This window comes from Oncorhynchus tshawytscha, linkage group LG23, assembly GCF_018296145.1.
Source record: "Oncorhynchus tshawytscha isolate Ot180627B linkage group LG23, Otsh_v2.0, whole genome shotgun sequence".
NCBI lineage: Eukaryota > Metazoa > Chordata > Actinopteri > Salmoniformes > Salmonidae > Oncorhynchus > Oncorhynchus tshawytscha.
In genome coordinates, this window is record NC_056451.1 from 6,266,949 (window position 1) to 6,411,127 (window position 144,179).

Below are 144,179 nucleotides of genomic sequence, written 5' to 3' on the forward strand. Positions count from 1 at the left end.
ATAGAAGTAACACGGTCTAAATGTCTGTCCATAATGCAGTTTATTCGTATATCCCTTAGAAACCAGGGTCCAGCGTCTGTCAACACAAGACTTTAGCCCTATCATGAACAGATCCAAACCTCTTGACAAGGTTGCTTGGTGTCGAGTTACGTTTGCTACACTACATTGCCACAGTATGCAAATAAATTACCATATCAATCAGGCTAAACATACTTTTGAATTTGCAGCGCATAACTTTTAAAAATATTTTTCCCATTTTTGTTTGAATCTCATTTTAAATTTCCTTTGGGCCCAAACAATTTCCATTTATGGTCTAGAAAGTAGATTGTTGCATTTGATGAAACCAATCATAAGATTGTGTTTTAAACCACTTCACAACACCATTCAAAGCTTTGTCATCAAAGTAGTGGTTTATTTCAAAGGAGACGCTCGAAAAACCTGACACCCAATTCATAACCATATTAGACTGTAGTCTTTCTGAAAGCCGTGTTCCTATTCACCTTTTGTTGTAGGGAGATGTTCGATCTCCAACATTATCTTCTGCCTGGTGGAGATGCCTTTTATAATCTTCTTAAAGAGAGAATGAAAATCAATGAGAACAAATGTTTCACATGATTCATTTTTGCAGCTCAATAGCATCACAGCAATTTATCAAAATAATTATGAAGAATCTAACACTGTGGATTGCACATCTCATCCTAGCCAATCCCAGGCCTTGGTTATAAGCAGCCACTGAAAGGCGCCTTGGGAGAAGCATTGATCGTGTCTTTCTATTCTGTTACCGTCACTCCAAAACAAAAATGAGCTGATCAATCCAGTCAACTAAGTGCAACACTTGTCGATGTTTCTAGTTTTACAGGGGGAACTTGGTGTTTTCTGAACCATTAGCTATGACTGACTCTCCAGACAAGTCATTGATCGCAAAAGTCTGCTAGCTTGTAAATGCGAAGGCAATCATTTCACCAGGACAGAAGCACACTCAAACTGTCGTCATATCTGAACGTGTGACTTAACAGCTGTCAGGTTGAATTATCTTTTAATTTACTGCTTGGCCGATGTGTAATGATTTTTGGTCATATAAGGTAGTCATATAGGCTGCCCAGTAACACCACAACAGTAGTGTTCATACAGATTCTGACCAAAACTCCAACCCCTCTTTCACATAATAAAAAAATACTTACATAATAAACTCCGGATTGTTGATGATGTGTATTGGCCAATGAGAGGGTTTGAAGCCACCGGTCTGCCATATTGGCAATCCCCAGAAGAAGCAGTCCTCCATAGGAATGAATGGAATTCTACAGTATTTCAATTAAATGTTTCAATGACATAATTCCATGTATTAAAGTACTTTTTGTTGTAGTGGGGACAGTAACATTAGAACTTTCCAAAAATAATACTTTAAGGAACATTTTAAATGTTTACGTTTAGCTAACATAATATCATTTAAAAGTATGCGTTAAGGTGTCTGTAATAGAATAACAAATAAAAAATGGCAAAACAAATGTATACATTAAGAAAGGTATTTCTATAACTTCCCAAATATTTTTTTACGAAGTGCTTTCAAAACAGCTCCCTCTGTCAGTCATCTAGTGTATAAATAAATCATTGGTTATACCAGGTATACATCCAAGTGAAGACTACCAAATAAACTATCGCCAAAATGACTTTGTAAACCAATATTCACTAGTGTTTCAATGTTTTACCATCCTTTTACTTTTTCCAATGTTGTATTATGTTTGCCAGCAGGCCATTCATGTTTAGAACAGAATTGAGTAATGCCCCTTTCCTTATTATGGATAATACCTCATAGAGAGAGAGAGAATCAGGGGGTGCCATCAGAGAAGTAGTCATTAACCCAGCATGGAATAATATGAGCATCGGCTGTCATTTAAATTTCCACTCATTATCCCTGTTATATTCAACAAACTATCTGACAATATTTATTTAGCATTATATTCACCTCGTTGTGTTACAGAGAAGGACTTACGGTTGAAGTCGGAAGTTTACATACACCTTAGCCAACTATATTTAAACTCAGTTTCACAATTACTGCCATTTAATCCTAGTAAAAATTACCTGTCTTAGGTCAGTTAGGATCACCACTTTATTTTAAGAATGTGAAATGTCAGAATAATAGTGGAGAGTGATTTATTTCAGCTTTTATTTCTTTCATCACAATCCCAGCAGGTCAGAGGTTTACATGCACTCATTTAGTATTTGGTAGCATTGCCTTTAAATTGTTTAACTTGGGTCAAATGTTTCGGGTAGCCTCCCACAAGCTTCGCACAATTTTGGACCATTCCTCCTGACAGAGCTGGTGTAACTGAGTCAGGTTTGTAGGCCTCCTTGCTCGCACACGCTTATTCAGTTCTGCCCACACATTTTCTATAGGATTGAGGTCAGGGCTTTGTTATAGCCACTCCAATACCTTGACTTTGTTATCCTTAAGCCATTTTGCCCCAACATTGGAAGTATGCTTGGGGTCATTGTCCATTTGGAAGACCCATTTGCGACCAAGCTTTAACTTCCAGACTGATGTCTGGAGATGATGCCTCATGATGCCATCTTTGTTGTGAAGTGCACCAGTCCCTCCTGCAGCAAAGCACCCCCACAACATGATGCTGCTACCCCTGTGCTTCACGGTTGGGATGGTGTTCTTCGGCTTGCAAGCCTCACCCTTTTTCCTCCAAACATAACAATGGTCATTATGGCCAAACAGTTATATTTCTGTTTCATCAGACCAGAGGACGTTTCTCCAAAAAGTACCATCTTTGTCCCCATGTGAAGTTGCAAACCGTAGTCCGGCTTTTTTATGGCTGTTTTGGAGCAGTGGCTTCTTCCTTGCTGAGCGGCCTTTCAGGTTATGTCGATATAGGACTCGTTTTACTGTGGATATAGATACTTTTGTACCGGTTTCCTCCAGCATCTTCACAAGGTCCTTTGCTGTTGTTCAGGGATTGATTTTCACTTTTCACACCAAAGTACGTTCATCTCTAGGAGACAGAACGTGTCTCCTTCCTGAGCGGTATGACGACTGTGTGGTCCCATGGTGTTTATATTTACCTAATATTGTTTGTACAGATGCATGTGGTACCTTCAGGTGTTTGGAAATTGCTCCCAAGGATGAAGCAGACTTGTGGAGGTTTACCATTTTTTTTCTGAGGACTTGGCTGATTTCTTTTGATTTTCCAATGATGTCAAGCAAATAGGCACTGAGTTTGAAGGTAGGCCTTGAAATACATCCACAGGGACACCTCCAATTGACTCAAATTATGTCAATTAGCCTATCAGAAGCTTCTAAAGCCATGACATCTTTTTATGGACATTTCCAAGCTGTTGAAAGGCACAGGAAACTTCTGACCCACTGGAATTGTTATACAGTTAATAAGTGAAATAAACTGTCTGTAAACAATTGTTGGAAAATCATGTGTGTCATTGCACAAGGTAGATGTCCTAACCGACTTGCCAAAACTATAGTTTGTTTACAAGAAATTTGCGGAGTGGTTGAAAAACGAGTTTTAATGACTTCCGACATCAACTGTACATTTTGTCAGGGGAGGAGTGCTGCGTGACTGGGTGATTGTGATTGCAGACCTGGGTTCATATATTTGAAGTCTTCCAAATACTTTGAGGGTTTGCTTTAGAATGCCTGGAGTGCCAGGTGAGCGGGGTTTACTCTTTTGAGACTTTTATATTGGTTCCATTGCTCCAGGCAAGCTCAATCAAGCTCAGCTCAAATATTTGACATGATTTCAAAGAGTATTTGAACCCAGGTCTAATTATGCGATAGCTTGTGTGTGTCTCATAGCAGCCCATAGCTTCCCATAGCATCCCACCACATCTTGGGTGATGACACACCTGTCTGACCATTGATCATTGTCATCGATCAGATTCATTGATCAGTCTGGGTGATGGTGAGCACTGCCACAAGGCTCTCTAAGAGGGCACCCCCAGACCCCCAGAATGTCTTGTTTGCTGGAGCGGTGTACATTTTGTATTTGAAATAGCAGCAGTCAATTCATCTTGATAATGTGAGAGCAGGGCCACATAACTCACATTGATAGTCATTTTATTGTGCCAAGGATCTGCTCCTCAAGACAAGTATATGCAGTGGCAGAGACAGTTATAGTTATTTTAGCTCGCATGCCCTATGATACAAGCAGCCCCCCCCATTCAAAATAGGAAGACAAAACCAATGGGCCAAGCCATTCCCCCATCAGTGCATTCATAAGCTCATTAAGACTAGATCGCCATTTCGCCATCTTCAGACTGAGTATCTCCAACAGAATCTTTTAAATCCCTTTATATTTCAATATGTAAACCAAGTGCAGAGATAAGAGGTAGAGACTCAGTCTAGAGATACCAACATTTCACTCTCAGCCTTTCCTTCATTAAAATATAAATTCAATTTCTAACAAGGTGACAAGATGATATAATTAATGTGCGTTTTCACTGGAATGTTTCATGGCAGTAAATAATACAGTATGTGTGTGTATCACCGCGTAGATTAATACACGTGTGATGTGACTTGATACTTCCACACAGTCACTACTGTACCTACAGCAGAGAGGAAGTGGCGGAGAGAGGGGGCTGTGCACTGCAGGCGGTGGCACACTCTCTATGCGATCGCAATCATGTTTCACCCACCGTCTTGCGACGGACGGCTCCATATAAACCATGACAAATTGGCAGACAGAAAGGCACTAAGCAGTTACGTGAGTTTAATGTGCTCATTGACGCAGACAGAGCTCTCCGAATAACCATGATGATCAGTCTGCTTTGTCAGTGGCCCACGCCCCACTGCCAGACTATTATCTCCCAACATGTAAATACACAATTCAACCCGTTCGTTCAATCATTTCCTGCTACATTTGTTCGCAGGCTTTCTTTGTCTCTCAACATGTTGATTAGGCCTGAATGGAGTGAGGACATGGCTGCACTTTTTTTTACCATAGAGACAACTTTACATTTGAGCAGCCTATTCTTTCCAAATGACTCAGTGGGATGAGTAGACTATACACTGTTAGATTAAAAGGGGAAACTTTTGTAGTGTGTTTCATTGCAATTGTTTAGGTAGAATTGGCAGAATATGCATTTGAAGCAATGACAAACAAGATATTTATACTGAACTTTTCAACAGTTTTTTAGGGAACATTAATCTAACCAAAAGTGCACCATCAACACATAGATGTAAAATAAGTAGAAATAAGTAATAATTGAACATTTAGTAATCTGGTGGTATAATCTCACGTGTCAAATGTTTCTTGGACATATTGTGATTTATGCCTAATGATTCAAGTGCCTCTAGTGGCACTATTGAATAAGGCTGGTGGCGCTAGCTCCCACAACCCAAGCTTTGCTCAGTACCAAAAAAAAAATCATCACCAGTGAATCTGTCCAACCACGCACAGGTTGCGAGTTGAACAAGCATTCCATTTTTAAAAAGCCATTCTGGTCGTGCACGGATATTTTGTTATTGATTTTTCTAAAACTTGAAGCGCAATAGGTTATTCCTTCACCACGCTATGAGAAAAACAGACAGCAACGACTACTGCATCATGAAGAATCTTTTTCTTAAACATTTCGATTAATTTTTTCTAGATGAACATTAATTACCATTTAGACAATATTCAGCATGATAATAACTACAATTTGGCTAAAGCTACATTTTTGACAAATGTAATATTTCAAATCAACACTGATATTTTATATATTTGAAATATGTTATGAGCTTGCATGAATTCTGAAGAAACAGGTTTTCAAGGCTTCTTGTAGCTAACACTGGCCAGAGCATCGTTGGAGGCGACCAAAAGTACCGCAGGCGCAGTCCCCTTCCGCGTTTGTACGGGAATCCAGCCCGGTTGTTCTCGAGCCAGCAGACAAATAGCATCAACGGTAGGAGGGGAAGGGATACAGACTCGTGCAGGCTAATTGTAGCAGCCAGCATTCGCAGGTGTAACACTGATCCGCCTGTGTGTGTAACTGGGGTATAATCTTGACAAGCCGTTCAAAGCATTGAGAGTGCAAAAAACTGGGAGAATGTTGCACCAAGTACAATGAGAGCCCATTTGTCGCAGACACACAAACCCACATATGACTCCGTCGAATTCAAATTTGATGAGCAACACTGAAGCGACTTTGGAATTTTAAAAAGTGGATCACACGACTTTACAATCATGCGAAACACTTTGTTGTCTGCCCGGAGTTCGATTGTGGAATACTGGACATCGGCCATTCTATGTCTCTTTTGGATTCAGTACTCTTGTGGGATGCCTCATGTCATTCGAATAGGTAAGTGTCATTAATTGTCTGTTTATCTGCATTATGGACCGGCTATAGGTAAAGAATAAGTTTCGTTCTTGGAGTGGAAATCCTATGTATTTAGCAAAGTGAGGGTCTCTATCTGTGCTTGTGCAGCATCTGTGGTTTTTGGAGTAACGGTCATTGCCCTTCATCTATAATATATATATATATATATATATTACGCCCATTTCAAAGGTATGCCATCAGATGATTGTGTGCATCTAAAACAATATTGCAGAGACTATAGCCCGCAATAGTTTATACGACAGTGATACATTGGATTAAATGCTGTGCCACTATTGTGACTTCATGTCAGGAGGCTTCGATTCAACCACATTGTATCCGATATGTGTAAAAAAAATAAAAAAATAAAAGACCCCTACCCATTATTTTCAGATAGTCTATTATATGTTGATCATGTGGCAATCGATATTGTTGATGCGCTATAAATACACCCTACATCAACACACATGATTCGTCTTCATCTCACCTCTGTATTCATTAATGAAAAAGGTTGACATGCTTAAAAATGTTTGAAAAAGTAGATAAAGTTTGCATAGCAATACAATATGAATATGCACAACCCAAACATCTTGTTGCACTTAAGAGAGGGCAAATAAGGAACAACAACAAATATTAAGTGTGCTGAGATGGCACAGGTGTCGCCTGCTTTGGACAGCCGCATAACGCGAAGGCCTATGGAGTGAAGGAAGTTTGTAAGCAACTCCTGCGTTGAACTCTAGTGCCTTTTCTTTCCCAATCTTTCCCCCTTGCTTTACGGTTAATGTGATGATACAAGTGAGCACGTGATGCTGCCGCTGTCTTTTGGAATCACTCCAAGTAAAACAATGTGAGAATTCTCATTCTGAGCGCGGCGATACGATGAAGCGTTTTGTGCGGGGAGGAGAGAGGGACAGAATGAAGATCAATAGGTTTTTGTCCCAAGGCAAATCGCTTTTGACAAGTGGCTCGGTGCCATGCAGGACAATTACTCAAAATGGCATTAGTCGACATTAACGTAGCTACACAAGGCTCAATTTAAATAATAGGGCCCAGGACAAATGTGAATATTTTGTTTTAACAGATACCCTAACCAGTCATTATGTAAAATAGTGAACAAACACAGGGTATATTCTATTTTGCCCAAATCCAGTCCATTTGTTTTTAAAGAAGAGGCAGGCCTATGTCTTACAGTAAAATATATGTTATTACATAGTTATTAGGCTACACCATAGTCTAGTTTCTAACCTGTCAACAAATAACCACTAAGACAGTCATATAGGCCATACAGTACACATTCTAAATAATCAAATATTTGGATGTAAATGTTGATTTCTGGTAGTTGAAATGAGTAGCCTATATATGTATATTTTCCTATATAAATTATTAGAAAAATATTGAGAGCAAGCCAAACCATGATGCCTCACTAGAAAACTATGCATTGTATTGAGTATTACAGATGTGGTTTGTCATGTCTTGATGATTGACTGCAGCATTGTGAACAGCTATGACATTGTTGTGGAGAGTTGTGATTTCTTAGATGCTGCGCAGAGTCTGCTGTGTTTTAGTGATGCAAATTGAAGAATTTTGTTAAAATAACCTTTTTTTCTATTACCGCAGCACATTCAATGGAGTCTGAAAATAGCCTGTGACAAGTCTTGTAGTTGAAATGCCACAGCCTGAGACAAATTTACCTTGAAATGTGCTACAGCTGCGTTATTGCAATTTTTTTGTGAATATAATTTAGATTTTTCTTCTAGTGCAGGTGCAGTTCTTTCTGTATCCGTGAGTTAGGCTTTTGACAAAAGGCAGATGAGAAGGATGTGCCAAGAAAATGTGCTGAATTTGAGTTGATGTCCTCATGAACGAAAACATACAAATGCAATGCATGAAAATGTGTCTACGTGAACACGTCAGAATGTGTGTGAGAGTACAGTGGGGCAAAAAAGTATTTAGTCAGCCACCAATTGTGCAAGTTCTCCCACTTAAAAAGATGAGAGAGGCCTGTAATTGTCATCATAGGTACACTTCAACTATGACAGACAAAATGAGAAAATCACATTGTAGGATTTTTAATGAATTTATTTGCAAATTATGGTGGAAAATAAGTATTTGGTCACCTACAAACAAGCAAGATTTCTGGCTCTCACAGACCTGTAACTTCTTCTTTAAGAGGCTCCTCTGTCCTCCACTCGTTACCTGTATTAATGGCACCTGTTTGAACTTGTTATCAGTATAAAAGACACCTGTCCACAACCTCAAACAGTCACACTCCAAACTCCACTATGGCCAAGACCAAAGAGCTGTCCAAGGACACCAGAAACAAAATTGTAGACCTGCACCAGGCTGGGAAGACTGAATCTGCAATAGGTAAGCAGCTTGGTTTGAAGAAATCAACTGTGGGAGCAATTATTAGGAAATGGAAGACATACAAGACCACTGATAATCTCCCTCGATTTGGGGCTTCACGCAAGATCTCACCCCGTGGGGTCAAAAGGAGCACAAGAACGGTGAGCAAAAATCCCAGAACCACACAGGGGGACCTAGTGAAGGACCTGCAGAGAGCTGGGACCAAAGTAACAAAGCCTACCATCAGCAAGGGCATTGAAGATGAAACGTGGCTCGGTCTTTCAGCATGACAATGATCCCAAACACACCGCCAGGGCAATGAAGGAGTGGCTTCGTAAGAAGCATTTCAAGGCCCTGGAGTGGCCTAGCCAGTCTCCAGATCTCAACCCCATAGAAAATCTTTGGAGGGAGTTGAAAGTCTGTGTTGCTCAGCAACAGCCCCAAAACATCACTGCTCTAGAGGAGATCTGCATGGAGGAATGGGCCAAAAGACCAGCAACAGTGTGTGAAAACCTTGTGAAGACTTACAGAAAACGTTTGACCTCTGTCATTGCCAACAAAGGGTATATAACAAAGTATTTAGATAAACTTTTGTTATTGATCAAATACTTATTTTCCACCATAATTTGCAAATAAATTCATTAAAAATCCTACAATGTGATTTTCTGGACTTTATTTTCTCATTTTGTCTGTCATAGTTGAAGTGTACCTATGATGAACATTACAGGCCTCTCTCATCTTTTTAAGTGGGAGAACTTGCACAATTGGTGGCTGACTAAATACTTTTTTGCCCCACTGTATGTGTGTGAGCTGGTTGTGTCTACTGTACTTCTTAGGCTGGAGTCAATTTAGCTTGCCATACCCTAGGTTTAGTTGAAACGACTCCGCTGTGTGCATGTGCATTATGTGTGAAGTTAAGAGAGTGTATCCGTGGGTATGTGTGTGAGTGTGTGTTGTGCTTGTGTACGAGTATACTTTTCACACACTCAAACTCCAGGTCAAAGCCATTTATCAACAGACCACCAGAGGGCCCTGTTGTAGTTCATGGTCGCCGGCCAGCGTGGGAACAATACGTTACAATACCAAACAAGCAAGCAACATTCACTGGAAGTGGGTGGTGGTGGCGGGCCAGTGGCGTGGGGTGTTCTGTCTGTGCAGTGTCTGCTCTTCGTTAGGAAGCCTAAGCAGTTCTCTCCAAGTACACCATCAGTGTAATGGTGGGCATCGAAGGTGGAGTTGTTTCCATTGATTTGAGTGTTTTTACAGTGCATAGCTCCATACTGAGGGCCAGATGGTCAATCGCGCTCCTTCTGTAGGCCTGTAAACGTCTGAGGGAAGAAAAGAGAGAAGACTCATTCTACTATATCTAGGCCTATTTTATTCCTCCTAACCTTCAGCGTCCTCCCTCTTCTCTTCTTTTTCTTGTATTTACCCTGCTAAACAACTAGTGTTCATACCATCATTTCTATGGTACATAGATAATGTATAGTATAGAGTGATTTTAGTATATTTTTTTGCTAGGCTACCCTGGTTGACAATGAGGTCTGGTTTTAGCTTGTAATCAGTGAAGCTCAGACAACGATTGATTGTGTCTACGGGTGCTCATGATTAAATTGATTCTCTCAGTCATACGTGGAAACAAGGACCATGTTAAATGGTGCAACTCTGTACAATAGTCATGAATTCAGGCATTTGCTTGTGCTTTGTCAGAGACTAGACCAACAGCCTAATCTCTGTTTCTCTATAGCATGCCATTGAGAAAATACTAAACAAAGTGAGACATGATCTCTTTCAAGGACAGTCTCGCAAAAAGAAGCATTCTTGCGTTCTAACTACCCGCTATTCAAAGCAGAGGTTGACCAATTATGATTTTTCAACGCCGATATCGATACCTATTATTGGAGGACCTAAAAAAGCCGTTACAGATTAATCGGCCATTAAATTTTTTTTAACATGTATTTGTAATAATGACAATTACAACAATACTGAATGAACACTTATTTTAACTTAATATAATACATCAATAAAATCAATTTAGCCTCAAATAATGAAACATGTTCAATTTGGTTTAAATAATGCGAAAGTAAAAGTGCAATATGCGACATGTAAGAAAGCTAATGTTTAAGTTCCTTGCTCAGAACATGAAAGCTGGTGGTTCCTTTTAAATTGAGTTTGATATGTGATGAATCCAATTCGTACAATATGTTGTTGTGCTTAAGATCCCGGACTTCGTCTTTAAGTTATGCCAACTTCAATGGACGCCAATGGTTATGTAACAAATTCAGCCAACCACTGAGCTTTGAGTATACTTAATTTGTCATGAGGTAGGCTATAGCACCCATTTTAGAATGTAAAATGACAAGTTTAGAGGGAAGTTACTGAAAGCTAAGTGATGCAATGCAACTATATAAATACCTGAACAGTAGGTAAAGAGACATTCATTTTTCAACAGCTTAGAACAATGGCAATGATTTTATATATAATGGATGGCTCACTCTCATGCCTCACTGTCATAGAGCAACCAATGCTTATGCTGAGAAGCAATGAAATTACAAACAAGCCCACAAACCATTTAATAGATACTTATAGTTATGCTTATTTCATTTTAGTTGTAGGCAGAAGATTAATTAAACTAATTTATAGTCTCTTGTCTCTTTTATTTCTGAATGCTGCTTTTAAGTGCCAGACAGGGATGTATTGAATATTAAATTACTTTATCTACTGTACCTAATACTTCATCATGGCCAGTCAATCAATCTTCCTCATGATATGACATCACTTTCATTTATTTTGCTCCCTTTTGCCCTTCCTCAAACAGCCGATGTCTGCGTTTTCATTTTGTCTCCCCAAATGTAATTTATGCTTTGGGGAAAACACTACCTAAATACATTTTGTGTGTGAAATAACAGTCGAGAAGTCTCAATATGTATTTCCTGCTGTATGCATTGTGACTGTTCCAAAGCCACACTTCTGTGAGGAGAATTAGAGCTGCTGATCGGTTGAAATTCTCCAAACACGATGAGTTACTTCAGAGGCTGGTATTTATCCCTTCCAACCAGAAAATGTTCTTCACGTGATTAGCTTCTCCAGAATGCAGGCGAGAAGGAGAGCACTCTCCGTTCACTCACTATCTCTCACATACACACACTTGCCTAGATCCTCCTCACCGGGGTTCATGCAAACTTCTCATTTTAAATAACTCGCAAATATTTCCAGAGGTTGGGAAAAAGGCCGCTGTGTGCAATCAGAATCCCAACAACAGAAAGAAGAGAGAAATAGTGGTGAACAGGGTTCAATTCTCGGGCTGACTCTTTTCTCTGTATACAGTGGGTCAAAAAGGTATTTAGTCAGCCACCACTTGTGCAAGTTCTCCCACTTAAAAAGATGAGAGAGGCCTGTAATTTTCATCATAGGTACACTTCAACTATGATAGACAAAATGAGAAAAAAAATCCAGAAAATCACATTGTAGGATTTTTAATGAATTTATTTGCAAAATAAGTATTTGGTCAATAACAAAAGTTTATCTCAATACTTTGTTATATACCCTTTGTTGGCAATGACAGAGGTCAAACGTTTTCTGTAAGTCTTCACAAGGTTTTTCAACACTGTTGCTGGTATTTTGGCCCATTCCCCCATGCAGATCTCCTCTAGAGCAGTGATGTTTTGGGGCTGTTGCTGGGCAACACAGACTTTCAACTCCCTCCAAAGATTTTCTATGGGGTTGAGATCTGGAGACTGGATAGGCCACTCCAGGACCTTGAAATGCTTCTTACGAAGTCACTCCTTCGTTGCCCGCACAGTGTGTTTGTGATCATTGTCATGCTGAAAGACCCAGCCACGTTTCATCTTCAATGCCCTTGCTGATGGAAGGAGGTTTTCACTCAAAATCTCATGATACATGGCCCCATTCATTCCAGGACCGGTCGTCCTGGTCCCTTTGCAGAAAAACAGCCCCAAAGAATGATGCTTCCACCCCCATGCGTCACAGTAGGTATGGTGTTCTTTGGATGCAACTCAGCATTCTTTGTTCTCCAAACATGACGAGTTGAGTTTTTACCAAAAAGTTATATTTTGGTTTCATCTGACCATATGACATTCTCCCAATCTTCTTCTGGATCATACAAATGCTCTCTAGCAAACTTCCGACGGGCCTGGACATGTACTGGCTTAAGCAAGGGGACACGTCTGGCACTGCAGGATTTGAGTCCCTGGCGGCGTAGTGTATTACTGATGGTAGGCTTTGTTACTTTGGTCCCAGCTCTCTGCAGGTCATTCACTAGGTCCCCCCGTGTGGTTCTGGGATTTTTGCTCACTGTTCTTGTGATCATTTTGACCCCATGGGGTGAGATCTTGCATGGAGCCCCAGATCGAGGGAGATTGTCAGTGGTCTTGTATGTCTTCCATTTCCTAATAATTGCTCCCACAGTTGATTTCTTCAAACCAAGATGCTTACCTATTGCAGATTCAGTCTTCCCAGCCTGGTGCAGGTCTACAATTTTGTTTCTGGTGACCTTTGACAGCTCTTTGGTCTTGGCCATAGTGGAGTTTGGAGTGTGAGTGTTTGAGGTTGTGGACAGGTGTCTTTTACACTGATAACAAGTTCAAACAGGTGCCATTAATACAGGTAACGAGTGGAGGACAGAGGAGCCTCTTAAAGAAGAAGTTACAGGTCTGTAAGAGCCAGAAATCTTGCTTGTTTGTAGGTGACCAAATACTTATTTTCCACCATAATTTGCAAATAAATTCATTAAAAATCCTACAATGTGATTTTCTGGATTTTTCCCCCTCATTTTGTCTGTCATAGTTGAAGTGTACGTATGATGAAAATTACAGGCCTCTCTCATCTTTTTAAGTGGGAGAACTTGCACAATTGGTGGCTGACTAAGTACTTTTTTGCCCCACTGTATATCAACGATGTCGTTCTTGCTGCGGGTGATTCCCTGATCCACTTCTATGCAGACGACACAATTCTGTATACATCTGGCCCTTCTTTGGACACTGTGTTAACTAACCTCCAAACGAGCTTCAATGCCATACAACACTCTTTCCGTGTCCTCCAACTGCTCTTAAACACTAGCAAAACCAAATGCATGCTTTTCAACCGTTCGCTGCCCTCACCCGCCCGCCCGAATATTATCACTACTCTGGACGGTTCTGACCTAGAATACGTGGACAACTACAAATACCTAGGTGCCTGGCTAGACTGTAAACTCTCCTTCCAGACTCATATCAAACATCTCCAATCCAAAATCAAATCTAGAATCGGCTTTCTATTTCGCAACAAAGCCTCCTTCACTCACGGCGCCAAACTTACCCTAGTAAAACTGACTATCCTACCGATCCTCGACTTCGGCGATGTCATCTACAAAATAGCTTCCAATACTCTACTCAGCAAATTGGATGCAGTCTATCACAGTATTGTTACCAAAGCGCCTTATACCACCCACCACTGCGACCTGTATGCTCTAGTCGGCTGGCCTTCGCTACATATTCGTCGCCAGACCCACTGGCTCCAGGTCATCTACAAGTCTATGCTAGGTAAAGCTCCGCCATATCTCAGCTCACTGGTCATGATAACAATACCCACCCGTAGCACGCGCTCCAGCAGGTATATCTCACTGGTCATCCCCAAAGCCAACACCTCCTTTGGCCACCTTTCCTTAAAGTTCTCTGCTGCCAGTGACTGGAACGAATTGCAAAAATCGCTGGAGACTTATATTTCCCTCACTAACTTTAAACATCAGCTATCTGAGCAGCTAACCGATAACTGCAGCTGTACATAGTCCATCTGTAAATAGCCCACCCAATCTAGCTACCTCATTCCCATATTGTTTTTATTACTTTGCTGCTCTTTTGCACACCAGTATCACTACTTACACACTATCATCTGCTCATCTATTACTCTAGTGTTAATCTGCTAAATTGTAATTACTTTGCTACTATGGCCTATTTATTGCCATACCTCCTCATGCCATTTGCACACACTGTATATAGACTTTCTTTTTTTTCCTATTGTGTTGACGGTACACTTGTTTATTCCATGTAACTCTGTGTTGTTTCTGTCACACTGCTTTGCTTTATCTTGGCCAGGTCGCAGTTGTAAATGAGAACTTGTTCTCAACCAGCTTACCTGGTTAAATAAAGGTGAAATAAAAAAAAATAAAAAAAGATAAAGAAAGGCAACAGCAAGAGGTGAACAACACATCAACAGTTGTGTGAAATTAAGATGGCCATCAATTGCCAGAGTGGAAAACGACTATTTCATTTAATCTGTCCCTAGACAGAAGAGGCGGCGGCAAGCAGGGAGAATCCTCTTGGCAGAGTGCTAGGCTAGCAGCCTGGGAGTTGTTGCGGTGCATACGAACAAAGACGGGGAGAGGTCACAGTACAATTGTATCCAGCGAGAGTGGGCTCCTTTAATGTGTGTGATGCAGTGGTCTCTGTTAGCGACGCAGAGACAGATACGGAGATTGAAAGGGAAGAAGGATACAACAGTTATTCTACCTGTCAAAAACACACTTCACTCGCCCACACAGGCACAATATACACAACGTCTTCACTTAATAACTCATGCCAGAGGGCTTTTCTCTCTCTCTCTCTTTATATATATATATCTTTATATATATATATATATATATATATATATATATATATATATATAGTGACACTTCAACTAATACACATAAACGCACACTCACAAAAACTCCATCCACAAACACACTCCAGAACATATGTCTGGTCTCACAGGGGCTCTTGTACACAATCCAATTCCATTCACTGTCAGCACACTTGCGGCCCGTCATTAGCTTGAATATAGCTGATGAGAAACGGCAGATGTTCATATTGTTCAGGAGAGGGCCCTGTCTCAGAATGTGTTCTTTCCAATCCTCCGCTGTCATCAGAACACACTGTTTCTGCTCCATAGGAGACACAATGTTACCCTACAAACAAGCAAACACTCCAGGCAATATACTGAAATATAAGGCTACTGTTAGGAACTTTCATATTCATGTGTTACGTGTTATGAATCCAGAAATATGTCAGCGTAAGTGACATATAAGTAATATTAGTGTCACTATTTTGACATAATCTAATGAAATTCTAATGAAAGACCATAATAGGAAAGGTTTAATATAAGGCCTTGTGAAAACGTTGACACAACGGGAAACACCATGATGATGCTATACTTAGCAACAAACGTTGTCTCAAGAAAGAGTACACCTGCCGTGTACATTATTAGAGCTGTTGCATTATGCATGCTAGGTAATGATTATTAAAACCAAAATCCATTGGGGATTAATGTAACGGATATCCCTAACAGTAAGGTAACCCTATGACACAGTAGCGCCTTTTAGCTACACAGCTAGCCTAGCTGTGTTCGCACACCAGATGGTGTTTTCATATCATACTACAAAGTGTGCGCTCCACAGTGAAAGATCTGCGGCAAGCATTTGCTTCTGATAACTATTTCAATAAATAATATTGAGCAACCCCCACATCAATGCGTCCGTCTAGTTCTGAAGAAATTAGCCAAAAACTTGAGTTGGGCAGGAGTTTTATTGAGTGGAGTTTCAGTATTTACTGTTGATGTTTTTCTAGATTACTCTTACATATTCGGTGTGAAATATTGAGGTAATGTATTGAATTGAACATAACCAAAAACAACTTGCACGCATGATGAAGTCAGTTATCCGTCTCCCTGTCTCTTCCCAGCAGCCTCCTGGGACTAAATGTCATTATAGCAGCCGGAAGTGTGCTTTCCTGGATTTGACAGCCATTTTATTTTGTGGGTCATGGTGCTCTATAGCATGGATAATTGGAACCGATCCTGTTGATGGAAAATGTGTCCCCACACCTCTCTGATTCAGAGGGTTTGAGTTAAATGCATTCAGTTGTGCAACTGACTAGGTATCCTCTTTCCATTCCCATCCCACACATGCATACAAACACACACACACCGTTATGGTCTCCCATCCATTATTTTTCCCTCCACACTGGAGGGAGAGGGACGGGGAGAGAGAGAGAGCAGACGCAGCTTGGGAGACTCTTATTTAGTTTGTTAATTAGCTTGAACCTTTTGATCCCAATTTTAAAACCTGCCACGTTGCTATGCTCGCTTCTTTTGTGCATTGCCCCAAGCAAGATAAAAACAGAGCCTTTATTGCGTCGCCTTTCAAATAGCATGGCATTCAACGGAGCAGTTTCCTCCGCCTTCTCTATAAAAATACAGCCTTATCTGTCCACGGACTGTGTATACTGGTGTAACTACTCAGCTCTAAGACACCCCTTGTTACACAGGCATTACAATAGCGAGACCTTTTCTCCTCCTCTTTATAGTAATCAGGATTTGACACCGAAGGTATCAGTGGGCGGCACGGGGTTTAAATCCTATTTAGCTGGGACTTAGTACAATGTACAGGGCATGGTATGATTTCAGTCTGCCCTTTTAATCAGGCACCTTATTGTTATGGGTGCGCTGCAAATGTCAGGTCTGGTCGTGTGAATCCTTCCCTGCATTGTGTGTGAGGTTTCATGGCGGGGGGGGTGCTAAGACAAACCTCCCTGGGCCAAACCATTGCAGAGAGATACCTCTCGAGCTTCCGCGTTTACTGCACTCGCTCACTCCCACCATTGACTGATAGCTTGGAGGTTGGAAGCCACTGTCAATTTAGTTAACACAGTGAAAGCACCTGAAGATCCCTCTCTGGCCTCTCTGTGTGCTATATAAGACAACCTGGGTATCCTCCTCCATCTAAAGGAATGTTTAACCGTCTACTGTCCCCACTATGGTTAACCACAGAGTATATGCTATGAATCACTTAAGGCCTGCCCTTCTGCATGTACCCAGACAAAGATAGATGGGGCTTGAGATGGAGATTATCATTGATGGGGAGGCACGGGAGAGGAATTGAATGGGGGAGTGGAGGTTAGTGGGCGACTTGGGATTGTCGCTACAGATCAGCTAAGCTATTAGCGATGCATGCATGAATCATAGCATTGGCAGAAGGGCATTCCATCCAACGTTCAGAACAGTACCCTTCCCTCAGGTCACCACTACAGAAGTGAGCGAGAATCTTAGAAGGCCTGGGATGGCTGTCATAGTAATAGCAGTTTATGTTGTCAGCAAGGGGCCTGCCAATCTGCGACGTGATTGGATGACGCCTGACCTTTTATTTTTTATCAAGAATGAAGTGTTTGATTGGTCCTCGGTCTAATCAGCACGCGTATTCTCCAAAATCAATTCTCTATCAAAGAGAGTTAATGAGTAGTTTCGCCGCAGTGTTTTTCTCAAATGTATATTTTTTTCACTCTCAACTTTCCCCTCAGTATTTTTATAAGATTGATTTGTTCATGGCAGGTAGGCTAGTGGTTAGAGCATGGGGCCAGTAACCAATAGTTTGCTGGATCAAATCCCTGATCTGACAAGGTAAAAACAATCTGTCGTTCTGCCCCTGAATAAGGCATTTAACTCACTGTTCCCCGGTAGGCCGTCATTGTAAATAATAATTTGTTCTTAACTGACTTGCCTAGTTAAATAAAAGGTCAAATAAAACATGTAACGGTTTCCAGTTACTCATAGTAGCGCTCGGTTTGGTTCCACGGTGTTATAGTTCTGTTCTAACTTGCCAGTCTTTTTTGGTTAACCACGGTCTTCTTTGTCATGACATGGGTTTTGACTCCACAATTGGGTGCAATAACACTGTCTATGAACCATCTGTGTATAATGCATTTTAGTGTTCATATCATGGCTCAGTCTATATACAGTACGAAGGTTATACATGATTTCATAATGCGCCGCTTACTGGAGGCTTATAGACATTGGTACTAAAATCTGTCACTGTTCATTTGATCACGAGTAGTGTGGTTTGCATATTGCTCGAAGATGTGATGAAAATGAATAGTGAATCGCTGGCTACAAGTCCAGCAGAGCAGGAGTCAGTCAAGCGTAGAAAATTCAATCTCACGAACAACAGCCCTTAACCTTTAAACTTCAACCTGATATTACAGTACACACAATATACAGAGAGTGAGAAATCTGATCTATATTCTGCACTAAAAAAAAGAGCCATTTTGAAACTGGTTAATTAGGTGCATGACATCAAGGGTAAACTTGAGATTATACAATTTGCATGAGGAACAATAGTCTTTAATCAGTGACTGTTATTTGCTTAGATGAGTCAGCGGAAGGATGTCACAACAATCACATGTAAATGTAACGAGACATCTGCAACGTATGAATTACTCTGACGTCGGAAAGTAAACAATGTTTGTCATATTTGTCCATGCTAATCATTTTAGATCTAAGGAATTATTATTCTGTGTATTTTTGTTATACAGTATGTATATGATTTGGGCCTAGCAGAATATTCTATAACTGGACAGAGATGTTGGCATGGCAATGTTCTCATTGTTTGTATTTCTTCTGTGTGCTTCGTGATATATATATATATATATATATATATATATATATATATATATATATATATATATATATATATATATATATATATATACATATACATATATATATAAATATATACATATATATATACATATATATATACATATATATATATATATACATATATATATACATATATATATATATATATATATATATATATATATATATATATATATATATATATATATATATATATATATATATATATATATATATATATATATATACATATATATATATATATATTCCCTTAAGTTAAACATGTATTGTAAATGTTTACCAGCACAGCATTATGACAGCATTTTCTAAACTGCAGAGGGGGATCTTGCTCATATTTTGTAGGTTTCCTATACCATTACCTTTTCATATTATCTTTAAGATTATAGTCTTCATATGCGTATGGAATCCTTTCATACAATCATCCCTTCTGCCATCCTGATACCATCTAAAACATGACGTCAGCCAGGGATAGCAAATGTGCAGTGAGCTCATTACACTGGAAATAGGGGAAATATGGGGAAATGTCAAAGGCACTGCTGAGTCATTCTGCTAAGGCCCAAGAACATTGAGGTGAGAGGTGCATCAGTGACCTCTAGGATTGGAAATAAACACAGGAAATAGCAGCTTAACAGCCTCCCTCTACGACAATGCGATGTCTAGACGGTAAAATATATTACGGAAACATACAGGAGCATTGCAGCTTAGAAACAGCAATAACCTGAATGTCTAAAGTGATCTATTCTAAATGTCAGACATTAGGGTTGAGGAGAGGGTAAGGCTGCCTTTGGTGGTAATACAGAAAACCCTCTGATTTTTCATGGGATTGGTATTGTTCCTCACCCTTACATCCTGGATACATGTGAACATTCACATATAGTCCCAACATGGTGTCATTATATATGTCAAAATAGTGAAATGTAACATTAGTTGTGTCACTTCCATTCACATATCACAAATTATTTGGATTTCATTCAACCAAATTATACTTGTACCTACTATAGATTGTATGGCATTTTGCAAAGTACAGTATCTCCTATAAGAACAAGAGACCCTCAACATTACCAGTCTGATTGTTGTACAGTGATATATGACCAACAGAGAAAGGCCACACTTAAAATGATTGGCATGCAGGGGTCGTCCCAGAATGAATGCTTGTTTAATGCCCTGCACTTGCTCTCGCTGCACTGTCCACGTATGGATCGCCTGTCTGTCTCAAAGAGTAATTACTTTAAATGTGCACAGGCCCATTCCTGAAGGGAGACCTAGGCATTCTGTGGAGCGCAACCTGCAACGTAAGTCATGTTTGAATACTTTTCAAATGAATCCTCCCTTCTTCCCTTCATTGGGTTTGTTTACAGGAACACAATAATGCGATTATTGTGAATACTCAGATTAATATAATAGTTCTATTAAAATGTTTTCATGCTTTACAAGAAGAATAATTTCCTTCATAATCCCTTTTACATGGGACTTTGATACATTCAGAAAATCAGCAGTCAAAATAAACCATACCCACCATCTTATTTCTGGGAAGCCTATTTGATTCTGTGTTTGGACACATAAAGTTTGTATGTGAAAACTATAGGTAACTGACAAAATAAAGGAAACACTAACGTAAAGCATCTCAATAGAGCGTTGGGCCACCACGAGCCAGAACAGCTTCAGTGCGCCTTGGCATAGATTCTACAAGTGTCTGGAACCTTATTGGAGGGATACGACACCATTCTACGAAGAGTCATTCCATAATTTGGTGTTTTGTTGACGGTGGTGGAAAACGCTGTCTCAGACGCCACTCCAGAGTCTCTCATAAGTGTTCAACTGGGTTAAGATCTGGTGACTGAGACGGCCATCATTTTCATGCTCATCAAACCATTCAGTGAAAACCCATGCCCTGTGGATAGGAGCATTGTCATCCTATGGGGGTGACAAAATAGCATTGGTAGCCAAAATAATGGCCTACCCAGCAATTTTATACGTGACCCTAAGCATGATAACTACCTGTGGAAGCACCTGCTTTCAATACACTGAAGTGTTTCCATTTACTCAAGTGTTTCCATTATTTTGGCCGTTACCTGGATTTCTATGATGCATACTTTGAGTTTTTTCGAACTCTCTTCACTCACGCAAAAGAGGGAGGCTTGAACTGCTGGTGTAGGACATGCACAGATCCAATACACCACTGGAACTCCAATTAAGGTGTTTACATGCCCTAATCATTTGAAAGATTGCTCAGATATCCGGTTTTAATCAGCGGTGTGCTTACTTCGATTATGACCTTTACGCCAATTAAGATAAGCAGAGTAAGGTGTTTAGATTACTAATGCCGTACTTGGACTACAGCCATCAAATTATTAGTGTGCATGTAAACGTACTCGTTGAAGTATTCACTGATCTGACAAGGATTGATAGGTAAAAGTAAGGGTTAGACAACACAGCTTCCAACAATCCACGTTATGTCAAATTTGTTATTACTTGAAGGAAAGTAGGAAGGAAGTATGCATTTTTTAGGTAATTGAACAGGGCAGTAATGATAAAGTAACTGGAAATATACGTATTAGGCTGTACATTATACACTATGTATAGAATTCATTGATTGATCCAAAGTTTGAATCATGTATGCATCACAATTGCCCATTGTTAGACTTGGATAGTCGGTTTTGCTCACACCAAAATCACTTATTGAACCACATGAGATCGTAAGGGTGATTGAAAAAGCTTTATTCCTATTCGGGGCACTCTTGGAGGCAAGGGTACAATCAGTGGGGCTTTGTGAGCCTCTGTCTGCAGCCGTTAATGACGGCTGGCACGAGCTGAGCAGAGAGATCAGAGCGTGCATGTTCTCCGTCAATAGACAAAGCAAGCACTTTGGAGATAACAGAGCCAGCACAGTGTACACTATGTGTGTGTGTGTGAGAGAGAGAGAGAGAGAGAGAGAGAGACTGTGTGTGTTCCGAGTGGTGCCTATTAGAGCGGGGAGCTGCTCCAGCCACTGTCAAACTTTAAAAGAGAGGACCAGAGCAGATATTACCTGCAATGATGGGCTTTTGCTGACTAACGCTTCAGTGTTCAACTGTAAAGACTGGGCTTTATCAGACTGTCAGGATGTTAGACTTTTGTTAATTTATTAATACATTTTTGCCTTTGTTTCATCTTAGACATGAAGATGATAGGAAAGGGCTCCTTTTCCCCTCTTAACAACCTCCTCCCTCCTCTCCTCCCTCATTTTTTTCTTTGAGCGGTGAAACAACCGCTCATTTAAACTCTTGTTCCTTTAGGAGGAAAAGATAAGCTTTTGTTTGGGGTTTCATTCAAATAAAAGGTATAGTAATAAATTCACTCTCTATTCCAATTCCTGTCTAACTGGAGATGCAATCCTGTTCAGCATGTGCTCATTGTTGTAATCCCGGCATGAGGACAATGGCCTTTCCCTTCCCCTATCCTGCCCTTTTACAAATACCCCATCTTCCACCTCTCGCTGGATTATCGTCCATACATTTACATTTTTCAGACCAATTACAGGGTCTTACACGCTGACGGTTGTGAGGGAATTGATGACCATTCAATCATTTCCCATGTTTCCAATCGTCTTATGCACATTTGAGGGTTGAAATAACCTCAATGGAGCACTCAGTCAATACTATGTCCAGTGCATGGGCCTGAATGTGAATTGACAGCATTGTGTTTTGCAAATCATTGGGATCATAGGGACAATTCCAGACAACTTTGACACCAACAGCGGCACACACTTTTTCTGCCAAATAATCTCTACCTTTCCGTCATATTCAACCCCATGAACGGTTATTTTACTTGCCATTTTCAGATTTTCCCTTGAATTCCCCCCTCCCTTCCTTCCCATGGCTTGCCAGTCATCTGTACACCTTGATTTGTACGAATTGATGGAGGTAAGAAAAAACTGCACATGGAAATGGGCTGGTGATTGCCTCCCTGGGTGGTGATGGATGGTTTGAGAGGAGGGTTTGAGAGATCTCCCCGCAGACGTAGCCCCTCCATGGGGGTTGATGAGCTATGGAGCAGGGTGCCACGCTGGCTGAACAGCCCCGCTCAGCCTTACTCAGCCCTGTCAGGGACCAATTGATTGCAGGGTGCTTCAGAAATCAGCCCGCCACTCTGCCTCGTGGTTCAGGGCTAACATGCTATCAGGTGGGACAATGCACAGTGCATTACTTTTCCATTTGCCGGTGAATATGCACATTTGAAAATGTTTCACGTACTTCAATTTGGGATGGTGGCGGAGGGACGGCCAGTCAGCCTGTCTGGAGGATCTAACCATTGTGTGGTTGGGTCCAAACTGCATGGGAGGATACTGTCAGGGTGTTATATATTGTCCCTTTAAATGTCCAAATGTATCCCTCCTCTGTGGTTAGTAGTCCTCCTTCTGAAGCTTGAAAGACACATTACAGAGACACGCTAAAGGCGGAGAGTTTTGGTGTCAGCGGATGAAATCTCTCAGAGAGAGATAAGCTGTTATGTAACACAGTGTATTATTGTGCGAACAGAGAGCAGGGATGAATTAGTTGTTCTCCGTTGGGTGTCTGAGCTTGAGCAATGGATGTTAAAGAGGGTGGCTTCTCTCACTGTCACCAGTGCCGCCAGCTGAAAATGGGACTCATGTAATGACTTGAGCACGGCAGTTCTAATAGAATATCTATAATGGCATTCATAAAAATTTTGTCATGAGACATGATTGAAATTAAAATGATTCTGAAATGAGCGTTCCAGCTCAGGTTATTGGTTCGTATGTCGCTCATTTATATCAACTATTGGAGGACTGCAATTTATTTAATCGCAGACTATTAATTCAGACTTCGGATTCGTCCTCGCCAATCGTTTATGACCGTTGCAATTTGTTTCATTGGCTGTGGGTGTTAGTCACAAAACTACTGGAGATCCACCCACTTCATACCATTTCAACGGTTCATCCGAGGACAAACCCAACACATTTGAATGTGGGTATAACTGTACCGAAGTTTTATTTTTTATTTTTATTTCACCTTTATTTATCCAGGTAGGCTAGTTGAGAACAAGTTCTCATTTGCAACTGCGACCTGGCCAAGATAAAGCATAGCAGTGTGGGCAGACAACACAGAGTTACACATGGAATAAACAATTAACAAGTCAATAACACAGTAGAAAACAAAGGGGGGAGTCTATATACAATGTGTGCAAAAGGCATGAGGAGGTAAGCGAATAATTACAATTTTGCAGATTAACACTGGAGTGATAAATGATCAGATGGTCATGTACAGGTAGAGATATTGGTGTGCAAAAGAGCAGAAAAGTAAATAAATAAAAACAGTATGGGGATGAGGTAGGTGAAAATGGGTGGGCTATTTACCAATAGACTATGTACAGCTGCAGCGATCGGTTAGCTGCTCAGATAGCTGATGTTTGAAGTTGGTGAGGGAGATAAAAGTCTCCAACTTCAGCGATTTTTGCAATTCGAAAGGCGGCCAAATGAGGTGTTGGCTTTAGGGATGATTAGTGAGATACACCTGCTGGAGCGCGTGCTACGGATGGGTGTTGCCATCGTGACCAGTGAACTGAGATAAGGCGGAGCTTTACCTAGCATGGACTTGTAGATGACCTGGAGCCAGTGGGTCTGGCGACGAATATGTAACGAGGGCCAGCCGACTAGAGCATACAGGTCGCAGTGGTGGGTGGTATAAGGTGCTTTAGTGACAAAACGGATGGCACTGTGATAGACTGCATCCAGTTTGCTGAGTAGAGTGTTGGAGTGTTGTGTGTTCTAGACTAGCCCAAATCATATCTATTCCATAACACTGAGTCCAGTAACACATGTAGGCTACACACGGTGCATGTACAGACTGCTGTACATGCTGTCTAACAAACAAACACCCAAGCACAGTCGCTACCTGGCAAACCGTCTCTGCCCTCCTGTTGTCCATCCTTCTGCCTCAAGTCAAGGGCCCAGCAGGCTCGCCTTGGCCACACAAGCATGTCCAGGCTTGTCCACTCACCAGGTAGCTGGGACAACCTCCAGTCACTCAATCCAGCAGCTGCTTTCACTCAACCAGGAAAGGAACACACAAGATGACACCATGCTACTGTGTCTCTTAAAGGATTTTTCGTAATCCAAAACACTGTCAATAAAACATGACATTGTCCATCGAAGCAGAAATGATTATTTTTAATGTCTGTTCTGATGTTCCTCTGTCTAGACCTGTGTAGTGGTATTTGTACTGCAAAAAATATGACAAATTCACTGTGACCCTCTTGATGTGTGCAATTGCATTTAGCTGGCTGCCAGCTTATATCCCATTTTCGAAGAGAAGTGGGGGACTGTGACCACAGGGCTCATTCATGTCCAGTTGGAAATATGTCTCTTTTTTCAGACATATTTTGGATAAAATCACTCCCCCCGAACCCCATGTTTGTTGCTAACCACATTCTATATTTCCTTTTGCTTCTTTCAAGGGGACATTCATGTTTTCCAGGTGATTTGCTTGGATGCCAGTCTCTCTCACCCCTCCGGCTACACCACTGTATAATATTCTATATCTAGCTATGTTGTTCCGCCGCCATTAAAATGTCAGTCAGTTTAAGCCATTCCCAACACCGAGCTTCTACTATATGTTTACCAGACATTTCGTAGTAACCCTACTCTTTTCTCAGTGCTCCTTTGACAAAGATTATAGTGTCACATCACTTGAATAGTATAGGTTTCACTGTCTCCCCTGTGCCGGTAATAGACTTGTGGTCTATTGCGGTAGAATAGTATTGGAAAATAAATCCACAATCATATTCTGCACCTCATTTGCATAAGAAGTGGAAGGCTGTCGCAGACGAGTGTCTTGTAGTAACATTACACATTTGTTCAGCAAAGAATGTTCGTCAAAGACAGGGAAGCTTGAGAGAAAATATTGGCTTTGTCAAGGGCCCCTGAAGAGTGTTGTAATCAGAGGAAATAACATGCTAGCTAATGCTACTGCAGCATGCGGGTGTGTATGTGAATGTGTGTGTGTGTGTGTGTGTGTGTGTGTGTGTGTGTGAGTGCCATGCTTTTTCGGAAGATAAGCTAGGGACTTTGAATACCAGTAATTCATTTGTTCCCGCATTGGGTATAGATATGGTGGAGGGGGGCGGTGATGCCTGTGGTGGCATGTCTCTCCCTCTCTTCTTCTCCCAGACACTCACATGCTCTCTCTCTCCCCCTCTCCCCCCCCACACGCACATGCCCTCGTTCTCTCTCTCCCTCTTTCTCTCCCCCAACACCCACATACCTGTACATGCCCTCTCTCTCTCTGTCCTTCTCTCCCTGACACACGTGTGCACTCTTTTCCTCTCCCCACACCCCCTCTCTCTACACTACTCCCCCCTCTATCGCTCTCTCGTGCCCTGTTTGCCAGGATGTGTGTTTTTTAACTCAAAGGTTGTGAGAGATAAGGGGACATAGCCTACCCTTGATATGGCCAGTCAGCCAAACTAAACTCAGCCTCTCAAAGTGTCACGCTCTCTGTAGTGCAGACCAGAGGCGGAAAAAAAATCGGAAAGATCTGCAGGCACACACACACACACACACAAACGTGAAACAGATCAGGGTGTGACAGTATCAGCCTCTGACCTACGGAGGGAAAATAGTCCGACGAGACAGGCCTTCACAACGTTTTGACATGAACAGCATACATATTATTATGAAATGACACGTGACACATGACCTTCTATGTTATACCTCTTATAAGCCCCACGCCATCTTATGTTCTGAGCCTTACGTTTGTCATGTGAACTACAGTATGTGACAGAGGCAACAGCAAGCAGCTCTCCACTGCAATTCAAATGTTGTTTTCTACTCTGTTTATGACATACACTTCCCTCCGCACATTCCTGATAGCGCCTCCCTGCAGGACACAGTTACAGTAGAGAGAACCATTCAAAGGCAAGGCATATAATTCAGTTGACAAGTAGTTCTAGCTATGTGCCTGCGAGCATGCATAAGAACACTGGTTATGTCATAGCCTGCATTTTTATATGAGGAACCTCCTTAGTCCATTTTAAGCCACATGGAAGTCAGCAGAGTGGCTGTCGACCTGTGCACATCGTTTTCACCCCAAATGGCAGCCTATTCCTTGAGTAGTGCACTACTTTTGACCAGGGTTCTGGTCAAATGTAGTGCATTATGCAGGTAATAGGGTGCCAGTTGGGGTGCAGACATTGTGATTAATATGTCCAGAGGCTGGATGAGCTGCAATTAATGTCCGTTTGAGGTCAAGGAGATGGCAGCCATTTGTTTTCTTCTCTGAATGTGGAGGATGGGGCATTTTGCCTGTGCCACAGTTAATGTCCACAGTAGAAGCCGATTAACGGCTAATATTTGCAACCTACATTAACATTCAATTGCCAAGCTGTGTTTTTTCTCTCCTTTTTGTTGCTGCAATTATTTGTTGTGCTGCACATTGTTATTTGTTAACTTTGCACATCATGATCATGAACATTGTCTTTTTGCATGAGTTCTTGTTGATTGGAATATATAAGTGCATTCCATAACTCATGTAGTACATGACTACTCTCTAGAAATATTTGAAACTCTCGTGACATTTAGAGAATAGTGAGCGGATAATGGCTTCTCTTGTGGTTATGTTTTTGCAAACAATGTTCTCTCTAAATGTCTCTCTGATTCATCCCTCCCGCTGATTTACAGTAAAAACAGATCCTGATTAGCTATATTTCATCCAATGAGAAGGCCCATTTTGTCCCTCTACAAAATGAATCTCTGATGTTCAACAAATGTATTCAATATTTTGGGCACTTCCCATTTCGCTTTATCCCCAATGACAGTGTGGAATTGAAGTAGCAGATGCCTCTGCTTTTATTACGACATTCATCCTGATTTTTTTTTATTTGTAAAAAGTAATCGTGCTGGGAAGGATCACACCTTGCTGTCTATCTAAAGCATTGATGTGGGCCTTATAAGGCAGCCATGGTTACATTTAGCTGTTCAGGTATTTGTTTTTAAAATCCACTTGATTTACTGTGCAACTTTCCAAACATGCACAGAGGCACTTACCCATACACCAACCTGAAGAGACACACAGACACACACACACACACACACACACACACACACACACACACACTGCAGGGTATACTGCATTTCTTCAACCCTGCAGGGAAGAGGAAGGTGAAGAATATGAGACAAATGGTCCATTATATAAACTTGATCTTTTCTGTGGCAGCAAACATCAGCAACCCCATTTAATCCCCCCTCCCTGTCTGGGGCCTCCACCGTTCATCATGTTCTTGTCAAGCATAGCAGACAGCCTAATATGAGAGGGCAAGCACTGTGTAAACAGTGGGCAGATTTGAGATGTATCACTGTAATGGAGTAATTACCCGGCAGTGGGGAACTGCACAAGGGCGCTAACCAACACGCCGGCGTTTGCATTAGGGTCGACCTCTCAGAAGATGAAAAGGAATGTCCAAATATGGAATTTAATTTTTTATCACCTAACCCCTATTGCCCTCATTTTTTTGTTAAGCGCTTCGTAACCACGAGACAGCTTCTCCTCTGTTTTTTCTTTCTTTCTATTGGAAACCAGAGGCTGCATGGGGAACGTGAAATCGGTAGACTGCCCGCAGTTGCGGCAGCCGCTGTATTGAAAACAAATGATTAGACATAATGGTATGTAGGGAAGAGAAAAGCAATGAATAAATAACAGGTTAGGCAGGCGCGGAATTCAAATCAGCTTCGGATTCAATTTGTCGACGGAATGGTAATCGGGAGGCCAGAGAGGGGAGGCAGAGAGCGGTGCGATTCTCTCCGCCCCACCAGTGTCACACCGTGCTAATTCGTGTTTCATGCTCGGCAAACTGCTATTTTCTCCCTTCAACCATTGCCTGCCATTTTTTTTTCCCTCATTTTTTTTAAAGGGATCTTTTCAAAGTGCTCCCCCTCTTTGGAAGCATTAGCTGTGGATAAAAGTAATTTTACGAGGGGGTTCGAGAATAAACGTCTAGAGCTTAATGGCCCTTCCGTGAGTCGGTGAGATGTTTGCGAGGCCTCTTCACATCCATTGGCTGCAGGGGCTAGTTGGGCCTCCTTTCCATGGCTCCTGTGTCGCAGCACATCCTTGTGGCTTCTTCAAAGCACTTTGGCACCATGCTAGCGGAGCGTGTGGGGATAAGAAAAGAAGCAGACTATAAATGCCCTGCTAATGACTCTCAGCAGGACTACCCTTGTATCTTTTATGAAACAGGGGGAAAGGCCTGCATCATTATACAACACCCCTCTGAATTCCACCGGCAGCATGATGCTCAACAAAGAGAATCCCCTCCTGGTGAATTGCGCATAATGGGACACATTAGCGTATCGTTAGCCTACTAGCGTTGCCTGGAGGCCAAGCCAGTGTTTCGATGTTCATGCCGAAGAACTCCTGTGTCTCCAGATGGTAATTAAGTAATTTCTGAACAGACAAACACTAGTAGCTAGAAACGCTTGCAGACACATATGGGTGTGTAGTTCACATGATGTTGTGGCATTGTTGGTTTTTTGAAAGAATTATAAACTTGAGTTAAAAAGAAAATCCACTCAAACTATTTTGGTATTGGTTTCATTAGTCCACTGTTGATACACTTCCAAACGCTGACATGCAAAACATTTTGGAACTTTATCAACAAAATAACGTTTTGGGGGATTTTCCCTTTAATGTAGGCTGTGCGTCTAATGGTTAGTCTTGTAAAGAAGATGCTGGCTCTTTAGTCTATACTGCATCTAGCTGAAGGTGGGCAGGTGAACACGATGATCGATTCCAAGCTTTCCAGTGGCCATTGTGTTGGTCTTTGAGCAAAGGTGGTGAAGGATGGGCCTTTTTGTGGGAGAGTTCTTTGAAACTCTGGACCATTGTCAAGCCTCCTATTGGGCACGCTCCTCAGAACTATGACTCATTGTCCCTCGTCTCTCCACTTAACGCTTGAAAAATGGAGCAGTCGAGCTAAGTTCAGAGCTCTACAATCTGCAACAAATGTGCTCTGGAGGCTGTTGAGTATTTCCATTGTGTCACCCAGGGCCTGGAATGACAAACACTCGAGTATAAAGATAGAGGGAATTAAACTACATGGCAACATGAATGATTTGAATGATTCAAGGCAACAGACTTTCGTTGCTCTATTTTTCAGGAGAGTTTTTTTTGCTCCCTTTTCAGTTCCCAGCTCCAGGAGTGGACAGGGTCATCACCACGCTATAAGAAGATGGTTACATGATAGAGGGGTTTGATTATGGTATTGCCAGTTGGAGGGATGGGTAGACAGAGCCAGAGATGGATAGTGAGGAAGATGGGTTGTAAGCATAGAGATTGTTGAGAGGGATAGACGGGTGGACAAAGTGAGAGAGAGCTAAAGAGAGGAAGGCACAGGGAGGAGGGGGCTACTGCAGCTGAAGCAACTACATACCAGGCTCTATCTGTCACTCACTCAGCTATTCTCTCATGGTAAGGCTGTGCCCTAAAATATCAATTGTCTCTGATTTCACTCGCTTCCGAAATGATACGGGCTGGCGTTAGTCATCATGGAGTTTACCATCGGCCAAATGATACCAAAAGCAACCATGATAGGCTGGCCCTAAAAGAACACCTGTTCATCGAGAACCTTATTTTTAAGATTGGGACGTCTTTCCATTGTAAAACAATGATAACGGGAGGATCAATCGTTCAGTCTGAAAGCAAATGTGGGTGGAAGGTGTAGAAGCGAGGGATTGTCAGGCTAACAAGTGAGGGTAAGTTAGAATAATGGGAAAGTCATGTGTGAGAAATGAGTATCAATTATAGGCACCAATGATCAGAAAAAGGATCCTAATGAGGATATGTGAAGGTGGTGTCACATTTCCCAGAGTCAAGAGTGGTGCGTTAAGATTCCAACAGAGTGCTGAGAGCTATGAATACACAAATGTCCTCAAGACCTGCTGCCAAGGTCGTCAGACGGCACAATGCAATTAACACTATTCCAAGGTTGGAACATGTCTCTCATCTCTTACAACATAAGATGGAACTGCTGTGCTGCTGCATGCTGCTGTTGGCTTGAAATGACAAGATTTGCTGCTGACTGTGTTTGTCCGTTTTGAAGTGCGGTATGGGGCCTGGTAGTCTACGTAAACATGTTCAGGCAGAGAGCAGTGCGGTAGCTAACTGACTGTAAATAAATGAATGGTTTCACCCAACATTTAGCCAAGATGGTGAGCTAGCTCGCTAAAGTTGTTCACTCCTACAGTCGATTGCCAGCTAATGTAATGCTGTTGTATCAAAAACATGGCAAAAAAGAGGTTTCTCCATTATTTAGGTTTTACACATTGTAAAGTAATCCCTTTTTAAAATTGTTTTCAAATAGGGACTCATGCACCCTCTGTGTAATATTAAAATTCAATTTTTCATTTTCACTAGTTGTTAGGGTCCTCTTAATTTGGTGAAATTGTTTGATTGGCGGTAGTTATTCCAAACTGTTTGCATAATGACTAAATCAATAGAATTAACCAACTCTTGCACTTGACTCCCTCGCTTGCTAGCTTTGACTTTTCTAATAGCTTCATTGAGGAAAAGTGTACTTACTATGCCTGTGATATGTGGTTGTCTTAAGCTCTTAACTGTAAGTCGCTCTGGATAAGAGTGTCTGATAAATGGACATTTGGGTTAAGTCTTTGGAAGGTGTTGAATTGGCCCTATCCAAAGTTCTCTCCCTGTCACACCCTGACCACAGAGAGCCTTTTTATTCTCTATTTTGGTTAGGTCGGGGTGTGACTAGGGTGGGTAATCTAGGTTGTTTATTTCTATGTTGGCCTGGTATGGTTCCCAATCAGAGGCAGCTGTTTATCATTGTCTCTGATTGGGGATCATATTTAGGCAGCCATTGCCCCACTGTGTTTTGTGGGATCTTGTTTTTGTGTTGTTGCCTGGGAGCACTTCATTGACATCACGTTTAGTTTGTTCTGTATTGTTTTGTGCGTTTCACTTCAATAAATATGTGGAACCCATATAATGCTGCGCTTTGGTCCGAATGTTCTTACGACGATCGTGAAAATCCCTTTGTTCTATGACGTTTGGGCCTTGTGCTTTGGGTGCTTTATGAAGAGAACATGTCTGGCCAAGAAAGAGAGCATGTTACCACTGACATCGCAGCACCTTTCCCTCACTCCTGGGTTATTTGATTATGTCTGGTGGCAGCCTGCTCCGAGATTACCTCATTATCCATCTGGCGCACAGGTCAGCTCCACATTACGTCAAATAAGACGTACTTTCTGACCATCTCTCACCACAACGCCACAGGAAACATGGGAAACTCTACAGTAGGAAGAGCAAGAGGACCCTGTAGATTCAACAATGACACAGCAATGGTTTTATAGATTGATTCATTCACATTACTCTAGGCATATATTTTCAAAATTTTCTGCAGATGGCTGTAGCCATTGAATTATGTTTTTGAAATATGTTATTTATTTGTACTTCAGGGCATCTGGAGCATTTGACCTCCTCAATTGAATTGCAAATGCAATATCCCTTCTACTGCCCACTCCACTCTGCTTGTTTCATTTAGTCTCAGTCTACCACAACATTTTATGATTAAAGTGTGTAACAATGTGCAAGAAGTATTAATTTCAAGGTTATACAAAGGTTTATTTAATGCATCATGTTTTCTTGACATTTAAGGACATAAAAGGAGGAAAATACATGCAATGATGGTTTATTTATGAATGCATCTCACAAGCGTCACTAAATCCATTATTCAGATTATTTATGAATACATTATTACACTGGTATTTTATGATATTGTATGCATCTTTTTGTTATTTATAATCAAAGTAATGATTACTTCTTGAGTCTGTTATTTCCTCTGAGGGGAATAGTCCAGAACGGAAGGCATTTTCTATTGCTATTTTTAGTTTAATCTCTGACACCGTACAGTTGTTGCCTTTCTGAACCCCCAATGTTAGGCAGAACTCAGACTGTCCTTGATTGGCTGATTGTAACCAATAACAGACAGTGGGGCAAAAAAGTATTTAGTCAGCCACCAATTGTGCAAGTTCTCCCACTTAAAAAGATGAGAGGCCTGTAATTTTCATCATAGGTACACTTCAACTATGACATTTGCAAATAAATTCATAAAAAACCCAATGTGATTTTATGGATTTTTTCCCTCATTTTGTCTGTCATAGTTGAAGTGTACCTATGATGAAAATTACAGGCCTCTCATCTTTTTAAGTGGGAGAACTTGCACAATTGGTGGCTGACTAAATACTTTTTTGCCCCACTGTATCCTCTGTTGGTTAATCTACGAGTCATTGATAGCTCTTTCATATACTACAAAATCAGTTCTTCTTTCCTTCCTGTTCCTGCTATCTCAATTTATGGGGTTACTTTAAGTAGTACTCTGAGGAATTGCTGTGCTCCCGATTATCCTGAGGTATTCCTGTTTGTGCAACAGTGTTTTGGGTCAGAAAAAGTGAGATGTGGGCCATAGTGTAATATGTGGGTTTCCCAGCAGTGACATTTTGCCTTGTTTTTGGATAGACCTGAGACAGGGCTTGTGACAGGGTGCCTTGCCTCAGCTAGGGGTTAATTGCATCTAGCTTGGAAAATGCTCTCCTCTATTACCTTCTCATTTGATATGGCTGCATTCGACAGGCCTCAACATGTAGGCCTGTACCACAGAAGGAGGATGTGGGCTCAGCGTTTAGAGTGAGCTAGGCGGTGTTCATTTAGGGAACAATGGAAAACAGAAATTAGTGTTTCTTATTGGACAAGACTAAGTAGTCCTTCCCTTTTTGAGTGGCAATCTATTAGAGGGACTGACGGTTAGGGTTGTTTTGAAATCTACAAAAAGTTTCTTTCAAATGTTGTGCACAAATGTATTTACATCCCTGTTAGTGAGCATTTCCCCTTTGCAAAGATAATCCATCCACCCCACAGGTGTGGCATATCAAGATATATTTTGTTACACAACACAATGTGACAGGCGTCTCAAGTTTTGAGGGAGCGTGCAATTGGTATGCTGACTGCAGGAATGTCCACCAGAGATGTTGCCAGAGTATTGAATGTTTCCCTATTATAAGCCGCCTCCAACCGTAGTTTTAGAGAATTTGGCAGTACATCCAACCCGCCTCATAATCAGGACCTCCACGTCCGGATTCTTCACCTGCGGGATCGGCTGAGACCAGCCACCCGGACAGCTGATGAAACTGTGGGTTTGCACAACCGAAGAATTTCTGCACCAACTGTCAGAAACCGTCTCAGGGAAGCTCATCTGCGTGGTCGTCGTTCTCACCAGGGTCTTGACCGGACTGCAGTTCGGCGTCGTAATCGACTTCCGTGGGAAAATGCTCACCTTCTATTGCCACTGGCACGCTGAAGAATTCTGCTTTTCACGGTTACAACTGTACCGGGCAGATGGCAGACAGCGTGTATGGCATTGTGTGGGTGAGTGGTTTGCTGATGTCAACGTTGTGAACAGAGTGCTCCATGGTGGCGGTGAGGTTATGGTATGGGCAGGCATAAGCTGCAGACAACGAACACAATTGCATTTTATCGATGGCAATTTGAATTCACAGATATACCGTGACGAGATCCTGAGGCCCATTGTCGTGCCATTCATCCGCAGCCATCACATCATGTTTCAGCATGTCCCAGTTGTTCCATGGCCTGCATACTCGCCAGACATGTCACCAATTGAGCATGTTTGGGATGCTCTGGATCAACGTGTACGACAGCGCATTGCAGTTACCACCAATATCCAGAAAATATCAGTGTTACCGATAATTGTGTGTGTGGGGAACAGAGATGAGGTTGTCATGCCAAAATTAAACTCTATTAATGCGCACAGAATGAGTCCATGCCACTTATTATTGTAATGTGTTCTCTAGGAGTCGGGAAGGAAGTACAGGGAGTGTATTTTAATAAAGAAACAAACATGGACCAAAACAAGAAACATGAGTAGCGTACCAACATGGAACAGAAACAATAAGGCCTAGGGAAAGAACCAAAGGTAGTGACTTATATAGGGAAGGTAATCAGGCAGGTGATTGAGTCCAGGTGAGTCTGATGAGGTGCTGATGCACGTAATGGATGGTGACAGGTGTGCTTAATAATGAGCGGCCAATTATGTGACAATTATGTGACTTGTTAAGCACAAGTCATAACAAAGGGGTTGAATACTTATTAACTCAAGACATTTCAGCTTTTCATTTTGAATTCATTTGTAAAAACATTCACAAACAATTCCACTTTGACAAAATGTTGTATTGTGTGTAGGCCAGTGACACATCTCAATTGAATCCATTTTAAATTCAGGCTGTAACACAACAAAATGTGGGAAAAATCAAAGGGTGTGAATGGTGTATATACTGGCAGTGTAGAAAGGGGAAATGGGGATACCTAGTCAGTTGTACAACTGAATGCCCTCAACTGAAATGTCATCCGCATTTATATATACTGTATGTGTGTTACAATGTATGTATAGGTGGCTTTGCTCTGTATTTCCACAGTGAAATATATGAGTAGTATGGGACATTCAATAATCCATTGAGTTTGTGAGCTAACTGTTTAAATTAAGCCATCTTGTAACCTCTTCCATGGGGGTTGCAGCATGCAGCACAACACTCCACTTCCCTCCTCATGCATCACCCCAGCCCTCACCCCTGCTAAGCTCCAGGGGGATGTCCCTGCCCACCGACACCCCCACACGTGGCCTGCCTGCGCCTCCCCCTACCTCTCCTCTGCGCCTCCTTCTCTTCTTCCTCCTCCCACTGGCAGCAGTCTAGGCGGTAATTAATTTGACACATTTAATAAAATGTGGCAAAAACGGCTAGCGTCTTGGGACACGGCAGCGCATGCCACCAGCCTGCATTCCGTCTTGGGACACGGCAGCGCATGCCACCAGCCTGCATCCCGTCTTGGGACACGGCAGCGCATGCCACCAGCCTGCATCCCGTCTTGGGACACGGCAGCGCATGCCACCAGCCTGCATCCCGTCTTGGGACACGGCAGCGCATGCCACCAGCCTGCATCCCGTCTTGGGACACGGCAGCGCATGCCACCAGCCTGCAAATCTCAGAGCAGTTCTGAACACATTTCTGCCTAAGGGTAGAAGTTTTCTGATGTGCTCTGTTTTGTTGTTCTGGGTGTTTAGGTTGAGATTGTGGATACGTTCTCCAAAAGTTTGGATTTGAAATCAAATAATGACTTTGAGGTTAAAGTGCAGACTGTCAGCTTTAATTTGAGGGTATTTTCATTCATATCGAGTGAATCATTTAGAAATTACATCACTTTTTGTACAGTTTGTTTTGGTTATTTAGGATTATCGTGAATAATGATGAGTGAGAAAGTTACAGATGCACAAATATTATACCCCCAAGACATGCTAACCTCTCACCATTACAATAACAGGGGAGGTTCGCATTTTAAGGGTGGGTATGATATTTTACCGTCTAACTTTTTCATTCATTGTTATTCACTATTCATTCAGGATAATCCGTAATCATGGTAGCATCCACATTCACGTTGAAGTGTTTAGAAACATATTATATTCTTATTTACAATAAAAGTGACTCCAAAATGACATAATACATTATGTACCATTAATTTATATTGGGAACAAAATGATCTGAAACACAACCAAAACAAACAGCAAATGCAGGCAACAATAGTGTAGAGTCACAAGCTTGATGTAGTCCTTGCTTGCTATGAATATGGGACCAAATACTTAACTTTTTAGTACTTTAATAGAAATATAAGTGCTCCCCTAAAATGGGGGACTATGTACAAAAAGTGCTGTCATTTCTTAACTGTTTACCTGATATGGATGAGAAAACCCTCAAATTAAAGCTGACAGTCTGCACTTTATCCTCAGTCATGATCTGATTTCAAATCCAAACTGAAGTATAGATCCAAAAGAAGAAAACATATTTTTACTGTCCCAAAAATGACAGAGGGCCCTGTATATACATAGGGTGGATATGCTACTTGTTGAAATACATTCATGTGTGTTTGTGTGCTTCCATACAGGCGTGTGTGATAGTGGGCTCTTTTTTCAGAACACTGTGTGTCTTGCCTGTAGTGCTGAGTGATTTTTTTGTGTTATTATTTAAGCGTAGCCAGTTCAGAAGGGAAACCCGAGTTTGGTGACATCAACTGATCACTGCACCAATTGGATTCACACTACTAACATGCAGTCTATTTAAGTTGACCAGTTCTACACATGCTTCCTCGAAGCCAGATGTCTCGCAAACCATGCGCTGGTGTCTCTTGCTGCCATTGCGTTGCTGCTGTAACTAGCTGTTACTCCCTATGTTTGCTGTTTTCTGATATCCCACCACCACCCCAGCCTCCACCTGTCTGGGTTCTGTGTATGTTCTTTCAGGGGACCTGGTATAGCATATCGTGCTCACTGCCAGTAGTTATTGTATCATCTTTATATGATGCTTCGCTCTGGCAGTGAGCTACCCTGAAGGAGCAGAGCCAAATACCAAGACGATCCATTTTAGTCTTTGCCAATAAATGGTTAAATGTACACGTGGTGTTACCTTTTCTGAAAACAACTAATTGACCGACATTTGTTCAGTTACTTGAATTCTGTTTAGTTTTGTTTTTTTTGCAAGCCCAACGCATCATTTCTCTAGAGAGAAGTTATATAATTCACGAGAGAAATCAAGTCAAGAACTATGTGGGCTGCTGGGTTTAAGGGAGTTGTGGTTTTCATTAAGCAAATATTCAACCTAGTTCAGCACAGAAACATGGTAATTAACTACAATGACCATAATCCATTGTCCCAGTTTTTGTTGGGCTCAGAGACGGATCAGAGAGGAAGAGGCGAAGAGAGAGGCTTCACTCTTGCCAAAGTCTGTCCAAAATAAGCTCAGTACATTTCTATGGGCTTATTTTGGACCTAAGCTTGTCGCCTGCCTTCCTAACATTGGGACAACGACTCCCATTGTTAGGGCGGAGACGTAAGCACCTCGTCATTATATACAGATTTCTGGACGGATACACTTTTGCACCTGCTACGTTAGGTTAGATACACACACAGACCGCATGAGAGAGGAATGTACACAACACAACTAGGAGGGACAGAGGCAGTTCGTGAAAGTATGCCTTATCTACTTTGAAGAACGAGTAAAATGATTTTGTCAGACAGCTCTGCAGCATACTTAGGCAGGGTAGCTAAATAGGATGACTGAAGACAGTACAGTATGGGGAGCACATAGATAACGTTAGGTGGTCTGGCTGGCTGACTGCTACTGCCTGAACAGAGATGAGATTATGACTTTAATGAATGTAAAAAATAAAGTAATAAAATAAAAACTAAGTAGTAGACACAACTGAAATATTTTATTATTTCGTGGTCATTTTCTCTATTGATGTCTACCCAATGTGGACCTGACAGAGACAATGGAATATTCCCAATGTTTTGGCAGTAGCATGTTCACTATTTTGGCTTTGGAATTTCCTTTAAAAAGCATTCAAATCATTGTAATTTCATTATATCATAATGCATTTAAAGGTGCGCTATGCAGAAATTGCTCCGCCACTTCCTGTTTGCAAAAATGTCAGTTTGTGACAAAACAAGCAAGTATAGTGTGGAGGATCATTGTAAACTGCTGTGAAAAATCTGCTCCACACTCCAGTCCGCTGACCAACCGCCCAGCCCCAGCCTCCAGACTCCCTCAGTCGGTTAATGCAAAAGAGAGTAGACTTGTTGCAATGCGCCGATGCAGAAAAAAGATGAACTCAGCTGGGCTGCACAAAGCTAGGCCCCAACATCAGCTGCACCTCATGTGGTGGGATATGGAATGGAGGGAGTGAAAGGGAGCAAGGAAGGGCGGTGGGGTGAGGCTGTGTAGATATTCTAGCCCTTGGGGCGATTCCTTTGACCCCTCACCTCCCCTAGCCCTCTGGTATGGCCGCATCGCCAAATACATTAATGTTACAAGCCTCTAAACATGTGTATCTCTTAAAGATTTCTAGCGGAGTCTGACAGCTTTGGCCGTCTTTTCCATCCTGGGTGTTTTTTTTCTCTCTCTCCCTCTCCCCCCTCTTTCTTTCTCTCTCTCTCTCTCTCTCTCTCTCTCTCTCTCTCTCTCTCTCTCATGAGCAGAACAAGAAAAATAAGTGACAGTTAGCTCCAGAGACTCTAACGCAGTGGTGCGCAATGTCTGAGGCTGGCATCTGACAAACCGCAATAGGGGGTATGCGATTGTGAATCAGCTTGACTGGGGGAGACGAGAGGGAGAACGTAGGAGGGGAGCGGGGATACAGAGAAGGCTTTTGACAGGTAGACAGCAGGTGCAGGTTGTGCATGTTCCTCCAGCACAAAATATTTTGTATCAGTCCTCACCGCAGTCTTCAGAGTTATATTCGTGTCTTATCATTTTTACAGTTATGCATGTAGACCAACTGAATTTAAATGATGTGCCAAGCTCCAGTACTGCATGTCAATTCTCTGTCTATTAGATCCTAGGCCATTTTTGGGTTCTCAGTACATAGTTTGGTCTTTTAGGGATTAGGGTCTACTAACATGCTCTCATGTTTCATGTTGCATATTGATGTTTTGATCTTATCCTAGGATATTTATGTTGGGAAAACCTTCCCTGTTCAATAATATAGTTTCCAACGGTTGCCAACAGCCTGTTTTGCTATTTCTGTACAACAAAAAATCTACAACAAAGTTGTCTCTTTCACAATGGGGGTCAATGGGAAAGATTGTTTTGTTTTCCCCAATTTTTAGGCATGGTCGATGGGAATTCCTTATTATTACATGAATATCGACTCGGGGTATACCGCCTGGTGATGTCACAACGAGCCAAAACTCCACCCATGCAAAACCTGCTGATTACAAGGTCCTGTGAAGATTGGATTTTCAACCAGCAACAATCAGGAAATAACACGGATCAGTTTTCTTCACACTTTCACAGTGTTAGTTTCATCAGCTGTTATACAATATGATACACAGGTAAAACTGAATGTTGACTGCACTGGGCCTTTAAGTAGTCAATTCTTTGAATTTGGTCAATAAGGCTACTTTTGAAGTAAATTGCTTCACAAACATGTTTCAATGTTACCATAATAGCTTTAAAAAAAAACGTTTTAGATAGAAGCTCACTTGGAATAGTGTAAGTTACTACCTGGATGAATAGGCTACTCTGTCTATTTGATAAACTAATTTGTTGGGGCCCATAACATCATTGATTCTACTCATCAATATTTTTTAATAGATACGCTAAACTTTAGCCTTTCTCAGTCAATTTACAATAAAAAAAGTGTTTTATTGGAGAGTCAAATGCAATTGGCTCAGTGAAATTAGCATGGTTAGCTGATTGATACAATGCATAATCAACACGGCTAATTAAAGATGTAGGCCTATTTGTTAGGTGTTGACAAAATGCTGACTTGAGCGTGTCCCTGTCCTTACTTGCTCTGAATGAGAGAGAAAAAAACCTCTTAAAGGCAGAGAAAGTTGGCTGTAAATACCTGGTGTCATAAGTTCACACCAGGTGTTCGGTGGGGTACATTTGGGTCACGGCTTGAATCTTGCTGAACAAGCTTAATTGCTTGTAACACATGTGAAATGGCAGAGTTGTGACGTGATGAAATCTAATAATACTTCCAAGATACAATTAAGATAATTAATCAAGACATGTAGATCTGAATTTAGTTAATTTAGTTAAGGGGAATACATTACAACAATCGTATTACTTCTACTCTACCTCAGTCTCTTTTGGCCAGGAAGCAAAGCAAAGTAGGAGCATTTTCTTTTTTTACATGCCATAATCTAAAATCAGCTATAGCTATCTGTTGGCAAACACAATCCTAAACTCCCCTGCTTTACCTTCGTAGCAGTAACTTGGTAGCAGTAAAGTGGATAAATCCTGTAAAATGTAATTTTGTACAGTATGAGCTTGCTGCAAATAGAGATAATATGTCCAAATGACTTGGTAAGTAATCACTTCATCTTCCTTATCGCATTGAATAAGGTTTCATTTGCATGGGAAATATTACAAGATGAATAATTGAGCAGCTCCCATGCCAAATTAGTCTTGGGGATTGATTAGTGTGGTCTTAACCTGTGATCCCAGGAAAAATATCACACCACCTATTGGTGTCATCACGTAGACAACTTCCACCCAATGATTACTACATTGAAGTCAAGTTCATTTCAGTTAACTGAAATGACTCTCCCAGTCGAATCCGGGTTAGGTAAATAATAAATAAGCAATGTCGCTTCATGCAGTGGACCGAGTTATGATTGCGTAGCCACTGAGCTTGTTAATTAAGTCTGTTAACAGGCCACGACACCGCCTGAAACAGCACGCGTCACATGTAATGAGTCCCCGTGATTCCACCAGACACCTAATATGATTTAGTTCAGTGTCCTTTGGATAACGACATGTCTTGACTGATAAGCAAGGTCTGACTCTCCACTCACTGGTATGTGGCACAGGTCATATTGTGACCCACGCTGTCGAACATGTGAAATGTTCAATGTCTGCGTATGTATGGCCTTGGACAGAATCTCCAAAGGATCTTTGATTGTCCTAATATTGTAGATCATGTAACGGTGGAGTGGAGTAGACATAAGGGATAGTTACATGCAAATACATTTTGGAGTCCTATTCTCTTGATTGCCATGGCAAGCCCTGGCCACAATAGACTTACTAAAGTGTTTCAAGGGCTGTCAACGTGTAATTTGAGAAACTAACTAAACCAGTGCAGTTTAAAGTCCTTAAGGAGTCCTGGTACTTACTCTCTCCTCACCCTCTCTCGCTGTCTTGCTTTCTCGACGTGCTCTCGCCCTGGTCTCTTGATCCCTCAAGCAACCTAGAGGTTGGCCACGCGTATTTGAAAGACGACCCTCCTGGCAGACGCCGTTCATTTAATTGGGTGAGATCGGCAGGGAAAACAATAGTGCCTTTTTCTCCCAGAGGCCTCGGTCAGGCTGAGCTCACGCCAATCAGAGGGCCTCCCCGGGAGGTCTATGTATGGACAGATGAGCTATGAAGTGAGGAAAAACCCTGCACACCCCTAGTAATAGTCTTCAGAATGTTAGTTGGTGTGTTGACCTGAGATATTCCATGATCGGAAACAAAATAAGGAAAATTTCCACTGGTCTCATGAGATATCCTTATCAAATATTTAGGCTTAATACTGGCTACAACAATACGGTAGTAGCCAGTCATCAAAATGCATTTAACATGTTTTTGGGCACTCTGTATGCTCCATAGCTAAATCTTGTAAATGAAACATTGTTTGCTTGATGTATGACAACTTCTGCAAAGCCTTTGTGAGAGTGGGAGAAAGTGATTTCAGTTTCTGGGGTCTATTTGACATACACTCACAATAGTGGGGTGGTAGGCGGAGAGTTGCAGACTGTGCAGTTATTGTACAAAACTTTAATAGTAAAACCCCTTCGTAAAAAAGACCCACAAGCAACACAGGTTCCTGTGGTAATGAACTTGTCAGCCAGCGCTGAAGCTTTGGAGTTTTGGGCCTCGTCATTTCTGCTGTTATTATTTAATTCAGCACTAAGGTTGCTCTCCTCTCCCCTTCTGATTTCTCAAATGGCACACTCTGCCTCTTGTTTTGCTACCAGGAACACATTTCCCACTTTCCCCGTGGAGCTGGGCTATATTCTATTGCCTCTCATTCAAAATAAATAATCTGCTCCTATATTGCCGCTGATGCCATGTATTCACACAATTGCTAAACAGCCAAACGTCACATAAGCGGAGCTGATTTTGTTCTCTTTTTCATCTCTTTATCAATAGTATTAGCGAAAGCCGATAAATACATTAGTGACTTGACTTCACAAGAAGGTGAGGTTCAGCGTGCTGCATGGATTTGAGCTCAGTCTCAGTTTTAATGGCCCTCAGATGTTGGAGGAAAAGTGCCATAGCCAGGCAGACTGTATAGATAAGCCTAACATGCAGTGCTCAGAACATATATGCGAGAGCATTTCTAACAGAAGGCAGAGCATATGTGCATACACAGTGTTAGAACTAGATATGATTTTGTTGTTGTTGACAAATCATACAAACGGTACATGCAGTTTCAAACCCGTGTGAAATGACTTTAGACATATGTTTGATAGTACTGCTGAAGTAATGGTATGCCAAACCCCCTTTATTGGTCAAGGAATGCAAGCACTATATTACGACTACTGTATTTCTTCACTCATAACTCAAAAGGTACATTAAAGGTACTGTGCCAGCCCACTATTACTATCACAGAATAGTCGTTAAATAATGGAGGTGGTGGAAATTCAAGTTATTCATAAAAGCTAGGCAATGAATTCTGAATGGGTAACGTTTTCACAAAGACAATTTCATATCAATGCGCCTCCGCTTATTTATATATATGTATGTCTTTCCCCCCATAAGCTTCTCAGTGGTCTGTCTTGACAGGTAGGCTAGTGCCTGCTGTAATGGAATTATTATATCAGACAGGTAAATCATTGTACTGCAGTCTCTCTCTCCACTGTAGCACAACAACACCTACATGAAACACATCGCCCAAGACTGCGATATGAAAGAGATCCGCAAGGTGCAGCTCATCTCATTCTCCCCGTGTTGTTATTTTGCTGTGCAACGAGTGAGACCATCCCTCAAAGAGAAGGGGTGGAGGAGCTGACGTACTTTTTGATATATATTTTTTTTTAAACAAGCAGTTGTTCAAGACAGTCAGAGAGATAAAATCATATGGCGTGAAGTCATTGAAGACGAGAGAGCGGTTGATGTTTAGATATCCATGCACCTTTAAGGCTACACAGATACATCTGCGAAGCCATACATCCTTCTAATCAACTTTCCCCTCAATCTTCTTCTGTTATCTTCTTTTATCAAAGAGCAATTCATTCTCGGTTCGGTTTCAGATGACGAATGCCAACGGTTGGGAGATTCATGTCATTTATAAGTGGGAGAGGAGTCAAGGAGCATGTACAGCTGGGTGCAGCATTGCAGTTCTGTTCGGTGAGAAGAAACTGAATCGAAGAGCAATTCATATAGAGGACCCCAAAGTTTTAGGTATGGTGTACTCAACTCACCCCTCCTTGAGTCAATTGATGCTGAGGATATCCTAAAATGCACACTGTGCAGGGGACATTACTGGAAACTCAGAAATGAATTGAAAGTGAGATGTTTTTTGTTTCACTCTGTTTATGCATTGCTCATGATTGCGTTGTTGACAGTGGTATTAAAGTGGTATTACATGTCTGGTACTTGGAACATGGGGATCTGTACGTAAACAGCACCATTGCATGTTTATATGCTTCCTCATCATCAGCAGCAATTCCAATCAAGGACAGATTGGTGTATGGGCAGCAGGTAGCCTCGAGGTTAGAGCACTGGGTCAGTAACCAGAAGGTTGCTGGGTAAAATCCCAGACCGGACAAGGTGGAAAAAATAATCTGTGGATGTGAGCAAGGCACTGTGACCCCACTACCGGTGGGTTTCTCAGTGGAGTTGGGATATGAAGAAACACATTTCCATTACACGCTTGTGTGTAATAGAACAAATATAAGCATCCCCAAAATGAGTTGGACAGAAGCTTGGGGCTTGAGTTACGGTTTCAAAATCTGGTGGCAATGATATGGGCCTTTTAAGTTTTTTAATATAGTTGTAATAAGGGAATGTAAGATTGCGTTTAGGTTTTCGGAAGAACAATGAAGTTAGGGCTAATGTACGGTGTCCATATTAGGACAGTCACATGTTCATGGAAGCTTGACACTGAGCAAATTTCAGATCTGCTGAGCGCAAACTTGAACATTGTGGAAATTCTGTGCAACTTCTGGCGCGCGTTTACTGTGAACACTGAGGCTGTACCCACTTTATGTTACAGTTTTAATATTGGCCAAGTAGGCTGCTGTGGATATTTGATTATAATGTAGGCCTACCAGAGTGTCCTACCATCAAAAACAATGGAGACAAAGGCATCCCATAACATTTTAACATGGAAATAGCTGTTCTGTCAGTAGTAGCAAATGTGTGCTGTTCAATGAGACTTAAAAAAATAAAACATACAGGGCTTGACATTAACCTGTTTACCCTTCAGACAAGGAGGTGACTGTACACGTCGTGTTGTTTGATGAAAGAAACCACTTTATTATTCCCATACCATTACTAGAGAGAAACAGACAAATTATGCTACCCTCTGCCTATTGTCTGCTTAGCTTATTCAAGCCCATCTCAAAATACAACACTGCCCCTTTAAGACATAAAACAAGCTCTTTACCTGACTAGATTATTAAAGATGGCTAGAAATGCACATGTTGTTTTCTTGTAGGAAGCAACCGTATCCCCATTGTTGACTAGAAATGATCTATAACTGGGCTAATAACTCACTAACTAGCAAATAATATGAACAAATGTGCACAGGTGGCTTCATGCAGCTCTCACTTTGTTATAAAAACAAGCATATCTACTAGCGACCACTCATGCTATAAACACAGTCCAGTTCAAAGTGAATGGCACAGATCCATATATGGCAATGGTTATTTGCATATAGGCCTACTGCAGCTCTGATTTTTTTTATGGCGAACCGGTCTGTATAGAGTACCGGCCTGAATCTTACTCCAATGCCTACAAGAAAATCTCCCGCACAGTTAGTGTTGCATACTAAGTCTTGCATATTTTGTTTTGTTTTTGTATGTTACATTGAAATTGGCTAATATTGAGTTGATTGGAGCACAATTCCCACAATAGAGCGTACGGTTGATAGTGTTAACTAAAGGGGAAGCTTTACAAAGTTGAATGAAGTTCAATCTCGTGCTTCTCTGCATGGGCTGATATTTATTTTGTGCGCCAGTCCGGGGGGCTGCTCACCCACGCACATGCACAGCTTAGAGGGAACATTGGTCCTAACCCTAGGACTAGTACAGTGTCCATATTAAGACAGACTCACACTCTGACACAACTTCCATGGTGTCATGCCCTGACCTTAGAGATCCTTTTTATTCACTATGTTTGGTTAGGTCAGGGTGTGACTCGGGTGGGAAAGTCTGTTTTCTATTTCTTTGTTTTTGGCCGTGTGTGGTTCCCATTCAGAGGCAGCTGTCTATTGTTCTCTCTGGTTGGGGATCACATATAAGTTGTCATTTTCCTTTTGGGTTTTGTGGAATCTTGTTTTCTGTTTAGTGTCTCTACCTGACATAACTGTTCCCTTTCGTTTTTTGTCTTTGTTGTCATCAATAAAAACACGATGTACGCCTACCACGCTGCGCCTTGGTCTCCTTCTCCCAACGAGAGCCGTTACATATGGACAACATACTGGTGCTAGGAATAGGGTTAAATGAAAACTTGAGTGAAAGAATCAGTATCAATAAATGAATGTGAAATACACATATTTTGAATTAGTGCATTCAGAAAACTTTGAGAAAATATCTGTATTTTTAATAGCTTCAAGGACAGAGTAAATGGTTGACGATGTGACATTCTCGGATGCATTTAATATGGCAAAACAAATAAAAACCTGAATTATTTTTCAGAAGGCATTGTCTTTGATCTTTATCTGCAATTGTGTAATGAAACTCGTGCCTAATGTTTTGTTTAAAGTGGCCTAATGGTGTTCTTGGTTGTCGTCCAACGAAGAGGCAATACAGGAATCATTTTGACATTTAATGTTGAACCATATATTTTTGTCAAGTGCAGTGATCTCATTATTATTCGTATATGCAATCTGAACTGGGTCTCTTTCGAGCTAGTGCTTTGTTTCCCTCCAACTTGTATTTCTTTGATTGCGATTTCACTGAGCGAGATAGAGAGACAGAGAGAGAGAGAGAGATTAGTGATGATATGAGTCTCGATGCACCTGTCAGAGTTGACCAGATCAGGTAATGAGGATATACTCCCTGAAGATGCTAATTATGCTAACGAACCCATTAGCCACTCATGTGCGAATCACTGAGAATTACTGAGGATGCCGGGACATTCAAACACAGCAGCCAAATTAAAATGCGCCGCACATGGCCCTGAAATGTAAATATCCTGCCTTTGCAACGATGGAATTGGCCCCCTTCTCGGCTCCTCTAATCGGCTTTCAGAAGACAGTGCAAAGTACTCAGGAATAATGGTTGTGTGCTGTGATAAAACACCAAGCTTTTATTATAAACCGACAATAGTCAAGCTGTGTTTGAAAAGGAACTCAAATGTAAGCTCTGTGCATATTGTTCAACCCATCTCAAATAAGTATTCCTTCTTTTTGCCCTGCCGTAGCGATTTTGTCTCGTGTTACACATTTCCATTTTCATATTCATAATAACACGGGTATTTCCTTGCCAATTAGATTGTGGTATCGAGGAAATTATATTGTGTTGATTTGTGCCTAGTTATATATTTCATGTGCCATGCTGCATCATCCAGTATGGACATGACAGAATGCTATATACACTTATGGCATATATTTGGTTCCCCGACAGTCCCCTCATATATAATAGGCATACTTAGAGTAACAACTATATTGACATATAACTACTGTTGATTGAGGGTATGTTGGCTGAAAGTGTTTTAGATACTGTAGCTGATATTTTGCTAAGAATGTCAAATTGAAGTGAAATGTTATATAAAACAGACCATTGCTAAATGTCCCTTGGCTTATCGCCAGGTTCCCCACCTCTGGAAAGACTTCAGAAGAGGAGCAGGTAACCATGTCTTTTATGACTGCAGGGAATAATCTTGCTCCCCAATAACACCAGAAAGGGAGGGATGATGTAAAAAAGAAAGGGGTAAAAAAAGAGTCTTGAACCCGAATTGAGATTTCGTGATTGGTTCTGTTCCAGGGGAAGTGAAGGCGATCCGACAGAGCACACTTAATTTCCATTTGAGTGTCTAACTGTCCCAGAAACTAGCCAGAGGTGTCCCAAAATGATGTTCCCCTGCACCTCTCCCTCATTTGTCTACATTAACTTTGCATGGTGTGTGGTCCTTGCCCATATTATCTGGGACAGTTTTATATTTCGCCATGTCCACAAGCACCTTGAAAACAGGGTAACCTTGTCTCCTCGAAACCCGTCGACGATGTGGCACGAAACTTCTTATCTGACTTTTCTAGTTAAATTAGGTAAAATTAAACATTTAATATGGAGTCCATAAACAATGGCAACTCTTTCCCTTGACTCCCTACATATGGAATTTGAGGTGGCACTATCCACAAGGCTAAACACAGCTTCGATATTAATTGCATCCTTAGTTGTAAAATCAATGTCAATTACAGCAGCCTAAGTCGTTGTGACCCGCAGTAGATATCTAACCTTGTGATCTATGTTTTAGAGACCCACTTTGGCAACGGTTGGAGAGACGGGTGGAATTAAAAGCCCCTTTCAAGTACCCAAGAATGAAAACGAAGCCACGAAGCCCCTAAGCTACCAATTGACCTGTCATATAGAATTATGCACATACAAATATACTGCTGCACAGTTCCGTTGTTGAAAGCTATTAATCTTCTCCACTCCTCCTCCTTGTCACACTCAGTCAGCTTTTAAGCTGTTATTTCCCTGACCCTGTTCGTTGAGCTACTATTCAGGCACTTTACATTAAAGAGGATACGAAGAAACAAAACGCAAAGCAATTGTTTTGTGAAAAAGGATTATAATTAGTCTGGATTTGTGATAATTGTCCATTTTCATGTAAGTGCTGACCTAGAATAGGCTATGACACTTCATTTTATTTCATTTGACTGTTTTTACGTGTGCATTTTTTTCTAGGTTGACATTGCAGGGAGTGTTTAGGGTGTGCAGTGCCTGCTAGCAGGTGATGTGCATTTGGAAGAGAAAGTGATGGTTTGGCAGTGTGTCGCAGTGTTTCGTGTGGGGCAATGTGTGGCAGCTGGGATGTTTACAGAGCTCGTTCTCCATGCTCACCTGGCTCATCTTACTCATTCAGGAAGATTTCAATCTTTGATGCCATCCTCCTCTCCCTGACTCTCGTCTCTATCTTTCTCTCTCACCTCTCTCTCCACATAAAAAACAATGGCATCAATACAAAGAAACCGTTTTTGTCTCTCCGCAGATGCAGAGAGAGTGGCTTTCTCCTGCTGCGAGCCACCTTTGTGTCCTGCAGTGAAAATATGCCAAGGCTATGCTATGGGTACTGGTTCTTCTCTGCCACCATATGTGGACAAAAGAGGGGGGTGGTGGGTATGGTGTTGGGAGTGAAGGGGGTGGCAGGTGGAACGATGGAAAGCTGGCACTGCTCTGGGCCCCCATCCACCTGGCTTTAGTTACCATTGTCCCTTGTTCTGGCACTGTTTAATGGGGGGGGTGGGGGTGGAGTTTGTTGGTACAGATTTACCTCAGTGATAACAATGGAACTTAATGGAGAGGGGGAGACAAGGGGGTGTTTGTACCTGGCATGGTGGACTGTCCATTGGAGGTGTGCTTCACATTGGGCTGCTGTGCAGAGAGGGATTTATGGTCCATAAAAAAGGTAGTTGTGTTTACCCTATACACACACCATTATATTAATCAAATCTCTCTCACCCCATCTGGGTTGTCCCAGAGCCCTGGTTGTAAGGGACTTCAAGCTATTTATAATGAGGGATACCTGGATAAAATCTGACCTCTCTGAAATTAAAATGTATATTTTTACCCAACCTTGACTGCATGCTTGGGGAAAAAAACAAGTGGCCCTCCCCTATACCCCAAATAATAATTAAAACATAAGATGGAAAACAGAGAGTATGCCTATCGTTTACACTCCCCCTTAGGACAGACCAGAGTTTTAGATATGCTGTTTTAGAAACTGTTCTTTGTTTTGTAAGCATTAAATGGCAAATTAGCCACAAGGTTGAGAAAAGATTACAATCAAAGCACTGCGTGAATCAATCATCTTATTTGCGGCCCGAGAAAACATTTGCCATTTCATGCCATTCTACGTAATTTTACATGACTGAAAATAAGTATTTTTTAATACCACAATAGAGCTTGAAAATGAATGAGTGCGTGCTTAAGCACCGGAGACGTTTTGATTTGCATACAGGCTATTGTTAAAAAAGTGGATAGTCTAAGTTTGGAACAGTGCTAGAGTTGTCTATCAACTTCAAAAATGTAGCGCAACAGAACCAGTTACAACTGAAGTATCTGATCATCAATGAATTCCAGAAAAATACATTTGTTGTTTAACACAGCAGCCACATTTCATCAGGTAGACCTAAATAAAAAATTTCATTTGAGAAACTATGATTTTCATTAATGATATTGTGGTACAAAATAGATTTCTGTTGACTGTGATGAGGGCATGGGAATATAAGAACATCTGCTAGGCTAAATTAACAAACTAGGCATGCATAGCTCACCACACGAGCCTCAAACCGAAGACTGGCCAAACACTGTATAGCCTAATAAGGCATTTTTCGTTTCATTATTATTTCATTCTAAGTCATTATTTTTTTTAAATGTAATTTTATACAGCCTACATACAAAATGTATAGGCATGTTGTTGAAATGCTAAATGCTCCTGCTAGCCTGTAGCGTGTCACAAATGCTTCACAATTGATTTCTTAAAATGGCAGGCTACAGCCTTGAAATTATAATAATGTATCCCAAATAATTAATTGTCATTCATTTTTAGGCTACCTGGCTTGCTCATGACTGATTTAGAGTTAGTATGTTGTTTAACCCTCCTGTTGATTTTGTTTTATGTTAATTAATTCTGTGTTCCCGGTCCAAAATGACCGCCCCATAATAGCTGATTATAAATCCATAACAATACATATATTATCACCTAATGTTGTGTTTGATCCTAAGTTTTTGAAATGGTGCTGACAGAGTTGGTCGCCTCGCTTCACGTTCTTAGGAAACTATGCAGTATTTTGTTTTTAATGTATTATTTATTACATTGCTACCCCAGGAAATCTTATTACGTACAGCCGGGAAGAACTATTGGATATAAAAGCAGCGTCAACTTACCAACATTACGACCAGGAATACGACTTTCACGAAGCAGGTCCTCTCGTCGGACCCAGGACAATGGATCTAATCCCAGCAGCTGACCGAAAACAACGGCAACGGTGGAAGGGGCAGACGGAGTGGTCTTCTGGTCAGGCTTTGTAAACGGGCACATCGCTCACCGCTCCCAAGTGTACTACTCGCCAATGTCCAGTCTCTTGATAACAAGGTAGACGAAATTCGAGCAAGGGTTGCCTTCCAGAAAGACATCAGAGATTGTAACATTCTCTGTTTCACAGAAACATGGCTCTATTTGGATATGTTGTCGGAATCGGTCCAGCCACCGGGCTTCTCCATGCATCGCGCCAACATAAATAAACACCTCTCTGGGAAGAGGAAGGAAGAATGTGTATGCTTTATGACAACTCATGGTGTGATCATAACAACACACATGAGATAAAGTCCTAATGCTCACCCGACCAAGAATTCCTTACAATCAAATGCCGGCCATTCTACCTACCAAGAGAATTCTCGTCAGTTATAGTCAGAGCTGTGTACATCCCCCCTCATGCGAACACCAAGATGGCCCTCAAGGAACTTCACTGGACTCTATGTCAACTGGAAACTATATACCCGGAGGCTGCATTTATTGTAGCAGGGGATTTTAACAAAGCAAATTTGAGATCAATGTTACCTAAATTTTTATCAGCATATTGATTGCACTCTCGACACTGCTACTCAAACTTTCACGATGCATACAAAGCCCTCCCCCGCCCTCCCTTCAGCAAATATGACCACGACAACATCTTGCGCATCCCGGCTTATAGGCAGTAACTCGAACAGGATGTACCAGTGACGAGAACCATTCAATGCTGGTCTGACCAATCGGAAGCCATGCTCCAAGATCATTTTGATCACGTGGACTGGAAAATGTTCCAGTCAGCCTCAGAGAACGACATTGATCTATACGCTGACTCTGTGAGTGAGTTTAAAAATAAGTGTATTGGCGATGTCGTACCCATTGGGACTATTAAAATCTACCCTAACCAAAAACCGTGGATGGATGGCGGCATTCGAGATAAACTGAAAGCGCGATCCACCGCATTTAACCATGGAAAGAGGTCTGGTGATGTGAATGAATATAAACAGTGCAGTTATTCCCTCCGCAAAGAAATCAAACAAGTGAAATGCAGGTACAGGGACAAGGTGGAGTTGCAATTCAACGGCTCAGACACAAGACGTATGTTTATTTTCAAAATATATATATCTCACCTTTATTTAACCAGGTAAGCAAATATCATTTACAATTGAGACCTGGCCAAGATAAAGCAAAGCAGTTTGACACGTACAACAACACAGAGTTACACATGGAGTAAAACAAACATACAGTCAATAATGCAGTAGAAAAATGTATGTGGCAGGGTCTACAGGAAACACAGACTACAAAAAAAACAGCCACGTCTCGGATACCAACGTCATGCTTCCAGACAAACTAAACACCTTCTTTGTCCGCTTTGAGGATAGTACAGTGCCACCGTCATGGCTCGCTAACAAAGACTGCGCCCTCCCCCCTCTCCTTCTCAGTGGCTGACGTGAGTAAAACATTTAAACTTGTTAACCCCAGCAAAGCTACTGGCCCAGACGGCATCCCTAGCCGCGTCATCAGAGCATGCGCAGAGCAGCTGGCTGGTGTGTTTACGGACACATTAAATCGCTCCCTGTCCCAGTCTGTTGTCTCCACATGCTTCAAGATGGCTACTATTGTTCCTGTACCCAAGAAGGCAAAGATAATGAAATGACTACCGCCCGTAGCACTCACTTCTGTCATCATGAAGTGCTTTGAGAGGCTAGTCAAGGATCATATCACCGCCACCTTACCGGCCTCCCTAGACCCACTTCAGTTTGCATACCGCCCCAACAGGTCCAGAGATGACGACATTGCACTGCACACTGCCCTATCCCATCTGGACAAAAAGATTACTTATGTAAGAATGCTGCTCATTGACTACAGCTCAGCATTCAACACCATAGTACCCTCCAAGCTCATCATCAAGCCTCAGGCCCTGGGTCTCAACCCCTCCCTGTGCAACTGGGTCCTGGACTTTCTGACGGGCCACCCCCAGGTGGTGAAGGTAGGGAACAACATCTCCACTTCACTGACCCTCAACACAAGGGTGTGTGCTCAGCCCTCTCCTGTACTCCCTTTTCATCCACGACTGCATGGCCATGAACACCTCCAACTCAATCATCAAGTTTGCAGACGACACAACAGTAGTGGGCGTGATCCCCAACAACGACGAGACAGCCTACATGGAGGAGGTGAGGGCACTTGGAGTGTGGTGTCAGGAAAACAACCTCTCACTCAACGTCAACAAAACATAGGAGATGATCGTGGACTTCAGGAAACAGCAGAGGGAGCACCCCCATCCACATCGAAGGGTCAGCAGTGCAGAAGGTGGAAAGTTTTAAGTTCCATGGTGTACACATCACAGACAAACTGAAATGGTCCACCCACACAGACAGTGTGGTGAAGAAGATGCAACAGCGCCTCTTCAACCTCAGGAGGCTGAAGAAATTTGGCTTGTCACCCAAAACCCTGACAAACTTTTACAGATGAACAATCGTGAGAACCCAAAACCCTGACAAACTTTTACAGATGAACAATCGTGAGAATCCTGTTGGGCTGTATCACAGCCTGGTATGGCAACTGCAAGGCTCTCCAGAGGGTGGTGCGGTCTGCACAACGCATCACCGGAGGCAAACTACCTGCCCTCCAGGACACCTACAGCACCCGATGTCACAGGTAGGCCAAAAAGATCATCAAGGACAACAATCACAGAGCCACTGCCTGTTCACACTGCTATCATCCAGAAGGCGAGGTCAGTACAGGTGCATCAAAGCTGGGACCGAGAGATTGAGAAACAGCTTCTATCTCAAGGCCATTAGTCTGTTAACAGCAATCACTAACTCAGAGAGGCTGCTGCCCACATTGAGACCCAATCACTGGACACTTTAATGAATGGATCACTAGTCACTTTAAACAATGCCACTCTAAGTAATGCCACTTTAATAATGTCTACATATTTTACATTACTCATATCACATGTATTTACTGTATTGAGAACCAATCACAGGACACATTGATAAATGGATCCCTAGTCACTTTAAACAATGCCACTTTAATAATGTTTGCATGTCTTACATTACTCATATCACATGTATATACTGCATTTTATACCATCTACTGGACCTTGCCTATGCCGCTCGGCCATCGCTCATACATATATTTATATGTACATTTTCTCATTCACCCCTTCAGATTTTTGTGTATTAGGTAGTTGTTGTGAATTGTTATATTATTTGTTAGATTTTACTGCACTGTTGGAACTAGAAGCACAAGCATTTCACTACGCTTGCATTAACATCTGCTAACCATGTGTATATGACCAAGAACATTTGATTTGATTTGAAGTTCTTGTGTACATTACCTGAGCTCATACAACTCGTTTTTGAGTTAAAAAAGCATAATGTATGGATTATTTTGACTGTAACATATACTCAGATGAAACTTATTGTGCTATATATATCATAGACTACTTTGTGTCAAAGTTTAACAAGGACATTTGTTTTGAAACCATTTCAAATTTTTAAATAGTGTCAGGATTTTATGTGATCAACCCCGGGATATGGCGTATCTCGTTGGCCCTGGGGTCATCCTGATAACATTTTCAGCCGACAACTCTCCTCTCAGGTGGGGATGAAGACCAGGACAAAATCCCATTCTTTGGCTGGAATGTAACAACAACAACCTCATTAGGGCCCTCTTTCTCATCACTGGATTGTTCCACATCAGTTGTCTCTTGGTCTGGAACATATTCTGTGTTGTCTTCAGCTTCTGACACTTCCTCCGCTAATGCATCTTCACTGTCATTTTTGCTGGCCTCTTTCTTCCTCACCAGTGTCATGATCAAAGATATGATCAAGAGCCTCACATACAGGATATTGTTTGGTCATTGTGCTGCCACAGAATGAATTGTGAGCAAGGCCTCAAAAAAGCTTTATATACCAGAGCTGTGAGAAAAGTTCTATATATTATTGAAAAAAAATTTGCGATTGTTTGTGAGAATGCCAACAGGTATAGTTCCCATGGGGGAAAGATTCTATTGGGGGTTGCCATGGAAGACAAGAAGGGGAGTGAGGTGTGTGTGTGTGTGTGTTCAAACACACATGCATGTGGGGTCTGGGGTAGGAAATGTGTCCATCTGATGAATGGGAATGTGCCTGAACTCAATTTTATACACAAATTGTAGTCTCACCCAGACATTTCTAATGACCGGTCATTTTTGACCGGGAACACCACTGGTGTACAAAAGTTAAATAAAACACCCAAAATGTCATGAAAATCATCCAAATGTATTTTGTGTGTTCAGATGCCCTGTGTGGACAAAGTCATGGAAATGTATGACAATCAGATTAAAGTAACTACATTTTTCAGAGAACTTGTAAATCGGTCCAATTTGACCGGTACACCGGTCAAAGGGTTAATAGCCTGTTTTAATGTGGAATGTTAGAATCAATTGACAGTGACAGAATCACACATTGCTTCCCAAGCAAAGTCATTTTTTAAAATCTCTTATGTCTTAAAGACAATCCAAAGATGTCCAATATTCATCAGAGTCACGTCTTTCCCCGCCATTTTAAAGCTTGATTCTTGAGGACTAAAGCGTCTAGTGGTTAGAGTGTTGGGCTAGTAATCGGAAGGTTGCAAGTTCAAATCCCCGAGCTGACAAGGTATAAATCTGTCGTTCTGCCCCTGAACAGGCAGTTAACCCACTGTTCCTAGGCCGTCATTGAAAATAAGAATTTGTTCTTAACTGACTTGCCTAGTTAAATAAAGGTAAAATAAAAATAAATAAATAGATCAATTATATCAGGGGTGGGGGCCAAAAAAAAACAGAACTCATCATGAGGGGCTGCAGTGGGTCTGTGTCCCCCGATCTAATTTACTACAATTCTACACATTTTGCCATAGGGTGGAGGCAAATGTTTGCAGCTTTTTGTATGATAACTGATGATCAAAGGGCCCCACCCCGGGCGGTAATTTGACCATGCTTACTACAAGTTTAGATACCTGGCCGGGAGACTCATTTATCAATCTATCTAAAAATGCGTCGCTGACATGGGCTAATTGAGTGACTGTTGATGCACAACCACATTTCGAAATTGCACCTTTTGTATTGTATTATATATACACACACACACACACACACACACACACACACACACACACACACACACACACACACACACTACTGTTCAAAAGTTTGGGGTCACTTAGAACTGTCCTTGTTTTTGAAAGAAAAGTACATTTGTTTGTCCATTAAAATAACATCAAATTGATCAGAAATACAGTGTAGACATTGTTAATGTTGCAAATGTAGCTAGAAACGGCAGATTTTTTATGGAATATCTACATAGGCATACAGAGGCCCATTATCAGAAACCATCACTCCTGTGTTCCAATGGCACGTTGTGTTAGATAATCCAAGTTTATCATTTTAAAAGGCTAATTGATTATTAGAAAACCCTTTTGCAATTATGTTAGCATAGCTGAAAAATAAGCAATAAAACTGGCCTTCTTTAGACTAGTTGAGTATCTGGAGAATCAGCATTTGTGGGTTCGATTACAGGCTCAAAATGGCCTGAAACAAAGATCTTTCTTCAGTCTATTCTTGTTCTAAGAAATGAAGTCTATTCAATGCAAGAAATTGCAAAGAAACTGAAGATCTGGTACCATGCCGTGTTACTACTCCCTTCACAGAACAGACTGGCTCTAACCAGAATAGAAAGAGGAGTGGGAGGCCCCGGTGCACAACTGAGCAAGAGGACAAGTACATTAGAGTGTCTAGTTTGAGAAACAGATGCCTCACATGTCCTCAAATGGCAGCTTTATTAAATAGTACCTGCAAAACACCAGTCTCAACGTCAACAGGGAAGAGGCAACTCCGGGATGCTGGCCTTCTAAGCAGAGTTGCAAAGAAAAATTAATATCTCAGAATGGGCAAAAGAACACAGACACTGGACAGAAGAAGATTGGAAAAAAGTGTTATGGACAGACAAATCTAAGTTTGAGGGGTTCTGATCACAAAGAAGAACTTTCGTGAGACACAGAAAAAAATAAAGATACTGGAGGAGTGCTTGACGCCATCTGTCAAGCATGGTGGAGGCAATGTGATGGTCTGGGGGTGCTTTGGTTGTGGTAAAGTGGGATATTTGTGCAGGGTAAAAGGGATCTTGAAGATGGTAGGCTGTGGACTGCACTTAATTGGAGCCAATTTCCTACTACAGCAGACAAACCAAAGCACAGCTTCAAACTATGCAATAACTATTTATGCAAGCAGTCAGCTGTTATTCTGTCTATAATGGAGTGGCCAGCACAGTCAACGGATCTCAACCCTATTGAGCTGTTGTGGGAGCAGCTTGACCGTATGGTACGTAAGAAGTGCCCATCAAGCCAATCCAACTTGTGAGAGGTGCTTCAGGAGCATGGGGTGAAATCTCTTCAGATTACAAATTGACAAGAATGCCAAAGGTCTGTCTGCAAGGCTGTAATTGATGCAAATGGAGGATTCTTTGGCAAAAGCTAAAGTTTGAAGGACACTTATTATTTCAATTAAAAATCCTTATTTATAACCTTGTCAGCGTCTTGACTATATTTCCTATTCATTTTGCAACTCATTACATGTGTTTTCATGGAACAAAGGACATTTATAAGTGACCCCAAACTTTTGAGCAGTAGTATATATATGTATGAACTCAGTCTGGGTCTCATCTTACTGTTGAGAGTTAGAATAATATATATATAGAGAGAGTTGAAGTCGGAAGTTTACATACAAGTTTACATACAATTTAAGGTGGAGTCATTAAAACTCCACAAATTTCTTGTTAAACTATAGTTTTGACAACTTCCCACAGTAAGTTGGGTGAATATTGGCCCATTCCTCCTGACAGAGCTGGTGTAACTGAGTCAGGTTTGTAGGCCTCCTTGCTCGCACACGCTTTTTCAGTTCTGCCCACAAATTTCCTATGGGATTGAGGTCAGGGCTTTGTAATGGCCAGTCCAATACCTTGACTTTGTTGTCCTTAGGCCATTTTGCCACAACTTTGGAAGTATGCTTGGGGTCATTGTTCATTTGAAAGACCCATTTGCTACTAAGCTTGAACTTTCTGACTGATATCTTGAGATGTTACTTCAATATATACACATCATTTTCCTACCTCATGATGCCATCTGTTTTGTGAAGTATACCAGTCTCTCCTGCAGCAAAGCACCCCCACAACATGAGGGGGTTCTTTGGCTTGCAAGCCTCCCCTTTTTTCCTCCAAACATGACCAAACGGTTATATTTCTGTTTCATCAGACCAGAGGACATTTCTCCAAAAAGTACAATCTTTGTCCCCATGTGCAGTTGCAAACCGTAGACTGGCTTTTTTATGGCTGTTTTGGAGCAGTGACTTATTCCTTGCTGAGCGGCATTTCAGGTTATGTCGATATAGGACTCGTTTTACTGTGGATATAGAAACGTTTGTACCTGTTTCCTCCAGCATCTGCACAGGGTCCTTTGCTGTTGTTCTGGGATTGATTTGCACTTTTTGCACCAAAGTACATTCATCTTTAGCAGCCAGAACGTGTCTCCATCCTGAGCAGTATGACAGCTGTGTTGTCCCATGCAAGTGTTTACACTTGCGTACTATTGTTTGTACATATGAACATGGTACCTTCAGGTGTTTGGAAATTGCTCCCAAGGATGAACCAGACTTGTGGAGGTCTACAGTCGTTTTTAGGTCTTGGCTGATTTATTTGGATTTTCCTTTGATGTCAAGGAAAGAGGCAATGCGTTTGAAGGTAGGCCTTGAAATACATCCACAGGTACACCACCATTTGACTCAAATGATATCAATTAGCCTATCAGAAGCTTCTAAAGCCGTGACATAATTTTCTGTAATTTCCCAAGCTGTTTAAAGGCACAGTCAACTTAGTGGATGTAAACCTCTGACCCACTGGAATTGTGATACAGTGAATTATAAGTGAAATAATCTGTCTTCAAACAATTGTTGGAAAAATTACTTGTGTCATGTACAAAGTAGATGTCCTAACCGACTTGCCATAACTATAGTTTGTTAGCAAGAAATTTGTGGAGTGGTTGAAAAACAAATTTTAATGACTCCAACCTAAGTGTATGTAAAATTCTGATAAATATAAATATATAAATAATATATACTCTACCGGTCAAAAGTTTTAGAACACCTACTCATTCATTTTTGTAGAATAATAGTGAAGACCACAAAACCATGAAATAACACAGTGGGAATCATGCAGTAACCAAAATAGTGTTAAACAAATCAACATGTATTTTATATTTTATATTCTTCAAAGTAGCCACCATTTGCCTTGATGATAGATTTGGGGGTGAAATACATAAGATGGCCCTATTTGGTCTTAACACACCAGGCTCTTCACTGACACTGAGATATTTAAAGACTGCTTGGTGACTGAAGAAACTGGCTGACAAAATGTATGGATAGTAGACTATAATTGAATCTGTTAAACAGGTAGGCCTACCATTAATTTTTTTAATTGGAAGAAATATGCTCCAACACAAAGCCCTCTTGTTGTTGGTAGCCTAAAGCCAACTTAAAATGCTAACTCTTTCAATGAATTAAGCCTTCTCAAATTTGCCTACTTTCAGCACCCATGCGCTGTCCATCTCCACAGCTGCTGCTTCATAGTTACTCGAATATGGCTAATTGTGAGGTTTATAACTCTGATTAATAGCTTAATTTTGGACAACGAAACATATTGTTTCATTAAAATCAATTATAGCAGTAGCAAGTTTACCTCTGGTCCTCCTTCTCATCTTCGCCCTCTCCCTCGCAAATTGAACAGGACATCAGTAGGTCTAGTCCGCACTCATAGATATTACATTTGTTTTAATAAATAAAAAAGTTTTTTCGGAAGAAGCCTTTGACTCGCCTCCTGAGGTGCCACCTTAGGCAGCACAAAAGGTTTACATCAGCAAGAGCAGTGCAGGCCAGGATGACTGTGTAATGCAGTGTAGCCTAGTTTTATATACACCATCCCAGCCACGCAAAAATTCTGTAAGGAAGTACCTTTTCTTAAAATAGAACTTTGCCCTGCGCTTCTCTGAGCATGCTCTTCATAAAGCCTAGGCCTATAGCCTATAGTATAGGCTTTGGATCATTTTACTGAGACCAGACTAGGTGCACTTGATATTGTGCGGCCAGCAGAAAATCAGGGATGAGTGGCATCATTGGGCACACATCAAGATACAGTCGTGGCCAAAAGTTTTGAGAATGACACAAATATTAATTTTCACAGTCTGCTGCCTCAGTTTGTATGATGGCAATTTGCATATACGAAGACTGATCAGATGAATTGCAAATTAACTGAATCCCCAAAAAACATGTCCACTGCATTTAAGCCCTGCCACAAAAGGACCAGCTGACATCATGTCAGTAATTCTCTCGTTAACACAGGTGTGAGTGTTGATGAGGACAAGGCTGGAGATCACTCTGTCATGCTGATTGAGTTCGAATAACAGACTGGAAGCTTCAAAATGAGGGTGGTGCTTGGAATCATTGTTCTTCCTCTGTCAACCATGCTTACCTGCAAGGAAACGCGTGCTGTCATCATTGCTTTGCACAAAAAGGGCTTCACAGGCAAGGATATTGCTGCCAGTAAGATTGCACCTAAATGAACCATTTATCGGATCATCAAGGAGAGCGGTTCAATTGTTGTGAAGAAGGCTTCAGGGCGTCCAAGAAAGTCCAGCCTGTGCCAGGACCGTCTCCTAAAGTTGATTCAGCTGCGGGATCGGGGCACCACCAGTACAGAGCTTGCTCAGGAATGGCAGCAGGCAGGTGTGAGTGCATCTGCACGCACAGTGAGGCAAATACTTTTGGAGGATGGCTTGGTGTCATGAAGGGCAGCAAAGAAGCCACTTCTCTCCAGGAGAAACATCAGGGACAGACTGATATTCTGCAAAAGGTACAGGGATTGGACTGCTGAGGACTGGGGTAAAGTAATTTTCTCTGATGAATCCCTTTTCCGATTGTTTGGGGCATCCGGAAAAAGCTTGTCCAGAGAAGACTAGGTGAGCACTACCATCAGTCCTGTGTCATGCCAACAGTAAAGCATCCTGAGACCATTCCTGTGTGGGGTTGCTTCTCAGCCAAGGGAGTGGGCTCACTCACAATTTTGCCTAAGAACACAGCCATGAATAAAGAATGGTACCAACACGTCCTCCGAGAGCAACTTCTCCCAACCATCCAGGAACAGTTTGGTGACGAACAATGCCTTTTCCAGCATGATGGAGCACCTTGCCATAAGGCAAAAGGGATAACTAAGTGGCTCGGGGAACAAAACATCGATATTTTGGGTCCATGGCCAGGAATCTCCCCAGACCTTAATCCCATTGAGAACTTGTGGTCAATCCTCAAGAGGCGGGTGGACAAACAAAAACCCACAAATTCTGACAAACTCCAAGCATTGATTATGCAATAATGGGCTGCCATCAGTCAGGATGTGGCCCAGAAGTTAATTGACAGAATGCTAGTTCGGATTGCAGAGGTTTTGAAAAAGAAGGTTCACACTGCAAATATTGACTCTTTGCATCAACTTAATGTACTTGTCAATAAAAGCCTTTGACACTTATGAAATGCTTGTAATTATACTTCAGTATTCCATAGTAACATCTGTCAAAAAATATCTAAAGAAACTGAGGCAGCAGAGTTTGTGAAAATTTATATTTGTGTCATTCTCAAAACTTTTGGCCACGACTGTACTATAATAAGCAACTAATTCTCAAACCCTGAGCAATATGACATTTAATCAATTGCAAATTACCTCCCCTGGACTAAAGAAAAAAAAAAAGCCTCCTTCTGACTGAAATTGAAAAAGCATGACCCTCCCCCATTTTCCCCTGGGTAACAATTATGTACATTTCTACCGCTCCCTAAGTTATGAAGCTCTGACCTCAGACATATGTGACCGACCGGCTCAATTCAGACTTGTGTAGCAAAATTTGAAATGGAGTTTTTACATTGGATAAAAGTAGAGACTCAGAGCTAGAACATGATATATCATACACTACAGTTGAGAAACAATGGGAAAGTAATACTGCTTTGTAAATTGATAAACTTGTAACCCCACTTTTGAGAAAATGGCCCTTGAATGTTTTGGTACAACTACTGGAGAGCTCTACTTTGTCTACACCCACTCAGCATCGTTCACACCCTATTAAGCCTTAGCCCTACCTATCTGAGGCCATGTGCTAAACAACCAAAGATTTCAAGACTTAAGCTGGTTTATACTACATCTATCGACATGTCTGTAGACAGTTGTCGCAGTGACATCATGAACATTGTATTGTCATCCTACATCAAACTTGTCGATGTCGTTATGAAAAAGTGTAAACACAAAAACAACAAGCTGCATGACATCAGCAGCCTGGTCGTCCAAAATAGCATAACTGGTGTATTTTAACACCAATAAACCCATCTGTTCAAAAGTGAATTTAGTATATGTCAATCAGGCGAACCAGGCAGCGAAAAGCAAATTTCAAATAATGACCATATCATATAGCTGACAACGTCTTAACTGTATTCATTATAGTATGCTGTTTTCAATGTGACGAAATTAAAGCAGGACATTCTACCGGAGAATTTTAGTGTGTGTTTTTTCTGTGTATTCTTTTTTCGACACCCTCTGCATATTTGTAATCAAACGCCAGAATTGATCCATCTCCTTAGCTATCATACTCTGCTTCCACCAGGCATTCCGCAGACTTCAAAACTCGGTCATCCAGAGAGTGGAGAGCATTAGAAACACATTTGCAGTTCTTTGTGTTATCTTTCAAAAAAGCTGTGTTCTGAGTGGGGAGGGGAAAACAGAACATTTGCTGTTATTTGCAGAAAGATTTTGATCCCTCTTTCTATTGGTCTATTAACTAATTTACCACATTGTAATCTCACCAGGCAGGCCAAAACTCCATCCCACCAGGACAAGCTGAAATTTCAGGCAGTCTTTTCAAACTGCTCTTACACTAAAACAGGGTTCCCCAGGTGGCAGGTTGTTTTCTGAGCATGTTGGACATAAAGGACAGTAAAAAGAAAATCAGTTCCAAGTGTATACAAATGTAAGCAAGGTTTGAAATTATTATGTTTTAGTCAAACATCTATTTGGGCTTCTTGCGGTCAAATTGCAGTCTATTAATTATTTGTTATTATGTTCCGGCCCCCCGACCACGGCCCCCCGACCATCTGCTCCAGAAAAAGTTGGCCTGTGGCTGAATCTAGTTGATGATCCATGCACTCATAATTTTCACAATTTCACAGTGTTATTCCAACCACATAGTGTGGAAATATATATAAAACACAGTTTTGCAGTCTATGAATTATTTGTAATTATGTTCCGGCTCCCCGACCACGGCCCCCCGACCATCCGCTCCAGAAAAAGTCGGCCCGTGGCTGAATCTAGTTGATGATCCATACACTCATAATTTTCACAATATTATTCCAACCTCATAGTGTGGAAATATATATAAAACACAGTAAAATCAGGTTTTTGACTACTCTGGGCTGCTCTCTTTCAAAATGACTTCAGTCCGGTTCCTACTGAGAGCACGCCCCTTATCCTCATAATTCGGACTGAGGTACCCTATGCGAAGCCGAGTGCAGGCTCCTGCCCTTGACAGATTATCCGGTGTGGATGTTTGAGTACGATAATGAGATCAAAACACAGCCACGCTAAGCTGGGAAATAGAGGGAGGGAGAAAGTGAGAGAGGGTGGCGAGAGAGGAGGAGAACAGAAGGAGAAGAGGGAGAAAGCGATAGCTGCGATAAATTGCAGAAGCAGAACCACTTGAGCATAAAATTAGATTTCACAAATGTGTTGTTACCTGACAGGCCTGTGACGAAGGAGATATCACAACATTATAAGGTTGCAAGAGTATTACTATTGGTTAGAGTGTTAGGCCAGTAACTTAAAGGTTGTTGTTTCGAATACCCGAGCCGACATTGTGAAAAATCTGTCGATGTGCCCTTGAGCGAGGCACTTAACCCTGCGCCATACTACTATGGCTGACCCAGTAAAGCAACACAATTCACTGCACCTATCCGGTGTATATGACAACCTATTTAATTTTTTTTAATCAAATAAATATGGATGTCTCTCAGCTTTGATAGAGTTAGATGTATATTCAATATAGACTGTGTCAAAAAAAGGCAGTCTAACTGAATTAAAACCCCTTTTCTCATTATGGACTTAAAGATTATATGGGGCTAAATTAAATTTATACGATGATATAAGATGCTTTGTAAAACTGTCCCTCATTACAAAGCATTCATTTGAGTGCCCTTGCAGAATCAGGGTATAGACAGTGAAGACAGTGAGAAGTTAAACAAGATTTCATCTCATGAGTGAAAATCTGTCCTTTTATGGTCATTCCAATCCAAAGACCTACGCCTTTCAGTATCCATTTCATGACAGTCTTCCACTTCAATAAGAGTAATGTAATGACCCAACCTAGCCAATCAGAACTGTGTCTGTGGCCCTCAACCATAGTCTAGTCAACTGGTATCATATGGTCAAGTAATTGTTTTAAGACTAACCAATGATATGCATTTCCACATTTTGTGGAGGTGGTTCGGGGAATTGAAGTTGTGTGCTGAGTAATCTTTTTTCTTTTTTTTTGATCTGAAGTATTGTGTTATATAGATCCCAGAGCTAATACATAGACTTTGGCTCAGTGGGTTAACTTGGTCTTTAAATAGAAACCAAGAGTTTGATATAAGGTCCGTTACATTGACAACTTGTGCAGATTACTATACAAATGTAGAACAACTCTAATTCCAACAGATGGATAGATGTGAGCAGGAACATTTGTTTGTTAGGGTATTAGTGGTTCTGAGGGGTAGTTAATGCATCATTAAACCATTCAAACATTACTGAGTGAGATCGAGTGCTTGCATTTGGATGATGAATGGGTGCAGTTGACAAAAACAGAATAGCGACTGTGCAATCAATTTAAAAATTAACTCTCATTTGGATATGAAAATCAAATGTGCAATGTGCATTTGTGGGTATGTTTTATAAAATGTAAGCTTTCTGAAGTCTCAAAGTCTTTCATCTTTCTAAACAGCACTTGAGTTGCACTTTTTTCCCCCTCAGATCCCATCACTGCCACCAAATGTGTTACATGTCATTAAAGAGGAACATATTACAGCTCAAATGTGTTCTATTTTCCAAACCTACAGTGTTTTACAGGTGCTTTGTGATGGTCATTGTTTGCTTGCCTCTTTTCTCTCATTGTATCGCTAAGTGCTTTCACAGATCCAGGGAGCAGGGAAGCTTTTCACAGACAGATTGGGAAATCCTACCAGAGAAAAAAAAGTACAAAGGAGCTCCAGTCAGAAATTCAGTGGGCGAGCATACCTTTATCCAAGAGCAAAATGATATTGTGTCATTGTTTAGGCCTTGGCATGGTTCTGTCTGGCAGTATGGTGAATGTGAACAAGCACAATGTGTGGTAGGCTATATTGGAAGGAGGGTTTATAAAGAAACCAGTACAATGTGGACCTGCTATTTCTTCTCCCAATTTTACTCCTAGCTGATTTTTTGCTCTAGCCAAACTACTAATTAGATCTACCGTAACAACAAACATATTTAAGACCACAGACGTGTTATTTATGTGATACACAGAGAATTAAGATGAGAATTCATCTGAATGTTCCCATCTATTATTCATTGTGATTTGGTAAAAATCAGACATACTCAAATGGAATCCTTAGGACTAGGGTCAATACATTCTGGGAAATGTCAATAAATTCTGGGAAATCCTGGTTAAATGGACATAGATTCCGATGTCCATTTAATTCCTAATTCCTTCCTGATTCTGAGAGTCCCAGATCCAGCATTTTGGGAAAACTAGGGAATAAATTGAACTTTCCCAGAATGACACAGACTTACAGCTGAAGTCAGACGACATTTTTCAACCACTCCACACATTTCTTGTTAACAAACTATAGTGTTGGCAAGTCGGTTACTTTGTGCATGACAGAAGTAATTTTTCCAACAATTGTTTACAGACAGATTATTTCACTTATAATTCACTGTATCACAATTCTAGTGGGTCAGAAGTTTACATCCACTAACTTGACTGTGCCTTTAAATAGCTTGGAAATTTTCAGAAAATTATGTCATGCTTTAGAGGCTTCTGATAGGCTAATTGACTTAATTTGAGTCAATGGGTGGTGTACCTGTGGATGTATTTCAAGGCCTACCTTCAAACTCAGTGTCTCTTTGCTTGACATCATGGGAAAATCTAAATAAATCAGCCAAGACCTCAGAAAAAAATTTAGACCTCCACAAGTCTATTTCATCCTTGGGAGCAATTTCCAAATGCCTGAAGGTACCACGTTCATCTGTACAAACAATAGTACGCAAGTATAAACACCATGGGACCACACAGCTGTCATACCGCTCAGGAAGGAGAAGCGTTCTGTCTCCTAGAGATTAAGTACTTTGGTGCGAAAAGTGCAAATCAATCCCAGAACAACAGCAAAGGAGCTTGGGAAGATGCTGGAGGAAACGGGTACAAAAGTATCTATATCCACAGTAAAACAAGTCCTATATTGATATAACCTGAAAGGCCTCTCAGCAAGGAAGAAGCCACTGCTCCAAACCCGTCATAAAAAAGCCAGACTACGGTTTGCAACTGCACATAGGGACAAAGATCGTACTTTTTTGGAGAAACGTCCTCTGGTCTGATGATCAAAAATAGAACTGTTTGGCCATAATGATAATTTTTCATTGAAAAACACCAATTAGAGAATATCTCGAAACTTAAACATGAGTGTGCATGTATCAAAATAAAGCTCCAAAAACTTGGCTCCGATCGATACACCTTCCCTTCAATACTTCAGTGTTTTGCCTGGAGACAGAATCAGCACCTGTGGCCGACTGATACCCCCCAACAAGCCATTGCAAGTGGTCAACGGAATCACAGACCTCTGCTGCTACAGTGCCTTCAGAAAGTATTCACACCCCTTGATGTTTCCCACATGTTGTTGCGATACAAAGTGGGATAAAAAAATATGTATTATTGGAAAATGAACCACTAATATATCTTAATTAGAGAAGTTTTCAACACCCTGGGTCAATTCATGTTAGAATTAATGTCAGTGATTACAGCTGTCTTTCTGGGTAAGTCTCTAAGACCACACCTGTATTGTACAATATTGCCCATTATTCTTAAAAAAACAATTCAAGCTCTGTCAAGTTAGTTGCTGATCATTGCTAGAAAGCCATTTTCAAGTCTTGCAATACATTTTCAGGCTGATTTAAGTTAAAACTATAACTAGGCCACTCAGGAACATTCTTGGTAAGCAACTCCCGTGTATATTTGGCCTTTTATGTAATTGTCCTGCTGAAAAGTATGAATTTGTCTGTTGAAAAGCAGACTGAACCAAGTTTTGCTCTAGGATTTGGCCTATGCTTAGCTCTATTCCGTTTCTTTTCATTATAAAAAAATCCATAGTCCTTGCCCATAACATGATGCAGCCACCACCATGCTGAGTAAATACAATGTAGTTTATCCATCTTCAGTTACCTCCTATCACAGCCATTCAACTCTAAAACTCTTTTAAAATCACCATTGGTGAAATCCCTGAGCGGTTTCCTTCCTCTCTGGCAACTGAGTTAGGACAGGCACCTGTATCTTTGTAGTGACTGTGTCTATTGATACACCATCCAAAGTGTAATTAATAACTTTATCATGCTCAAAGGGATATTCAATGTCTTTTTTTTTTTACCCCATCTACCAATAGGTGCCCTGGTCTTTGTGGTTGAATATGTGCTTGCAATTCACTGTTCAACCGAGGGACTTGTATGTGTGTGGTACAGAGATGGGGTAGTAATTTAGGAATCATGTTAAACATCATTATTGCACACAGAGTGAGTCCATGCAACATATTGTTAAGCACACTTTTACTTCTGAACTTATTTCGGCTATAATAGAAGGGTTGAATACTTATTGACTCAAGACAATTCAGCGTTGAATTTGTAATTAAGTTGTAAACATTTTGAAAAACAATATTCCACTTGGACATAATGGGGTATTGCGTGTAAACCAGTGACACAAAATCTTCATTTAATCCATTTTAAATTCAGGCGGTAACAAAACAAATTGGAAAAAGTTAAGGGGTATGAATACTGTATTTGCAATGGAAACGGAAGAAGCCAAGCCCATTACGCTACTACAATGTCCATATTAGGACAGCCTCAGAGTCACATAACTTTGAGGCTGTCCTCATATGGGCACCATACACTATTTATGACTGTGAAACCCCCTTTGATTCGAAGGGGATGTGATTACTACATTAAGTAATTGCTGGAGTATATACTAATTTGACTTTTAAGAGGATAAAATGTGCATTGCTCAGAAGCACTTTAACAAATTTAATAAACAGGGAGACCTGCTCCTTGGGAAGAAATCCGGGGAAATTTGCATCATTCTTTTTCACAATCCTGCCAGAAGCACAATGCCTAGGCTTTAATGGGTTAGGAATTTCCAGACACATCAAATAATGAGGAATAAGCAGCTCAGTTTTGATACCACAATATCCACACTAATAAACAAAGGGGTATATTATTATTGAACGATAGTTACACAGAAAATGAGCACTCCCGGTTAGGCAATGTAATGCAATTTATGACTGAGGGTAAACACAAACTGAGATGCAACTTTAGATTTGGGATTTGTTCTTGTGATCCTCAGATTAACATGTTTACTTACTGTTCTTAGTCTGCCTCACAAAGGACCTTAATTCATCTCTTGGGTTGTAGCCTGGCACCTAATTGCAGGTCCCTAAGTTAATCATTTGTCTCTCGTGCAAATGTAGGTAAATCAGCTGCATTTAAAAGCTACAATAGTTCACTCGAAATAAAATAAATGAACAGCTGTGAGAAAAAGCACAAGCCTAAACTATGACCTTATAAAAAAAAGGTTTGACGTAATATAAGCCTATAGTACGTGTCCTGACTGCCTTCGTGAGGCTTATGTGTACAATACTATAAAATTCAGTAAAACAAACACAAGGTCAGATCCTAAAAAAAACATTTCACACCACACCACTGCATCAATAACAGCAAACACAGTGTCACGCCCTGACCTTAGTTATCTTTGTTTTCTTTATTATTCTGGTTAGGTCAGGATGTGACGAGGGTGGTATGTGTGTTTTTGTCTTGTCTAGGTTTTTTTTTTGTATATCTATGGGGTTTTGGTTTGTCTAGGTATATGTAGGTCTATGGTGGCCTAAGTTGGTTCCCTATCAGAGATAGCTGTTTATTGTTGTCTCTGATTGGGGATCCTATTTAGGTTGCCATTTCCCACTTTCGTTTTTGTGAGTTAATGTTTGTGTGCCTGTCAGCACGCGTATCTTATAGCGTCATGGTCGTTTTGTTTAGTGTTCTTCGTGTAAATAAAGAATGTATTCTTATCACGCGACGCCTTGGTCTCCTCCTCCTGTCAGGAACGTGACACACACACAGGTCCATTCTAGATATGTGTCCACTTTTACTTCAAAGGCAAAACACTGTAACACTGTTGATGTGGTTTATGTATCATTCTGACACCTGTTGTGGTGAGGGAAAACATAATAACATTGTTGTTATATTCCACTTAAGACTAAAATGGACTTGTATTGTACAATTGACATTTGTGTTTGAATTGTGCATCCAGTTCTTGCCTCTTGTCAGTGCTGCTAAGCATGAAGCAAATCTCTCTGATACTGTCATGTCTACAGTTGAAGTCAGAGGTTTACATACACCTTAGCCAAATACATTTAAACTCAGTTATTCACAATTCCTGACATTTAATCCGAGTAAAAACTGCTTGTCTTAGGTCAGTTTGGATCACCACTATTTTAAGAATGTGAAATGTCAGAATAATAGCAGAGCGAATGATTTCTTTCATCTCGTTGCCAGTCGGTCAGAAGTTTACATACACTCAATTAGTATTTGGTAGCATTCATTGCCTTTAAATTGTTTAACTTGGGTCAAACCTTTTGGGTAGCCTACCACAAGCTTCCCACAATAAGTTGGGTGAATTGTGGCCCATTCCTCCTGACAGAGCTGGTGTAATTGAGTCAGGTTTCTAGGCCTCCTTGCTCACACACACTTTTTCAGTTCTGCCCACAAATCTCCTATAGGATTGAGGTCAGGGCCACTCCAATACCTTGACTTTGTTGTCCTTAAGCCATTTTGCCACAACTTTGGAAGTATGTTTGGATCATTGTCCATTTGGAAGACGCATTTGCGACCAAGCTTTAACTTTCTGACTGATGTCTTGAGATGTTGCTTCAATATATCCACCTCATGATGCCATCTATGTTGTGAAGTGCACCAGTCCCGAATACAGCAAAGCACCCCCACCCCATGCTTCACGGTTGGGATGGTGTTCTTTGGCTTGCAAGCCCCCCCCCCCTTTTTCCTCCAAAAGCTGATCGTATTTAGGTGTACATGAAAACTTGTTATGCTCCTCATATCTAACTGATACAATATGGCATTTATATAATACCAAGGTCCCTAAATATAACAAGCTCAATTTAGTGATAGTAATAGTAATTTAATTCAATATTTTCTATTATACCTGAGTAGTCTAGTACCTACTCCAAGTTATCTGATCCACCTGTGTTTTAATGTGAACTTAAAGTGAACCAATGGAGAAGAGAAGAAACTGAGCTTCTGTTCTGATGGAGCCATTTTCTGATGGAGCCAGTCTCCTTTCCACTCTCCTCACTCTCTCCCATTACTGCAGCAGACTTCAAAGCTGCTGTTGGTATTCACAGCGTTCCCTGAAATGGAGTGGGGCTTTCTCTCTGTTTACAGAGCAAATCTAATGCCGGCTCTAATGTACACAATCTAGTCCACTGCCAGTGTTTAGTGCAAAACCCCTTAAGAATTTTGGCAGTAGTTTCAGACAACTGTGTTCCAGACCAGTTGGCCTTGAGCTAATGTGACTGTCTCCTTTTTCTCAGGGGGGATTTTTGAGCAAACAGAGGGACCGGTGCCGCTCGTCAGCCCAGAGGAGCTTGCCTTTAAATTTGCAGTGAACAACATCAACAGAAACAGGACTTTATTGCCCAACACGACGTTAACGTACGACATACAGAGGATTAATATCTACGACAGTTTTGAAGCGTCGAGAAAAGGTGAGTGACATGCACTTTGTTTGCCCAGGGATTGTGGCCAATGGCCACGCAGTGGAAAGGATGGAAGCAAGGCCATTGGATGACAGCAGACCATAACAAACCAACCTAAAGGTTTATTGCAAGTATTTCTGGCAAGTGGTTTCATTAGTCTAACTCATAGTACTTGGCTGTTATAGATTTAATAGTGTTTTTTTGTTTGATGTTATTTCATTAACTGCACTCTGAAACCAGGATTTATTCTAGTAGACGTATAAGTCTACAACAATTTTTCTTTGTGGTGACAAAACCATTATCCATATAGATTTTTGATAATTCACTAAATACATTATTCTGCTCACTTGTTGAACGTCGTGATATGGTGTCTTTCCGAGAGTTAATTCTCCCTCTGTTCTTGCCATTCTAGCCTGTGACCAACTGTCTTTAGGTGTAGTGGCAATATTTGGGCCGTCACATAGCTCGTCCTCAAACGCCGTCCAGTCCATCTGCAATGCGTTGGAAGTGCCACACATCCAGGTGCGATGGAAACATCACCCTATGGACAACAGGGACACATTTTACGCCAACCTGTACCCCGATTACTCTTCTCTCAGTTACGGCATCTTAGATTTGGTGCAGTTCCTCAAGTGGAAAACAGCCACGGTCGTATACGATGACAGTACAGGTATGATGTTTTCTAACCATTGGGATTGGGGGGGGAGGGGGGGGGTAAGCTGATCTGAGCTTAAGTCCAATCATAGCGATACAAAGTTGCCTAGCGTTTGTAATACTCTACAGTATATACTTTTGAATTGTGATAATTTTGTCTGGGAAATGTTACATGTGTAACATCCACCAAACTACTAAATTACACTTCACAAGAAGCAAAATATTCATTTTGTTAAATGTTTTTGATATGTGTGTGTTGACAGTTGAATGATGTTGTGCGTGGCTGTTAGCTTTCTGATGTTTGTTTCCTAAAGGTCTTATTAGACTACAGGAACTGATAATGGCCCCCTCCAGGTATAACATCAGGCTAAAGATTCGCCAGCTCCCTCTTGACGGAGAGGACACCAGGCCTCTCCTCAAGGAGATGAAGAGAGGACGGGAGTTTCGCATTATCTTCGACTGCAGCCACGAAATGGCTGCACAGATCCTTAAACAGGTGAGAGCCTCACTGGCACTGTTCAAAGCTGACAATTTAACTGATCGAAGCTATAGACAATATCAAATTCATATTCTGCATTGACATATAGTTGAAGTCGGAAGTTTACATACCTTAGCCAAATACATTAAAACTCAGTTTCACAATTCCTGACTTTTAATCCTAGTAAACATTCCCTGTTTTAGGTCAGTTAGGATCACCACTTTATTTAAAAAATGTGAAATGGCAGAATAATAGCAGAGAGAATGATTTACTTAAGCTTTTATTTCTTTCATCACATTCCCAGTGGGTCAGAAGTTTACATACAGTCAATTAGAATTTGGTAGCATTGCCTTTAAATTGTTTAACTTGGGTCAAACGTTTCGGGTAGGCTTCCACAAGCTTCCCACAATAAGTTTGGTGAATTCCTCCTGACAGAGCTGGTGTAACTGAGTCAGGTTTGTAGGCCTCCTTGCGTGCACACGCTTTTTCAGTTCTGCCCACAAATTTCCTATGGGATTGAGGCCAGGGCTTTGTGATGGCCAGTCCAATACCTTGACTTTGTTGTCCTTAAGCCATTTTCCACAACTTTGGAAGTATGCTTGGGGTCCATGCTTGTCCATTTGGAAGACCCATTTGCAACCAAGCTTCCTGACTGATGTCTTGAGATGTTGCTTCAATATATCCACATAATTCTCATGATGCCATCTATTTTGTGAAGTGCACAAAAAGCACCCCCACAACATGATGCTGCCACCCCCGTGCTTCACGGTTGGGATGGTGTTCTTTGACTTGCAAGCCTCCCCCTTTTTCCTCCATACATTACGATGGTCATTATGGCCAAACAGTTCTATTTCTGTTTCATCAGACCAGTGGACGTTTCTCCAAAAAGTATGATCTTTGCCCCCATGTGAAGTTGCAAACCGTAGTCTGGCTTTTTTATGGCGGGTTTGGAGCAGTGGCTTCTACCTTGCTGAGCGGCCTTTCAGTTTATGTCGATATCGGACTCGTTTTACTGTGGATATAGATATTTTTGTACCTTTTTCCTCCAGCATCTGCACAAGATCCTTTGCTGTTGTTCTGGGATTGATTTGCACTTTTCGCACCAAAGTGCTTCATCTCTAGGAGACAGAACGTGTCTCCTTCCTGAGCGGTATGACAGCTGCGTGGTCCCATGATGTTTATACTTGCGTACTATTGTTTGTACAGATGAACATGGTACCTTCTGGCGTTTGGAAATTGCTCCCAAGGATGAACTAGACTTGTGTAGGTCTACAGTTTTGGCTGATTTATTTAGATTTTCCCATGATGTCAAGCAAAGAGGCACTGAGTTTGAAGGTAGGCCTTGAAATACATCCACAGGTAAACCTCCAATTGACTCAAATGATGTCAATTAGCCTATCAGAAGCTTCTAAAGCCATGACATAATTTTCTGTAATTTTCCAAGCTGTTTAAAGGCACAGTCAACTTAGTGGATGTAAAACTCTGACCCATTGGAATTGTGATACAGTGAATTATAAGTCTTCAAACAATTGTTGTAAAAATGACAAACTTGCCAAAACTATAGTTTGTTAACAAGAAATGTGTGGTTAAAAAACTAGTTTTAATGACTCCAACCTAAGTGTATGTACATTTCCGACGACAACTGTACATTCTGGAATTGGGCTTGTATTATTATAAAGTTGTCTTACAAAAAAATCGTTCTGCTTTGAGCCATTCTGAAGCTTTTTGGAAAACGTTATTGCAACAGTGTCAAAACTGAGTTATGTATATCTGTTTATCAAAGCCAATATTATTTGTGTGTGCTTATTTTGGTTGCCTTGATATTTATTGTCTTTTACACTACATATGAAATGCTGTTATTTGATGTTCTGACTCACACAGCAGGAACACTCTTTATTGATTTTAATATTGTTATTGAAGCACATACTGTGGTTTCTGATAAATTGCTGCTGTTACAGATCAGACCAATAAACTGCAAAATATAAACCATCACAGATGTATCGCTTACAGTATGTGGTGAGGATACAGAATGTAATCCAAATGCATTTTAACATGAGTAGTTCAGTTTAATTTTGATGTTTTGAAATTCAAAAGATTGCTGGCCTTATACGTCATGACTCTTCTGAGGACGAAGAGATGTTCAGCAACTCTAGTTAGGGTAATGGAGGCTTATTTATTTATTTATTTATTTTACCTTTATTTAACCAGGTAGGCAAGTTGAGAACAAGTTCTCATTTACAATTGCGACCTGGCCAAGATAAAGCAAAGCAGTTCGACAGATACAACGACACAGAGTTACACATGGAGTAAAACAAACATACAGTCAATAATACAGTATAAACAAGTCTATATACAATGTGAGCAAATGAGGTGAGAAGGGAGGTAAAGGCAAAAAAGGCCATGGTGGCAAAGTAAATACAATATAGCAAGTAAAACACTGGAATGGTAGTTTTGCAATGGAAGAATGTGCAAAGTAGAAATAAAAATAAATTAAAATTAAATACAGTTGGGAAAGAGGTAGTTGTTTGGGCTAAATTATAGGTGGGCTATGTACAGGTGCAGTAATCTGTGAGCTGCTCTGACAGTTGGTGCTTAAGGCTAGTGAGGGAGATAAGTGTTTCCAGTTTCAGAGATTTTTGTAGTTCGTTCCAGTCATTGGCAGCAGAGAACTGGAAGGAGAGGAGGCCAAAGAAAGAATTGGTTTTGGGGGTGACTAGAGAGATATACCTGCTGGAGCGTGTGCTACAGGTGGGAGATGCTATGGTGACCAGCGAGCTGAGATAAGGGGGGACTTTACCTAGCAGGGTCTTTTAGATGACATGGAGCCAGTGGGTTTGGCGACGAGTATGAAGCGAGGGCCAGCCAACGAGAGCGTACAGGTCGCAATGGTGGGTAGTATATGGGGCTTTGGTGACAAAACGGATTGCACTGTGATAGACTGCATCCAATTTGTTGAGTAGGGTATTGGAGGCTATTTTGTAAATGACATCGCCAAAGTCGAGGATTGGTAGGATGGTCAGTTTTACAAGGGTATGTTTGGCAGCATGAGTGAAGGATGCTTTGTTGCAAAATAGGAAGCCAATTCTAGATTTAACTTTGGATTGGAGATGTTTGATATGGGTCTGGAAGGAGAGTTTACAGTCTAACCAGACACCTAAGTATTTGTAGTTGTCCACGTATTCTAAGTCAGAGCCGTCCAGAGTAGTGATGTTGGACAGGCGGGTAGGTGCAGGTAGCGATCGGTTGAAGAGCATGCATTTAGTTTGACTTGTATTTAAGAGCAATTGGAGGCCACGGAAGGAGAGTTGTATGGCATTGAAGCTTGCCTGGAGGGTTGTTAACACAGTGTCCAAAGAAGGGCCGGAAGTATACAGAATGGTGTCGTCTGCGTAGAGGTGGATCAGAGACTCACCAGCAGCAAGAGCGACCTCATTGATGTATACAGAGAAGAGAGTCGGTCCAAGAATTGAACCCTGTGGCACCCCCATAGAGACTGCCAGAGGTCCGGACAGCAGACCCTCCGATTTGACACACTGAACTCTATCAGAGAAGTAGTTGGTGAACCAGGCGAGGCAATCATTTGAGAAACCAAGGCTGTCGAGTCTGCCGATGAGGATGTGGTGATTGACAGAGTCGAAAGCCTTGGCCAGATCAATGAATACGGCTGCACAGTAATGTTTCTTATCGATGGCGGTTAAGATATCGTTTAGGACCTTGAGCGTGGCTGAGGTGCACCCATGACCAGCTCTGAAACCAGATTGCATAGCAGAGAAGGTATGGTGAGATTCGAAATGGTCGGTAATCTGTTTGTTGACTTGGCTTTCGAAGACCTTAGAAAGGCACGGTAGGATAGATATAGGTCTGTAGCAGTTTGGGTCAAGAGTGTCCCCCCCTTTGAAGAGGGGGATGACCGCAGCTGCTTTCCAATCTTTGGGAATCTCAGACGACACGAAAGAGAGGTTGAACAGGCTAGTAATAGGGGTGGCAACAATTTCGGCAGATAATTTTAGAAAGAAAGGGTCCGGATTGTCTAGCCCGGCTGATTTGTAGGGGTCCAGATTTTTCAGAACATCAGCTGAATGGATTTGGGAGAAGGAGAAATGGGGAAGGCTTGGGCGAGTTGCTGTTGGGGGTGCAGTGCTGTTGACCGGGGTAGGAGTAGCCAGGTGGAAAGAATGGCCAGCCGTAGAAAAATGCTTATTGAAATTCTCAATTATGGTGGATTTATCAGTGGTGACAGTGTTTCCTATCTTCAGTGCAGTGGGCAGCTGGGAGGAGGTGTTCTTATTCTCCATGGACTTTACAGTGTCCCAGAACTTGTTAGTGTTAGTGTTGCAGGAAGCAAATTTCTGCTTGAAAAAGCTAGCCTTATGTCAAATGTATCTTGTATTTATAAACCCTCTTTAAAAATAGAGATGTATAACACTACGTTTGAACTTTATTATGGAGTTTGCTGATAGTCCCTGGCCTCCCCACAATGCCCTGCTTTATACCTGTCTGTCTGCACTCTGCAGCCTGTCTGGTGTTCTCACCTAAACGCAACCTCCCCTCGTCAGTTCATATCCACCCTCCAGGTGTAGAGAAAATACATGGAAAACATGGCAGGACCAGACCTTCTGTCTGGACCTGTCCCAGAGCTATATCCCAGGTGCCTCTTAAAAAGCGACGACCCTTTAGCGACGGTTCCATCCGAGAAGCACTTTTTGTCACTTTTCTTTAAGTGGTTTGGCCACCAGGGGAGAGAGGGACAGATGGAGGCCAATGAAATGAGGTTGATGAGGATGTAGTAGAGTCAGGCGAGGGACCCAAAACACACACATCTTAATGTGACTTTGAAAGTGCAGGTTATATATATATATATTTTAAAAAATCATACACTCTTTATACTCCCAGCCATTTAATGAAAATTTAATTTGGGCGCTATACTTTCCATAGGCTGGCATTCATCCAACAATAATCGAGATCCTTTTTCCCTTCTAACATCTTGTAGTATTGATAGTGTCATAAATTGTATTTGTAGTCAGTAGGTGCGTTAAATGGAGAAGAGACTTCCACTTCCAAAAAGCACAGCAACTTATTTGCATTACCTTGGGTATTCTTCACAACAATTAAACAGGAAATACTGCAGCCATGGGACTGTAGAACATTTGAATGTAGATTGAGTGAAATAAGTGGTGGTCGTGATGGGGGGGATGGTGCAATAGGAGGAACAGATTACTGCTCACTTCCTTGATTGAAGGCCTCCTTTCTCCAGGGAGGGAGTCCCGTGATCAGAGCAATTGCAAACCCTTTAAATGCATGGTGTCGAAAAAGCCCTCAGGCAGCGTGGAATCACAACTTGCTTTTACTTTATTACCCAAGGGTCACATTTCCGCCATAATTTCAACAAAAACAGAGGGGACACACAGCGATGGTCAATACACTCATTAAGACCTGTGGCTTTTCTCCCATTGCTCCTTAACAGCTTCAATGGTGTTCGCCGTTTGTTTGCCATTGTTTGTTTTGACTGTGGATATTGATTGCAAATTACCCCAGCGTGACACAGTGACCTTCTTCATTGTCTTGTCTCTCCAACACCCCCCCCCCCTCCCCTCCCCCTACAGGCCCAGACGATGGGAATGATGACAGAGTACTACCACTACATCTTCACCACTCTGGTAATTTACATTGCTTGCTAATGCAAATTGAGTCACATTTTTCCCCATCTCCCCGCCATTAGATTTTTTTTGATGAATGCTGCTTAATTGCCGATGGGGGTTTGGATCCGGTCCACAATACCAATTTGGTTTGACTAACTGGCAGCGTAATGGAGTCTTCAATAATTTGCCACCTGTAAACACTTCTCTCGCTCTTAAAGGCAACAGAAGTCTTTGAAAAGGTCGCACAAAGGCAACAGATTTGAAGTAGATGATGGAGAATGTTGCTTGAGAGTTTGATAGAGGAAACATATTCATGCAGATAACCTACAATAAATCTTGAGGGAAGGTAGATTACTGATTAGGCCTATTGTGTAATATGTCAGATTATTTTGGACGTTATCCCCCATTGTGAGACATATTGAATGAACACTACCACATCAGTGTTTTGATTGTAGAATTTGCGCAAACAGTTTTCAGGGAGTGCAGCCTTGTCCTTTCCACCCTTTCGAGTGCTGTAGTCTAATGGCCCCTTTTAGCCACATGTCATTTTGTTCAGAATAACCACAGGTGTTTTCCATTTACAGTTTTTTGGGAGTCACACCACAATTTGAGTAAGACTTTGGCTCAGGACACTTTGTTCAAGGGTTATACTGTATATGCACATTCTGTGTCCTTTCATCAACAAACTATTCACAGTTCCACCTTGAATATCCCCTACTGCCATATTGAATTTGGAGGACGTCAGAAACACTAACTCACAAAACAGAAACACATTTCTAGGAGGCGACGACCTCCCTCGGGTGTGTTATTGTGTCCTGTGCTCAGTCTGTTCACTGCTCCCAGCAGAGTACAAGGCTGGACAGCACAGATTTAATCTTTCTGTCTGGTGACAAAAGGACAGGGCAGGATTAATACAGTGGTCCCCATGGTGATGGTGCAGGTGGTGCTGTATGTGTTCCTATTGGACAGAACTCTTTATTTCTCTCTCGCGTGCGATCTGTCTCTATCTCTCTCACGCGCTCGCAAACACGCACTCATACTGGGGATCTGGAGGATGGGGGCTAGACAGAGCCTAGCATGATGGACTTGGCCAGTCTGTTGTGATAATGCAATATGGCATACAGGGCCATGGACGTCGCGTGTCATCTTGGCATTGTTCTGCCATGCGTCGTCATTTGTGTAGGCCTACCGCAACAAACATTTTAACAGTGCCCAAAGCTGTCCCTGTCACACTGTATAGGTCTCAACCAAGTGGGAGAGAAACTGGTTGAGTTATTGATGGTTGAGTACTTCAAATATGATGTAAAATATACAGACACACATTTTAGTTGATCTATTTTACATTTCTCAAAACATAGGATTTATTAATGGAATGGTATGGGACCTCTAGATCCATCTAAAGCAGTAATACACTGTCATACTGACGGTCATGCCATTTCAAAGATTATACCTGCCTGATTATGAAATGAAATGAGGAATACATCTATGGCATATAGGGCAACAATATTCCCCTTGATAATATTCAGTGATAATGTTCATGTTTATCATCCTGGGTGAGGGGAACACCAAATTATTAGAGCGTGAACAGGTAATACCAGAATGGTAGCAGGGTAATATAGCAGCAGCCTTGTCCTCTGAAATGAGGCTGTCATATGGCTTCAGCCCTTTACACCCTACAGGGTTATCTCCAAGAATCTGTGCTGAGAACGTTATGTTTCCCACCTTCCTGTATTAGTGTATTGTCAGTGATATGGAGCATTTTGAAGGTACAGAGGCACAGAGTGAATGGTACTGTAATATAGTCTAATGATGATTGACAAATGCTGAATTTAGAGTTTTCCCAGTCAAGTAACTAAATTCAAAGAATCCATTAGTAACTAAATTAGTTTGAATCCATTACCTGATGGTATTTTATACTTTGCAATGGTTGACATTGCCCACAACAACTCAAAATCTTCGAATGGCTGTTTGAATTGTGTGCTTGAGTTATAAAATCATTTAAAACATTATTTTTAAGGAACTTGTATGCTTCGCAATAAATCTGGTCAACATAACCTGAAGAAAATGGTTTCCCACAAATGGCATTTAGTACGACAGGGACTTTAAAACAATTGTGCCATATGAACCCTACTGCTTGTGGAGAGAATTATTTTTTCTTCTTCTGTATCTGGAGGCAAGCGGTCTTCAGCGTGTGTCTTACACGCTCCCGTACCCCCAGCACTAACACCACAGGGTGCTAATGAAATATCTATTATGTTCCTGCAAATGTCTTTTCCGAGGCCCCGTGGCACATTCCAACATGATATGTGTCGACATGTGACTTCACACTTGAGCCGGGATGGCTGCCCTAGAAATTACAGTTGCTCAGAGAAATCTGTGTTTGCTTATGGGTTGCGGAGGGACTGTAGCGGCTGCATTATTAATTGGATCCAGCAGATGAAGTGGTTCCCCTTTTAGGCGATGAACGTCGTCTGCCTCATTTACTCAGGGAATATTTAGGATAAGCCGCAGCGGCAGAACACAAGGTAAAAGGTCACGCCTTCAGGTTTTACTTCTGCACAACAACCAGCCAACACAAAGCTTTGAGACATGATAAAGGAGTCAAAGCACAGTTTTACCTGGTCCCTCTGTATCATGGTAATTCGCATGATAGGGTTTCGTTCATACTTGCAGTTGGGGTTGTGTATAGTCATGAAGGTTCAGGTTGAATTACATTGGAGGAGGTCCATTTGAAATGCCATGTTAAGGTCAACCATTCAACATGGTTTCCGTCTAGTAGTTTAAGTGAACCTACCTACTGTACCATACCAAAATGCCTCTGTGAATGAGGATTAGTGAATGGCTTTAACCACACTGAGAGAGACTGACACCAATGCCTTGTGTTTGGCTTCATTGACTGAGGCAAACACTACACTCAAAACACCATACCCTTATCCTCCAGACGGCTCAAAGCTCAATCCCCTCTTTCAAAAGCTCAATCCCCTCTTTCACTTTAATGCATCTCCCATTTACCACCCTCTCTATCCTCTCTTCTCTAACAGTAACAACGAGGCCCCAATCCCAGCCGTCTGAAGCTAAACAAGATCATCTACTCTTTGTTTCACCCCCCTCTTTCTGAAGGACCTCATGGCTATCGACCTGGAGCCCTACCGTTTCTGTGGCGTTAACATGACCGGCTTCCGCATCCTGAACGTGGACAACCCTCAGGTGGCGTCCATCGTTGAGAAGTGGTCCCAAGAGAGGCAGATACCTCCCAAGCCCGACTCGGGTCTCCTGGAGGGGATCATGACGGTATGCTTTTGGTCTTCTGTTGTGGAACTCTGAGGCTGATAGTATTCTAAAATCAGCATGAAAGACATTATATTGATATCTATATACCGTGTGTCTTACACCAGCCCTACTCTCAACATTTGATGTCAATAACATTTTGGGGAAAAAATGCAGATAGAATATTATAGTCTCATCTGTCGTAACAGTACTACCACTATATCTCTACTATTAGTAACAGTATTACTACTTTTACTTCATACCACCAATTATGTCAATAATAATGACAATGGTGATACTTTTGGGGCCTATTATCATCATAAAGCCAGATAAGAAGCGCTTGGAAGCAGGATGTTCACAGTCTACTAAATTCTGAACTAATTCATTCAATGTATTCAGGGGAGCTCCTAATCATTCTCAAATCCCATCACAATGGTCTAAATCGAATAATCACAAATCCCATCCCTGATATTCCAATAAAGCCTCCTTTTACGCTCTAACTTAATAAGTGAGCGTCGCTAATGGAAGATAAAGAGTTATACATGCGCGTGGTATATTCAATATGAATATTATATTGTTGCAATCCCTCGTTGTTTGTTTATCTATTAATGGATTTGACTGGGGTTCAGATACACCCACACGGCACTCTCACAGGTCTCATTATTTCTGTATGGAGAAGGAGGGGTTTTATGGAACGGAGTGCGCTCGCTCTGTGTAGTATGCACTTTTAATTGCTCCCAGGAACTCCGTAAGAGATAGAATCTAGGTGACACAAACATCAAGGTAGGCTGCCTTTAATTTCGTCTTACTCGCCCGGAAAGCTTCATATACATATTTACAAAAGGAATTGAGCTCACTTTCTCGGGCATGCTATCTGGAAAATAAGAAACGTCTGAGCGCTTTGATTTCCCTTTGTTAGCTTTTTCTCAAACACTTTTTGCTGCTACTGGTGCGAAGGGAGTGGACTCCCCTTGTCCACAGCCCGTCAGCTGAAATAATGTCCCCCTTTATTCCAGACAGATGCTGCTCTGACGTACGACGCGGTCCACATCGTGTCCGTCTCCTACCAGCACGCACCACAGATGACGGTCAACTCGCTGCAGTGCCACCGCCACAAGCCATGGAGATTCGGCGGGCGCTTCATGAACTTCATCAAAGAGGTGATGCTGAGCGTTTTGTTTTCATTTGATGTTGATGTTTGATCTTGTGTGTGATATCCATATTAGGAGATGGTGGATGCCGTACTGTTTGTCTCTGAATCCATTTGACAAATGCAATTACATTTGGAGAAGAAGGAAACATTGTAATCATGGAACATCCATTTTTACAAATAAAAGCAATGTTATCTGGATAAATCTCTTATTCATGGAGAGTGTCTCAAAGTAATGAACTACTCAAAGCTGTGTTAATGTTATATTTCCAGCTAAATTCCCTGTATTCATAACCTATTTACAGATGGCAAAACTCACAGCGAGTCATTGTGTCCTATTTTTACTGAAAAGGGAAACTGGTGCGCCTTTCTGTGCACTGTTCAAAATAAGACTGTTTGAAACAGGCGAGTCGTATAATCAGCTCTTGTTTCATTTCACAAGAGAGTGTGTGATGACTGTGACTCAGAGTAGTCAGATTAAGGCTGTAGAACATGATGCCATGGTGACACGGCGCCTAGTGTACCGAACATCACAAGGCCAGAGCCCGGAGTATAAGTGAGGGGAATGTGTTAGTTAGCTCCATAGCTTCATCAGTAGCTCCATCATCGCCAGGGGTAACAGACACATCTCTCTGAGCGCGGAGAAACAGGAGGAGGGCTCTGGTGGGAGGAAGGGAGTGAGGGGGGGGGGATATCAGTCGATCATAATGATGGGCAGTTATGTGTTTTTTTCTCCCTTGTGTGGAAACATGTGAAGGACATGGTCTTTAATTAACACTGTGGTCTGGGAGAAAATGTGTCTGAGGCGTTGGGATGTGAAATGTAATTAAAAAAGAAATGCAGCCCAGTGTGTGTGTGTGTGGCCTTGGTGTTTGTTTTTACATGTGTGCGTACTCACATGCTTTAATGAATGAGTGTTAATGTGTGGTTGTGTGTATTTCTCTGCAGTCTCACTGGGAAGGCCTGACGGGCAGGCTGTCGTTCAACAGGACCAGTGGCCTCCGCACAGACTTTGACCTGGACATCATCAGCCTGAAAGAGGAGGGCCTGGAGAAGGTAACACACCTCATTCCGACAACAATGTTTACAACTATCAAACTAACAACACTTTAAAGAAGTATAGTGTTACGTAATAGTTTAGGTTTTCACTTATGAACATGAATGGAAATGTAAAGTACATACAAAAAAAAAATACAACAAGCCCATACCCTGGTGATTTTACACCTACACATATTTATTTATCATCTCCACAATACACTACACTCTCTTTCTCTCTTAGGACATAACATTTGTTTTGCATATCCCCTGTTAAATCGTCTAGAGTGAAAATCTGAAATCCATTCCAGTTTTCTTCTTTAATATGGAACAAATAATGCACAACGGTCTCCATTTGACAGTATCATTTACCTCCTAACAAGGAAGCCAATGGGCTGTTCAAACATAAGCATACGTTAATGGATCATAGAGCAAATTGGATGAGGGAAGACATTAAAGTGTTCATTGCAAGTCTCAAATGGTAATTCGAGTTGTTGCCCGAAATGCTGTTTGCTAATGAGGTGTATAAACCTCACTTTTTTACTCACAAAATAAAGTCAAAACTTGGCAATGAAGAAGGATAATAATAACTTCCTGTGTTATTTTAAAAGGCAGAGTAGCACCCTGCGGACTATAACTGCTTTGTGGTGATATGGGTTTGTCATGCATTATGGAAACATTAACTCGAGATAAGTGCCATTATGACTTCCGCAAGCGCTCCCGTATGGCAGAGCCTGTATGAGCCTGTATAATAGCTAGGCCATGTCAGCTCAGAGTACCACTGCAGCTCCAGGCTGGAACAACCACAATGCGCCAAACTATTTCCGAATCGCATTCTTCTGCTGTGCTGGGTCTACTGTTCTATTTGCAAAGCTTTAGTGTGCTAAAACCAGCATGAAAGACATGCTATGTAGGCCTACTGTGTGCTTTTCTACATCCCTGGTCTCAAGCTTGTTACTTATCCCACAGTACTCAGTGGATTGCAGGATTTTGTCTCTTTATATCTGTGGAAATCGGCTTTTGCTAACTGTTCTAGCCAGTAAAGATGGCGACTTTTAGGCCTAATCTGCCCTAATTGAATATTAGCCCGAGTTTGAGCTCATACTGGAATTAGGAGAGGTTTCCAGTCGGAGTGGAAAATCCACTGACATTAATATAAAAGAGGGAAAAAAGTCAGAAGCTCTCTTTTCCCTGTAGTGGCACGAGTAAATAACTTTTGAATTGCTTCATTGGCTATACACATTTAATGAATTGAGTTAATTGGCCACAATTAGTAAGACTAGGCTGGCATGCAGAGTGGAAGACATGGATATTTTTTAAAGCAGCTCTTCTCTTCAGTTGCTTTTTTTGGGGGGGGGGGCTGTTTCACACAAGCTGTAACTAATATGCTTTTCAAATTTGAGCATATGCTCCTTAGTGGATCAAACAGAAGGACTTTATCAGGTGTTTTTCACGCTGGCTGCGATGCAGCGTGTTTGTGTACCTTTTAAACGGATCCACCTCGAGTGCCAGCCAGCCCTGTGAATATTAAATGGCACTTTGGTAGTTACCCATGAAGGAGAAAGAGAGGAGGATGGGAAGGAGGAGAGTAGGGAAAGCGAGTGACTGCGAAGTAGGCATGCAAAATTAGATCATTACCGACAGTCTACAGGACTGACTATTTTATGGTAATGATATGTTCCAGGGTTGTCACGACAGTATGGAAGGGGCTTTTTTTTGCCCAGAAGGCCCTACTCTAGTGCAACTCCTTGTATTTGCTCTGATCTTTTGGCATTTATCTTCGTGAGATTACTCAGAGCAGAACTTCTCTGCCAGCATTCTCAAGCTTTTATATTTCCATTGCCGACAACCCCATGCTGGGCTTTCTTTTCAAAAATGAATTGTAGGATTTGTGTTTTGCTACGTTCCTAAGGGCACAAAACTGCAAAAATACCAGACCTGAAATAACCATATGATAATTACGCTAGGATGCTTATCTAGTTTGCTATTTTTAATGCTCTGGTTTCTGCATGTGTTTTAACCAGCGAAAGGAGTAGATTATGAAGCCCAAATGGAAGTCTAAATAGAAGACATTGATCAGGAAATTATATTTGATTGCTCTCCCCCATTTTTTTCCACGTTGCTCACACACATACCACACAGAAACGAACAACCTAATCTTATTTTCCTGCATTCAGAAAAGTGCTCCAATTACCTATTGTGTGTGTTATCAGAGAAGCGTTGCAAGTGAAAAGAATGGTTTGTTGTAGGAGTTCGAAAAGGCTGTGCTCCCTCTTCATTTCAACAATTCACAAGCTATGATATTCACAAGGTATTGGTATTTTTAGAACAAGGCCAACAGAGGAGGTGACAGGTGACAGTTTGGAGAGTCTGACATCTTTTGATACACTAAAGTTGCAGAACACAACACAATGTTTTCGTGTTAGTCTTAGAGACTACTACTGAATTATGTTGTTTAAATTCTAGACAAATTTCACATTTTTGCATATTACTTATGTTCCAAACCGTAACACCAGGATGAAGTGAAACATATCCATCATAACTCCATCATTCCCAACAGAACAATTTGATTTCTTAAGACTTCTCTCTCCGACAATGTCAATTCATTTAAAACCTGCCTCCACGTCCCACCACCACCTCTCCCAATAACCTCATGGCGTATAGTGTGTCCAGAGGTGACACAGCCAATCAGCTAATGGAAATGTGTCCCGGTGAGCGCTAATGCAGCAAGGCTTGTGTGATGTCAGGGTCATGAGTTGCCGCAGTAGAAAGGTGAAGTCGAACTCTTACACACTTTTCATCTTCCCACAGGTGGGGAAGTGGAGTGCGTCCGGAGGTCTCAACATCACCGAGGTGCCCAAGCGGAAAGGGATGAACATCACAGACTCGCTGGCCAACCGTTCCCTGGTCATCACCACCATCCTGGTAGGTCAGCTGACTTTGATCAGCCCTTTGTGAAAGATCTCTCTCTCTCTCTCTCTCTCTCTCACACGCTCTCTCAGATTTGAGCTTTTCTGCTTGACAAGCTACTCAAAACATTACCTTAGGAGATGGTACTTTACATATCGGTGTCTTATCATTCAGTATTTTACAGGGAAACCAATATTCCCTTGCTAGTTATGTATAATTTACATTTGGAAAAATAACATCTTTAAACATGGTCCATGTTAAAAGGTTGAAAAAACATGTTTGGCATTGAGGCCCTCTCTGCTACCACCACTCAGACCGGGAAATCAGAGATATCTGTCAAATGAATCACAGTAAATGAACTGAACACCACCTGGAATTTACCTCGCCAATCTAAATCCAGCTTGGATTGTCAAGAGATGTACTGTAGAGCATCATTATGTCACATTAAGATCACCATGGGGATGTGAGGCACTTGCAGTGCAAGGAGCCCGTAGAGAAGAAGACAGGGAGCCACACTGGACCAGTCTATAAAGTATCCATTAATTACATGTTAGGAAATAAACAGGTGTTCTCTCCCACCAGCTTTCCACATTCATTTGCAGATCGTATATTGTGTATTCATACGCCTGTGAACTGGGAGGTTAGAGGGTCTTTGTGGAGCTATCACCGAGGTGCTGACAATGAACATCCCCCACGAGCTTATTCTGGACGGACACACAAGTTATCAACAATGATAAACACTCTCATTAAGCCTCGATTGGAGCGCAAGGCTGTAATTATGACCGAGTGAGGTTTAGAAGAGATATAATCAGTGCCTTCTGGTGCCAACCATGGGGAGTAGCAACTTCAATCACAAAGACAAGAAATAGAACCATAAAACAGGTGTTGTTTAGAGCTGCAGCCAAAAATAAATACACAAAATAATAAGATTCAGGGTCAGTTTGAGCCAGATTAAGCCTATTCATGGACTAAAAAACATTGCCTATGGAAATTTCCCATTGGACATGCTTTTCAATCCAGCAGTAAGGTTTAGGTCCAAATCAGCCACTTGCATGGGATCACCTGCATCTTTTGACAGTGTATGATGGTTTAGGAGTATTCTAGAAATCAACACTTTTAGATTGTAAAAGCAGTATGAGAATAGAGCATCAGCAGCACTAATATCAGTGCCTGTGTTTTTTGATCCATTCTGAGCTTAATGACATTGCATCAAACTGATCGCAGCGATCCGCGAATAAGACGTCTGACAGTTTTATGGCGATAACTTCTCGCATTCTACGAAGAGATTAAGATATTTAATGTGTTTCCCAGCTCTCACATTAATTGTTTTCACTCCATTGCCTGTAACTGTGTCTGCATATCTCCTTCCCCATTTTCTTATGTAAACCCATGCTGTGCTAGAGAGTGTGAAACTGGTTTAAACACTTTGATTTGAGTCCAAACCTTGGGGAATTTAAAAGAGTTGGGAAGGCTAGAAACAGATGGTAATGACATTTTTCTTCTCCCCCCTCAACACTTTTGGATCAAGATAATTGGACAACTTGAACAAAGTTTTCCACTAAGCTCTTGCTTTCTATCTAAATGCATTATTATCAAGTATTCCTTGGTTATCATTTATTTAAAGGTAAGGTCCTAATTGCCAACGGCCCATTATCTACATTTAAACCAATTATTTAACCAATTATTTATGTGACATTTTTCTGTCCTTGAAATGGTATTTTGGGTGTAGAAAAGGACACCTGTTAAGTGTCAGACTAGGATGTGCTAGACCAGGGGTGTTAGACGTGTTTTGATTCTTCCACCAAGACCTTCCTTCAAGGCATTTACCATCAAGACAACATGATTTGAAACAACAGTGATTTCCATATTTTCCCACAGCATTATTATAATATACATCAATCCATTTCTTTTCCACCATAAGCACAGCTAAACCCACCATTATGAAACACACGTTTTTCTGACCGAGGGGTAAACCCGTGTTATGACTGGTTATTTCCCCCTCTTTCACTGCTTTTCTAGCAGCTTTGTGTCACACAAAGATGTGGCCGATGGGAATACAAACTGCAGAGGTCACCTTTACTGTAGAATCAATTACTCTGCATATGAATAGACTTCATTAATTGCATGTCTGACCATCGGAAGCAATGAATAAATAGCCCGTGAGGAAGTGGACAAACCCATGTCTTTAAAAAAAATGCAGAGAGGGATATCTATGAGCCCTATTTTGCAGACAGAAAGTGTCAGACACTAAATAAAGGGACATTTCGAGCCATCTGCCAACCTTTCTCTGAGAGTTTAACCATTGTTCATGCAGGCAATAGGCAATACCTGGAGACAGAAACATTTCAGGCATGTTCCATTTCATTGAAGCATTCTATTCCTAATCAAGCTTTTCTTCAGCCTGATATTATGAGGAGCCAGGGAGAATATTAGAGGGCAGTAAAGACCACTGGCTCTCTGACCATAAACTGCATTGCACTGTCGTATACAATGTCTACAAGAGGCAGTAGGCAGGAATGTGGGAGACGGAACGGCCAAGGAAGGTTGGCTGGCTGCAGAGGCTATTTTGGAGTGCCTAGATTCACCATCTACTGTATATCAACGAGACTTCCTATTGCATGCTGTACATTTCTCAGATTGCACACCATAACCGTCACATAATCAGTTAGATTTTCCAGTCGACATACAGTGCATTTGGAAAATATTCAGACCCCTTGACTTTTTCCACATTTTGTTGCGTTATATCCTTATTCTAAAATTGATTAAATTGTTTTTTTTTTCTCCCTCATCATGCTATACACAATACCCCATAATGACAAAGCAAAAACAGGTTTTAAAAATGTAGCAACGTTATTAACAATAAAAAGCCCAAATAGGACATTTACGTAAGTATTCAGACCATTTACTCAGTACTTTGTTGAAGCACCTTTGGCAGCGACTACAGCCTCGAGTCTTCTTGGGTATGATGCTACAAGCTTGGCACATCTGTATTTAGGGAGTTTCTCCCATTCTTGTCTGCAGATCCTCTCAAGCTCCGTCAGGTTGGATGGGAGCATCGCTACACAGCTATTTTCAAGTCTCTCCAAAGATGTTTTTTTTCGGGTTCAAGTCCGGACATTCAGAGACTTGTCCCGAAGCCACTCCTGCATTGTCTTGGCTATGTGCTTAGGGTCGTTGTCCTGTTGTAAGGTGAACCTTCGTCTAGTCTGAGGTCTTGAGCGCTCTGGAGCAGGTTTTCATCAAGGATCTCTCTGTAGTTTGCTCCGTTCATCTTTCCCTCGATATTGACTAGTCTCCCAGTCCATGCCGCTGAAAAATGCTCCCACCACCATGCTTCCCTTTAGGGATGGTAGCAGGTTTCCTCCAGACGTAAGACTTGGCATTCATGCAAGCGGGCTGTCATGTGCCTTTTACCTAGGAGTGCCCTCCATCTGGCACCTCTAGCATAAAGGCCTGATTGGTGGAGTGCTGCAGAGATGGTTGTCCTTCTGGAAGATTCTCCCATCTCCACAGAACTCTGGAGCTCCTTCAGAGTGATCATCGGGTTGTTGGTCACCTCCCTGACCAAGGCCCTTCTCCCCCATTTCTCAGTTTGACCAGGCCAGCTCTAGGATGAGTCTTGGTGGTTCCAGATTTCTTCCATTTAAGAATGATGGAGGCCACTGTGTTCGTAGGGACCTTCAATGCTGCAGACATTTTTTTGGTGTTCTTCCCCATATCTGTGCCTCGACACAATCCTGTCTCGGAGCTCTACAGGCAATTCTGTCAACTGTGGGACCTGATATAGACAGGTGTGTGCCTTTCCAAATCATGTCTAATCAATTGAATTTACCACAGTTGGACTCCAATCAAGTTGTAGAAACATCTCAGGATGTACCTGAGCTCAATTTCGAGTCTCGTAGCAAAGAGCCTGAATAGGGTATTCATTTGCAGTAAAATAAAAAAATGTTTTTGCTTTGTCATTGTGGGGTATTGAGGAGGGAAACTATTTATTTAATACATTTTAGAATAAGCCTGTAACATAACACAATGTGGAAAAAGTAAGGGTCTGAATACTTTCCGAATGCACTGTACATTCTGTTAATGCAAGGAAAACTATTCCGTTCATCCATATTTAAACATACAGTGCAGCTAACCACATATTGGACTGGAGTCTCCCTGTCTTATCAGCACTTATCAGTCCAAAAACGACTTATCAGCTCAGATCACTTTGCCTCAATTAGGTACGTGTGCCGAAGAACAAATGGAAAAAGCTGACCTCAACGCTGGTTTCCATTAGATTTTTTGTGTCTGCGCAGGAGGAGCCATATGTCATGCTTAAGAAGTCTGACAAGGCGCTGGTGGGCAACGACCGTTTCGAGGGATTCTGTATCGACCTGCTCAAGGAGCTGGCCAGCATCCTGGGCTTCACCTTCGAGATCCGCCTGGTGCCTGATGGGAAGTACGGATCGCAGGACGACAAGGGCCAGTGGAACGGCATGATCAAGGAGCTGATGGAACACGTAAGTTGGACTACCAGTTACCTTCTGACTGTTACTATTACTGTCTTACTTTTGCTTATAGCTAGTGTTCAACATTGTAAATTATTAGATGCTTTGACTACAGATTCAATCATTTAGTCTTGTTTGTTGGGACCCTGTTTTTGTCTGTTAGAATCTGATTTGAAACTTATCACAATCAAGCTTAATGTGTTTGTTTTTTACAACAAATATAAGGATTTAAGACATACTATGAAGAATAGAATTATAGCAACATATTAAAGTTGGTTTTGCACGCATCAGATGAAAGCATCAAAGGCTGTTAAAATATAGCTGACATTGACAACAAGGACAGTGCCCTGCTAGCCTTTTGAGAGTGTCCCTCCCCATCGCCGTCTCCTTGTCCTCAGCCCCCCTGGTCAACGATGTGCTCGGCTGGAAAAGTTGTAATAGCTTAAGTGGCATTTAGAGAAGGGAGAGGGTGGGAGTCGGACGGTTCGAGTCAATAGCTAGGTGCAGAAAGGGTTAGGAAAGGTGGGCTAGTGCCGCAGAACTTAATCTCTACCTTAGCCAGATCCAGGTTGATATCTGTAACCTTGAGGGGGAACTAAGAGATTAAGGCAGGAAGTGTTGCTTATAGAAATACATGCTTTCTTCTTAATGAACAGTAAACATAGGCTATGCATGTATGTTATTTCAGCTTACTGATTATTGTCATCATTATCATTATTGTATTCTGCATTGTTGGAAGGGCCTGTAAGTAAGCGTTTCACTGTTAGTATACACATGTTGTTTACGAAGCATGCGACAATAAAAAGTAGTTTCCATTTGATTTGACCGACTTGACTGTTACCAATAGACAGGATATACACACTGAGTTCAGTCTTCCACTTTTGTTTTACGGGAAACAATGTGATTCAGTCTGAGCTTCAAAGCTATCTAGGCAATACAGTAGAGCACATTTGAAAACAACAATATCCCATGCTGTGAAATATACTTTGTACTGTACTCAGTGCACTCTAGCACATTTGCCCCCTATAGTGTGTTATGGGCAACATATACTTAGCACAATGCAGATTAATTCAAGCGGTCCTCCATGTTTTGTTTTATGGTTTGAGTTCACTCTCAGCAGTTCCTCACAGTTAAATAGTTGGCTGAAGAGGACTCTGTGCCCAGTAATTCCTAAACACTTATCTTGGCTTTGGTAGAAAGGAGAATGCTTCCAGATGTGTTCTATACTTCTACTGTATTTGGGTCTATTGCTTCCATGAGAGTAATGTCGGCTGACAGTAGAGTAATCAAGAACACCAATGTTCCATTCAGATATTACGTACTGTAGGTCTAGCGATTATCCTCATCATGGTTGTAGAATACAGTGATATAGGACTAGGTTTTGACCTAGTATGTTCCTTGCACAGTATGTAAAGGATAAGTGTGCTATAGTCTCCCTGTGCTACTGCTCTTTATCTGAATGGCCTACACAGCATCACCGCTGCTACAGTGTATGGATTTATTTAGCTGGTTCTATTTTTTGGCTCAGAATTTTTCTTCCTCCTGTCTATACTGATAAGCTGATCTTGAATCAGCAGACAGGAAAAAGGACACTTTGGAGTCTGCTCAAGAGAACTGACCTGAGATTGCCATGAGAAGCTTGGATGGATATTGGTTTCCATACAAGTAAAATGTGCATATTGTTGTGAAATATTACCTGTTTGATATTACTGCACTGTTGGAGCTAGAAACACAAGCATTTCGCTACGCACACAATAACATCTGCTAAACACATGTATTTGACCAATACAATTTGACAACCTCATCCCAAGGATTGGAATCATGGCAGTGGTGCTGCATTCTGTTCATTCCAAACCAGAATCACCATGTGTCATTGGCTAATGTGCTGGCCGGTTTGACATCCAATGGAAGTCATGGATATGTTCCTGGGATGCTTTTATGTAAATTAACAGAGGTATGAGCTCAGATGACAGTGACCTTTCTGAAAAACAAACAAAAATAGTACACGGGGAGGGGGTGCTTTATTAATGGACAGTGTCAATGTTATTTATCGGTGAAATGAATTTCCTTCAGATATTTATTAACCCCCACCATGCCACATTACAATGCTGCCGTTTTACTATTGACAACTCACCCAACGTGTCACCTAGTTAGATTAATGAATTGGTTTAAGGAAGACAACAAGCAAAACAAAGCCGTCTGCGGTTGTTTTTAGCTGATTCATTCTGTCAGCCCACAATCTCACATAAATCATTGTTTCATTACTCAACGGTGCAGTACTCGTGTGGGTTTATTAGAAGCAGTTGTAAGCCTTCATTCATCTTTGTAGGTGACCGAGCCCTGTCAAACAAAGAAGCAAATGTGGAATGACAAAAATAAAGTCTTTGTTGTCATGTCTGATGTCAACTGATGTCAACGTGTAGGAAGGAGCGAATGGTCTCTGATTTCTAAAAACATGCATGTAGCTGGGTTAGTGTTTTTATGTACATTTCCTGAGATTGTACTATTGAATAAACAACGAAAGAGGTGTTGCAGTGTGTCTCACCTACAAGTCCAACTTTGTGTGCATCACGTGAATATCTTTCTGTCTATGCATACACACGCAAATGTGCATAATATACATGATTAATTGGCCATTGCGTGTAAATACAAATGGGATAAATCTTGAATGAGAACGAGTGTGTGTGTTGTGGCTAATTAAATAGAAGAAGCCTTCTGTGCCCATGTAGCATAGCGGCCTTTATTTTCCTCTGAGTCGTTAAAGCCCACTACAAAGCCAAAGGGCATTGTGGGAAAGGCGTTAAATTATGCAACAGGTCATGTTAAACTTGATTTAGTCACAATAGATGATCCAATTAATCATGATGTTGATGCCAGTATTAATAGCGAGCTTAACACATCATTTGTTTCTGTTCAATTAGTCTCTTGCGCCGACAGATACACAGGAAGTTTATGGCGAAACAAATGCATGCCACGGTAAGCCACGCATCTCGTTGTCTACATGTAGAGATAGCAGACTGGATTTGGGACCTTGGCAAGATATTGGATTGAAAAAGGGCTTTATTTGCAGTTCTAAGCACGTACATGCATGTGGATCTTCATCTGAGGGTCGCTGACCTGATTGGTTTTACAGTGGAACACGGAGGGGGTTTTGGCTACTGAGGGCGGGATAGTGGTCAGAGCTGTCATTTTGACGGACGGGCAGCATGACTTTCAATTGCATCAACAACCACAGCTACATTATTCTGCTGCATTATAGTATTTTTGTGCTTTAGAATTCTACTTGAAGGATAGGATGATGTTATAGTAATGCAAATTCCATTATCACTCTGCAATCCTTTGCCATTCACGGGGGACGTACTGTAGAGTCAGACGATGGAATTACCAGGGACTACATTTCTCTAGTCATATATGCAAATTGAAACAGTGATGGACAATGAGGCAGTTGGAGCACCGTATGCAAATCATTGTAAAACAATCATCGAGTTAAGAGGTACAGGAAATGTGGCGAACTGTGTCATTTGTGAGGCAAATGTTCTCCGGCACTGTCCACGATTATCATTCAATACACCTAATAAGACTAAATAATCAAACCCCACAAACGTTAAAACCAGTAAATGTCAAGGGACTGCAAGTAACACAGATTGTTATAGAGGGTTACAGTTAACCTCTGATGGGAGTGTTGATCTAGGTGTGATTGTATGTATCCTACAGAATGTCATCGGGTGTGGTAGTATGAAGGTAGCACAGCTCAAAGCTTACAATACCATCTGCGCGCCCACAGATAACACAGAGCCATGTGGCACTCAGCAGGGTACTATCAGGTTATCACGCGTGTCCTCTGCAATACGTGTCTAAGCAGAAAATAGCCGTGCAGCGTGTGTATTAGAGCACCATAGGGATGGCTGAGATTGGCTGGGATCACCTGCTGCTAGGTCTTCCGGTTGAGTGGCAGCTAGCTTGAAAAGCGGCAGTCGGCGGCAGAGAACAGAGGAAGCGGGTGTGTGTTGTAAACGTAAATGTTTAATGAGGGCACAGTGGATTGCACCACATGACAGATTGGCTGTGCCCACACTGTCTCCTTGTTAAGCTTTCTTGTGTTTAGCCACCACAGTGTTGGCCACAGGCACAGGTATAATCCAAACGGTCACACGCGGAGTTCGACCATTTTCTTATACTGACCCCCATTGACTGCTCTGAATATTAGAATAGTAATTTGTCATTTTGTTGGAAGGGGGAGTGTGACTGAGCTGTGGTAGTGACACCAAAAAAAATATGTCAATGACACCACAGAAGCATATTTATTTTTAAAATGTTGGTGGTTATTGTTCTACATTGTAATGACAGCATGTCAGCTAAGCAAATAAATGAAGTGGATTGATTAGATGCATTGCCAGCCTTGCCCATACATTATAAATTACAGTATGACTTTGATTGTCCAAATAATGTTGGGTTGGGTAGTACAAATCAGCTACATTTGTTCCTTGGAATACTTATGAGCATTTTCTTTATAGGGAGCAGGGTTCTGGTAATTCAGACGGTCATATGATCTACAGAACTAGACAGCCTCCACACTTGCCAATGTACACACTAATACCTAATTTAACTGACCTCCATCAGGGACATTCTGGTGCTGGCACACTGAGCGCTGTTCCTCTGCCACCACTCAAAAAGGAAGAAAAGGAGATTGGCCCAAACCCCATTGTGAGTTTCCTTCGGTTCCGAGGAAGGGAGTTATCCAAGCGTGAACCAAGCAGCTGGTTTCATTAATCTCCTGTCCAACCCTGATGTGTTGGAGGTGTGGGGGTAGGTAATGTGAATGGTGACCTTCTGAATATGCAGCCAGACGCAAAATCATGGGCCGCAACGTTCACCGTCAGATCCTGCCAGGGCAGTATCTCAGAGAGCTATATGAGTCAGAAGGTACGAGGCTCCAGATAGTGGAGGCATGGGGAGAAGCTGGTGGGAAAGCATGTGGGAATGGGCCTTGTTTCTTGTGATTCATTGGGGCAGGTGTTCATCATTTATGTAGAGAACAACAACAACAAAAGATTGGAGAAAAATTGGAGGGGGCAACCTGTGATCTCCGCGAAATTACATTGGTGTAAAGTTAAACGTAACTTTTATTTGATCAAAGTATGTCATATGTTACAGGACTTAATGCAGTGCCTTGCAAAAGTATTCATCCCCCTTGCCGTTTTTTCCTATTTTGTTGTATTATAACCTGTAATTTAAATAGACAAACCTGCAACCCACCAACACTCATGGACAAGGCACAGAGGGCATTAATCAGAGAGGCAACAAAGAGACCCCTGAAAGGAGCTGCAAAGCTCCACAGCAGAGATAGGAGTATCTGTCCATAGGACCACTTTAAGCCTTACACTCCACAGAGCTGGGCTTTATGGAAGAGTGGCCAGACAAAAGCCATTGCTTAAAGAAAAAAAATAAGCAAACATGTTTGCTAAAAGGCATGTGGGAGACTCCCCAAACAAATGGAAAAGGGTACTCTGGTCAGATGAAACTAAAATTGAGCTTTTTGGCCAGCAAGGAAAACGCTATGTCTGGCGCAAACCCAACACCTCTCATCACCCCAAGAACAACATTCCCACAGTGAAGCATGGTGGTGGCAGCATCATGCTGTGGGGAAGTTTTTCATCTGCAGGGACTGGGAAACTGGTCAGAATTGAAGGAATGATGGATGGAGGAATGATAAATACAGGGAAATTCTTGAGGGAAACCTATTTCAGTCTTCCAGAGATTTGAGACTGAGATGTAGGTTCACCTTCCAGCAGGAAAATGACCCTAAGCATACTGCTAAAACATCACTCTAGTGGATTAAGGGGAAACATTTAAATGTCTTGGAATGGCCTAGTCAAAGGCCAGACCTCAATTCAATTGAGAATATGTGGTATGACTTAAAGATTGCTGTACACCAGCGGAACCCATCCAACTTGAAGGAGCTGGAGCAGTTTTGCCTTGAAGAATGGGAAAAAATCCCAGTGGCTAGATGTGTCAAGCTTGTAGAGACATACCTCAAGAGACTTGCAGCTGTAACTGCTGCAAAAGGTGGCTCTACAAGGTTTTGACTTTGGAGGGTTGAATAGTTATGCACACTCGTTTTTTTTGGTCTTATTTATTGTTTGCTTTATAATAAAAAATATTTTGCATCTTCAAAGTGGTATGTTGTGTGAATCATATGATACAACCCCTCCCAAAAGTCTATTTTAATTCCAGGTTGTAAGGCAACAAAATGTTAAAAATTCCAAGGGAGGTAAATACTTTCTCAAGCCACTGTACTTGTTATGAAACTAACAATGTATTTTATTTTCCTCAAACTGGTTTTCAAGTGTCATGTACCTTTTTGTGTAACAACAATGGCTCATGCAGAACTATGATTTTCAAAAATACCTGAAGAACAATGAAAGTACCAGCAATAGAAGCTCAAATCAAATGTTAGTCACATGCGCCGATCTACAACAAGCGTAGACTTCACTGTGAAATGCTTACTTACGAGTCCTTTCGCAATAATGCATTTAAAAACTAAGAAAATGAACAAAAAGATACAAATAAAATAGTAACAAAATAAAAGAACACTAAAAAGAACAATAATGAGTCTATATACAGGCTATATACAAGGATTACCAGTACCGAGTCAGTGTACTGGGGTACGAGGTAGTTGGGTGATTAATTGAGGTAATATGTACATGGAGGTTTGGTTAGGTGATTGATTGATTGAAGCACTATGTGCATGTACTGTAGGTAGGGGGTGAAAAGCACAAAGTCCGGGTAGCTGTTTAATGAACTATTCAGCAGTCTTATGACTTTGGGGTAACAAAGGTAATAAAGCTAGCGAAAGGGTCTGATCGTTTGATTGATCGTCCCTTCTCTTGTCTCACCTACAGAGAGCCGACTTGGCTGTGGCCCCTCTTACCATTACCTACCTGCGTGAGAAGGTTGTGGACTTCTCCAAGCCCTTCATGAGCATGGGCATCAGTATCCTGTATCGCAAGCCCAACACCACCAACAACGGCTTCTTCTCCTTCCTCAACCCCATGACCCCTGACATCTGGGTCTATATTCTGCTGGCCTACCTAGGCGTCAGCTGTGTCCTCTTCGTCATCGCTAGGTGAGTCCCAGACATTTCTTGGCTACTTCCTGATCTGCCTGTCTGTGTGGGTTTGTGTTTATTGAACTTTAGTGAGAGTGATATATTTTGTTTATTCTACTTGTAGGGCTAAGTTAGTTGCAGGCACTAAAAAGTTAGTTAAAAAAATAACTTGTACAGGGATGTACAATTTTTTGTGACAACACTGTCTTTCACTAGGAGAACACCATGTTGAACATGCCAAAACCAAGGCGCAACCTAACGCTTTAATGCCCGCAACTGTGTATGGTTGCAGCTATGTGGAAATGTTTTATCTGGGAAGATATAGTGCACAAAAGGCTGGCCAATCCGAATCTCTGCAGAACTGAGTCAGTCAATGATCGTCTCAAGTGATTCCATCATTTGGGGATAAGGAGAGGTCTCTGCTCGGCAGTAGGTCCATGTTCAATTGGTACAAGTCCAACATTTTGTGTGAGCTGGTGGGTAGTGATCAAGGCAGTTATGTCAGCGGGGGCTCTCTGTGGAGCCCAGCATTGGAGGAAAAGAATGAGAGTAGCAAACCACCAGCGAAGTTATGCTCTCCGATTCAAAGCGTTTCCGGTATAATTTCTCTGCAGTTGTAATGCTTCTTTGAACAACTTTCATCTTCGAAATGTATAAAAATAAATACCTGCCGATACCTGGAGAAAGAAATTTGATAATAATAAAAAAATGTCTCTCATGACATTTACTTCTGCTTGTTATCATTTCCACATTCCCCACAAATCATTGAAAATCATTGCAAGTTGAACCTATTAGTAAATGCATGAAATTAGTATAGATTGAGATCATTGAAGAGTATCTCTGATTTTTAAAATATTTCCCTATGTGTTCCAAATGTGTTCCTGAGACTTTCTGTGGCATTCTTTACATAAGAGATAAAGAAAAGAACCCATGTGCCACTTGCAGGCATCCTACTCGCCTTGGGTGGTCATTGTCACTGCTTCTCACTGCTTCCTGGTGCCTCCAAATGCAAAGTGGTGCTTGAGGAAGTTCTGAGAATGTGGAGCTTTTGAAGGGGCTTTTGGGGTTCTGAGAGGAGCCAGCTGCATTCCTCAAACCTCTCCCGTTATGTCTTGAGACAAGCTCACAAGCTCGTTTTAGCACCCTGTTCTATAAGTATAACTAAAAAATAATCTCTGACTGTTGCATCATTCTTTGGAGATCTGCCTAGAAAGCGAGCAGAAGTGATTTGAGCCAAAAGAAGGCTCAAATAGCAGTTGGATGTATGGGTGCTTGAGATGTTAGAAAAACCAGAACGCTTTGATGAAAAAGGCAAATGTATGTGTTCAATATCAGGTAGGCACGTACTTGTACTGATTGATAGTCTGTAGTTTAAAACAATTCAGACAACTTTGAAATCAAAAAGCTTTTCTGGACCATCACAATCCATGTCACTGAGCAGGCACTCATGAGAAGAGAACAATGAAAGCGCTAAGCCTTATGCTTTGCCACAGCCATCTTGGAGTCCATGACTATAGGTCAACAATATGGGAAACCTACTCGAGTGCTTACAGAAGCGTGAAAACAAAAAAATGAAACACAACCATGCTCTAAGTACGAAAGAGAAAACATTGAGCAATGCCCGGTAGAGTATACTGTATGCACTTGCCTTATCAGTGCTCTTAAAACCTGGCATCTCTTTAAGGATGTAACTAGGGGGGGGGGTAGAAATCATCACAAGCTTCAATGCTGCATTACACTATCCAGGATCTGGAAAATATATCTTTGAAATTCCATAAGATAAAAATGGGCAGTGGAATACAGATGACAAAATAAGACTTCTTCTCTACCATGCCAATGTCGATAAGAACGTACGCTCTAGCAAGTGTGTAATAATGGACTTTTTCCCCAGTCATCCTTATCTTTTCAAATAGCAACACATTGGCCAAGTTTCAATTTCTTTGAGTTACCGCTTCAGGTGCTTCTGCTATGTCTGTCTAGCTGCCGAGAACGAGGGAGAAGCGAGGGTTTGCTTCTGAATCTCATTCAGGCTATTTAGAGGACTGATTTTTTTTGGAGAGATTGTTGCATCATTAGAGTGTGACCTGATTTAATGAAAAACACACAATGAGTGGCGAAGGTGCATAAAGATTTTGGAATTAAAATGTGACGTCATGGTTTTACAACTATCCATTTAGTTTTTAAATTACGGTGCGTGACATGGTTCAATGCGCCATTAATCAGCACAATCTACTTTTTTGGTTTTTAAAATTGTCTGCTAAAATTGTGTTCATGTATACTGTACATACTGTGCTAATGACGATACAAAAATATTGTAACATAGAGCAATATACAATACAGAGAATTTGGTAAACAATGAATTTCTATTAAGTGCATGGATGCCGCCATCTTTAAACACCTTCCCCATTAAATGGAGGCAAATGGAGATGCAAAGCTATGTGTTCCATTAAATCAGCTATTTCCCCCAGGGGTATGCGCAATGCCAATGTCTTCACATTTTCAAACAGTACATTTATATTTTCCAACGGGGCTATACATTTGGGTGATTTTTTTTGTTTGTTGCCTGAGTAGCCTCGTTTCACTGTCAAAAATGAAATTAAACCATCTAGCGTTCAGCAAAATAACAACACAATGTCAAATACAGGTAGCCTAGTCAAATAATTAACATCCAATCACATTAACCGTTACTCTCTCGCGGCAAACCTTCACTCTTGCGCAGGCATTTAGAAATAAAACATGAAAATGCAAAGACTTGTTCCCGACGCCACTTGGTTACACTGCAGCATCCACTGAGAGACTCTTGCTGCCAAGGGAATGCCTGACAGCTTGAAAGACATTTTTGACACTACAGTGAAAATGGTTAACTTTGTTAACGCAATGCCCCTGACCTCTCATTTATTTTCTGCATTATGCAATGATATGGGCAGCAACCATGTAACACTTTTACAATATACAGAAGTGTGCTGGTTATCAAGGGGCAAGGTATAGACATGTTTTTTTGACTTGAGAGACAAGCTTAATGTTTTCTTTACTGACCATAATGTTCACTTGTCTGACCATTTGCATGATGATGAGTTTCTCACATGACTGGCCTATCTGGGTGATGTTTTTTCACGCCTGAATGGTCTGAGTCTAGGATTACAGGGACTCCCCACAACTATATTCAATGTTCAGGATAAAATTGAGTTTATGCTTAAGAAGTTGGAGCTCTTTTCTGTCTGCATTAACAAGGACAACACACAGGTCTTTCCATCATTGTATGATTTTTTTGTGTGCAAATGAACTCAAGCTTACGGACAATGTCAAATGTGATATAGTGAAGCACCCGAGTAAGCTGGGTGCGCAATTACGCAGGTACTTTCCCGAAATGGACGACACAAACAATTGGATTCGTTATCCCTTTTATACCCTGCCTCCAGTCCACTTACCGATATATGAACAAGAGAGCCTCATCGAAATTGCAACAAGCTGTTCTGTGAAAATGTAATTTAATCAGAAGCCACTGCCAGATTTCTGGAAAGGGCTGCGCTCAGAGTTTCTTGTCTTGGCACTGATGCCCTTTGGAACCACGTACCTATGTGAGAGTGGATTCTCGGCCCTCACTAGCATGAAAACTAAATACAGGCACAGACTGTGTGTGGAAAATGATTTAAGACTGAGACTCTCTCCAATACAACCCAACATTGCAAAGTTATGTGCATCCTTTCAAGCACACCCTTCTCATTAACCTGTGGTGAGTTATTCACCATTTTGTATGAACAAATAAGGTTTTATATGTAAGATGGCTAAAAAAAGAGCAAAATGTATTGAATATTATTATACTATTATTTTTGCCCTGGTCCTATAAGAGCTCTTTGTCACTTCCCACGAGCCGGGTTGTGACAAACTCACACTCATTCTTATGTTTAATAAATGTATCGTATAGTGTGTGTGTGTGTGTGGCAGGCTTACAATGATGTCAAAAAAAACATTTTGAGTGTGCGCTGACCCTGGTGCTAGAGGGTGTACACAGCTGGAGGTTGAATGTTTGAAGGGGTACGGGACTGTAACAAGTTTGGGAACCACTGCATTAAATACAACAAATGTTTCGGGAGACACTTTATTGACACTGTATATGGTCCTCACCCACAAATATCGCTCAGCATAAATGTCACAGTGACTGACGATGTAAAAATAGATCATTGGCATTTGACATCTAACTTTTGAAGGTCTTGATTTAGTTTCTTCTTTTTGAAAAGAGACTATTTTCGGGATCATTTCATTTGGATCATCTGTAGAGCACCATCCTATCAACAAACTATTTGTTGATAGCAGCTGCTTGCTAAGGTTACGGTTAGGGTTAGGTTTAGAATAAGGGTAAGGGTTCAGATTAGGTTTAGTGCTAGGGTTAGTAGATATTAAGATTTGAAATGTTACTGATGGACTATCAAAATAAAGAGTTACCTAATTATCTCCGCTCATTGGCCAACTTTCACGAAAGTCAGTAAATAGAAGCAGGATATTTTAAGAAGAGTTGCCATCTGGCTTCGAAGGATCTAAGCCTCCTCTTCCTCCCCTCTGACAGCAAAACACCCTGAATAAATCAGATCGTATTTGAAACATTTTCCAAATTAATTTCAGGAAGGGAAAGCACTGACATTTACCATGTGTTATCTCGCCATCTGCCTTTAAAAAAAGTGACTGTTTCGTCGATATTAAAGGATTTACGGTGTGCAGCACTTTGAAAAGACACTAAATGGCAGAGTATGTGGATCCACGGGCTTCGCAGGTATTATTCTACTACATTTCCAGCTTTGCCTCACGTTCTCTCACATGACATTTCAATATCTGTCGTCCTGAAAGTGGCATTTTTGGTGGACAGTTAGCTACCTTTCGAGCACAGAGATGTATAAAGGTACCGCAAACCTTTTTGATTTGAACAGGGTTGACAGACAGCCATCGTCAAGGACACATAAGAGCACGTTAACACAGCTGACAAATGCTATGTCAAATGTACACCAAACAATCAATTTACTGAAAACAATACATGTGGACGTCTTTACAGCTTGTCTTTTGTTTGTATCGTGAGTAAAAAGCCATATGAAAATATGGCTCCTTGTGCAACCCGTAATATGTGCCCACGGTTGCACAGTTCTTTAGGGACACTGTAGGCTAACACTTCATGGGTGGTTTTTGTCAGGCGAAATTCAGGTTAAGTGCTAGGCTCAAGGACACATCAGGAGTGCTCTATCCAGCGGAGAGGCCTTCGATGCAGAGAACTAGAATGTATTATTAAGCACAGCTTCTGTTCCGGTCTTATTAGAACCAATTTGAGATGCATTACTATGGTTCAAACCCCAAAGCCACAGGATTACTGGGCAAGAGCATGAAATGAATCCAAGATAGGTATACCCATGCATAAAACATGTAAACTTGGGAGCAATATTTCAGATCTGTGTAAGTCCCTATATTACCCCCCTCCCCCTCATCCCCATATTACAATATGAACACGGTTATATTATATCATTGATTATTACACTGCTTTGAGTCATAGTTTTACTTCAAACTAATTTTTCTCTTTCTTTGTATATAATATCTGTGTGCAAACATTGGTGGGCTACATGAGTATCCATTATTTCTATATTGATATTGATTTTGGTGAGAAAGGGATTGAATTCTAATACACATTATCTCTTTCCCCATGCCTCATCAGGGTTAACTGAGCCCCACAGTAACAATACACTATTATGCCAAAATTGTGGTACACTGGAGCCTTTGTTCCTGATATCATTCTCCACCTGTCCTCCCTGTAGGTTCAGTCCATACGAATGGTACGACGCCCATCCCTGCAATCCCGGATCCGATGTGGTAGAGAACAACTTCACCCTCCTTAACAGCTTCTGGTTCGGTGTGGGCTCCCTCATGCAGCAAGGTATGGTATATCCTAGCTTATTCCCTCTTTCACCTGTCAAGAGCAACAGTCCCCCCTCCACTCCCTTCCTCCTCTGCACAGCCACCCTCCCTCTCCCTCCCTCTCTTCACCTCTTTAACTGACAAGCTACCTAATTTCCATTGTTTTAGAATACACTTGCCTGTCAGGAACAACTGCAGCTCAGACGTACATTACAAAAGAAAGCTGTTGTCACCTCCCTGCCTGCTCATAGAAACAGGAGTAGGTGTCAGACACCTGTCAGAATGTGGCAGGTAAAAGACAGAAAACACGGTTGCATTTGTTTCCCCATAACACAGCTGTTTGTGTTTTGGGACGAAAGGGTAAGTTGGTGAACGTGTCTGACAAATGCCAGCTGTCACTCCTCGCTGGCATTGGCTATGGACACAAGGTTGACGTTTATATTGTTGTGTTTCCCGAGTCCTTGTACCCATTGTCAAAATATATACCCCCACACAGCTCAGCTCTCGGGACAAATTACATTTTGTTAAATGACACTTTTTATGGTGCTGGAGTAGTGCCATTATTGACCTTTATTCATAATATGAAAGTATGTCAATATGAAAGTATGTCAATTCTCAGCATCTTTCTTATGCTAGAGCAGACTGTTAGCTTTAGTCTTTCCCCAACCCCCAAAATACCTATTTGAATGATTCCACCTTCTGTGTAAGCTTACACAAATCTGAGGAAGGTTGAGGGGAAGGATATCACGGCAACACCAAGCTAATGCGGTCGTCTCGTCCACCCTTGAAGACATTCGTAAGCAAATGGAGCCCCATAAATGCTTTGACGTAATGAAGTCAGCCGAGGATTTAAAAAAAGAGCTACTAATAAAATGTTTAACCTCAATGTAACAAGACAAATTAGGGAGGCTCGACAAGGCTCGACGGTGGATCTCTGCCAGTAAGGACAGCAAATGCGGCAATCCATTAAGCACAAAAGCTGTGCTCCTCCGGCAGCTCTCCCGCGTAGCTGCATGGTATCTCAGACAATTTGCATTGTGAGTGGAGGCTAACAGTAAAATATGAAAGGGAGGAGAGGAACGAGCAAAACAGAAGGAAGTTGGTGATTCATCTTTGAACAAGACTGATGGTCCTTTGTCATTGGGATGGTAGGTCTTGAATCTTGAAATTAAAACTTAAAATAATATTGAATAAATAATTAAAGAATATTGTTCCTTTGATACTGTCCTCCTGTAAGCAGGTTAATGTTGTTCCCCAAGATTACATTACTATACAACAGGATATTTTACTTCGACACAGCAAAAGGGTCTAAGAGTTAACTAGGTCACAGAAAGTAAAGTGTACCGGAGGTGGTTCGCTGAAGTCCACTTGCATTATGAGTATAACCTTCCTTGATAGATAGACGTTTCATTGCCAAATCATCCCAAAGTGTCTAAAATGGTTTTTTTGTTTTTTTAACTCTATACAGTTATTTTAAAATGATTTGGACATCAAACACGGAAAATGATTTTATCTGGGATATTGACTTGCATTGTTCTTTGGACACAAGCGCAAAAGAAAAATGCATTTGGTGACAGTAGCAAGGATAACAAAATCCAAAGGATTTACTTTTGGAATTTGAGTGAACTATCCCTTTAAGATCATAGCGCTAACGTGGTCTGGAATCGCTTAGAACAATTACGTTAGCAAGTTACAACTACTCTTTAAACATGTTGCCTTTTCCCAGTTTAACTTAGTTCCCTATGACGAAGTGAAAAAAATTAAATAACCTGCATCATTTGCAGTTAACTAAAAATGTAGGTCAAACATTGATTCTCTGGAAGACATACCCACAGAAATGCGTTTTTTTATCCATCTCCTCATAGCAAACCTTTATACTATCTAATCGATTGATCATGTAATTTATCAATGCAGCAATAACATAGTGCTCACCCTGGAGCACCATGTGCTGCCTGCGCATGTTTATCTCTGTTTAGATGGACTAGTATTGAGTAATTGTGGCACCTATGTGTTCTGTAGCCAGAGGCGGACTGGCCATGGTGGCCATGGTGGCTGGTGTGTGAGAGAAAAAATGACCATGCAGTTCAGCAGGTACTCACACTCAAACCATTAAAAGGAAAAACCATTGAGCGGGAGAAATATACTTCATTTAATTCCATGCTGGAAAGAATACAATAAGTGCCAGTGGAAAGTGCAAAAAGTGCTATGTGTTCTGCCCTGATACAAATGGACCAAATATGTATCCAAAGGGGTCCATTTTGTTATACAAACCAGACACCTTATGCTCTGCAGCCAAATTCACCGTCAGTCGCTGAGGTAGAAGCCATTTCACTGACATGTTTAAAATGCAAATGGCTATGTTTGGAAGAGGAAGAACAGCCTAATAAATCAAAATCCTGCCAGCTTGTCTGTAGGAGTGAGGTGTCATACAAAACAAGAATACACAAAATGGAGAGGTGTAAAAGCAGACCTTGCATGCTTCAAAAGAGGCGTGCCCTGGGCCGTGTGAGGCTTTGCTCATGGCAAACAGTGTCTGAGGTGTTGCAAAATGGGTGAAACATGAAAATAAGTTGCTATATTGATATGCAAAATGTGTAAGTAACATAAGCTATACGAAATATTGCATTTATAGTCATGGGGCATTGTTTTGACCTTATCGGTGTTAGTTATCTTATCCCGATATGGAGAAGACAGTTTCTCAACTTGGAAAACAATTTTAGTTTTTTATGACGTTCAGTTTTTAAAAGAGATTAATAAGCAGTAACAGCCTCTGGTGTAGAGAGTGTGTGTTTATGTGATGATGCCACGAAGGAGAGAATGTTAAGTTCAGGTAATGATTCTCACGGGAAGAGGTGCCTCCCTGATGTTAAATTGAATCTTTGCTTGTGGGGAAAATAACTTGGGGAGAAAGCCAGGGCATTGCATTTAATAGTACTCAGTGCTTCTAAATCCACAGAGAATATAACTCTTAAGCATGTGTGCTTTTGTCAAGGCTGTTATAAGGAGCCACGAGTAGTTGTGAATGCTTTTTGCTAGTCGTATATTGCATTATGGGTGATAGACGGTACTGTTAACACACAAATTTCACACAGGTGGATCACAACAAATGTTACTACTGTATGTAATATTACAAGCATCAAGAATCATCACTGTGAATTCTTGTAATGTTTGTTTGTGTCAATTAATCCCATAGGGGATGGGTTGCCAACTGGTGCTTTTACACAAAAAATAAAATGTCCTTAATTCATTCAGCATCCCTGAGCCTAATACCTTTCTCAATAAAATTGCCATTTTACCGTAGTGTGTATTTAGTCACTTCCCCATTATGTAACATACTTTATATTTTAATGTTTTGTCATAGTGTTTTGCAAGGCCTTTCACTGTACTTGTGCACATGACATTACAACTTGAAACTATGATGTCAGCACCTAGCCATTCTAGCTGCAGCAGCACTGCAGTCACTCAGATTGTGTTGCTTTGTTGACTGGAATTGCGTCATTATCTTCTGCTCTGAAAGGACATTTATACTTATTTGGCTTAGGAGACATGAAGTCCTTCTTCAATGAGATGCGTAGTGCATTGACAAGGTTTTTATTCCTCGGCAGCACTGTATGACCAATCTGTTTTTAGTATTTATTTGAGTGTTCTAGGTACCGTGCGACAACAGCTGACAACAGCATTTTATGGCCTGGAATCCAATTGGGCTACCAGTTATTCCAGTTCCTTACCAGTTTGACTGCTGAGCTGAGTGTCCTCCTACACTTAAGTGATAGTTCTTACCTTGGAGTGTTACAATACTGGCCTTGTTTGCCACCGTGTAAGGCTGTCAAATTACAAAGGACAAATCCAATCAAATTGGGTAAGGAAGGTTAAAAAGCTGACCACTTTACCTCCTCTCAGTGGGGTGGTTACTCTTCAAAATTGCCCTCATAAATCTTCTCAGTAAAGTAGTGGAGGGCACTGAACTCAACCTCTGGTGGAGAGGTTGTTTTAGACGTCGACAGGGACAGAAAATAAAGTAGTCAAAAAGCTATTGTAAACAAGATATATGGGAATTGAACTGACAGAGGACCTCACAATGTCATACTAAATGCTGTGGGAGGCAGTCTGGCCAACCTAAGTAATTGAACATTTATGTCCAGAGACTGATAAGCCATTTTCACCCTGTCAAATGTAAGTTGTCTCAAATGGATGTATGTTATGCATGCATTATTTGTGAGGCACTGCTCCACACAATTCAAAATCATGCAAAGAAGAATACAAAACACAAAATCGACACAACAGCCCATATAAAAGCAAGCATGTAATGCATGTATACCATGCAAGCCATTTTACGGGTCCAGGGAACATATGGCTGTGGCAAAGGAGGTGGAACATTTCAAAGGCAGAGAAAGAGCAGAATAACATTTAGATGTGACCTCTTTGTCTTGGTGACATTTTAATTGGACACATGCCAAGTGGCAGGGTTCTTAATGAAACCCCACAACGAAGAAGCAAACGCGTGTCACTTTATTATTTCAAAAACACCAGAACCGATTCCACCATCTGTTTGTGCTTTCTGTCTGTTAAAACTTCTTTGGGATGATATGACAACAGCCAGTGAAAGTGCCGGGCGCCAAATTCAAAACAACAGAAATCTCATAATTAAAATTCCTCAACATACACGTATCTTATACCGTTTAAAGGTAGTCTTGTTGTTAATCCCACCACAGTGTCCGATGTCAAATAGGCTTTAAGGCAAAAGCAGCACAAACGATTATGTTAGGTCACCACCAAGCCACAGAAAAACACAGCCATTTTCCCAGCCAAAGAGAGGAATCACAAAAAGCACAAATAGAGATAAAATGAATCACTAACCTTTGATGATCTTCATCAGATGACACTCATAGGACTTCATGTTACACAATACATGTATGTTTTGTTTGATAAAGTTCATATTTATATTTTAAAAATCTGAGTTTACATTGGCGCGTTACATTCACTAGTTCCAAAATCATCCAGTGATTTTGCATAGCCACATCGATTCAACAGAAATTCTCACCATAAATGTAGATGATAATACAAGTTATACACATGGAATTATAGATATACCTGTCCTTAAATGCAACCGCTTTGTCAGATTTCAAAATAACTTTACGGAAAAAGCAACCCATGCAATAATCTAAGACGGCGCTCAGAACAATCAAGTCAAAATAGCCGCCATGTTGTAGTCAACATAAACCATAAATTACATGCTAAATATACCGTTACCTTTGATGATCTTCATGAGAATGCACTCCCAGGAATCCCAGGTCCACAATAAATGCTTGATTTGTTCGATAATGTCCGTTATTTGTGTCCAATTAGCTACTTTTGTTAGCGCGTTTGGTATACATATCCAAACGCTCGTTCTGGTCAGCGTTACGTCGGACAAAAACTTCAAAAAGTGATATTACAGGTCGAAGAAACATTTCAAACTAAGTACAGAATCAATCATTAGGATGTTTTTATCATTAATCTTCAATAAAGTTCCAACCGGAGTATTCCTTTGTCTTGAGGAGCCATGGATCGCAGGTCACTATCATGTGAAATGCGCATGACCATGAAATGGCTGACTGCCAGACACCTGATTTATTCTGCTGTCATTCAGTCCCACAACACAGTAGAAGCCTCATTCAAATTTCTATAGACGGTTGACATCTAGTGGAAGCCCTAGGAAGTGCAACTTCATTAATATCTCAAGGGATTTCAATGGGAACTGTGTTGAATACATACCAACCTCAGATTTCGATTTCTCCTCAGGTTTTTGCCTGCCATATGAGTTCTGTTATACTCACAGACATCATTCAAACTGTTTTAGAAACGTCAGAGTGTTTTCTATCCAATACTAATAATAATATGCATATATTAGCGACTGAGGAGCAGGCCGTTTACTTTGGGCATCTTATTCATCCAAGCTACTCAATACTGCCCCCCAGCCAAAATAAGTTAAGCTTGGTGGAATCAGAGGCCGCGTTCCAGGCTGACTACATTGCAGATGCATGCCAGATCTCCAGCCCAGACCACCCACTCCATTACTGCTTTGATCGTCTACTGACAAGTTGGAGATACTGGACAATTAAGTGTCGCACCACGCCCTTCGGGAGGAGTTTCATCCTGGGGGCTATCACTATAATGAACAATTCTATGGGCAGGTGGAGGGAGGGAGGGGGGGGGTATTATTTATGTCTGCCTTTTTGTTTCTTGCGTTCATGTGTGAGCTGTGCTAGGATTTTCCTCTTGTACGACAATAAACCTGATTCTAACCTGACTCTGATATCTCACAATGCACGTATAGGTGTTTAACATTTCAACTAACATCATCATATGGTATAGCAATCAGATAGCTGACTCTGCAGTCGATTACTTGCACACAACCATTGGATGGTGCATGCAACACAACTGGAATATTGTCAGCTTGGAACATGACCATTATTTTAAAATGAACTCTCAGCCTAGACTGAGGGTTTGTTTGGATACAGGAATCCTCTGTATCTGGCATTAGATTTTGGGATCGCCCCCCAAAATGTTCTGCTCATCCGCTTTCTTCATAGCCAGCTAATTGTAGTCAAATTAAAATATAAGGCTGCCAGGTACATAGATATGCCCCTTTAGTTGTTTTCCATCTGAGAATTTGAGTAAGACCAAGAGTGTACAGTATGTGTGTTCCATTGATCACCTTATGTGAAAAAGCAACCACATAACCATTGTGTTTGTTATATTCTGTAACAGTCGTACATAAAGAAGATGCGTATGTGATGTCAAATGTCTCCATTACAGGGGCTACACTAAACTTTTACCTCTGGGGGTACTCTTGAGTTCAAATGGGTCCCCTAAATGGACAGAAATATTGTCTGGAAATGACCGAATATATCATGGAATATGTATATGAACACTACAGCCAAAATTCAAGCCAAAATGTGAGCTAAACAATTGGCGACTGAATACCTACAGTGTATCTGTAAGATGACCGTTGTTCTCCTTCACCCTGTCTTCCATCCAGGCTCTGAGCTGATGCCCAAAGCCCTGTCCACCAGGATCATCGGAGGCATCTGGTGGTTCTTCACCCTCATCATCATCTCCTCCTACACGGCCAACCTGGCCGCCTTCCTCACCGTGGAGCGCATGGAGTCGCCCGTGGACTCTGCCGACGACATCGCCAAGCAGACCAAGATTGAGTATGGTGTGGTCAAAGACAGTGCCACCATGTCTTTCTTCAAGGTATGCATCTTAAAAGACGTGGTCTGTCTTTGCTTTGGTTTTGAGTTGTGCTTTGTTTCATGTTGATTTCATTACTCGTGTTAAATGAACAATCTGCCAAGAACGTTATCCGAAAAGAACAGAATTAAATCTCTTCATTTAATTTCTCCAGTCTTTTTTAAGTAGTTTGAATACGGCCCCATTCATTGATTGAAGCACGCTGAGTACACACAGTTATATTGTCATAAAACTTGTTTATGAAGAACTGATGCTGCATCAGTACTTTTTTATATACAGTATGCTTCTCAATAAAATAAATAATCATATTATTTCACAAAATACATTTTTGAATATATTTTTTTATTTCCAGTTAGATCTTAATTCCCACTGCAAAAGCAAGTTCTCCACTTCTCCACGTTGTTTTATGGGATCCTCCCAAAACAATTGTTTTATTCCAAAGTTTCAGCTTTTGCCCTGCAGTGTTCTCAACTTTATTTTATTATTTTGAGTTTCGACTTCGATGCTGTTACTGTGGTGCTGAATAACACGTAAGGGTTTGCTGTTTTTCTGTGTAAGAAATGGAAAACATTGGACACAGTTCTATGGAACATGTTTCATGGACAAGGGAAAAGCTCATGTGTTTATGGCACACAATAGCAAGGAAAACAGATTATTTGATTGTCCAATTTTAACACTTTCAAATATTCTCTATTGAATAGTTCATAAATACCTTATGTAATATGTGTGCCTCTGCTAAAGAGTGTATCTTAGGAGTTTCCCCTGCCCTGACAATATAATTGAGGATGTATGTTAGTTGACTTCTCTCTGGCCCATTTGCTATTTCTGTCATCCCTATTTCCTTTATATTGGTTTAATCATATTATATTTATTGGCATTTTGTTTTTTTGAAAAGCATGTGGCAAATATTATTATTATTATTATTCATAATTTCTCTTACTGCTCTCTGTTAGCATTGTCTCCGCTGCTCTATGACCCGGTCAGAATATCCACCAATAGAATTTTCACCCACATAAAGATTTCCTGTGACCACCAAAAAATCCACTAGGGGAGAAAGAGCACATTAGTACCCGTTCTATTCCATAAGGTTTGATTAACATGGAGTTCAATGAGGGATTAGGCATGGTCCATGGAGTAACTAGAATTTGTGATTATACCAAATTAGAGTCATCAGTTGCCTATCCATTGGAACTACTGGCTATGGTGTAAACCAGGGGTGGCCAACCCTCCTCCTGGAGAGCTACTGAGTGTTCAGGCTTTTGCTCCAGCCCCTACTGAAACCTTATCCTACTAATCATCTACTCATCAGGGCCTTTAGTTCCTGATGGCTGCCTGTCTACCCTGAGCTATACCCATCTATTTGAACCTTCTCTAAATGAAAGATTGACAATTACTCAAGAACTTGCTGTAAGTTCTCGGCACAGTAAAAAGTGGATTTTACTCCTTGAGCGTGTTTACTTTGATTAGTGACAGATATGATTGCATTGTTATTAGTCAGAGGAGACACAGGTGTCTATAATTACCTCATCAATTGCAGAGCTCAAGTGCCCTTCTCGTTATCACTGGGAGGGCTAACGAGCTCTACTGAAGCTGATGAGGGAGCTGATAAATACTGAAGAGGTCGGGGAGTAGCTGTAGATTTGTCAAATCACACTGCATGGAAGGGCACTGTAGGGCAAAGTAAATCTTTGCACTGTAATCTCTGGCGCACTATGCTATCTTGACAATCAGATGTACTGCATGTGTGTCACCTGCATCTATAAATAAAGTTTTTCACATCTTAACCGCCAATGCAGGAATTAAGTAACTAAAGAGCTTTGACATCCTACATATTTTCAAATGACTATGGTGATGAGACAGTCATTATCTCAAATTAGGTATGGAATAACATTTGACCCCTTGTCAAATAGCAGGAAATATCACATAGACAAACGCAAGGCTAATAGAGAGGAACTCAATTAATCCAGACTTTTTTCTTATTTTCTGTGGATGAAAATAGATGTACATTACCTCCCCATACTAAATGATTGTATCCAGTGGCACAAGTAACTTCTTATATAAAATAAATAAATAGATGTATGAAAGTATAGAAGTGTCGAAGTAGATACAGTACCTGAAAGCTGTGAATGTTAAAGTGGCATTGCACAGGTTATTCCTTTTCTTGGAGCTCAAGGCTCCAATATGTTCCTTTATTCCTGCATTTACATACCTCGAGATGGAGAAGTACGGGAAAAGGATAATAACAGCATGATAGGTGCTCAAGATTGCCAGATTATTTTCAACACCAATACTATGTGCTACAAAGATGGGGGCTATATGTGCAATGGGATCAACACACGGTAGAAAATATGTACATTTTTTTTTAAAGTACTGTTTAGACTCAATGCCCCTTTGACCAGGTGTAATGCACAAGCTGAGATTCAACATTGATTGTACTTTCAATTCTTCCCCAGAAATCAAAGGTGTCTACTTTTGAGAAGATGTGGGCTTTTATGAGTAGTAAACAGAGTACGTCGCTGGTCAAGTCCATTGAGGACGGCATCCAGAGGGTTCTGAAGTCTGACTATGCCTTGCTCATGGAGTCCACCACAATTGATTACATTACCCAGCGGAACTGCAACCTCACCCAGGTTGGAGGCGTCATTGACAGCAAAGGCTATGGAATAGGCACTCCCATGGGTAAGATGTAACAAAATCTGTCATTCTTAAGGATTAGCCCCTTTTTTGCAATTTTCGAACTAAAATGACATACCCAAATCTAACTGCCTGTAGCTCAGGTCCTGAAGCAAGGATATGCATATTCTTGGTACCATTTGAAAGGAAACAATTCAACATTTATTTTTTTGTACCATCAACTTTGAAAAGCAAGACAAATTCCATAATGTATTATTCCAGCCCAGGTGCAATTTTAGTTTTTGGCCACTAGATGGCATCAGTGTATGTGCAAAGTTTTAGACTGATCCAATGAACCATTGTATTTCTGTTCAAAATGTTGTATCAAGACTGCCCAAATGTGCCTAATTTGTTTATTAATGTTCAAAATTTTGCACTTTCCTCAAACAATAGCATGGTATTATTTCGCTGTAATAGATACTGTAAATTAGACAGTGCAGTTAGATTAACAAGAATTTAAGCTTTCTGACAATATCAGATATGTCTATTTCCTGGGAAATGTTCTTTTTACTTACAACCTCGTGCTAATCGCATTAGCCTACATTTGCTCAACGTCAAGAAGTTTTAATAGATAAAATATGTCGTTGATGGTATGAATACTCTCAAGCTCTCCATAACTCCTGCAACAAGCACCATCCCCCACTGATACATTGGTAGGAGGTGGTCCTCTCGAGCTGGACAAACAAATAACACATTCATTCTATATCTATGCTTTCGATGCAGAGCATTTTGATGAACTGCTATTGTATTTTACTCTTGTTATTTTGTAATTTCTGGACAATGTGTGTATTGTTAAATTTTTGCTGCACTATTGAAGCTAGAAACATAAGCATTTCACTGCACCTGCGATAACTTCTGAAAAACTGTGTACGCAACCAATAACTTTTGATTTGATTTACCAGTCAAAAGTTGACACACCTACTCATTCCAGAGTTTTTCTTTATTTTTACTATTTTCTACATTGTAGAATAATAGTGCAGACATCAACACTATGAAATAACACATATGGAATCGTGTAGTATCCAAAAAATGAGGTAGTCACCTGGAATGCGTTTCAATTAACAAATCAAATCAAATCAAATTTATTTATATAGCCCTTCGTACATCAGCTGATATCTCAAAGTGCTGTACAGAAACCCAGCCTAAAACCCCAAACAGCAAGCAATGCAGGTGTAGAAGCACGGTGGCTAGGAAAAACTCCCTAGAAAGGCCAAAACCTAGGAAGAAACCTAGAGAGGAACCAGGCTATGTGGGGTGGCCAGTCCTCTTCTGGCTGTGCCGGGTGGAGATTATAACAGAACATGGCCAAGATGTTCAAATGTTCATAAATGACCAGCATGGTCGAATAATAATAAGGCAGAACAGTTGAAACTGGAGCAGCAGCACAGTCAGGTGGAAGTTGAAACTGGAGCAGCAGCATGGCCAGGTGGACTGGGGACAGCAAGGAGTCAACAGTTGTGCCTTAAGTTAATTTGTGGAATTTCTTTCCTTGTTCATGCTCAAAAATAAAGAAAAACCCTTGAATGAGTAGGTGTCCAAACTTTTGAATGCATATTAATATGCAATGACAACATACACATTTAAGCCATGTGTTGTGAAAACACCCCTGTGGCCTCTTCAGCGAGGTGCAGCTAGTGGTCTGTCTTATCGTACAACCAGACTTAAGCAGACCTGTTGCTTGCCTTACAGGCTCTCCATACCGGGACAAAGTGACCATCGCCATCCTGAGCATTCTGGAGGATGGCCGTCTGCACATGCTCAAGGAGAAGTGGTGGAGCGGCAGCAGCTGTCTGGACGAAGAGCGCCGTGAGAAAGCCGGCCCCATGGGCATTCAGAATTTGGGAGGGATCTTTATAGTGCTGGCGTCTGGCCTGGTTCTCTCCGTCTTTGTGGCTATAGCCGAATTCATATACAAGCTAAGGAAGACGGCGAAACGTGAGCAGGTACATATTAAACCCATGAATGTGATTCAAGATTGTTGATCAATAATTTATGTACTTGATGTGATTATTTTATGGATGACATGGTTTGCATGATGTACAGTATTTGTATTGGTTAATTTTAGATCCTTCACTTCCATTATTCAACTTGCCTAACTGTGCTTATGTCTGACAATATGAAAACAACTTTTAAATTCAAGCTGCACTCTGTCCATTTTAGTTCCCTTTATTAAAGGGATTTGCATTCCCTCAAATAATCCCTGTGCTATTTGGCCATAAAATAGAACATTTTATCAGGCATAATTGTAAATTGGAGCATGCCGAATTAATCTGTTATTAGTCATTGCAGATGTCAGAATACCATGAAACTCAAGTTGTAAATCGCAGATTGGAGTTATGCAACTAAGCGGGTTGTGTCAAGCATTCTTGTATAGTTAGAGCCATATTCTTACCCCATTGTATTCAATCTATCTGACAGAGCAGGAACAGTGCACATTGCGTGGGTTGCATGTGGTGGGGGTTGCAGTTTGACATGGCCGTCAGCGATGGGAGAGGAACAACATACATGACTGTTTTGTGGTTAATGTGTTTTGTACTTTTGATTGTTGACACTCACTTGTTGCTCTCAGAACCATTTAAAGCTAAGGCATTTACCCCCATCCCTTCCCCCCCCCTTCTCTCCCCTCCTCCTCGCCCTTTTCGCCCAGAGGTCTTTCTGCAGTGCCATGGTGGACGAGATCAGACAGTCGTTCACCTGCGGGAGGCGTGTGAAACACAAACACCACCACCAGGTCCCGGTCATGGTCAAGACGGATGCAGTGATCAACATGCACACGTTCAACGACCGACGACTCCCGGGAAAGGACAACATGAGCTGCAACACTGGGATGACCCCCGTGTTCCCGTGACGGTTTGCGCCTCCCAGAGAAAGAGCCTCCTGGGCAATGTGGAGGGCGTGATTGGTCCCGAAACCTGGGACAATGGAATCGAGGGGATTACCAGATTCACCATCAACCACAGCGACATAGGGACACTAACGAAACATGGAACACTAACTCAACATGGTACTATCAAAATGGCAGCATCGGCGACACAGGTATGACAGTGTTCACCCATGTATTCCAAAAGAGACAGAAAAAGAGAGAGAGGGAGGTGGAGGAGGAGAAGAACCGTTCCTGGAAAAGGAAACATCTCCAAATAATCTGTATTCAAGTCCGATGTTTACGTACGTAACACAAAAATACACTCACCAAGGAATCACAAGATATCCAAGGAATCCTTGATTGACAACAATGATTCAACCTTTTTATTGGACAAATGGCATAAAGACAGAGTTGGCTTCATTGAGCATGGCAATAAAAGAACTACAGACAGACATGGGAAATTAGGTTTTGATGGGAGATCAATTATGTCACACATAGCACATCATGATCATTCAAAGTCAAAGTTCTGACTGATTCTTTTTTATCTTGTTTGTAGGTCCTTTGGCAGCAGAAAATTATGTTACCTCAAACCTTGTACAGACATAACATTGAGTCTTTGTTTTGCTCTCTTTGAGTCACCGTCTATTTTGTGGGAGGCGTTTTTAAACGCAAGGCTTGGACCACCGGACTTCTATAATTCCACTAGAAGAAACACGTCCTTAGTACATGCAGATGACAGCAATGGAATCCCAACAGTGAGCAAATCCCACAGTAAGAGAGAGCATTAGTCACTCAGTGAACTTGGTTTGCAGATCTTTAATTTGACGAAAAATGACTGTTCAACGAGAGAGAGTTGACATCACTGAAGCTATCCTGAGGTTAATGGGGAGACCTTGATTTATTGGTAATAAATTACGTTTCCACATATTGTGCCATTTTGTTATTGTGACTAAACACAATGTAGTGCCCTATTTGTTTGTGCTTCACCACATTATTTGCAGACGTATGTTTTGTGGACATTAAGATAATCTTGTCCGTGAAAAAAAAAGAACAACGAGCTAGCCAATTTCCAAAGATCTGCCCATAAAATAAAACTAAACATTGGATGTGACTGCTCATGCAAGTGCTTCATGAGATACTGTTCCCAAATTTCTAAATTAGACTATGTTAGAGTGTAATATCCATGGCCTTTTTCCTCTTTACAACACAGGGTAATGTGTTCCTATCAGATATAATAACTTTTTTTGGGGGGGGGGGCATCTTATTAATCAAACAAACAAATATACAATACTCTTGGGATAATGAATGAGGAGTGATTTGCTTCAACGTATTCATGTACCAAAATACAAGTACATAACACTTCAAGTTTACTCTAATTTGGCTACCAATGATAAATGGACATGAACCCCCTTATACTTGTTGCACCACTAGTCTATATTGTCCTCTAAAATAACTACCTGGTCTCATTACTTTTTTTGATATGTACATGTTGAACAACTGTACGATTTAGGGGTATAAACTGAATTTATTTCCTCATAAAAGCACAACATGTTTATGGTTATGTTAAACCCAATCATACCGTTCATGTTTGAAGGGTTATGGTTAGGGTTATAGTCAGCTAGTTAGTTAGTTAGCCAGCTAGCTAGGCTAGCTTGGCTAATTGGTTATCTCTAGTTGGTTATATCTGCCAATGTCCACTTAATAAATATTTCAGAGAAATCTGTCTGCATTGGCTTTGTGTTGTTAAAAAAAACAATGGCAATATAACATTTTCAGAGGGCAATCAGCCATCTGTTTCCATTTTGTGAAAGTGTCTCTACAATAAGGCCCCTCAGAAATAGCCATGTTATAATAGCACAGTGTCCATTGAATTGCTCTTGCTGCTTGCAATGAATTACCTTCTGACTGCTAAACAGATACTCTAATCTAGTAATATCAGTGACATGAAAGAAATGCAGAGAGCACAGTACAGATGTACAGGCTACATAGTCACTGTTTTAAGCTGTTTGGTTTTAGTTCTGCAATTGCAGGTGATTGTAAATGACTAGGTTTTGTATTGTGTTGGGCAGAGGACATTGGACAAGAGACCTTATGAGTAAGAAACAAATGCTGTCATCACTTTCAATGGTACTACATACTATTCCTTCTGCGTGTGTTTACTTTGTGGCCACGGCAACAGTGAATGTCCCCGGGACACGCAAATTATTTTGCTTATTCATATTGCAGGGCCGATATTAAAGCTTTGTGGCAGCGTTACCGAATGCTACGCTACCATTACGGAAATGAGATAGGCTAGCTCTGAGTGGCTGATGAGACCCTTTTGGTTTTTGCATTTGATTTTCATTCTGTGCACTAGAGATAGATATCATTAAATGAATCATTATCATGCTCAGATGATGAGATGAACAAACAGATGGAAGATCTGAAGTTTGGGTTTTCTGGGTTTATGTTGTCTGCAATGCCTATAAACTGTATATCTGCAATGAGTATTGAGCTGTAAGATGCTAGGAGTCTATATGTGAGCTGCCGGAATAGGGAGCTGAACAGACGGCATACCTCTGTGAGGTTTACAATATTGATAAAAAAGACAAACTATCTTGGGTTCCTTTTTTTCAACATTAACAATGTAAAGATTCAAGGGAACTTAAATCTGTGTGACTTATGATTGGTTTGGTAGAAACTCATTGTATAAATGTTAATCAGCTCCCTTCTGCAAAGTAGAGTATATGTAGATAAGATGAACAGGAGAAAATGTATTTTGCTAAATTTTTACAGGTAAATGCATACATTTTTGCTCTCAGCCAAACACAATTTCTTAATTTAAATTAGGTTTCATATGCCACTAACCTGTACCCCACTCCCACTTCCCAAACCTCCATATTAATTTATTCGATTGGAATGGATTATAATATATTATATTGGATTATGATCATCAAGAGTAGAATATTATATGTAAATCTTATTTTATCGCACCTAATATATTGATATGAGGTGTATGTGACGTTGTAATATTGAATTCCCCAAAACTGTAGAGGAAACTTCTTTAGAATAGATTTTGTATGATCTAGCTGGCTCTTTTCTTCTCTTTTGAAACACATGATGCAGTTGGGCAAAGACTGGTTGTTACACTACACGTTAGACTGGCTTCCAGTTGAATTCTCCTTTGACTGCAAACACAAGTTACTTTAGTGCTTTTTATGTTAATCCATATACTCGCTGAAATAATTGTGGTGAAAATGGACATCAGTGATCCATTAATAAAACTATTTACATTTACTACCAAGATTTGAGTTCAGTTAATTCAATCAATCCCAATTATGAAGCACACTGTCTTTTTTTATAGCAAAATGCGAATCCAGTTATTTTTCAACATTTTATGAAATCTAAGATAAAAAGAAAGAAAAAAATAAAATAACATGTGCAGTATTTGCTATGAGTTACACTTTATTAAGCAATCAAACAGTCACAGCGCTAGGTATTTATTTATGTTTTGTTTTGAGTTGAGTTGAGCTGAATTGTCTACTTCTATCGTTTGACAAGAAACCTCTCAAACAATAGGATTGATATGTTGGTGCCGACCGGGCTTTTCTTTGTGGACATGCAGAATTTCTATGAATATAGTTTTTTGTAACGTTTTGGAACATTTTCTGTTTACCTAATAACTGTATGTGTTAAGAGAATACCATTATTAGAATAACCAAGTAAAACATGGGGAAATACAAATACATAGAGAGGCTATTGCGTTATTTTCTTTTTAACACTGTGAATAATTCAATTGTACAGTTTGCTGTATGGGTTATATGATTTTAAAGTTTTAAATAAAACATGTAAAACTATATTACTCTTCTTTGAGTCCTATTATTCAAAGACACTGTGTCAGTTGATAGACTAGATTCATACAACTAAACCTGAGAATACAAAACTCTCTCTGCAGAGCTGGCTCAAGGAGAACTTTGTTGCCATTTGCCGTATGGATCCATTCACTCGGGCTGGAATATCCCTTTGAAGTCATGCTTTACCTGAGCTTGCTGATACCGAATCATTGAAGTATAAGTTCACAGTGACATGAAAGACCGGAGGGCGCCACAGAGAAACTTGTGCATTTTGAAACCTGCTATTTACAATATTACCATTGTGACTTGCTGAGACATGCACATCAAGCAGGGAGAGTGGAGAGAGTAGTGCATAGTCTGTCCAATGAATAATGGCCCCAGATACACTACATCACCAAAAGGACACCTGCTCGGCGAACATCTCATTCCAAAATCATGGGCATTAATATGGAGTTGGTCCCCCCTTTGCTGCTGTATTCCACTAGATATTGGAACACTGCTGTGATGACTTGCTTCCATTCAGCCGCAAGAGCCATTAGTACGGTCAAGCACTGATGTTGGGCGATTAGGCCTGGCTCGCTGTCGGCCATCCAATTAATCTCAATGGTATCGATGGGGTTGAGGTCAGGGCTCTGTGCTGGCCAGTCAAGTTCTTCCACACCGATCTCGAAAAACCATTTCTGTATGGACCTCGCTTTTTGCACAAGGTCATTGTCAATCTGGAACAGGAAAGGTCCTTCCTCAAACTGTTGCTACAAAATTGGAAGCACAGGAGCATCTAGAATGTCATTGGAAGGGTTAAGATTTCCTAGCCCGAACCATGAAAAACAGCCCAAGACCATTGTTCCTCCTCCACCAAACTTTACAGTTGGCACTATGCATTGGCACAAGTAGTTTTCTCTTGGCATCCGCCATACCCAGATTTGTCCATCTGACTGCCAGATGGTGAATTGTAACTCATCACTCCAGAGAACGCATTTCCACTGCTCCAGAGTCCAATGGCGGTGAGCTTTACACCACTCCAGCCGACGCTTGGTGATCTTAGGCTTGTGTGCAGCTGCTCGGCCGTGGTTTCTCATTTCATGACGCTCCCAATGAACAGTTATTGTGCTGAGTTTGCTTCCAGAGGCAGCTTAGAACTCAGTAGTGAGTATTGCAACTGAGGACAGGCGATTGTTATACACTTCAGCACTTGCCGGTCCCGTTCTGTGGCCTACCACTTTGCAGCTGAGCCATTGTTGCTCCTAGACGTTTCTACTTGTCTCATCGCCACCCCACAAGTATGGGCCATTCTACTGCCAATGTTTGTATATGGAGATTGCATAGGGATGTGCTCAATTTTCTATACCTGTCAGCAACGGGTGTGGCTGAAATAGCCAAATCTCCCCAATTTCGTGGTATCCAATTGGTAGTTAGTCTTGTCTCATCGCTGCCACTCCCGTACAGACTCGGGAGAGACAAAGGTCGTGAGCCGCGCGTTCTCCGAAACACAACCCAACCAAGCCGCACTGCTTCTTGACACAATGCCCACTTAACCCGGAAGCCAGCCGCACCAATGTGTCGGAGGAAACACCGTCCACCTGGCGACCGTGTCAGCATGCACTGCACCCGGCCCGCCACAGGTGTCGCTAGTGCGCGATGGGACAAGGACGTCCCTACTGGCCAACCCTCCCCTAACCTGGACGACGCTTGGTCAATGGTGCGCCGCCTCATGGGTCTCCCAGAAGCAGCCGGCTGCAACAGAGCCTGGACTCGAACCCAGAATCTCTAGTGGCACAGCTAGCACTGCGATGTGCCACTCGGGAGGCCCCACAAATCCACTTATTTGAAGGGGTGTCCACATACTTTTATATATATAGTGTATCGCAAAACAATTAACAATAGTCCACAAACTGTAAATGTCTGACTGGTGTGTGCCTGTGTGTGTGTTTGCATCTGATCACGAAGCGAGCCAGCAGACAGACCGAACTGCGACAGAGAGAGATTAACCTTGCTGCCGTGGAGATGCCAGACGTCGGTGTTAAAGGAAGCAGGGGAACCCCGGGCCTCGGCGCTCAGAAGCAGCTGGTGCATAATGAGCGATGGGCAGGGGCCTGCTCCTAATGGGAAGATTTATTATCTCTCACTATCAATTAATCCCTACGGACAGGCAGGGGCCAGGAAGAGAGCATCAGGAGTACATAAAAGAGAGAGGGACAGAGGGAGGCAGGGATGGATAGAGGGAGCGAGTGGGGGGAATAAAGAGAGATGTGAAAAGATGTGAGAGGTGGTGGAGGGAGGAGTGGACTGAGAGGTAGTGAAATCAGAAGTATGTAAAAGAGGGTGAGAGGAAGGGATGAAGGGAGGGCAGGAACTGGCCATATGTAAAGAGAGAGATATGAAAAGAGACATGAGACTCATGAGTGAAATCATGAGTATGTAAAAGAGAGAGGGATGGAGTGGAGGGGGGCTGGCCAGATAAAGAGATGTGAAAAGATGCACGATTTGGAGGGAGCAGTGAAAGATAGTGAAATCAGGAGTGTGTAAAAGAGAGAGGGATGGAGGGAGGGAGGCAGTGGGGGAACTGGACAGATGAAGAGAGAGATCAAAAGAAACAAGTGAGGTGGAGGAAGGAGGAAAGACAGGTAGAGTGAAATGAAGAAAAAAGACAGTCGGAGGAGAGTATGAAAATGTTATGGGGGATAAAGCCCACAATTGAGAACGATGCAAACGGGAGAGAGTAAATGATAGTGAAGGGTTAAATGTGTGTCACGTGAAAGTGTCGTAGGAAATTATGAGTAATAAGATGGGAACAAAAGGAAGCCAATGCATGAAATAGAAGCGAGAGGGAGAAGAGGGGAGAGAGAGTTGAGGAAATGTGTCAGCTAAAGTGAGAGACGGAATAGAGGTGAGAGATAAAAAGAAGCAAAGAGGATGGAGAGAGAATTGGACGAACAGAGAAACGCATAAAAACAATGAAGAAATGATGTAGCTAAGTATAGAAGTTTTGTGGTAGTGATTAATTCACATTGGAACATTAATTCAGATAACAATTGCTCAAAAGGGCAGAACATTATACCATTTTTATGATTATTAATTTAGTTATTTAATTGATTTAATGAATTAAGTCCTCCCACTCAAAGGGATACATATTATGTCAAGCAAAGAGTTAAATATATTTTCCAGTGATAGCTTTTATGGAAGGAGGCAATATGTTTTAGGTGATGCAAAGTCAATCTTTAACGCTACCCTAAAATGTGCTAGCTCTGCTGTCAGATATAATACTCTGAGTGAACAAAACATTAGGAACACCTGCTCTTTCCATGACAGACTGACCAGGTGAATCCAGGTGAATGCTATGATCCCTTATTAATGTCACCTGTTAAATCCACTTCAATCAGTGTAGATTAAGGGGAGAAGGTTAAAAAAGGATTGTTAAGCCTTAATGGGCAAGACAAAATATTTAAGTGCCTTTGAACGGGGTATGGTAGTATGTGCTAGGTGCAATGGTTTGAGTGTGTCAAGAACTGCAACGCTGCTGTGTTTTTCACACTCAACAGTTTCTCATGTGTATCAAGAATGGTCCACCACCCAAAGGACATCCAGCCAACTTGACACTGTGGGAAGTGTTGGAGTCAACATGGGCCAGCATCCCTGTGGAATGCTTTCGACACCTTGTAGAGTACACGCCCGACGAATTGAGGCTGTTCTGAGGGCAAAAGGGGGTGCAACTCAATATTAGTAATGTTTCGTACACTCAGTGTATATTTACCCGTCGTTGTTTTTACGTCCTTCCTACTGTTCTTTAACTTATGTTACGAATGTAGACGTAAATTACAGTAAATATTAATCCCCTCCACAATGTCTTTTATACTAAAGTGTATCACTTCACTTCATCCATGTTTCTCCTTATGTTTCCTATTCATAACATGTGAGGGCTATGTATATATTTTGTAAAGTTGAGAAATACAGACATGTAATGAACACAATATCATACTCTGTGCAATATGAAGCTTAATGCACAGTTTGTAAAGCAAATGTACTGTGTACAGACAATCTTTACTATTAGATTGATGTGCTCTGTTGCTCATGCATGGTTGTGGTGGTGTTCTGGCTGTAATGGCAGATGTCCAGCATTTCTCCCGATGACATTGACTGGGCCGTTCCACGGGTGTTCCACATTCTGTCCGGCTCTCTGGGGTGAGCTGCCGGAGCCCCGCGGCCATGCACCATCGACCTGTTAGAGGGTGAGTGGAGCTGCCACAGCCCTGGCCGTGACCATCTCCCTGGGCCTATAGGGTGAGACCCATCTAAAATGGAGCAGCATTTTTTTTGCTTTGATAGGGGCCAGTGTGCACCGAACCTTAGCATGGACTATGACTGCACAGAAAACCAAGCTCCCTACAGGAATATCAGGTTGTAACCTTGAAGGGCATGGCTAAAAAACAAGATTGCCCAGCGCTAGCATCTGAAGAATGTACTGTAAGTAGCTAGTGTCTTACTTGTTGAACACATTGAAGGAGGAGTGAATTACAAATAAAAACTTGAAGTTAAACTTAAAAAGTCATGACAGATGAAAGGTTTTTGACTTAGTCCTGTACTGGCAAATGTCATTTGGAAGGATAGATCTCATGAAAGGGCATAACAATATGCATTTTTTTTCATACAAGCATAAAATCTAAACTTCGCCCACAGGTAAACAGCGAATATCAGAGGAACATCATAAGGAGATTGTAGTAAACTGGAATATCGGTATACAGTATTTCTTTGAAGTTTCTAGGCTGGTGCACATAACTAGCTAAGATTGGGCCCAGAACCAGTACATTTAATAGTGGAGTGTAATAGAAGGTGGCTTAATACTTCTTGACGCACCCATCCCGTTAGCGGGATCATTTTCATCAACATCCTCTGAATTGCAGCGCGCCAAATTCAAATTAAATTACAAAAAATATTTCATTAACATGAAATCACAAGTGCAATATATCAAGACACGGCGTGTCAAATTTCAATAAAGCTTTTCGGCGAAAGCATACCAAGCGTTTATGTAAGAACATCTCTCTCAGTAGACAAAATATTACAAACAGCTAGCAGCCAAGTAGATTGGTTATGAAAGTCAGAAAAGCAATAAATTAAATTGCTTACCTTTGACGATCTTCAGATGTTTGCACTCACGAGACTCCCAGTTACACAATAAATGTTCCTTTCCTCCATATGTTTGGCACGTTATGTTCACAAATCCACAGGCTCGAGCGGTCACGACATCGCAGACGAAAATTCCAAATAGTATCCGTAATGGTGGTAAAAACAAAGTTTTTTTATAATCAATCCTCAGGTTGTTTTTACAATATATAAGTGATATGTCAACCGGAATGTAGCTTCCTCCATAGGAGAAAGAGAGAAAATGGCTGTTGCGCATGAAAAACTCTGCTGGCCCCCAGCCATCCACTGAAGCGATGGGTTTTTTCCTCGCTCATTTTTCAAAATAAAAGCCTGAAACTATGTCTAAAGACTGTTCACACCTTGAGGAAGCCATAGGAAAAGGAATCTGGTTGATATCCCTTTAAATGGAGGCAAGGCATCCAATGGAACAGAGAGCTTTCAGGAAAAACAGCACTTCCTTGTTGGGATTTTGCTCAGGTTTTCGCCTGCAATATCAGTTCTGTTATACTCACAGACAATATTTTGACAGTTTTGGAAACTTTAGAGTGTTTTCAATCCTAAATCTGACAATTATATGCATATTCTAGTTTCTGGGCCTGAGAAATAGGCAGTTTAAAATGGGTACATTTTTTTAGCCACTAAAATACTGCCCCCTACACTAAGCTGCCCATCCCAATAACATTAGTAACGGTGAATAGTTGATGTGTGTAATTACAGTACACCATAGTCCTCCAATTGAGGAGTCCCATGGAGGGAATAATCATGCATATTCTTCTCCCCTAATGAGCCTGGCATAATATGCATCACTCGTGTACTGGGAGAAACCATATGGTTTATTTTTGGAATGAGAATAAGCTATTGTCTATTATGTAGTCTTCATCTTCCAATGTACTGTAGATAGCCAACACAGGCTGGTATCAGAGCTTGGTCCTCAGATAATAATGTTGGCAGGTGACGGTTTCACCTTCAGTGAGAACTGAGAAGCCTCTTGGACTCTTGGAGATGCCAATTGCAGAGATGTCTGGAAGAAAATGAATACCTCAGAGACACACTCAAACCATTCAGAGACAGACTTTGAAAGTGCCATGATTTGTACAACATTTTCATACAGGTTGTTGTAGGCACATTCAATCAACGTCCCTATTGTAGAACGAAGGTAAAAAAGGATAAGGCAGTCTTCTTAGAATGTACTCTATGGATCTGGTATCAATTCAGACTGACTACATTTCAAACATTGCATTAAAAAAATATATATATATTTAACCAGGCAAGTCAGTTAAGAACAAATTCTTACATACAATGACGGCCTACACCGGCCAAACCCGATCACGGCCGGTTGTGATACAGCCTGGATTCGAACTAGGGGGTCTGTAGTGACCCCTATAGCACTGAGACGCCGTGCCTTAGACGGCTCCGACTCCGCCACGCGGGAGCCAGAGAACTTATAGATAGAGTAAACATAAACAATTGGATATGGTGATCATTTTGCATAATTTTTACTGAATATATCAAAGTGTATCTTATTGTGTGCCTAGTACTATTGCAACCTCATTAAACATATAAAAAGTATTGAGTTTGATAATGTAACTAAGTGTCTGTAGGGTTTTGTAACTATAGTCTGTACTTTTACTCACATACACTAAAAGCTTGATTGCAGTGGAAGATAATATCCATCCCATGACTTTGGTCATATGAATGATTATACGTTGATGATTGTTGGAAAAAAATATTCCACATACATCTTCCACAACCTGTCTAACTGCTATTATCACAGGGTTTTGATTTTGTAAGTACTACAATGCTGATAATTGTGAAGAATTGGTGATAGAGAATTTTTTATTTTGCCACAATAGCCAATGTGTTCAATAGAATCCCCCAGAATTGGAAGTAGTTTAAAATATATTTTGTCAGTAGGCTTGTATGTACAGTAGCTTAACTATATTTATGGACTCATTGAATATGACATTAAAACTGCTATGTTAATGAATAACAGATTAAGTGTTTTTATTCAGTGTTTTTATCTTGACAAACTTTAGAGGGTGACTAAATTCCTCGTGAAAGGCCATTGGAGTACCTCAACACAAATGGCAATGCTTTAGAACTCTGTGTATTTGTATGTAATTATCAACAGCACATCTCCAAAACATTTTCATGATGGACGATGCCATTTTCCAAGTACGTACAGTAGCAGTCAAAAGTTGACACACCTACTCATTCAAGGGTTTTTCTTTATTTTTACTATTTTCTACATTGTAGAATAATAAAGAACACATCAAAACTATGAAATAACACATATGGAATCATGTAGTAACCAAAAAAGTACAAATCAAAATATATTTTATACTTGAGATTATTCAATGTAGCCACCCTTTGCCTTGATGACAGCTTTTGCACATGCTTGGCATTCTCTCAACCAGCAGCTTAATGAGGTAGTCACCTGGAAAGAATTTCAATTAACAGGTGTGCCTTGCTAAAAGATAATTCATGTAATTTTTTCCTTCTTAATGCTGCTTGAGCCAATCAGTTGTGTTGTGACATGGCAGGGGTGGAATTCAGAAGATAACCCTATTTGGTAACATATCAAGTCCATCATTACTTTAAGAAATGAAGATCAGTTAATTCGGAAAATTTCAATAACTTTGAAAGTTTCTTCAAGTGCAGTCGCAAAATCCATCAAGCGCCGTGATGAAATTGGCTCTCATGAGGACCGCCACAGGAAAGAAAGACACAAAGTTACCTCTGCTGCAGAGGATAAGTTCATTAGAGTTACCAGCCTCAGAAATTGCAGCCCAATTATAATTCTTCACAGAGTTCAAGTAACAGACATATCTCAATATCAACTGTTCAGAAGAGACTGCGTGAATCAGGCCTTCATGGTCGAATTGCTGCAAAGAAACCACTACTAAAGGACACCAATGAGAAGAAGACACTTGCTTTGGCTAAGAAACAAAATCAGTGGACATTAGACTGGTGGAAATCTGTCCTTTGGTCTGATGAGTACAAATTTGAGATTTTTGGTTCCGCCGTGTCTTTGTGAGATGCAGAGTAGGTGAACGGTTCATATCTGCATGTGTAGTTCCCACCATGAAGCATGGAGGAGGTGTGATGGTGTGGGGGTGCTTTGCTGGTGACACTGTCAGTGCTTTATTTAGAATTCAAGGCACTCTTAACCAGCATGTCTACCACAGGATTCTGCAGCAATACACCATCCCATCTGGTTTGCGCTTAGTGGGACTATAATTTGTTTTTCAACAGGACAACGACCCAACACACCTCCAGGCTGTGTAAGGGCTATTCTACCAAAAAGGAGAGTGATGGAATGCTGCGTCAGATGACCTGGCCTCCACAATCACCCGACCTCACCCAAATTAGATGGTTTGGGATGAGTTGGACCACAGAGTGAAGGAAAAGCAGTGCTCAGCATATGTGGGAACTCCTTCAAGACTGTTGGAAAAGCATTCCAGGTGAAGCTGGCTAAGAGAATGCAGAGTGTGCAAAACCTGTCATCAAGACAAAGGGTGGCTACTTTGAAGAATCTAAAATCTAAAATCTATTTTGATTTGTTTAACACTTTTTTGTTTACTACATGATTCCATATGTGTTATTTCATAGTTTTGATGTGTTCCTTATTATTCTACAATGTAGAACATAGTAAAAATAAAGAAAATCCTTTGAATGACTAGGTGTGTCCAAACTTAACAGGTACTGTATATTTAAGTACACATTCTGATGTTAGTAATTTATTCAGTGAATATGGCCAAAATCTATCATTACCCCTCAAAAAGTCAACTTTGACCACTTAGTCCCAATATTTCTGCCCCAGAATGTCCGATCCTCACAAGGTAAAGTGATTATTGATCAAAATGTCTCTATGAGAAGTTAGTGGGAAGCTGTCAGAGAAAAGTATTTTTGTTTGTTAATGCCCAAGTTAGACAATAATTCTGGAACAGATGGATGCTTTTGTGTATATGCATGGCTTTAAGCATTATAATTATGCCAAAAGCAACTATACATATGCTTATTCCATATTCTAAGTATGTATGTATGATTATAGTCAGTTTTTATTGATTTGCTAAGTCAATTTGGTCAAAATCTGTGACTATCCTATTTGGCTGCTTGAAAAGGACATTACAGTTGCAATATCTCTGCCCAGGAATTCACCTGGTACAGTGGCGTCTCCTGCAGTTTTCTGAGAGGTTCTTCATCATCTGAGAATAGTCCTTGGTGATCCAACAGACCACAACTGTAGCTGAACATGTGGTTTTTCATATTTTCTGTATATTTGCATGTCATAAAGCCTAATAACTATTAAAAAGTAACTATTAATTGATCCATTCTGCTGTCTAAGTGTTTATGTTTGATGATCTACTCAGTCTTAATTAAGAATGTCAGGATATTTGCAAAAAATGAGAGGACTGTATTCCCGCAGGATGCCCATGGGACCTATGGTCCCAACAGAGATCATTGCAACAGAATCAGCAGAATACATACAGCTCGGATCACATGCAAACACTTTCATAGCAGCCACATATTACAAACATCATGATCCCTTTGATTGTTGTATAATTCTCTCTCATTTCTACAGTTAACAAACCATAGTTTTGGCAAGTCGGTTAGGACATCTACTTTGTGTATGACACAAGTAATTTTTCCAACAATTGTTTACAGACCGAATATTTCACTTATAATTCACTGTATCACAATTCCAGTGGGTCAGAAGTTACCATACACTAAGTTGACTGTGCCTTTAAACAGCTTGGAAAATGATGTCATGGCTTTAGAAGCATCTGATAGGCTAATTGACATCATTTGAGTCAATTGGAGGTGTACCTGTGGATGTATTTCAAGGCCTACCATCAAGCTCAGTGCCTCATTGCTTGACATCATGGGAAAATCAAAAGAAAGAACCTCAGAATTTTTTTTGTAGACCTACACAAGTCTGGTTCATCCTTGGGAGCAATTTCCAAACGCCTGAAGGTATCACATTCATCTGTACAAACAATAGTACACAAGTATAAACACCATGGGACCATGCAGCCGTCATGCCTGCTCAGGAAGGAGACTCGTTCGGTCTCCTAGAGATGAATGTACTTTGGTGCGAAAAGTACAAATCAATCCCAGAACAACAGCAAAGCACCTTGTGAAGATGCTGGAGGAAACAGGTACAAAGTATCTATATCCACAGTAGAACGAGTCCGATATCAACATAACCTAAAAGTCCGCTCGGCAAGGAAGAAGCCACTGCTCCAAAACCCCCATAAAAAGCCAGACTACGGTTTGCAACTGCACATGGGGACAAAGATCATACTTTTTGGAGAAATGTCATCTGGTCTGATGAAGCAAAAATAGAACTGTTTGGCCATAATGACCATCGTTTTGTTTGGAGGAAAAAGGGGGAAGCTTGAAAGCCGAAGAACACCATCCCAACCGTGAAGCACGGGGGTGGTAGCATCATGTTGTGGGGGTGCTTTGCTGCAGGAGGGACTGGTGCACTTCACAAAATCAGTCAGGAAGTTAAAGCTTGGTCGCAAATGGGTCTTCCAAATGGACAATGACCCCAAGCATACTTCCAAAATTGTGGCAAAATGGCTTAAGGACAACAAAGTCAAGGTATTGGAGTGAACATCACAAACTCTGACATCAATCTCATAGAAAATGTGTAGGCAGAACTGAAAAAGCGTGTGCGATTAAGGAGGCCTACAAACCTGACTCAGTTACACTAGCTCTGTCAGAAGGAACTTGGCAAAATTCACCCAATGTATTGTGGGAAGCTTGTGGAAGGCTCCCCGGAATGTTTGACCAAGTTAAACAATTTCAAGGTAATGCTACTAAATATTAATTGAGTGTATGTAAACTTCTGACCCACTGGGAATGTGATGAAATAATGAAAAGCTGAAAAAAAACATTCTCTCTACTATTATTCTGACATTTCACATTCTTAAAATAAATTGCTGATCCTAACTGACCTAAGACAGGGACTTTTTACTAGGATTAAAAACTGAGTTTAGATGTATTTGGCTAAGGTGTATGTAAACTTCCAACTTCAACTGTATGCGCTCTCTGCTTCTCACCTTTTCCTTTTGCTTGTTGACTTCAGGGCACAACACATCAGCTGTCTGTGACCAGGCGAAAAATCATTTCCAAGCCAAGCCTTCATATCATAATGGCTAACTGCTACACAGCCTACATCGTTGTCAACATATTAGCTAACGTCATAGACAACATAGCTACTAGAGTCAACATAGCTACTGGAACTCTTTCGTAAACCCGCTACAATCATGCAGTCCAGTGTACAGGAATGAAGAAATGTTAGAGGAAATCCTGGTTCAGACTTCTTTCCACCAGACACTGGGAGATGAATTCACCTTTCGGCAGGACAATAATCTAAAATACAAGGCCAAATCGACACTGGAGTTGCTTACCAAGAAGACAGTTAAAGTTCCTGAGTGGCTGAGTTACAGTTTTGACTTAAATCTTAATCTATGGTAAGACCTGAAAATGGTTGTCTAGCAATCAAACAAGTGAAATGTCAGTACAGGGACAAGGTGGAGTCGCAATTCAACAGCTCAGACACGAGATGTATGTGGCAGGGTCTACAGGAAATCACGGACTACAAAAACAGAAACAGCCACGTCACAGACACCGACGTCACGCTTTGAGGATAATACAGTGCAACTAACAACTAACAAAGACTGCTCCCCCCTCTCCTTCTCAGTGGCTGACGTGAGTAAAACATTTAAACGTGTTAACCCTTGCAAGGCTGATGGCCCAGACGGCATCCCTAGCCTCGTCTTCAGAGCATGCACAGACCACCTGGCTGGTGTGTTTACGGACATATTCAATCGCTCCCTATCCCAGTCTGTTGTCTCCACATGTTTCAAGATGGCTACCATTGTTCCTGTACCCAAGAAGGCAAAGATAACTGAATTAAATGACTACCGCCACATAACACTCAGTTCTGTCATCATGAAGTGCTTTGAGAGGCTAGTCAAGGATCATATTACCACCACCTTACCAGCCACCCTAGACCCACTTCAGTTTGCATACCGCCCCAATCGGTCCACAGATGACACATTCACCATCACACTGCAGACTGCCCTATCCCATCTGGACAAAAAGAATACCTATGTAAGAATGCTGTTCATTGACTACAGCTCAGCATTCAACACCATAGTACCCTCCATCAAGCTAGAGGCCCTGGGTCTCAACCCTGCCCCGTGCAACTGGGTCCTGCGCTTTGACGGGCCGCCCCCAGGTGGTGAAGGTAGGAAACAACATATCCACTTCGCTGACCCTCAACACTTGTGCCCCGCAACAGCGCCTCTTCAACCTCAGGAGGCTGAAGATATTTGGCTTGTCACCCCAAACCCTGACAAACCTTTACAGATGCACAATCGAGAGTATCCTGTTGGGCTGGATCACAGCCTGGTATGGCAACTGCATTGCCCTCAACCGTAAGGCTCTCCGTAGGGTGGTGCGGTCTGCACAACGCATCCCCAATGGGGCAAACTACCTGCACTCCAGGACACCTACAGCACCCGATGTCACAGGAAGGACAAGAACCACCCGAGCATCTGCCTGTTCACACCGCTATCATCCAGAAGGCAAGATCAGTACAGGTTCATCAAATCTGGAACCGAGAGATTGAAAAACAGCTTCTATCTCAAGGCCATCAGACTGCTAAACTGCAATCACTAACTCAGAGAGGCTGTTGCCTACATTGAGACCCAATCACTGGACACTTTAATAATTGATCACTAGTCACTTTAAACAATGCCACTTTAATAATGTTTACATACCTTACATTATTCATATCACATATACTGTATTTTAGACCAACTATTGCACCTTGCATTTGCCACTCGGCCATCGCTCATCCATATACTTATATGAACATATTCTCATTTACTCCTTTAGGTTTGTGTGTATTAGGTAGTTGTTAGGGAATTCTTAGATTACTAGTAAAATGTATTACTAATGAGGTTTCCTGTTGCGGACAATTACTACTGTGGACTGTAATTTGGATGACTATTTCTAAGGCCTACTGTGGACTGAAATTTTGGCTGGCTATTTCTAAGGTCAATTGTGGACTGCAATTTTGGAAGGCTATTTCTAAGGCCTACAGTGGACTGCAAGTTTTGAAGTCTAACCTTTAATGATTGAACTGGTAAAGATCAATCTTTTTTTTTCATTATTTGCAGTATAATTTATTAGATTTCGCTTATATTTGGGATTATTTCTTGATTGTCTTCCTATTTATTTGAATTGATGATTTAAGCTGGAGGACAGATACATACAATAGGTTGATTGCAACAGTGACAGATTTGATTTGTTTTGGGGAATTTTGGTGGCATTCTGTATGCAAGCTGCTGTATTTGTTAATACACATTCTATGCATGACATTTGTGCTGTCCCTTATTTTTCTATGAGTGGCATTAGCTTCAGTGCTAACTAAAGTTATAGCACTGCATTGTATAACTGTTAAAACGAATTGTGCTTCCACAATGTGGCAAGTTTAGATGCAGTATGTGTTTTCCTTGTGCAAGACAGGTTTTGCTCACCATCAAATAGAAACTTCTGATCTTTTCGTTCATTTCTACCTAAGGAGAAACTGTCAGTGTTTTTATCCCAAGGTTGTTTGCTGCCTACAGCTAGGCTGTTTGAAGTCTGCCCTGGACCATCCTCTCTCCTGTTCCAAAGGCGGTTAAAAAGTTCATGAGGAGGCGTTTAACAATTCTGCATCAAACCCCATGCCAGATTTTCCATATCCCCATCCCTGCTTGAGGAGCATGCAGTGCATCCTCTATTGTACTTTCATATAACCATCCTGAAATGTGTGCTTGCATAAGAACGAGTAGTAGGCCTAAAATACTGCGAAAGAACAAAGACAATAGCTTTGTGTAATAGTTTGGCTTAACCCCCTGCTTTTATAGGTAGATGGAGCGGTGGTGCCTTCTCTTTATTGCTGTGAAGGATGTGTTCAGATGTGGGTCACCGCTACCTGTAAAGCTTTTGCTTTTGCAGGTAACATATGCGGTCTGGCATCTCTTGGCAAACACTGGAGTGTACAGAGCCTACATACAACGCATGCAACAACAACATTGGGCTGGTTTCATTCAAACCTGCCATAGGTCAAGGTTTAGGTACAGTATTTACATGCAGTCACATGTATTATTTTGAACATTTTAAGAATTTACTGTACCTGTGAGGGGATTCTAAATGGTACTTATCAACTGTATGAACAGTATGGAAATACAGAAAATAGCCATGTTCAAACTGTATATGACAGTGTAAATATCGCAATTGGGGTTGATTTAGCCCTTTCCCTGTGACTGACGGAAAGAATCATTAGCGATATAAGTAGGAGGTTGCTCACTCTCTATTTATTTATCTAGTGCACTTTATATGGCCAGTCCGCAAGGAAGAGTCTGAAGGGAGGTTAGCTAGGGGGAAGTTTATGGGCTGTGAAAGCCAATTTGAGCAGCTCCCGGACGGACTCCCTGCATGCTGTGTCACCCCCCTCTTCCATGGTTCCTCCATGGCTCTCAGTCAGGACCTCGAAAGCAACAATATCCCTAATGACTCTGAGAAAACTTGGCACTGTGCTTTTACCTACTTGGGATTGTGGATGGGAGGTTTGTAGCTTAAACTGCTCATTAATATTGAATAAGGAAGTGACAGTTGGAGGAGGCTTGGCACAGAGTCCTTGTGCTGTGGTTCTTCTTTTTTTGACTCAGTGTGTTGGTGTTTCAGTCAAATAGCCATTTTTGACTTTAAGAGATCTCTGGTTGGCAGTCTGATTTTAGACTTATTTGATACACTGAAACATGAATGTTAGAGGAATATAATTTTCATCTAGCTTCATCTCGTAAGGAAGGATCCATGATGTACTTCGAAGAGTGTATGAATATTGAAAAATGGCAAATCAATCAAAACCATCAGTTAAGGGATGGGCGTCCCATCAACTGGGTAGTTGTATATCATGCAGAGCCGTGAGTCACGATCACAGGTTTTAGAGAAACAACAAATGTTGATACATATAAGTGTCTTATATCGGCTGGAAACTTAAATTCTTAATATAACTGCACTGTCCAATTTACAATAACTATTACTGCGAAACAATGCCATGCTATTGTTTGAGGAGAGCTCCTAACAACAAAACACGTTTTTCACCGCGATGGGTTTGATAAATTCACCTCTGAAGATGAAATGTGTACTTACATTCTGAAATCTTGCTCTGATTTATCATCCCAAGGGTCCCAGAGATAACATGAAGTGTTGTTTTGTTAGATAAAATCCTTTTTCATATCCTAAAAAGGTTCAATTTGCAAAGAAAGGAATCTGTGAAAATCTAACCCTAAAGATTGTTCAACCAGTCAATTACGTTTGTATGTTTTCCTAGGATCTCTAGAATGTAACCAGACTTCACTAAATCATTAGGAGTGTACTATATCCAATAGGACACCAAATTTGGTCAGAGAGCGACGCATTCATGGCGCGCCGATGACACGGGTGGTCTTCACTTGATTGACTGTAACTTTGTCAAATAAGCACCAATCGGGGTCAATCAAAGCTAGCTAGATAGCCAATGAGCTGGGTTTTATGGGAGTATGTGGAAACCCCGAATCTGTTTCACAAATTTGCTGCTAACCTTGTGATAGCAAGCCTTTTCCTTTTGGACAACATATTCTTGCAATTTGAGAGTTATGAAAACTTGGTGTTTTGCAAATGTTGAGCTTACAATATGGCTACTAATACTGAAAAAGCTAAATCAAAGTCCAAGTACACAGATTTGCACAAAAATGTGATGTAAATGTAAATGTTTCCTTCACGATTTTCACAAATGTACCTGGGTGACTTCACACTAAATGTCATGTAGTTTGCTCATATGTTGCACATACAATGCCACCCTCTTGTGGACACCATCGGAATTACAACTAGAGTGATGGCTAGATGTGGGACCTTTCTGTTTAATTTCAAATACCGTGATAGAAAAAATAAAATAAAAACATTTTTTTCCCTTTGTATATCCTTCTACCAGATGTATTGTGTTATATTCTCCTACTGTTTCCTTTCAAATGGTACCATGAATATACATATCCTTGCATCAGGCCCTGAGCTACAGGCAGTTAGATTTGGGTATGTAATTTTAGGCGAAAATTGAAAAAAAGGGGGCTATCCCTAAGAAGTTTTAATAGACAATTTTTTCTTCATTTAAACAGATCTTTACCAAACACATGTCAGTGACTTTTATCACTCAAAACCACAGCTTCAGGTGAAAACATTAGCATAATTGGAGTGATTTGGATCCTTCCAGTGAGTATGATTCGGTATTCATAATTCTTAGGCCTACTGACCTCACACTCTCATAAACTAATTACTGTTCCTGTTAGCTTGAAAAAAGATTTGTCTTCGAGACCTGGTGGTATATGGCTGAATAAAAGGACTTTGGCAGGAGGGCATCTGCCATGATCAGCCAGTAAACAAACGTCCGTGAAAGAGGGGCTATACTACACCAATCTAAAATATACACTTGTAAACAAAGCCAAACACTTAATGTAGTCGTTAAACACATTTTTAAAACATGTACGGCTCTGTATAATTGGCCAGTCGTTTACGACATCCTACGACCTCCGATTGCTTACTCTGGATGTGCTAGGCTGGTTTTAATAGCTGCTCGTTGCTACAAAATGTTAATGCTTGGCCGAAACATGATTTTATGAGTACAATGTGCATTAATACTTTTGTAGTCTTCTGTTCTCTCTGTGTCAGTGGGATGGCCTGAATTAGAAGTCATATTTAATTACGGTGCGTTATTGCATGCGGGTGTCTCCTAGCTGTGCATAAATGAGACCATTTCTCATCTTCCTGTATGACTAGGAAGAACCGAAATAAAGCAAATACACTCTTTAATCAGTGCGCCTAACTCAAATAGTTAATAACCTGAGGCAAGACATTTACAAACTAAATGTGTTGAAATTCCAGATTAGCAGTGTTACTCTGATGCATACAAGGGACTTGCCAAAATGCCAATGCCATTTTGAACAAGGCTAGCGTAGACTAAACACCAAAGCTTGTCCTTGGGGGAGAGTCTTGAGCCACAACACCCTGTTATGGTTTCTCTCCTTTGACTTTTCAAATTGAAATGGCCGTTAGGAAAGTGTGTTTGGCATGGAGCAGAGTGGCAGAACGGTAGTGGCGGTTTGTGCCGTTGCATATGGGAAGTCTTTCAAAGTCGCCCGTTGTGCCGCAGGCAGCATTCTAATGAGGTCATCAATAACCTGCAACAGCTGCTTAAAAAGAGACACTCATCTGTTGCAGCTACAGTCTTCTCTAACTGAAAAACATCGACTAAATAATTTGATCAATTTAAGTGTGGCAGTATTTAAATCCTCATAGTAAGTGTCTATTTGATTGTCTAATGACATTCACTGTGAATGTATTATGCTTTCTCTAAAAACACCTACCAAAGATATGGATGTTTTCCAATGTAAATGTCTTTATGTAGACGAGTAGACTGACCTTTTGCTTTTATTTGTTGGGAGATATTTTGAATTGATGACTTTTGATCTGTGAACTTATCGTTCATTATATCCTTCTCTGCCCTATTTTCTCTGATTTTTACCATGGTTGTAAGGTTGAATTCCATCTCATCCCCCTCTCCTTCTCTGTTGCTGCCCCTAGAGAAACAGGAACAATGACAACAAGAAGTGTGGTTTCTCTCTCTCTCTCTCTCTCTCTCTCCCACTCCTTCTCGCCCTCTCTATCACTTTGCCTGTCTTGCTCTGCTTGTAACTCCCTGACCAAACAAACAGGCCTGTTGTAGATTTAGCCTGGCGTCCCTTCCTATTTGGAGACAGACAGCAACTCTGAGACACAGGTGCAGCTGCTTCCAAGTTAAAATCCATCTGCTCACCCTCTCCATGTTTGTGAGAATGCCCGGTCAAATTGATTCGTCTGTAGTTAGTAACCTAATCTGCTAGGGAGTACTATGTTTTGAACATGGATTTGAGGAGTATTCTACCACTAATAGCAATGTCTGATTTGTGAATAGATCCCTCAATTGAAGGATACAATTATACATTTATGCTACAATTAAAGAAGAGAGTACCAGCCAACTTTCACTTTAACCATTTTGTCTGTAGTTGCGCCAATACGGTTCACGTGGCAGGGAGAATTGGGAAGGTGGTGTTAGCAGGTGGTGGTAGCTGCGGCTGTAGTGAGGCTGAGCCTCTGTGAGAAGGCCATCTGTGGAGACTGCCGAATGGAGTGATGCAGGCTGGCAAGTTGCCAAGAGCCTCACCTCAGATCAAGAACCCCTTCATTACTATAGAAATACACCGTGTTTCTAACAAACAACTGGGGAGACCTCCAGCTCTGCTCAGCATTCATTGTAACACAGACTAACACACAGTTTTGTATTGCTATCTTTGTGGGGACCAAATAATTGATTCCCATCCTAAATTCAATTTTCCCTAACCCCTAACCCTAAATCTAACCCCAACCTGAACCTTAATCTAAACCTAACCATAAGCACCCAAAGCCCTAACCATAAAACTATACCTAACCCTAACCATTACTCCTAACCTTAACCCTAACCTTAATTCTAAGCCTAACCCTAATTGTAACCCTAACGCTTCGATTACACCGTCAGCGTCATTCCATTTTGGTACACCAGAATGACATTCATTTCCAATGAAATGTTACGTTTGCCTTGCAACACTGCGTTGCAGAGGGTAGACAGCTTTGATAGAAATGTTATCAGAAGGTGAATGTTGAACTTCTGTTGCACACATAGCCAGGTGATGCTGTGTGCTATTTTGCTCAATGATGCTGTCGGTGTGTTCGACGCGTAACCCTAAACATAACCCCTAAGTCTAAAATAGCATTTTTCCTCGCGGGGACCAGCACAATGTCCCCACCAAATGTTCATTGTTTTACTATCCTTGGAGTACTTCTGGTACCCACAAGGATAGTTAATAAAAACACACACACACTATCCCCTTGAGTTTCATTATACCATCAATGCAGCTCATCTGGCCCGCTTTGATTGCAACTTTATTTACTTCCTGGAATGTACTTAGTACTAGCGTTCATCTTTAAATGGTGTATTACTCTTATTGATAGACTCATCTACTTAAACTGTCTCTGTGTTCCAACTAATAGTGTCCATTGATTGTTTCGTTTTCAGTCATTAGTGCCCCCTCTTCTAAAGTGTACTGTACAGAATATCAGTGTTTACATTCCTTTTATCCAAATCGATGTGTCAGATATATTGGCCATGCTGTTTATGTGGTATGTTTCTTTCAAAACAAAGATACAATTTATGATGATGTCACAAAGAATTTTCTCTGGAACATAATGTGCTAAGAGACAATGTCCATTTAAGATATTTCATCATAACCAGAGTGGATTCACTAGGTCATTTGTTTTATTAATGATGTTCTTCAATAATGTTCCCCATGTGTCATGGATAAAGCAACATTTTGGGCGGTTGAACCTTTTTCATTATATTTGTTCATGTATGAAACAGCAATACAAGACAGATTTCACTGTGAATATTACTAGCAGGCCACAGTACTTAAATGATGCAGCAAAAACGATGAGAGGAGGTTTGACAAGTCAGGTCGGGGGAAAAGTGAATGTTACATGCTGTCTGACCTCTCCCTGTCCTCCTGATAACTTCAGCAATGCTTAACATCATGATGTTGCTATTTATGGCACGTGTTAAAATAGGCAATATCTCTGGATCGATTTTGCTGCCGCTCTCTCTCTCCCCTGACTCCCTCCTACAAAACATGGTGGGTGGATTTGATGACTCAAGCTCCATTGATTTTTCTATAAGCAAAAATAGTCTGAGTAGGAGCATCAACAACATACTGTAGTGGTGACAACCTGTTTTTTGGCAGTAGAGTCAGAATAATGACATAGTTGTTTGTAAGGAGGGCCTCATTTCCTTGTTGCTGCAGATGTAGGATCTTAATTTGAGCCAGTTTGCTACAGCAGGAAAATAATCCTGCAGCAACAGGAAATGTTAATTATTATGTGGATTATAAATAAGGTAAATATTCTGCAGACGTAGATACATTTTTTGGAATTGAAATTCAAGCCTGAATTTCTGTGGAAATTACAAACTTCCGAAGCCTTTTTTATCCTCCAATACAAGTATAAATGTCCTGCATTGCAGGAAAATTCTCCTGCAACCGGGTGATCAAATTAAGATCCTACAAATGTACTGTATATCCATTTCAAGGGTTAACTCACAGCCACATTAAATGGCAACTTAATAAATCATTAGAGTATAAAAGGGACAAAAACACATGTCATTGCATTTAAAGGATGGCTCCTGACTGAGTTAATATAAAGCATTGCCCGTTTGCTTTGACCAAGAAAAATGTATAACGCCACAGAATCATATCACAGCTGCACAGGCTCAAGACAAGGTGTGTCAGAAAATATCAGCCCTCAAACTGGAAAGCCTACAGTACTTTAAATATGTGTTGTTGACAACATGCTTTCTTGAAGGATGGAGCAGATATAATGTTGAGAGGATGTGCGGGAGATTACATGTCCAGACACACATATGTCTGCACAAAATGAAATAAGCAGAGCCCAGTAAACGCACAAAAGTTAATGGTATGGCAGCATTTGGAAAGGTCTTAAAGGAACAAAATAAATAAATAAGACATGGGAGAAGAAGGAGGGAAGGGGAGAGAGAGAGATACAGAGAGCATAACATTCAAATGGCAGATAAGGATCTGGCTTCCTGAGTTAGGAGGGGAGAGACTGACAGAAAATAATGGATTTCTGTGCCTGGTGTGATTAAGAGGCTGTACTAAACCTGCAATAATGTGCTGATATCTGTGGGGAGCGGCTTGACGCCGGGCTGATCCTAATCGCCAGTGCCCGGCTAGAGGATAGTCAAGCAACCACTTGCCCCTCTCTGTAGCCCTTGCTGCATTATGCCCATGGTTCTGCCTCAGGAACACCATTTTGTTTTCCACCCATCTCCTCCTATTAAAGAATGTGATGTTGGCTTAGTTAGCACCAGGGCTAGCTCTCGGGTAGCCTGTCTAGATGCTAGTTCCGATCCATCTCTTCCCCGCAATGATAATAGATTTCCTTTAGATAGTGTGCAGTATTTCGCCGTAGCATAATAAACCACACAGATAGTTGGAGAGCTAGTAAACACTCCACTCTGCAGTTCTCTGAGAGTGTTCTCTACCAACAAAAACAAAAGTAGACTGTTAACATGAATGCTAATTAGTTAACACATTAACATGCTAGCTAGCTAATCCATGCACATGCTAGCTAGATAGTACATTTACAGTGTATTCAGAAAGCATTCATATCCTTTCACTTATTCTACATTTAGTTGTGTTACAGCCTGAACTCAAAATTGATTACATTGATTTACACACAATACTGCTTAATGACAAAGAGAAAACATGTTTTTAGAAATGTTTGTACATTTATTGTATTTCATTTTCAGACATATCTCATTTACATAAGTTTCCACACCCCTGAGTGAATACTTTGTGGAAGCAACTTTGGCAGTGATTACAGCTGTGAGTCTTTCTGGGCAAGAGCTTTCCACAGCTGGATTGTGCAACATTTGTCCATTATTCTTTTCAAAATTCTTCAAATTGGTTGTTGATCATTGCTAGACAACCATTTTCAGATCTTGCCATAGGTTTTCAAGTAGATTTAAGTCAAAACTGTAACTCTAGAACATTCCCTGTCTTCTTAATTGGTATGCAACTCCAGTGTATATTTGAGCTTGTGTTTAAGAGTACAGTCCTCCTGAAAGGTGAATTAATCTCCCATTGTATGGTGGAAAGCTTACTCAATCAGGTTTATCTCTAGGATTTTGCCTGTGCATAGCTCCCTTCTGTTTCTTTTTTATCCTGAAAAACTCTAATCCATAACGATTATAAGCATACCCATAACATGATGTAGCCACCACTATGCTTTAAAATATGGAGAGTGGTACTCGGTAATGCATTGTATTGGATTTACCACCAACATAACACTTTGTATTCGGGACAAAAAGTGAATTGCTTTGCCACATTTGTTGCAGTATAACCTTAGTGCCTTGTTGCAAACAGGATGCAATTTTTTGAATACTTTTATTTTGTACAGTCTTCCTTCTTTTCACACTGCCAATTCAGTATTGTGGAGTAACTGCAATGTTGTTGCTGTATCCTTAGGTTTCTCCTATCACAACCATTAAACTCTGGAACTGTTTTAAAGTCACCATTAGCCTTCCTGACCAGTGTCCTTCCTCTCCTGCAAATGAGTTAGGAAGGACACCTGTATCTTTGTAGTGACTGGGTGTATTGACACAACATCCAAAGTGTAATTAATAACTTCGCCATGCTCAACGGGATATTCAATGTCTGTTTTTTTTAAATATGTTTACACATCTACCAGGTGCCCTTTGCGAAGCATTGGAAAACATCCCAGGTCTTTGTGGTTGAATCTGTGTTTGAAATTCACTGCTCGACTGAGGGACCTTACAGATAATTGTATGTGTGGGGGTACAGAGATGAGGTAGTCATTAAAACATCTAGTTAAACAGTATTATTGCACACCGAGTGAGTCCATGAAATTAATTATGGGATGTGTTAAACACATTTTTACTCCTGAATTTATTTAGGCTTGCCATAACAAAGGGGTTGAATTTGTAAAAACATGATTCCACTTTGTATTTTTGGGGTATTGTGTGTGGGCCAGTGACAAAACATCTCAATTTAATCCATTTTAAATTCAGGTTGTAACACAACAGAATGTAGAAAAAGTTCAGGTGTGTGAATACTTTCTGAAGGCATGTAATATTTTGTTCTGGGGTAGTAGATGGGGTACCACTAGCAACGCTGCAAAGGCAAGGCAGGTAAGTTGGCTAAATCAAAGATTCAGTGCATGAATCACTGCTGATGTTCCCTGTGTCATGGCCGTTAGATTTCGCTATGCCGTTTCACATCTTCATTTTCATCTTAATCAATGTTCCGTACCCTAATGAGAACACATATTTTTTACACGCTTGTTGACCTGCCAGTGGAGGATGTACTAAGAGTGATTAAGCACGTACTGTATTAGCCTCAAGTAGGTGAGAACATGCCTCTAGCGAGATCCACAACACAATTTTACAGTATCCATATTAGGACATAGTCTTGAAGAACACTTCTGTGTTGAGCGCTTGTTCATTTCCTTTCATTTGACAACCGGTAATTGAAATAACACTAAGCAAATTTCTACCAAAAGGAAGTTAGCCTCTTTAAATGATACAGTAACTTTGAGTAGCCGAAGTTGAAGTCTCCCAATGCCCCAACAGACAGCCGTGGTTAAGGCTTTGTGCACTACCTGTGGAGATGCGACACAGTCAACACTGTCAATGTGTTCCATACTGCCATTACCACTTAACTGGTCCTATGGGACTCCTTTCAGAGGAATAACAAGTCGCTCCATCTTAACACCATATGTCCCTCCTTGTCCCCAGGGAACATGGCTTCAGGCTGCAGCCTGGG

At 41.1% G+C, this 144,179-nt stretch overlaps 1 protein-coding gene across 1 annotated transcript; it reads left to right on the forward strand.

Moving 5' to 3' along the window:
• The first annotated feature begins 5,418 nt into the window (after positions 1-5,418).
• On the forward strand, positions 5,419-120,518 carry LOC112223089 (glutamate receptor ionotropic, kainate 3). The gene is made up of 16 exons (XM_024386045.2): positions 5,419-6,294; positions 71,121-71,294; positions 71,698-71,955; positions 72,254-72,435; positions 78,021-78,074; positions 81,177-81,347; positions 82,340-82,483; positions 83,422-83,529; positions 86,320-86,433; positions 90,717-90,920; positions 97,811-98,034; positions 103,809-103,927; positions 110,930-111,147; positions 113,598-113,823; positions 115,507-115,760; positions 116,467-120,518. Exons 1-16 carry the CDS (start codon positions 6,180-6,182, stop codon positions 116,857-116,859), a joined length of 2,958 nt encoding a protein of 985 aa, XP_024241813.1. The 5' UTR covers positions 5,419-6,179; the 3' UTR covers positions 116,860-120,518.
• The last annotated feature ends 23,661 nt before the right edge of the window (positions 120,519-144,179 follow it).

What these genes read in the sequence shown, in the direction of transcription:
- LOC112223089 (XM_024386045.2), top strand. Translation starts at nt 6,180, where the DNA reads ATGCGAAACACTTTGTTGTCTGCCCGGAGTTCGATTGTGGAATACTGG. An exon ending in TCAAGGAGCTGATGGAACAC is followed by an intron (nt 90,921 to 97,810) that starts GTAAGTTGGACT and finishes TCTCACCTACAG; the next exon opens with AGAGCCGACTTGGCTGTGGC. An exon ending in AGACGGCGAAACGTGAGCAG is followed by an intron (nt 115,761 to 116,466) that starts GTACATATTAAA and finishes TTTCGCCCAGAG; the next exon opens with GTCTTTCTGCAGTGCCATGG.